At 34.6% G+C, this 144179-nt stretch overlaps 1 long non-coding RNA gene across 1 annotated transcript in view; it reads left to right on the top strand.

The window, feature by feature from the left end:
• Positions 1 to 140599: 140599 nt before the first annotated feature.
• Positions 140600 to 144179, top strand: part of LOC107976040 (uncharacterized) — a 4403-nt gene continuing 823 nt past the window's right edge. The window contains exon 1 of the long non-coding RNA XR_001719686.3: positions 140600 to 140656. This is a non-coding gene — a long non-coding RNA (uncharacterized LOC107976040). The remainder of the gene's footprint in view (positions 140657 to 144179) is intronic.

Below are 144179 nucleotides of genomic sequence, written 5' to 3'. Positions count from 1 at the left end.
TTTATATGTACCTTGTCAGTTTGACAACATGAGTTCATTTGACACATTCTCTCCTTTTTCTCCAGGCTTTTTTGACATATAATTGGTAAAAATTATATAAATGTAAGATGTACTATATGAAGTTTTGATATACGTATATGATGTGAAATGATTACCACAATCAAGCTAAGTATCATATCTATCACCTAACCTAATGTTTTCTTTTTTAAAAAGCTGGTATATTTATAAAGTCTAATAGGTTTTTTTTGCCAGTTTATTAAGAAAAAATAACTCCTTTAAAGTTAAATTTAAGAAGATAGATTAAACTTTTTTTTTTGTTTTTAGATTTTGTTTTGAAACAGGGTCTTGCTCTGCCATCCAAGCTGGAGTGCAATGATGCTATCTTGGCCCACTGCAACCTCCACTTCCTGGGCTCAAGCAATCCTCTTGCCTCAACCTCCAGAGTAGGTGGGGCTACAGGCATGCACCACCACACTCGGCTAATTTTTGAATTTTTTGTAGAGATGAGGTCACACTATATTGCCCAGGCAGGTCTGGAACTCCTGGGCTCAAACGATCCTCCCACCTTGACCTCCAAAAGTACTGGGATTACAAGCATGAGCCACTGCTCCCGGCCCCAATTTTTACATATAGTACAAATCCACTTCTTTTCATATAAATCATGTATTGCATCTATGTAATATATATGCTATATATAGTGTGTGTGTATATATATATATGCAATCATATATTGTCTTTCTGCTATATGTTTTGTGCTTCATAGTTTTTTGTTTTTTTTTTTTTTTAGACGGAGTTTTGCTCTTGTTGCCCAGGCTTGAGTGCAATGGTGCTATCTCGGCTCACTGCAACCTCCGCCTCCCAGGTTCAAGCGTTTCTCCTGCCTCAGCCTACTGAGTAGCAGGGATTACACGCACATGGCACCATGCCCAGCTATTTTTGTATCTTTAGTAGAGATGGGGTTTCTCCATGTTGGCCAGGCTGGTCTTGAACTCCTGACCTCAGGCAGTCTGCCTGTCTCGGCCTCCCAAAGTGATGGGATTATAGATGTGAGCCACCTCACCCGGCCGAGACTTTCTTCCCCTTAAAAGCTTGGAGTTATTGTCCTAGTATATCCTGGATTGAATATGGCTATAAATACATGACAAATCAAGTGGGTTTTCCTCTAAATAATATGTTTTCCTGACCATGGTTTCCACATGATATTTTTATAACTATTTAAGACCATAAATTCGTTATGATATATATTCTTTTTTAACATTTATATCAGTATTTTCCAAGGAAACATTTTGCACTTATGATACACACTGTCAAATTTTTATTTCAGTAAATTTTTCTAATATTATATCTTTGGTTACTTTTTCTATTATATTTATTATCCTCTTGTTTTCCTAAATGATGTGTATCTTGATTTTTTAAAAATCTATTATCTATAATTTCCTATGCAGGTATTTAAAAATTTAATCTGTTTTGGTTTTGTTGCCATGTCTTGTAGCTTATCTGCCATAAAGCATCATAATTTATAGTCATATTTAGTGGAATTTTATTTCTGTGTTTCTTATCTCTGTATATTGATACATTTCTCATCAACATTTTTCTCATTAGCACTGGCAGTTTTTCTTATCTTTTTTATTGATTTCTAATTCCTTTTTAAAAAATTATTGTTCTTCTTTTTTGAGATATTTAAAATTACCTAATGTTTTAATTCTTTTGTGGGCAAGGAAAGCTATCTCTTCTTCTATTTCTTTATGCTGTTGTTCCTATAACATTACTTTCTTTGTCTTTTTCCTTGTATTTCCTGGCAAGGAGAGCTCTCTTTTTCTATTTTTTCATGATGTTGCTCCTATAACATTACTTTTTAAATCTTTTTCCTTGTATTTCCTAGGCATTATCTATGCATAGTGTTCCTGAAAATTTTTATTCCCATTTGCCCGGGTAAAACTATTTCTTGAAAAGTAGTAGGTATGGTAGGCAGCATCAATATAGACTATATGTTCCTTTCTCCTGAAAGAATGACTCTCCTTTTTGTCTTTCAAATGATTAGGAATATCGCTATTTTTCTGTGAACTGCCTATTACTTTTTTCACTGTTCTAATAAAAAAAAACACTTTGGACAAGTTTTCCAATATTATGGCAAGTATTTTTAAAGAAATCTATTTCATGGTGAAACTCCAAGAAGGTATGTATCAGCTTTCTGTTTTCTCCCTTATTTTGATTCATATTTCAAAATATTTGTCTAGGAAGCTTCATTGCTGGAGGTTCGTGTTATGAGCTTGTTTTTAATGTACAGCGGTGTGTGTGTGTGTGTGTGTGTGTGCATATTTAGCTTTATGAGACTTTTAGTGAGATTACACTGGGAGAAAACGTAGTAAAAATAATCTGTATTCTTGCATGTTTCAAAGGAAACACCCTTATTTACTCTTCAATGTCGGAAATCTCACTTGAACCTTTGCTACCCTATCACTGAAATTGTTCTTGTTGGAGTAATTACTGATCTTACCAAAATACAATGGAAATGTTATAGACCTCATCTTTCCTGGAGTCTTAGCATCATTTTTCACTGTGCATTGTTCCATACATCTGGATATCAACTTTCTTCTCACCTTAGTTTTTCTCCCTGTAAGAACTCGTCCATTTCTATGGTCTTAAATATGACCTATTATGCGTGCATGTATCCTCCAATAAAAAAAGTGTTGTCTTCTCTTTTTCAGTGTTCACTTTCTAGTTATATAGTACTTCACTATTACATGGTTAAGGGCTGGGAGTCCTCTAGACTTATCTTTCTTCCTCATCTAGAACAGGAACATTTTCTTCAGCCTTTTAAGTGACACCATCAAAATATACTGAAGTCTCTACTTTCCCAATTTTTCTGCTACCGCTGTATTCCAATCCAGCAATACCTCTAACCTAGACTAATATCGGTGTGTGTTCTAGTTGGACCCTAAACTGCTTTTCTGTCTCTTGCCAAACCATTCTCTATAGAGCAGACACTTTTTAAATCTAAACACAATGATTCAAACCCCATCTTTAAATTCCTTCAAGATTTTTCATTCCACTTAGAGCACATCTAAAATCCTTAACATGGCCAACAAGTTGCTCCATGATCTGCTATCTAACTCATCAATCTTCTATTTCTCTCTACCTTTCTCTTCTGCCATAATGACCTTCTTTTCGTGCTTTGACTGAGATCTTTCCACCTTTGTGATATTCCCATGTGGAATTCATTTACATAGAATGCTTCCCCTGGCCCACTCTTTATGAGCTTCATTCCTAGATATGCTTTTACCCAGATCAGTTGCACGTTGTTCTAAGAGAGCTTTCATTCCTAGATATTCTTTTACCCAGCTCAGTTGCATATTGTTCTAAGAAGGCTTTCCCTGATGCTTCAATTCCAATTAAGTTCCCTAACGAAATATGAACTTGACTTTCATAGCATTTTTCAAAATTAATACTTTATCATTTATCACCTCCATGAGGGGATCCACCACGTTTATTTTGCTTATCTCTATACACTCACTATCTAGCACAGTACCAGGCACAGAGTAAGAAGACAATTAATATTTCCTAAGCGAATATATGCATTCATCCTTTGAATTTCTGCCTTTCATGTATTGAATGATTAATTGAATGACTGGCACTATAGTAGGTATAGTCTGTACTTCCACAAAATTTACAATTGTACATGCTGATAAAACATAACTCATATCAACATCTTAAATATTCAGAATGAGAATAAAATCATGCTGTAAAATAGTTTGCAATAAAATATGAAAGGATTTGAAAATTTTAATATAACCAAACGTTCACCTTCAAACATACGTGAACTTACTAACATACTCATCAAGTAGGTTAATCTATATCAATAAAGATCTTAATACAAATAATTGATTCATAAATCTAATGATTCTATTCATTACTTATATTTAAATCATTATAGCTTCCAAAATTAAATAGAGCCTAGGAAAGTTGGTCTACTAAATGAAACATTTTCAGTGTAGAGTGATCTGCCACCACCAAGTACCAATTTAAAAAAATTATTTAAAATTCTGATTCAAGTACTCTATTAATTTCAACAAAGAGTATAGTCACCTTGAAGCAGAAATAGCATCTTTTTTTTTTCCTGAGGACCTACTATTTATAAAACAGTCTAATTTTAGAAACACCAAAAATCATTCATTTTGTGTTGAGCTCTTACTACGCACATATTTTATGGTACTTAATGTTAATTACTCCTCCTATTACATGTTGAAGAAGGTCACATTATAACATTCTTACTATAGGTTATGAAATTGATGCCAAAGAGATTCAGTAACTATACCAAAGACACACAGCTAAGTTGACTTTTGTAAAGAAAACATAATAAACATTGGGTTATTCTTGAAAGCAAAGGGAAGAAAAAGAAATGGCATTGAAGTTTTAAATGTAAATAATTTCATCTCTATACTATACTAATTTAATGTATATTTCTATTTTATTATAAATTGAGGTCTAGTATTATTGTGACTGAAATGCTATCTTTAAACAAAGTGATGGTGTAAAATGTTTTGAATTTGTTTTTATTGGAGTAATGCAAATTGAACATGTACCAAAAATTTTACATTTAGTATTTTAAATAATATCTCTCAATTCCAACTTGCCAGCTACTGAAATGCATATGGCAGTTTTACCTATCAAATTTAGATAGACCAAATACAGTGGTACATATATGATAATATTTAATAATATATAATAATTAAGGAAGCTACTAATTAAGACAAATTATTTTCAGCTTATATGCACAAAAACAATAATAGGAAAATATCAATCAAAAGACATAATAGAACATTTTCCAACTAACTGATATTATGTCATAGCATATGAAAACAAAACCAAATGTGGGGATTATTTATTGTTGCTAACTAATTTAAGGAAACAATGATCAAATTTTATGAATTTAAGAATCAGATATATCTTAGGTAGAATAAAGTTTATTCATCAACATACTGAAGTTTGATAGCCTTGTTCTTGGATGTTTCAAAGACAAGGGACACTTTTGTAAACACTGTCACATGAGCAGCACTTTCAAAAATATTTACTTTAGAGATTACTTGGCTCATATATTAATGCATAAGGGTCAATACTAACATGATTTTACCATAATATCATCAAACTTGAAAAAAATTCCATTGGGCCAGGGATCAGGTAAATTTCATTTGAACATCAAATTTCATAAAATTACTCTTGCAGTACATTTTTTACATGGAAAAATGAATTGCAGAAATATCAGTACATAATCTAAAACTATTTTGATATACTGTTTGTCTGTGTCCTTTCACGTTCTCATCTTTCCCTTGTGTTTGTGTGTGTTCCACTAAAAAACAAATGTATAAAACAATATACATCTTATGTATCTTTTCTATGTCATCAGCTTCTATTTAATAAGCCATCTCATCTGAAGTTCTTTTGGTGGGTATATTTATATGTACATTTTCTGTCCTCTCTGTCTCTCTCTCTTTCTCCCATCCATCTCCTCACCTCTCCCTTCTCTCCCTCTCTCTCTTCTTTCTTTCTTCTATTTTAGAAATTTCTAACTAAAGAAAATATCTTCATCTTTTCTTTAGGTTTCAACCTGAGTGCCTGGTGATTAAGCTAACAGAAACAACACTTTACAATTGCTCCTACTGACACCAATAAGGAAGTGTGGCAGTTCTCTTAGTTTGGTTCAAAACTGATAATACCATACTTATAAACCAAATATCAGTATTTTAAAAATAATTCATGATTAAAACATCTGTATTTTAAGATGTTTTCTGTTTATATTCAAAAATTAGATGCATAGAGTTTTATGTGAAATGTCAGAATTGAGAGATGCACCATTTATCAAATGGAAAAAGTAAAGAAGTAACACTCTGGACTTTCCTGACTCTCTTTTTATAGTTCTTCTATTGACTCACTTGTGACCTTCAGCAAATGGAGCTCAGTTGAGCTGACTGTAAAACGAGTATAGTCATACTGACCTGTCTACCAGTGGTGTTATAAGACTCAGTAAATCAGAGCCTACCCAGTTCTTTAAGGTTCTCAGATGAATTGTGTTAGACAAGGGTGAAATGTCAGAGTAGAAAAACTGCTTGTGCCTTTTATATGTCAGTTATTACCAAATGGCCACTACAAAATAGTATCACCTCACACCTTTATAAAATTATTCCCATTTTCTGAAACAAACTAGTTCAGCCACATAAAAATTCAATGCTTAATAGATTGTGTTAACCTCAAAAAGCTATTTCATTATCTCAAGTATTCAGTAAACTATGTAGCCCTGTTATCTCTGATAACATAAAGCTTTTTAAAACAAATTATGGATTAATAAATGCATTTTATGCATTTGCATGTTTCAGCATCTTTGCTTGCTTTTCAGATATGCTGTTGGGTGTTAATAGCTATGTTGTCTTTGCCAACCCAATATATAAGAAGTTGGTAGTATATTTTAAATCATCTATATTCAGAGTTCAAATTAATTTTACTTTGATTTTTTTAAACATTCACTGATTAAACTTAAGGAGCTAAACATCTTAGGCATTTAACTTCAGTGTTGTGTCCTCCCTTATCAGAGCAAAATTGGGCATTTTCCTATGCACAATAGAGGAAAAAAAGCAATTACTATCAATCAGTGACTAAGCAACAGATTGGAGTATTTAGAAAGACTCATTCATACACAGATTTGCAGCAGTGTTCAGCTCTTCTGATTAGATTCCATAGATTTTAAATTGTAGCTAATTAGGCTGTCATAGGTTCATTAATGGCTCTCCTGATTCAGCACTCCCTCACCTGCATGCATATTAAAACTCATTAGCTCCCTTGTCTAAAATACCACCTGCATTAATTGCTGCCAATGCACCAGGACTCTTCAGAAGGCTTTTCTGACAACGATGCTACCTGCTTGTAGTGCCCCGTGCCCCGATAGCTCTTCAGGAGAGCTCACACATAAAGTTCATGGTGCTGCACATGTGGTGAGACTGCAGCTGTTGTAAGGGCAGTCAAGCCTGTTTTACGCTTAACAGCAGGATATAAATAATTAGTGATGCCTGTGCTGTAGGGCTTAACACAAGGCCAGTGTATCCCATTCTAAGCTTCTACTAAACCATCCCTCTCTACAAAATAAGCTCCCGAATCGTCTTTCTTTTGATTCCTGATTCTGTAAGCAGCTCCCACAAAATGCTAAGACTAAGCCAGAAGAGAAGGAACACTGTAGCTTTCTTTTAGTTCATGTCCTCGGTCTCTTGTGTATGTGAGATGAGCCCCTGGGTAGGGCTTTTGAAACGATCTCAGTTCGTAGCTGCCTCAATCAGTTACCAGCATCAATTAACTAATTATGACCTCACATGTTTTAAAATATCTTTTATCCCTAAAGTCAAAATAGCCTTTCATTTATTTGTTTATTTATTTGTTTACTTGGATATTCATTCCCTCCGAGAAGCATCTTTGTAGCAGAAGAATGTGGAATTCGGAGTTATCAACATAATCTGATGAAAAATATTACTGCTTATGTTAAGAAAGAAATTCTACTAAGAATGAGCTGGTAAAAATGGTAATAGTTGTGAAGTTGACTAATGATAAAAGTAAGCCTTACTTTCCAGCCCTTTTGTGTTCTTTAATTCTTTCTTCTTGGTGCTAAATCTTTTAATAGTAGGCTGCTACCAACTGCTAGTTATGATTTCTGGGTATTTCTGTGTCTTCCAAATTTATTATTGTAGTGACTCTTATTTGAGGGTTTCAAGATTTGAGCATGTCAAATTACAAGAAAATTCTATATTTTTATATTTATATATAATTGAGAAGTATTCCACTATTTGTCGAATTTAAATCAACAAACAATAATGGGTAATCAAATTCCATACTTCATATAAATATATCTTAATTATTACTCTTCTATATGCATTGTATTTTCAGTGATCAGTAACTTAATCTCACTTATCCCTGAGAAATAAAAAAGAATTATAAGAAAATGGGAAAATAAAGCAAAAATATATCCAGAAAATGTGCTTTGGGTCATAATAATGTAAGTTATTTTTAGATTATAGATAATTTTAGATGTGTATTTTTTACCATTTATTTTATGTATCATTTCAGTTTCATTCCATGGGATTTAAAAATTAGATAATTGTAATAAAAATATTAAAGCAATAAAATTATAAGTTTCATTGTATGGGTAAGGTATCTATAGAATTAAAAGAATGCATTTATTCACATTATATTCCTCTGGATATATTATTTTATATAATGAAATTAATTCAATAATAAATATTTATTATATAAATTAATTTAATAGTATTTAATACTTATTAATGTTGCCAGGTGACTTAGTGAACTACTGTTATTTATTGGTTTTAACATTTCACTTGGCACAGGAGTTAATAGAAATCAACAGCAACTTAAAAAATAAGGCAAGAGGACTCCACCAAATTCATAGTTATAAACCAATTAAACCATCCCTCTAGGTTTTATTCATATCCCACTCCAGATCGTGTCACTAGTATGGATGCCAAAATAAGAGAATAACTACCAGTATATCTTGCTTCAGAAGTTAATAGATAACTTATAAACTTTAGTTATATGTGGAACAGATACATTAGTAAAGTACATAATCATTTGTTTCAAGATTTTTCAGCCATTCACTCCAAACCCAGGCTCACTGGATCTCAGGTATTAATTACCTTGTAACTTTCATAATTTCTTAGAGGTGGATACCCATCCTTCAGGCATACTCCCAGCGCAGGGCTCCTCAGAGACCAAGTCTTCAAATTTACAATTGATTATTGGTGTTTGGTTACGGCTGAGGAACTATAGTGCTTTTTTTTCTGTATGGGCCAATTTTAAAAGACTGTAAATTTCAGAATTTGGAAATTCATTACTGAGTGCAGCCTTTAGTTAAAATGTGAAGGGATGTTTCTGTTCTCTGTATGTAAACCCTTGGAGGACATGGTGAGCATTAAAAAGATAAAAGTAGTTTATTTCACTTTCTGCAGTGTAATGAACTAGATGCTCGGGAGCCGGCTGGGGACTGCGGAGCTCCTACTGCAAATTGACTACATTCTGTGCTGTAGGTTATCAGGAGGGTATGGAAGACTTCCTCAGTGCCAAGTCTCCAGGATTAGTTGACTGCATCGCTCCACTGAAAGCCTCAGTTCAAGTCACAGGAGCTTTCCACGCTGGTATGACATCACCAATCTCTCTTAATACTTTGGGTCCCTCTATTACTAGACCCAGGGTCTTAGGCTGTTTCTTACTGATTTGATTTATTTTCTAAATTCTGCCAACACCTTTGCAAATTTTGCTTTCACAAAAACTCTCTTCCACCCCAATCTGAGTTTGCCCTCTGTGTCTTCTTGGGCCCATGATTTATATTGAGAGATATGCAATAAATGTTTGGTGAATTAATAAATAATAAATACATAAATTCTATCATTCAAATAATTTTATTTTTGTTTAATTGATCATCTGTTTAATATCACTTTGTTCTATGTTTATTTCTGCTCTTAAATCTTTTTTTTATTTTCTTCAATTTATTTGGGTTTATTTTTTATTCTTTAACTTCTTAAGGATATTGCTAAAATAAATGCTTGTTCACTTTATTTTCTAATATAAACATTTAAAACTGTACTCTTACTACAGGTACCATCTTATCTGCATCTGATTATTTTATTTCTAACTATTTTTCTCAGTTTATATTATAATACTTTTTAGACCAATAAGTTATTTGGATGTAAATATTTTAACCCAAATTTATACACTTTTGTTTAACTTTTTCTGATAGTTTTAATTTTGTTTCACTCAGAGGAAGTGATACATGATTCTTTCATATCATTGATGCTTGTTTCATTTTTTAAAGTTCTTTTTTTTCTCTCAGGGTTTCATTTTGTCATCAATTGCTGCCTTCAAGATCACTCATCTAAGATGTCTAATCTCCCATTAATCCTATTTGGTCTTTTTCTCATCTCACATATTCCAGTTTTCATCTCTAGATGTTTTAAGTTATTTTTACACCTTCCATGTCTCTACTTAACTTCTTGAACATCTGGAATACAGTTACAGTAACAGTTTAGATATCCTTTAATATCCTGATTCTAACATCTCTTTCATGAAAGTTATGGGTCTTTTGAAGTTAGTTAATTTTTCTCCTTAATCATATAGTCTTGCCTGTTTGCATTCCTGGTAATGTTTGATTGGACATTATAAATTTCACCTTTTAAGGTCCTGACATTTTCTTTTTAAAATTTATTTTAATTGACAAATAGTAGTTGTACATGTTCATGGAGCACATAGTGTTATTTTGATACCTAAAATACATAGTGATCAGATCAGGGTAATTAGCATATTCATCATCACAAACAGTATTTATCTCAGTTGGAAACAGCCAATGTTCTCCTGTTTCATATATACAGGAGAACGTTGAATGTTCAGCCAATGCTCTCCTGTTTCATATAATTTTATTTTTGTTTAATTGATCATCTGTTTTATATCACTTTGTTCTATTTTTATGGGTCCTTTGAGAACATTGAATGTTTCATATATACAGGAGAATATTGAATGTTTCCAACTCAAACAAATACTCAAATAGCTATTTGAAACTAATAATATATTATTGTTAACTATAGTCATCTTACTGTGGTGCAGAATGCTTGACCTTATTGCTCCTATCTAGATGTAATTTTTCAGGCTTTAACCCACCTCTCCCTATCCCTTCCTTCTCACTACCCTTCCCAATCTCTATGTGGAATTTTCTCTTATTTCCCTAAATATTCTTGTGCTTTTAGGGAAATACAGTTAAGTTACTGAAAGCCATTTCTCTTTTTCTAATCTTTCTGTTATGATATATTAGACAAGACAGAAGCAATATTTAAGGCAAAGCCTAATTATTTATCACTTAAATGCAAGATACTTCTGCATAATCTACCCAGTGCTCTGTCAACTATGAGCTTCTCCTGTCTAGCTGGTGGAAATAGGCACAGACACTATTTTCTGCCCAGTGTGAGCTCCAGGTACTCTTCTGTCTAATCCTTTTGAGGTGATTTATTTCACAGCCTTAGGTAGTTTCCTCACATAAGTCACATGTATATGTTGATCACTACTCTGCAGAATATTCATGGAATACTCAATAGGCCTCCCAAGTTCCCTGTGAAACTCTTAAACTTCACCAGTACTCTCACATGTGAATATTAGCCTCTTGCTCTCCTCCAACTCCCAACTACGTGTTCAGAACTCAGAGTTCTCAAGGCTTAAGAACTTCCAGGCTTCCTTGCACCTGCCATAGGGCTGGAAGCTCTCAAGGTAGTCAACTGCGGTAGCTGTAGAACTCACTTGTTTCCCATCTCTCAGGGCTTATTGTCCACTAATGCATGATGTCAGGTGTATTAAAAACCAAGTTTTCATACACTGTTTCCAGTTTTGGTTTCCAGTTTCAAGAGGCAGGGTTAATTTGGCCTCTATTTACTCATTACAGGTGGAAGCAAGCCATCAATAAATGATGTTTGAAAAAATATGATAGTAGTAATATCATTACTAGTTATGTTATATACAATATTACTTATATATTTATAATAATTGGGTTTGTAATCATGGGACTAATAGATTAAACCACATGAAATTGATCTAGATAAAAAAGGTAGTTTCTTATACCTCAATCATAAAAAAGCCAATAAGCTCTCAGTCTGAGGAAAAAAATAGTATCAAAGCAAATGCATATCATATAGTTTGATGAATATAATAAGAATATATATTAAACATAAAAATGCCACAAAGACAAGAAAAGGGTTACTTCTTGGAAGTAACTATTTACTATTTTACTATTTACTATTTACTAATTTACTATTGGAAAATAGGATCAGTGAAGGCTTTTTATAGCTGAAGCAGACACAGGAACTGGATTTTATGATAAGTAGGTATTCACGAAGATGAGAGAAAGAAGACATGTTCAAAGTACAGATACATGACATATAAGATTTGTTTGGGTGAATGCACCAATATGGTATCATAGTAATATAAGTAGAACAGATGCATGTAGGCAAAAACCAGATTATTAAGAACATCAAATGCCATTTCGTGTTCATCAATCAAGAACCCCAACTGCCTGCCCAAATGTGTCTATGATGCACAAAATATTTACCACAGCTATTCACATCCTCCAAAGACTACTGAATTCAGTGAGTCAGATAAGCCAAGCCATAGGTAAAAATATCCATTGATAACAGCTTCCTTTTGCAACTTATCAATGCTGACATGCTTTCAGTTTCAGTGGAGTTTTTATATATCCTGACATCATTTTGTCACTTACTGAAAGATTAGCTTTAGTTAGGATTATACTGGACTCAAAATTGATAAATTAATAGTAAGGAACTAATTATTATCCTTAGAAACAATGATATAAACAATGCCTAGAGCTTCTGAGTTGTGCCACAAAGCATAATTAACACATAATTATTCACCGATTCAACAAATAATTGTTGGGCACTTATTGTGTGCCAAGCAGAGTTCTGCATTTGTCCCCAGACCAGCTTGTCAAACTATTTCCTGCTTACGCCAATAAACTTCAAGAAAGGTCTGGTGGACCAGATTCTTTAGCAATGCGAAAGGAGGGCTTTACTTACAGGAAGTTTTGTGAAGCACAAAACCAACTGCACATGTTATTGTACACATTTATTTATTGTATGGTTTGAAGAATGAACATCTGCATAAAGTAAAAATACCATTTGCACCTAAAACTTACTACCCTTAGTAACACAATAAAATAAATTTGGAACCCATTCACAACATAAAAGAGTCAGATTTGGGATATTTTAAATATGTTATCTTAGTATTTATGAAGAAGAATGTGTTCTCATTAAGAGGAATAGAAGTTAGCTTTAGCACCTACTCTTGATGAATTAATGTATTTGTTGGTGATAAATAACATGCAGTCTTCCTTTAGATAAAGGCAAAGTGACATAAATCCAGAATAATCCACTATATTTTCTGTGTTTTTGTATGATTTTGTCTTATAATTTGAAATCTATCCAATATCCTGTAGGAAAATTAAGCCATAAGCTTCATGTGTAACATAGATTTCTGATGTATTTTAATAATTTTAAAATACCTGTACCTTCTATAGGTTGAGGGATAAGATCTGGTGATCCATTTTTTGTGAAGAACTAAATTGAAAATGAAAGTTAATTGCATATAAAGGTAACAAATATACAGTGTATTTTTGTTAGCAAATTATATCTGGTAGACGTTTATCTGTATTTTCTCCTGACTTTCACATCAACTAATTCATTTTCCAACTATTCCAGAATTTGGAAAAATTACCCTAATGTCAATGAGTGAAGCCATTTCTAAGTAGTAGCATGGTGGCAACTACTAGGTTGGCTTACCACACTTCCATAGATTCAGCTGGCAAGGAGACAATAAATATAGATAAATATAGACAGTTTATTAGGTACAGAAATGGTAGTTATTGGCATCATTTCCCTGAGTCCTAATTCCCACAGGGTGATGTGATGAGACTTGGGTGTTGCCTACATATGCTATGGGTGTGCATTGTAGGGGAGGAAACCCGAGATTAGGAAACCCTGATCAACGGGAGATGATGGCAAGCCTGTCCTTTCTCCTCTCTGCAGGGAGACATGAACTTTATTATGTTTAAATGTATCATATATCTCCAGGAAAAGAAATCTTTACTACACTCTAATGTCCTCCAGGGAGAGGGGTATCTCCCTGTTTACTCTCAGAGAATGTAAATAAATTTGCTCCAGAGAAAAACTCTGTCTCTCCTTTTCCAAGGATGCCTTAACATATATTATTGAAAATATAATTCTGGAGTATGTGCTGTTAATGCCAAGATGTGTAAATAAGTGAGAAATTTTTGAATAATGGTTTCCCAATACCCAATAAGGCATTAGAAATAACACATATTATTATGGTTGTTACTGCACATTATCCAATGTTCTGAAACATACTAGAAGGTATTTTTTTAATATCGCCAAATATACATCCAAATAGCTAGTCTTCTTAAGGAAACAAATGCTACTAGCTCATATTAACTCAGAACTTACCATTATCTTGCCCATGCTTATTCTATCAATTTGAGATGCACTTTTCCATAAGTATTTTTCCCCTAAGGATAAATGCTTTTTCATTTTTTTTCTAATTCTCACCAAATATTTACTCCCATCTTAAATTCATGGGTGATTATTCTCTGCTTTGAAATACCAGAGCACAATTTTATGTGGGACTTATTCGTGTTTATATTATATATAACTATGGGCATGTACATGCACCTACATATAGACCACAGACTGGCAAGATATTTGTGTACTATTTTCTAGATGTAGACAATACATAGATGTAGATGGATGTAAAGATCTGGAAGAAAATGTATTAAAATATGATATGAAACTACAATATGTAATGAAGAGTGTATGTTGAGGATTGAAACACATGAAATTTCAAACCTAGCCCAATTATTATTTTGTGTAAGATTTTTAGTTTACATCAAATTGTGATAGTATTTTCACATAATTTTTAGTGTAAAGTAAATTTGGATTTATGTCTCTTTTCAAATTTTTAATATATTCATGCTTTCTTACTTTCTTCTTCAACCTCAAAAGTTTTTCTCTTTGTGCACCTCTCTGTATTAACTTTATTTTCTCTCTCTCTTTTCTTTTGGGGGGGGACAGAGTCTTGCTCTGTTGGTAAGGCTGGAGTGCAGTGGTGCAATCTTGGCTCACTGCAACCTCTGTCTCCCAGGCTCAAGTAATTCTCCTGCCTCATCCCCCCGAGTAGCCAGGATTACAGGTATGTGCCACCATGCCTGGCTAATTTTTGTATTTTTCTTAGTAGAGACGGGGTTTCCCCATGTTGGCCAGGCTGGGCTTGAACTCCTGACCTCAGGTAATCCTCCCGCCTCGGCCTCCCAAAGTGCTGGGATTACAAGCATGAGCCACCATGCCTGGCTTATTTTCTCATTCATTAAGTCCTGCTTTATCTTTATTATACCTTTATACCTATCTTCTTTAGGTTTGTTCTGTGTATCATTTTTTAAAAGCATCTTAATCTGAACACAATTCGTGAATTAATATAAAATATTTTTATAATATAAATATTGAACTATAAATATTCACATTAATTTCGTTTTATAAGATTTGGCATGCAGTATTTTGACTGTCAATCAAATCTAAATGTAATTTCCATTATAATTTCTTCTTCAACCCATTAGTTATTTAGGAGTATGTTTTAAATTTTCTAAATAAATAGAAATTTGAAGGAGTTTTATATGTTTACTTACTTTTTAAAATCTATTTTCTTTACCTACTATGTCAATGTCAATGTATTTTAGTAACTAGAGGCCTATACAATAAATTTTGTTCACATTTTTGTGGCTTTGAAGAGGTAAAAAGACTTTTTAGATTTTTTTTTCATTTCCTGAGATTTAGATATACAATCAAAATTGTTTAGGTCATGATCTCCAGCCTTTGCAGTACTTATGACATCATATTTTAGGATACAGAGGCCTCATTAATTTTTTTAATTTTTTAATATGATAAGCAAACTGTTGTCTTGTTCAATTTATATTTCTAATCAAATTGAGGCTGAAAATTGAGCAAATGAACAGTGTGTGTACTGTTTATTTGCTTTATGTTGTAACATCATTACAACGTTCTTCTTTATTTCTTCTTTTTACATGTTTGATAAAATCCCCAGTAAAAGTATTTGAGCGTGGGCGTTTCTTCATGGAAAGATTTATTTTTTTATTATTACGAATTCAGTCTTTTTAGTTGTTGTTGGTATATCCAGGTTTTATTTATTCTTGAGTAAACTGTTTTCTATTTATAAATTTCATATTTCATTTATTTGATTTTTGACATAAAGTTGTGCATAATATTTTCTTCTAATTATTTTATTTAGAAACTTTAGTAATGTCCCTTCTCTGATTTTTAATTTTGGTAATATGTTGTCATATTTTCTGTTTTTCTTAACATCAGATTAGATAAATGTCTATTGCTATTTTGATCTTTCCAAAGAATCAACTTTTGATTTCAATTTCTGGATATTTTTCTACTTTTTAATTACATGATTTTCACTCTCATCTTCATTATTTCTTTAGCCCTACATACTTTGCTTGATTTGCGTTTCTTCTGCATTCTTTAGGTGGATGCTAAGATTATTGATTTTAGATCCTATTTTCCTTTTATTATAAGCACTTAATGGTAAAAATATCCCTTTTAGCACCACTTTATCTGTATTTTACCAATGTTGATGTAATATATATTGATGTTAAGGTATATACCTCTGTTTTCCTAGAAACCTGTGAATTAACATGCTTATTTATTGGCTCTGAATATATTTTCAAATTAATTTGAGAATTATTTATATTCTGGCAATATGTTTCTCATTTGGATACAGAATATCCTTTCAACAAAAACTTAAATGATAGACATTTTAAGTCCCAATTTCACCTTTGATGTAAAAGAAGTTCTTAAGGTGGTCTTATTTAAAAGGGAATATTAGATTCTGGTCTGATAAAAGCATTACCTTCAGGAAAGAAAAAAAAAAGGATAGAAGTTCACAGGAAAATACTGATAGAGAATTCTGCCACATAAGCTGGTTCCCCACTAGACGGTAGGACTAATCCATCAGTGTACTTTCCTTTAAGCCACTCAGTTATTCATACAGATGGTCCCCAACTTATGATTGTTCAATTTATAATTTTTTGACTTCACGATGAGTTCATTGGAAACCAATTTCATCTAAGTTGAGGGGCATCTGGACTTACTATTGCTCGAGTTACAGTTTTTTTTTTTAATTTTGCAATGAGTTTATTTGGTAGTAAATGCATTTTTCATTTATTATATTTTCAACTTATGATGGGTTTATTGAGATATCCCCTCATCATAAGTCAAAGAGTATCATAAGTCAAAGAATCTATGTAGAAAAATTTCCTTATAGTGCTTTCACATTTTAGGGACTAAATCCAGGTTCTGTTTATTTGATCTTCAGAACAACTGTGGATTTTGTGTGTCCCTCTAATATAAATCTGAAGCTTCCAAAAAGCAGGAATCTTCTATTTTGAATCCTCCACATTGTCAAGAATGTGTAAGTATGCATTTAATTAAGTTAGCATTTTAACTCACCTTTCTTTGGGACTCAGACTGATCTTTGAGATTTAATTCAATATACTCAATCTTGCACACTATAGAGCATAAATAAACGCCTCAAAGTCCAATGAACTTCTCACATTTTCTAACATTAGATCCCTTCCAATTATAGCTGTTTGCATTTGCTGGGTCCTTAGCATCCTTACCCCCACCCTTGCCCCCCATATTCTAAGGCTATACTCATCTTTTTTACTCCACAACTATCTAGATATTGAACTCAGTCATTTTTTTTTTTTCCTCAAAACCATTCACTTAAGATATTCAAGTGTTTGCAAGTTTGGATGAATAGCGAGATTGTGTATTATAGAATTTCTGAAAATAAACATCAAACATTTTTTGTTCTAAAGCCTTTTTTTTACCCTCCCATGAACATTATTTATTTTTCAACTATCTGCATAATTTTCAACTTCCCATAAACCTTCTCTGTCCATTTCCTGCATCATATTCTCTTGATCCTCGATTATTTAAGTATTTCCCTGTGACATTTCCTCAAAATTTGAATTAATAGTCTCATTATATTAGAATAAAGAGTGATTTAGATCTTTCAACCAAACTGCACACTTAGGCTATAAGGGCGTGTGGGTCTGTGGGTGTGTGTGTGATAAAAGCCTTATGAATATTATTTGGCAATGTAAGGGCATACATATTCTGCTGCATCCAACACAACACACACGCACACATACTCACACCTTCAATAGAATTTTAAACCTTCTACTAGTGTTACTAATTAAAAAGGAGTTTATTTTTCAACTGGTGTGAGTTATTCAACCTCTCTAGAGAAGGTAACAGTAGCTACAATCCATCTCAGTCTTAAACACCCACATTTTAACTTCACTATACAAACAAATATTTATTTAGTGCCTACTCTGTTTGCACAATGGCACTGGGAAGACATCCAAAAAGGGGGACAAGAAAGAGAAAAAGAGAATAGAGATAATTTCTTCCCTAAGGGGTTTTGATTTATTAGGCCAATACAATTTCTAAAAAATCAAGCTCTTTTTTTTTTTTTTTTTTCTTAAACTCTCTTCAACTGGTTTATCCAATTCTCAGGGGGAAAAAAAACTTCCTATTTTGCCTACAAAACTACCATTCATGCAGCTTGCCCTTTCATATGTTGCCTATAATAGTACTTCATGGTATAAAGAACTATTCCTGAAATTAGAGTACCCAATGAATTGTAGATTTGAAACATTAATCCATGTTAAAATTAGATGTTTATGCTGTAGGAGAGGTACAAGATCTTTTCAGCAGATATCAAGCAAGGAATACAAATAAGGCACAAGTTAGAAAAGACAACTTATTATATATAACTTGTTGGGTTTTCTACTATATGTTCAAATACTGAACATATTAGTTTTTCTGAATTACAAATCTGAGTAAAATATAAATTTTTAGAAAATCAATATTTAATTTCACAAAGCCTGTATATGCTTATGCTTAATGCATACTGTCATGAAAATACCTTTTAAAAATTGAATTTTATTTGAAAAATAAAAGGATGTTAAGGTAAATTATGAAAGTTCACAACATATTAGAGTAATATAATCCAGAAAATTCTGAAATTCTCTTTATCCTATATTTTTTATCTGCCAAGCACATTACATGGTCTACTTTTGAGTTCTTTTTTTATTATCTCTTTACCTAGTCTTGCATAGTGCTCTTTATCTTATAGAAGAAAAATATCCTTGAGATGAGTGTATAGTGATCAACAATTTCATCATGTTAATACCTAGACACTAAAAGAACTACAGAGTGCGAAATCTGAGAGGTAATTATACAGTGCCTTTAATGTCAAAGAAAATCTTTAAGGCCTGGCAGAGGAAATCTCTGAGTCCATCATTTCTGACATAGCTAGAAACAATAAGAATAATTACCACCTGAGAATAATTATCAACAAGTTATGTAATTCCACTATATATGGAACTAGTAAGGAATAGGTATGTAAATAGGTATATAAGTTGTCCTGATTGAGAAGGTCTTATATTCTAATAGAAAGACTTCAATTCAGACATAAGTCTAAATCATAGTTCAAACTAATTTATACCAAGTGTTACGAAATTACAACTTCTGCTTCCATTAATATTGTAGACTAAGATTTTACTATTTCTCCTACGATGGAATAATTAGAACCCAGGATGACACATGCTTGTGGATAGATCCATCCGCAGCCACTAAAAGATTATTTTAGTCAGAGCTGGAAACCAAGAGGTAGCCAAGAAGGGAAGTTTACTCTGTGGAAATATGCAAATAGCATCACCCCTGTCCTGTATATTGATCATCGATTTAACAGCAAATCAGAAGGGTCTAGAGTTCCTACCCTAAGGCTGGTCTCTTGAGAGTTAATAAAATAACCTTGATAAGCAGCATTTCCCAGCTATCTTTAGGAGCAAACCTAGTTTTTAAGTAAAGGAAAGATTCCACAGTTTGGGCCTCCAAAACACATAGAGATTAAAATAATTATTTTAAATCAAATGCCACAAAAGATATAAGAAGACATTTTACCATAATGACAATTATTAGAGAAGAATGAAAAATAAAGGAAGATTTATGTCACCAAAGACAGCAAATATAAGAATGGTAAGATTCAGAATATCAAACCTATGTAATGTATTTTTAGAGAAATAAAAGAGCTAATTATAATGAAGTCTGGATGGACAAGAATAAACAGACAAATAGGCAAAAAATAAGAGTTATAAAAATAAAGGATGTAATTGTTGAAATCAAAGCTCAATATATTGTTTTAAATTCAGGTTTAGATTCAACTAAGCACAGAATTTGTAAACTGGAAAATAAAAATAAAGAAATTTTTTAGTGCAGAAATATAACAACTTAAAAAGTGTGAAAAACAAGAAATATGGAGGATTTAAAAAAATGGGTAATACATATCTCATCACATTTCCAGAAGAAGAGAAAATTGACAAGGCAATGTTTGAAGAAATAATGATTCTGACACTTCTAAATGTATGGACAATCACGAATATACAGGCTTTAGGAAGCCCAGTGTGTCCAAAGCAGAAAAACAAATCCATGTCTAGACACATTGTGCTGAAATTGAGAAATGTCCAAGACAAAATGAGATCATATAAACTGCTAGGAAGAAAGGACAGATAACCAAAAAGGGGCTGCAAATACACTAACAACAGATCTCAACCACAATAATAGAAAAATAAAATATAATTATATCTCCCAAAAGATGAGATAAAAACATATATTAAGGTAAAACTGGGTATCCAATGAAACATTTTTTCAAAGGTGAAGATATTAACTTCCCCTTTCAGCTCTGCCATATAAAGGAAATGGAAGTCATTGCTCCTCTTATCACAAGAAAAAGCTGAAAACCTGAACAGCAGTGACTTTTGGTAGAACAATCAGAAGACTGGGCTTGGGTACAAGCGACCATTCTAAAAACTGAAGAATAAAGCAAATCCAGTAGGTCACAGCCAAGACCTGCTTACCTAACCAGAAGCTGCTGACATCATAAACTGGAAAGAATATTCCAATTGTACTTTTGACAAATTGCTAGAGGCTGAGTAAATTGAGAGAAAAGCCCAAAGACCCCAGTCATAGAGGAAGGCTCAAATCTTCATGTTTTTTCTTCTTCAGTAATCCCAGCAGGTTCTTACAGTGAAGAGCCATGAAAGATTCCATAATGTTTCTGACAGGGAGAGAGAAAAAGTAATCATTGTGGAATATACCCAGAGCTTCTTCCATAACAAAGACCTACTCTTCAGTAGAAATACTTTATCAGACACTTTCCTTGGGGTGTGGATAAAGGTGTTACTTTCACCAAAGCCCCCTATAACCCTTCTGTCTCACCTGAGGGTAAAAAAAAAAAAAAAAAGCTATGCAAGGAGAAATACTTATGATGGTCACAGTCCCACTAAAACCTGAGATATAATTGGAAGATTATAGGATGTCCTTCACCCCACACTACAAAAAACTGGAGAGAACAAAGCAATACAGAGAAAGTAAGGGAATGGAAACACAAATTTCAGGATTGTGATTACATCTTAGCTACAGATAAAATATAATGAGATGCACATATATAGGCACTGTTTGTTCTTAAATAGAAAAGAGATTCATATGTGGTATTTAGTCTGTGTTTTATAAAATGTATGCTATATCTATCTATCTACCTATCTATCCAGTATTAAATAGGGTAAAAATAAACTATTGACTATCAAGTAAGTATAGTAACTAACAACTTGATACACTGATACATTGATGGAATATCTCCCTAGTCAAATATGGATTTAGCCTTTTAAATCTATTCACACACTCATTAAAATTTTTTAAAAGCCTGTAAGCCCTATAGAATTATCATATTTTATTGAATAAGAATACAAGCTCAGAGATGTGAAGCACTTTGTTCAAGATCACAGAGCTACTAAGCAGTGGAAGTTGGTTTGTTACTAGGGTCCAGTTCCTTTGAGTCTTTGAGTATATTGCACTTACTGTCACAATTAAAATAATAGTTCATAGCAATTATACTTAAGAAGAAGAATGTAATGATCACCAAAGTCTCACCTTATGTTATAATACTTGGTATATGGTTCCTCAGTGGCTCTCTTCCTTGCTTTAGGAAACCACCTTGGCATAGTAAACACTTAACGAATATTGAGTAGGTATAGAGTACTGTGGTTTTAAATATCTAATATTTGTAGTAAAATAATTTTAGACATAATTTCAACACATATATACTCACTAAAACATACATCTGTGACTCTAGATCCTTAAATCACAAAGTACTTAAATCTATTAAATTTAAGTCATATTTGCATGTAATTTGGTGTTATTTAGAAATAATGAAGATAGTAATGCTTTTTACATAGGTAATGTCTGCATTTCCATTTGTGAATATCTGGAAAGAAAATCTCAAGACATTTAACTAAATTTTCTTATCAGAACGTTTCCATTAGAGAATGACTAATCAATCATATGTGTCTACTAAAACAAACAAATCCATAGGAAAAATTCTTTGAAATTTATGAAATATCGCTTATTCTGTTTTTACTTGTTCTTTTAAGTTCAATGAGGTCATTATTTTTATTGAAATAGCAAAATTATTGTTTAAAATTAACATACTTAAAGTTAATGTTAACTTACTTAAAGTTAATTTTGCTAGTAGCAAAAATGTATGAATATCCATTATAAAGACACTTAGGATCATTTAATTTACCTACTAGCTATCTAGTAAAATCAAGTTTTATTTTTTCAAATTTTATTTGCATTCTTTCATAGTTGAGAATTTGCAATGTATCTCAATTACAGAAGCAAGCTTATCTCACTGCTTATCAATATTCTCACCCTTAAAGTGAGAATATTATGCTTACTCTACCCATCTCACAGATCAAACAAAATAAGTTGTGATACAGAATAATGTTACCTTGTAGGGCAGAAAAAATTCCTGTAAGGTAATATACAGCTTTCTGTGCTAACCTTATAACTCTAAACATAAACTAAAATATCACAGTAACATGATTATCAGTTATAATTATTAATTGCATGGTTATAGTGATATTAATTATAAAACATTCCATAAAATTATGAAGGAATTTCTTAGTGGCATCGTCATCCTTCTAATGCCAAAATACTTCTTTTGAAAGTCATCCATGTCATTCATTTTATTAGTGCTATATAGAATATATTTAAAACCTTCTGATTTGCTCCACAATAGATATAAATTCCCCAATTTTACATTCTTACAGCTGTGATTCTAGTCTAAATTATAAGCATGACTCGCTTTATTCATTCTCAATTATTCTTTGAGTACTTTTAATGTTCCAGGGAATAAATTATACATTGACAATGTAACAATGAAAAAGTTTTTCCTCATGGCAAATTTGGTCTGCGTTATAATTTATGAGGTCATTGTCCATTGAGTTATGGTTAAAAATTCCAAAAGAAATATACATGTATACTGAATTTGAACAAGGAGTGGGGGAAGTCAAGTTATGCATTATTGGAATGGGAGGTTACAAGCAAGCAAGGAGTGAAAGCTAGGATGACGTATACGGTAATGGAATACTGTTGGAGATACAGTATATATACAGTATATATACTGTGTATATATATATGTACTTGCAGATACAGTATATATGTGTGTGTATACGCATATATAATATTTGTAGCTATGTATATATACACTAGTTAAATACACTCATGTATGTTCTTTCTCTGTCAGAGGCCTAGAAGCAATGACACCCCAATAGCAATAGGCACATCTAGCACCCTGAAGTTGATTTCTAATACCATTCTCAAACAACAAAAATAAGGTCTCCTTGAAGACATGGCTGATTATAAGATTAGAACAGAGAATATATAAGAGTTTGAAGCATTTCATAGTATTATAAAGTGAGGAAATACTCAGGAAAAACACAAAGATTGGGATATGTCAGAGACATGGGAGTCAACTGAAAGAACTCCCAATGGTTAAAAGTTGGAATAATTTTAGCAAATAATAATAATAATAATAATAAGTGGTATTGGTTTATAACCTAAACTATAAAATAAATATTCACAAGTCTATACTGATGTAAATAAATGCTTGAGGAAACAAATAAATTGTGAAAGAATAGACAAATTTCTGAACAAAAACAAATAAATAATTTTTGTAGATACTACACCCTCAAGGAAGTAGAGCGTAATTCCCCACTCCATAAATGTCTGCTGAACGTACTGATCTTGTTCCAAACATTGTGGTATGGAGAAAAAGTAAAAGAGTAATTTTCCAGTGGAAAAACTTGACAAACACTACCCAGCCAGGTGATTAAGATTCACATCAACAGGGATAAGTCATTTTGAGAGTAATGGGAGTGTACCCCCACGGATTTTTTTCCCAAACACTAATAAGTCCTATTTACCCATGAGAAAAACATCAGAATAATCTCAGTTGAAGGACATCCTATAGAGTATCTAATCAGTTTTCCTCAGCACTGTCTAAGTCATCAAAACAAAGGAAGTCCAAGAAAAAGCTGCTGTCTAGAAGAGCCTAAGGAGACATGACAACTCAATGTGATATGAGAACCTGAACGGGATTCTGGAACAGATAAAGGATATTAGGTCAAAACTAGAGACAAATGAATAAAGTCTATACTTTAGCTAATAACAATATCTCAAAGTGGTTCATTATTTGTGATAAATCTAATATAGAAATGTAAGATGTTAATAATAGAAAAATTTGGGTGATGGATATATTAGAATTCTCTTTATTATCTTCATTTAGCTGTAAATCTATTTTAAAATAAAAATTTATTTAAACAAGTAAAGTTGTCACAACAACCTATAATTTAGTACAAGCCCATAGTGGATTCTCATTTTATTTTCAATGTGATTAATTATTCCTCAATTTGTGAAATTATGAATTTAACATTCCAAATGGAAAAATGACGTTGTTCATTAAAAATCATAAAATATAGAAAATTCTGCACAGCCAAAAAGATAGAAATGAGAAATACATTTGGGAACCATTATGAAGAATATTTATGAGGAAACATCTTGTCTATGGAGCTTGGTAAAATAATGGTATCCCTTTGCTTATTCAAAAGGAATCTTTGCTTTGTGTTTCAAAGGCATTTTTTATCTCTTAAAGCAACTGCTTGTAATTTAAAACAGTGATTAAAGAGAGATAATTTTGTCCATCTTTTTCATCACTAATTTCAACATATCCCATTGAAACATCCCATTATAGAGGGTAAGTAGAGACAACAGCCAAAGAATGTCATCATTCTAGCAGCAGCCAAGTATGATATACTGAAAAAGGAAGAAACTGAAGAGGGGATTATTTCAACATAAAAACCTTAAGCAGATATAAACTAAAGACATAATTAGGAACACTCAGCTGAGAATATCAGCATTTTCAAATGCTTATACGTTTTATTCTTGCAAAGATTGTCTGAAACTTAGTTGTAAAATGACATTGACAGAATGAATGAGAATGATTCAGCAGCCTGTTATGGGAAAGATTAATAGCTCCTGTCTTCAAACAAGTTAATCTCTCTGTAAAAATATAGTGCTTTTAGGATACCTTAGAAGAAAATAATTAAATACTTACATTATAGATCTTTGTGTGTGTGCGATTCCCCAGCTGCACTAATTTTCTATCAATGTTCTCTTTCAGGGAGTGAAAATCTTTAGGCACAGTATACACTCTGTAAGCATTGCTCCTCTACCTTAATTATGCTAAGGTAGTAAATAAGTTAACATTTTGGAAATTAAAAATAAAATAATTGTAGACTGAGAGACACTCAACTTTAAGAATTTAGCAGATTTTCAAGCATGCACAAGGTACCCAATACATTCTTATTTAATTTTCACCAACAAGTATTCAATAACAAAGCTGTCAGAACTAAGTTTTCCATTAAGAGATGCTTATAAAAGGGTATGTCAGACATATTTAAATACTTCTACAGGATTTTCCTAGTTAGAGCTGCAAAAGACCTAGAAGACACATTCTCTGCCATTATATCTGAATGGAGGCATAATACCCTTTGACCAAAAAAGTTTTAGTAAGGTTTATCTAAGTCATTTGCCGTAAAACAGCAATAAGGAATCAGATTATACCTATTATGAAGGGGTCCAATCAAAAGAATAATCAGAATGAGATAGGTCAGAGGTTAACAGAGTGGTTTCTGGTGGGACTAATTTTTAGTATAATAGTTAAAAATAGAAAATTGGAATTGCCTACACATTCTTTAAGGTTTATATGCTCCACATTTCTAATAACCAAAGATAACATTATCATCATCAATAATATTCTAAGCTCAATTTCTATTTGAACCTGCAATTTTTAGGATTAAAGAAGGGTAATTCGCATCTTTACTGTCACTTAAGGAAAGGGTAGAGACAGATACCAGTTAACTTTTATAGAGAGCCTACTATGTGCTAGGATTTATGTTAGTAGCATTACATAAACCAAACACATTTGACAATCAGAGAACTTAGGGAAAACACGGCAAAATTACATGGTAAGATAACAGAGCTGGCAATCAATTAGGATGAGATGTAAATTAAGGCCTTTTGGACATCCAAGCATTTATATCACATAATAGACATATACTTATTAATATCTACTAGTTTAGCTAGAGTTAAAAACACATTCATTGTATCAGTGAATAATGGTGGTTGAAATGTTCTAAATGTTAAACATTAGCTTTGCTGAAATCTAGTAACAACCGCTATAGCTCTCACAGCTATAATATTGCGCAAGTTTCCATAAGCTTTGTTGAGAAGTCAACCTTACGCCTACTTCTCTAGGCTTACCCTCCATTACTGTGCAAGACTGGTGATGCCAGAAACTGTTGTGTAGATTGAGCATGCACTACAGCACTTTTGTTGATGAGCTACATATATTTATTTAGGAAGCTTATCCTTATCTCTCATAGTCTGTGTTCTCGTCAGAGAAAGGCGGAGCAAGTTGGATCATCGCATCAGCTACTTTCATAATGTAAGAAAATACACACTCCTTTAGATATCTTCTTGCTTCTACAAGGAATACACACAGGCATACATATATATGCATGTATGTGTATATACATGTGTCTATGTATACACTTACATATGTATATATGTACATTTATTATAAAGATTGTCTTTTACTTTGCATCATGTAGGCCTTTCTTACATTAACTGATATTAAAGAATCCTTGTATATATTCAAGGAACATGAAAGTCTGCCTCCTCTTAGCCATTAAACTCAAATTATTTTTCTATTTTCTTTATTTCATATTCTTAAAAAGGGCAAGTTTGAAAAGAGAAAGTTGTTTTAACTTATCACTGACCTGCTTCTGAACTAAAATGGTAATACACATACAAATAGTAGATTGTAAAACATACCATTCAAGTAAATGTATCCCCAAATTACAGTTATTTTATTCTTCAATAAGAATATTCACTTCTAGAAACCTAAAAACATATCCTGAGGACTTTTTCCAGTATATATAGAGATGCTCCTTATCTTACAGTGAGATTACATCCCAATAAACCTATTGTAAATTGAAAATATTTTAAGTCAAAAATTCATTTAATACACATAACACCACAGGAACATCATAGCTTAACCTAGCCCACCTTAAACATGCTCAAACACTTACACTAGCCTACCATTTGGCAAAATCATCTGGCAATATAGTACCCTTTATTGTAGAGTATTGGCTGTTTACCTTCTTGATTGTGTGGCTGACTGGGAGCTGCCTTTCACTGGCACTGCTCAGCATCACAAGAGAGTATGAAACTGCTTATTGCTAGCCCTGAAAATGATCAAAATTCAAAATCTGAAATACCATTTTTACTGAATGCATATCACTTTCACACCATCATAAAGTCAAAAAATTTTAAGTCAATATTGGTAAGTTGGAGACTATCAATATTACAAATTTTATTTCAATTTGGTAAGCATTCCTAAAACCTTACATTTCGTACCTAGGAGCACAGTACACAGTTCCTGTAAAGGTGAAATTTAAATGTGAATCATAACTACATAAAGAATAATTATTAAAATTTGGATAAAGGAAGGGTAATACATTGTACATAAGAATAAATAATATTTTCAGGACTAGAGGTAAATCCATGTGCCACTGATTTCAGAACCAATAGCTCATTCCTTTCAGTCAATTATCACCAGAAAATTGTTGTTGATTCAGAAATGCATTGTTGTGAGAGATGTGATGTGTGCAGAAGGAGAGGATGGACACTAAGTCATCAATTCTGCCTTAACCAAACATCTGCCTTTCATAATCCTATTCCTCCTTCTCAACAAGACCAAGTAAACACATAAGCAAAAATGATTGATTATGTTGCAAAACCCAAGTAATTAAAGTACTTAACTAAATGGTGCTTTTAATTCTCTCATACATTATTTTAATAATAATTTATTTGTTATATTTGTAATTTTTTCTTTTATCAAAATTGCAGGGATGATAATTTAGTGTGATTAAAGTGAAGATTTTAGTAGTAATTAAAGATTATATTCTGACAGATTTAAAATGATTTATACCTTAAAAATCAAATTTTCCTTCACAAATCTCGTGGGTATGTCATAAACCAACAAGTTAAGTGATTATCTCTTTTCATTCAGGACCAAATTGAGTAACATATCATGGGAGTGACACATACCTCAGTTTTGATAGATCACATGTTTTTGTTTTTATAACTTCCATTTTCCCATTAAAATTGTTAGAAAAGATACAGCACATTGTCTTATTTCCTTCAATGAATTAAATCTATTACATTCAGCCCCAACTCACTTCACCCTGTCTCCCAGTGGAGAGCCTTCAGTGTGTAACCTGGTTACTGTAATCTCCTGCTCTGTTTCTTTTCCCTTTTTAGTCCCTTAATCTCAATAACAATTCCTCAGCTTCTTAGATGCTGTTGTCTCTTAATACCCTAGGTAGAAATTCTGAGATTTTCTTCTCTAACTTAAATGTTATACTTGTCTTATCAATTCTGCTTACTTCCTCCGTCTCAGGAGACCAGTTCTTCTTCCTCTTCATGATTATGTTTTAGTCATCCTTCTCATCAAAACACACACACACACACACACACACACACACATTATTTTCACCTTTTATAATCAAATACTCCGAATTTCTGATTTGGTCTTTATTTCTCTTTGTTCTATACGTTACTTTTCTGAATGATTTTATCTATTTCTAAGCCATAAGCTTCCACATATTCTAATATCCCCTAGATTCATTCACAAATGACTGTTGAATATTTCTATCTAAATGTCCTGTATTTTGCATTACTAAAACTGGGCTCCTCTGTACCCCTCCAAACAAGATTTTTTTTTTCTGACATTCTGATACAGAACTGGACCCATTCTGCCCGACATGTTGTATGCCAATCACTGAGATGACAAGTTTTGCAATAAACAGTTTACTCATGTGGCAGTCAAACAAGGAGGCAGGAGAACAGGTCTCAAACCTGCCTCCTCAAAGATGGGGTTTTAGTGATATTTATAATACAGAAGAGTAAGGTTTTCTGAGGCGTAAGGAAAGGTTTTGGGGATAAGGAAAAGTGAGGCAATTGGTGTTCTATGCAAACATAGTCAAGTTTTAAGGTTCTTCGTAGGATGCATGTTCACAAACTGGCATTATTTGCATGATCTGAGAGTGAAATTTTTCGCCTTCTGACATTAAAAGTCCACCACTGGACATTTATATAGGCCCAGTTGAAGAATTAGTGGGCTCAGCAGGCTTGAACAAAAACTGACTCTGAAGTTCTTGAAAAATAACTGAAGCAATTATTATTATGGTGACCCATAAGTCAGAAATGTTACCTCTAGGCTTAGCTATGTAACTTCTAACTATATGGACTCCAAGGTCAACTAGAAGGAAGTAAGTAAAAGCGAGTAAGACAATGACCAGGATTGTGATGTTCTTCTATGCTGTGGTCCCCATTTCTTGTTGTAGAGTCATAAAGTCAGACAACTCTTGAGGAGTCCACTTTGTCCAAGAATGGTAGATCCATAGTTTTACTCTTTTCACTTTTAATGAGGAATGAGTCACCAGCAGCATCTCATAGACTCCTGTCCGGTGAGTATGAAGTTGATTTTAAACCAGTTTCTTTAGACTCTGAAGGGCAGTTACTTGAGGTGTCTAGATGTTTGATTCTAAACATTTTTAGTTAAAGTGAAAGTAGTCACTGGCAATCTAATAAGCTTTTGCATATGAGCTTCAGCTTGCAGCACCTCAGGAACAAGATAGTATCAATTTATTGAATGCAAGTCAGAAAATCAAAGAAAAATTGAGAAACATTAGTTTGGAGATTTGTATTCAGGAAAAAGTTTAGGATTCAGTCCAAGTTGTAGGCAAATAATAAAAACTCAAAAGAAGTCACAAGGCTAGACTCTAATAACAGGTGTACTATAGTTTTCTTCTAAAACATAATTTTTCTCTCTCCAGACTCCCATACCTGTCAAAGACATATCATAGTAGGACCAATTTACTTGTAAAATAAGTTTTAGTCTTATTAGACTTGAACTGATTATTTGCATGAAGTGCAATAAGGATAATGATTGGCCATATAGACTCTCTTAAAATTAGCTTTGTTGGAAACTTTTCAGAAGGAACCTCTAACTAGACATGTAAAAGGCTTAGGGCTAACCAAGCCAAAGATTTGCTAATAGACTGTGCCTGTAATTCCTATATAAATTGGTGTTTCTTTCTTCTCGTGGCCCTAAAACATCTTTAGGTTCCTGGGCCTGTCAGAAAGTGACATTTTTTTGCTTACACCAAGGACAGAAACCTTGTCAGAGAACCATGGTAGTTACGAGGCCAGACTTTTCAAGGGGCTTTTTATTGACTCTATAAAGTCAACAAAACATAAGGGTTAGCTATGTGACTTAGCTGATATGGGTTTTAAGATTAACTAGAAGCCAGGGACTAAAAGCAAGCAAGGCATGTTAAGTTTGCTCAGCCTAAGCAGATTAGTCCTTAGTTACAATTCCTTATCTTAGTTAATGATGACATCATTCATTTAGTCTAGAAGCTTCAGTGACTTCCTACAAACAATCTCTCCCCACATTGTATAACAAGACAGTTCCCAGAGACTGGTTCTCTCTGCCTTTTTGAAGTGTAGGTATGTGAATTATGAAGTGAATCATTGATAACGTAGGCACAAAGAAATCCAAAAGCTTTTCCTCCTTAGTAACTTTACCCTTGTTTTGGTTTTGTGTTTAAAGGTAATAATAACAACTATTGAGCCTCTGTTATGTGTCAGGCATCCTGCTGCCTGTGTTACATTGACTATGTTGCCATTTAATCTTGACAGTGGTCCTGCAACTTTGGTATCATTTCCATTTCCTGCATGAGGAAACTAGACCAAATACACCTAAGTATCTTGCCCACGATCATATGGGCAGTATGTAAGTCTAAGTTTGTTTACCTCTAAATAATACCTCTAAGTTTGTTTACCTCTTTATAATATCTGTATCACCTGTGGCCTCAAAAAGTGATAATTTCGAGTACGTGCAAACATCAAATACCTGCAACTAGCACCTCATTCTTGTTTAGTAAGTTCCTACTGAACTGAAGGAGGGACCAGTAATAACATTGTGTTGTTTCCTTGAAAAATTCTAAGAGAGTGGATGTTAAGTGTTCTCACCACAAAAATGATAACTCTATGAGATCATGCATTTGTTAATTAGCTAAATTTAGTCATTCCATAATGTGTATATGTATTTCAAAACATCTGTTGTATGCAGGATAAATACATGTAATTTTATTTGTCAATTAAAAAATAATTAAAGCCCCCAAATAGTCCTTTTTATATTTTAATAATTTGAAGTTCAAGATTTACCTGCTAAATCATGAATTATTTCATATTGAAAATCATCATAATGAGATTCCATTCTTCAACTTTTATGCTTAAGTACCATTTTAATGGCTGTTATCCATAAAGAAAAAACATGTCTAAATCATTTCAATCTGAAATCCAATCAATGGTCCTTGAAATTGTGCCATGATATATAACAATCACTTTCAAGAGGATTTAATTTTGGTTTTAGTTAGTATAGGGACATGTTTGATTTATTCAGTTGGTAAGACCATCTTTGAAGAAGTCTACAATTTTGGTCACCAAGGAAAGCAGGTTTGCTCAAAGAAATCCTTGTCTTCTCGTAAATCCGTGTGTGTTTTATCATGCCAAAACTAATTAATAAATATGTTGCACCACTCCTCGTACTTTGAGCAGTAGAAAATATTTGTGTGTCTTCTGTTATAAACAATTAAAGCGTCTGGGCATGGTGGCTCAACGCCTGTAATCCCAGCACTTTGGGAGGCCGAGGTGGGTGGATCACAAGGTCAGGAGATCAAGACCATCCTGGCTAACACAGTGAAACTCTGTCTCTACTAAAAATACAAAATATTAGCCAGGCGTGGTGGCCTGTAGTCCCAGCTACTTGGGAGGCTGAGGCAGGAGAATGACGTGAACCCAGGAGGCGGAGCTTGCAGTGAGACAAGATTGCGCCACTGCACTCCAGCCTGGGCGACAGAGGGAGACTCCACTCCGTCACAAAAAAAAAAAAAAAAAAAAAAAAAAAAAAAAAAAAAAAATTAAAGCATTAAACTATAGAAATATGTTTTCTTCCTTTCATTTGAACCTCAAAACAATGCAAGGTTATTCTTCCAATTTTAAAGAAAAAGCACATATTCAGATAATTAAAATAATTTTCTCAAGGTAAAAAATAGACAAGCTCTTAAACAAAAAGGTCAGGATATGAATATGTGAATGTGACTTAAAAGTACACCATAATATTGGTGAGTCAGTAATGTCAGCTTTGTATGTGAAGGACAGGATGATATTGCTGTCGCTCCATATTGTCATATCACAGGTTATAGCAATAAAATTAGTTTATAGCAGTATTTTATTGTTGCTCATAAATCAGAGGGTAAAACTTAAACTATATGAAGACACTGGAGAATGTTATGGATAAAGAGCTTCTGAAAATAATGAAAATATCTCTAGCAACAACTGAAATTTGTCTTTGAATTATTCCTGCTCAGTGGCCATTCAAAATTAAGAACTCATAATATCGTGGCCCAGTTGTCCACAGTAGAAAAGAAATAAACTCAGTGATTTTAGCTTTATTGATATTCTGGAAATAATACAGATGTATTATTTGGTTAAGATAGAGAGGCCACTGCAAGCTGAATTTACAGCTAACAATTCTCATCCAATGGAGGTAAATTAAATATATTAGTTCTTTTTAATTTAATAGTTTATTTAAAATAGATAGAAATTTGATTATAATAGTTATGCAATTTGACATACTTAGACTTTTTTTAATTTTAGGAATCTAAGTAGAGAGGTGAATATCCTTGCATATTGAGGTGTGTCTATGTTTTTCTGTTCTTTTATGTTTTCAATTTTAATACTTAAATGTGACCAGCAGTTAGTCCACAATTTACTCTAATCACAGACGATCAAGATAATGAAGTTTAAAAATCAAATACCATGCATGTGGTAGCTTCTGCCAGCTGCAACTTGCTATGCTTCTACAATAAACATACAATACTTTTGATGTGACTGGTATAGACCTCCAACTAAGAGTTGCTAACTTAACAAGAAGCTAGCAAATTCTTTTAAAAAAGAACGATTGGTGTTTGGATATCTCCTGCTGTGTTAAAAATTTCAATGGCAGTAATTAGCAGCAGGTTTTTCCATCTGGGCATGATAGGCAGAAGAAAGGAGCCCCTGGAAAGGAGGATATAAAGAAAGCAAAAACTAGAGGGGAACTGTAACAATTGAGCAGATGACATGCTGTTTGATCAATTGCTACCATCGTAATAAATATGTTTCATAGAAAGGTATCAGAACTTTGTATAGTGAAATATTAGAAATTACATTCATAAGATATTCATGAATTAGAAAATTATGTCTCAGCTTTGTGATTTTTAACGTTAAAAAAGATAAGTACAATTAGGCACATACTGTTTTAATGCTAAACGTTAGAAACATTTATTTCCTTGATTATTTTAAATATAGTTTCTGACTTGTTCAAATCATGGCTTTGATTTATTGGCAATTTTTAAATATAACATCCAGAGCATTTCCTTTTTTAAAGATATACACCATAAATCAGTACTTTAAGATCATAAAAAGACTTAAAATAGCCATTTTAGAAACAAAGAGTTTGTATTATAAGTATCTTGGTCTTACACGTTAATTATGAAAATGAGCAAAAGGAATGACAAATTACTAAATATATTTTAAAAATATTCCATGAGTATATTCTTAAAACAAGATATTTAAGAAAAATTTTCCAAATTGTTAAGAATGCATGCTTTGTTTATGGCAAGGCCAACCTTGTAAACCCAGATACTTTGGTCTGAAATCAGGTAGAAAAAAATTATCTATCTATTTATCGACCTATCCCCCTCTCTCTATCTATCCATCCATCTCTGTATAAAACCTATCTAAAATGAGAATTTGACATCTGAATTATTATCTGTGTAACAACTAGTGTTGGGATAGTTGTATCTGGAGCAAGCATATCTGATAAAAGATAATGAGCTTTGTTTTAGCTTAAAGAACTGATCCAAATATCCCAGGATGAGTTTCATTTCTTGGCAGCATCTATTTTTAGTACAGGAATAAAGGAACAGGCACCACCTATTCTAGCCCCAGATGGTGAGTTTTTTCTCAACAAAAGGGAAGATTTATATGTATTTTAAGAAACAAAATACCTTCTAGAACATTTCTTATCAGAACTAAAACTGTTAATGCATAAATCCTTTTCAATTTTTTAGCAAGAGATTTCATTCTTCTCTAATTCTGCTTAGGACTCACTTTAGTAAGTCTTTCTGCCTTAGATTAATTACCCTGATCTAATTCATTTAGTGGAGGACAGCTGTGGTACGTGGGTTGCCCACTGATGTATTGTGTTAAATGACGCCCATCTGTCATTGCAGCATATCAGCATGGATTCAGTGTCATCCACTTCATTGGTTCTGCTGAGATGTGAAGTATGGCTACAATGTTTACCACTGTTGTTAATTTAATATCTACACCTTTAATAACCTGACCGCTGTCATTCGCTGAACAATGATACATGATGGCCAGCAAGGAACCAGATAGAAAGCATTAACTAGACAGCGAAGCAGACCCTCTGGTATAGTTAATTAGAACACTTGTGGGCAAAGTTGCTATCAGGGGCCCTGTAGGGCATTCTCCTAGGGAAATTCTTTATTGAGAAATAAAGTTAAAAGGATCTGTGTTAATAGCACTTCTGACAAATTTAATCATTAATTAATGATTAAATTCTGACATATTTAATCATTCATTCTCTTAAAACAGAACTATTTTTTAATAGTCCTTTTATCTTTTTAAGAGTTCATCTCAGATGCTTCATTTATTTATTGTCTTGTTACTTTACCACAGCTCCCCAAATATGTAAGATATGTGCTTCATTGGAAACTGGTTGATGCAAGTATAATACACCAGATGTAATGTTTTGCGTTTAATGTTTTCTTTCTTAGCTAAACTACCTTAGCCCAAAATCTCTTGAGAATATCCAAGGATTTCAAAGTATACATGTTATGTATAATGCTTGATTCTGTTTTCAAAATAAGTCATTAAATATTAATATTTGGTATATGTGAACAATTGCTTGTATAATGTGGTAAAATTTAAAAATAAGTAATATGCATGTTTACATCCTAAATATATCAAAAGATGACCTTATAAAATATTTAAAATCATTTAAAAATTGATAAAATGAATATACAAACAGAAAAATTTCATTTTTAATACTTTGTAAATGCTAAAGAATATGTAATTTGATTTTTATTTCCGTTGTTATTCTTTTTCATTTTCAATGTTTATTCATCTTATTTACATTATATTCATACTTAATGGCCCTTTAAAAATATCAATCTCTTCAAATTTTCCCTCCATTTATTTGCCTTGAATGAAACTTGGTCCTATAGGTGGCTGCTTTCACTAGACTGTGTTCAGATAGGTTCTACTGTATTCTTCCAAGACCTATATACTTACATTTGGAAAATGGAGTCATTATTTCAGTAATACTCAAAGACCAGTAATACACAGTTATTCTTCACTTTTGTTTACATATAGGTTTCTCTTTTAAGGCTTATGCCATCTGGATAAAATATCTTCTCTCCCTCTTTCTTTAAACTTCCTGGCCCATTCCACCTATTCAAAATTAAACTGTTTCAAAGTAAATCAATTGTGTCCCAGAACAAAACTTAAGAATATTAACCAAAAGAGAACTAATCAAGATTATCCAGCAACAACAACAAAAAACACTTAAATTTTAGAATGTGTAATTCCACAAGTACAAGGCATGCAAAGAAGCAGAAAAATATAACCTATAATGAGTAAGATCAATGAAAACTGACTCAGAAATTACACCAATTATGGAATAAGTGGATAAGAAACTTTTACAAGAGTTGTAACTATAATCTATATTCAAGAATACAGAGGAAAACAAGTTTTTTAAAGAAAGACATGAGAGATGCAAAAGCCACTCTAGAGATGGAAAATGAACTGGACAAGCATTTTCAACAGATTAGACATTTGCAGAAAAAAATGATCTTAATACAGCAATAGAAATTACTCAAAATAAGACACAAAATATTTTTTTAAAAATTTAAAAATTTAAAAAAAAAACAGTTTATTAATAAGCTATGGGACAACTTCAAAAATCCTAATATATATGTAATGTAAATACCTGAAGTAGAGAAGAAAATGAAGCAGACAGAAAAGTTATTTGAAGAAATAATGACTCAAAATTTTCCAAATCTAATGAAAAATATAAACCCATAGATCAGAAAGCTCAACAGAACACAATCAGAAGAAACAGGAAAAAAACTGCATCAAAGCTACATCTTAATGAAATTTCTTAAAACTGTAATGAGAATTCCAGTTCCACAGTGTTGCCAGCATGTGGCATAGTAAGTTGTTTTGCTTCTTAGAGACATTTTAATAGCTGTTTAGTGGTGTCCCATTCCGGATTTAATTTACATTTCCTTGTAACTAAATACGTTGATATTTTTTTCATGTGCTTATTTTCTATAAATATATTATTTTTGGTAAAATGTCTATTCAAGTGTTTTGCCCATGTTTCAATTACCTGTTTTCTAATAATTGAGGTTTTACTAAGGTGCCAATGGTGTTTTATGGCATTGGCTATCATTTGTTTAAAATACAAACCTTAAATTTCTGACTCGTTCAAGAAGTATGAAGGATTTGGGGCATTATTGTATACACATAATATCAGTCCCTCAAAACATGCTGAAAATAATGAATATTAAAATTTTTAAACTTTTAAATATTATATGGTATAGATATGAAATTATTTTAGTAACTAAATTTATAGAGTTTTATGTATACAATAATTTTATTATGTTACAAAATAATTTCAATTTTCAGAAAGTCCAATTTATCAACTTTTTGTTCCATGAATGATATTTTGGTCTTATATCAAAAACATCATGAACTAACTCAAGGATACAGCAATTTTTTTCCTATGTTTTAGTTCAGAAATTTTATAGTCTTAGATTTTATATTGATGTATATGAACAGTTATTTGAAAAATATTGATTTCATTTTTATGTATAGTTTAAGAAATGAATCAGCATTCTCTTTTTTGTATGTGATGCCCAATCCCCAAATATTATAGCATCACCTGTTGAGGAAACTATCTTTCTTCATTGAATTGCTTTTGCTTTTCCAACTTTCTCTAAAATCAATTGACCATATATACATGTGGGTCTATTGCTGCTCCTTTGATCTGTACAAACTCTGTCAATATCTTTTTTTCTGATTTCTAGTGCTTTATAATAACTCTTAAAATCATATAATTCGAGTCCTTCATCTTTCTTGATTTGACTTTTAGGTTTCCTACTTTTTTTTTGCCTTTTTGTATAAATTTAAATCAGCTTTTCTATTTCTCTAAGTAAATCCCACTGGTATTTTGAGTAAAATTATGTTGACTCTATACATATTTACTTCTCCAATATAAGAACATTATAATTCTCTTGAATTATTTAGAGCTGCTTAATTTCAATTAATAAAGATTTTAACTTTCCATTCCAATATTTGGCAAATATCTTTTTTAGGTGTATTTCAAGGTATCTCATATTTTTGATGGCCGGCCTAAATCATGAAATTAATTTCCATAAAGTAGTACATATTATTTTCTTACTAGTTTTTAATTTCTGTTGGTAGTGATCATGTTCCCTTTTATTCATTCCTGATATTGGTAATTGGTGTTTTTCTTTTTCTTTGACCAGTCTTCCTATTTTCTCAGCTCTTCAATGAGCCAACTTTTGAATTTCTTATTTATTTCTCAATGTATTTCTTTCTCTTTCAATACTTTTTGCTTTTAATTTTGTTACTTTATTTTCTTATTACTCCCATTACTGGCAGGCAGATTTTTCTAGTTCATCCTTTATTTCAGTTTATAGTCCGTGGCTTTGCATGTGGTTCTCATTTCTAATTCCTTGTCTTGAGCAGCCCAATGGCCTTTTCTTGCATTTTCTTGTGAGATTTTTAAAAAGTTCAGACCCCAGTTTCCTGATATCAGCATGACTAATATTCACCATGATAACATATTCTGCCACACTATGGTGAAAGTATTGAAATATTTCTACAAAAGTTTGTTAACGACTGCTTTTCTGAGCTCCATGAGTGTCTTCTGGCCTTCCTGGCCTGGCTGGCCATTCGCACTTTCACATTGTACTGCTCATAATTCATCAGGGGTTTTCAGGACCCAGTTCAGTCAAGGTCTCTGCCTTTGTAAAATAGTGCTTACATATTACGAATGTCAGCTCTCAAATGTCATTTAGTATCCTTAGGTAGATTTAGCTTCTGAGTTTGCTTAGCATTTAGGTTTTTATCCTTTCTCTGCAGGAAGAGAGGGTGTGTTACTGGGATTTCTCCTTAGTTTTGGGGGGAAGTTAGCTAAGTATTTACAAAAATGGTTATTGGTTTTCTGCCATCTAGTATTTTATATTGGAAGGATTTTCCAGACTATCTAGAAGATTACATTGCTAGAAATAGAAATATCTTGCTTTTTCTCCCTTTCAATTGACTCTGTTTCTCTCAAATCTCAATCTTATCTTTATCAGTGATGACCTGGGGAACTATAATGCTATCTGCCATTATTTTTATGGAAAATTTTCAAATATCTCCTATTTGACTTAAAAACACAGTTTGGAACTTAATGTACACAAATATTTGGCCCAGCCATAGGAGAAACAGATTGCATGAAAAACTATTTTTACAGACACAGACAAAAAGGTTAACATGGGAATTATTTTCTGAGCTCTATAACTCTTTCCATCATGCACCTTCATCACCATTTGTGAAAAAAAATTGCTTCAGAGAAACTCGCAGGCATTGCTGGAAATGATACAATTGAACTATTGAGGTATAAAAAGTTACGAAAAGAACTAGTCTTTTCAAATTGAGTATTTTCTCCAGTAGTTGAATGAAATCTCCTATTTGTAACAAATCTAGGATGGTAGAATTATATACACAGCAGGCATAAATTGGAAAGAAAAATGAAGTAATTTGTAGTCTTGAATTAATAATAGTGATGTTTCAATCTGCAATTTTTTTTGACCTGTGAGAATTAACCCAAGCTCTATGTAAACACTCACGGAAGAATCACTTGATTAAGAGATTTCTAGGGGAAAAAAAAAGTTCAGTCACAAATATGTAAACGTTAATGAGCAATAAGTGATTTTCTTTGCAGTCAGAATCAACTGATAATTTTTACTTCAGTTTAAACGTATTACAAGTACATGTGTTTACACCTTACCTCTTGACACTCGTGAACTCAGTGAAAGAAAGTAAAAGAGATTTTTTCTTTCACATTTTTATATCTAAGAGAATGTCTTTGTTCAAACATCTAGGAACTCAACTGATGTGTACTATAAACAACTGGATGATTTGTTACTTTGACCTCTAAGCTTTTAAATGCTTTTCTAGGACCAAAATATAAGAAATGATAATGTAGCAAAATGAAGAATGTCAGAGAAGCCTATGTGAAACCAATCCAAAATGCTTCCGGAGCTAAAAACACGGTGCATATCCATGTGCAGCATTTGCCATTTTGAACATGAAAAGTGCTATTTACTGAATTGTATAGGTAGAAATCATTTGAAGTTACACTTTAGAAATTATATGTGTTATCTGTAATCTAAAACGCATTGTGCACTTAAAACATACATACATACACACATGCGTGTGTGTTCCTGTTTGCCTCTGCGTATATGTGCATGTGAGTGTGCAATGTTTATGAGAGTAGATAGTTGCAGGCCAGTTAATAATGTTCATTTGATTTAAGCAATGCAATCTATTATATTGGTTCAGAACATAAATATCATATATTATTCACGAAAGATATTTATCCTGTGTTGGCTCAATGAAGTAATTCTTTCTAGGTTTGGAGCTTAGTTCTAGCATTTGCCTACCACATGTTCTTTGGGCAAGCTTCTAAATTTCGTTCTGCCCGTTTTGTCACATGAGAAACTAGGTATTATTATGCCTGGCATTGAAAAGAAATTCATTGTGAGAATTTCATAATATAGTTCCTACATAACCCATGGCACAGCATCAGCCAGCACAGTATCAGCATATTTGGTATATATTTAGTGTATGCCATTTTTATCAGTACTTTCATCATTATTATATAATACTATAGTAAGATTTGAAATTATACCAACTCATTATAAAGTCCATTGTTATTGTGAGAAAGCACACTGTAAAATTTAACTTGAGGCTGCGCTAAAGGAGAGTGGGCATATTGCTTCTAGTAACATCAGCACTAGGACTTAGTTCTAGCTTCGCACATTGACTGCCATGTTGCATGCTTTACTTAGCTGCTTGGGTATGAGACATTTGCCTGTCTCTGTTACCAAATGTGTTCCAACTTTACACCAATCTCTAATGTATTTATAAAATACCTACATTGTATTGTGCTTTCTTTCAAAAATTTCAAGCTGTGCACTTACCAACTCAATAAGACATGAGAAGATGTAGAAATTGAGATAATGGTAAATATTGAGCTAAACCTTTGGTGTATGCCTCTCCTCAAAAATCCTCCCACAAGAGGGCAACTCTTGGAGGGAGGGACCAACTAACACTCCTCACAGTCAGAGGTTGTCAATGTTATTGTACCTAATTGAAGGGCTGGACATAGAGTCCTGAAATCCCAGACACTGGTCAGTGAAAGAGACTTTGTAAATGTAGGGAAAAATACTTTATCTTTTCAGGCATCTAAGACATGCTGTTAGAATGTACCTGACTTTTTTTACTTCTTACCCCAGGTATCTTTAAAACAGTAGTGAAATAACTCAAGTACCTAAAGTAGTCCTAATATTCTGAATCTAGTTTTTCTCAGCAAGCAGTAATAATAGCATTATAGCTGGTATATACTGAGTGATTCTTATATGCTAAAAATGGTGCAAGATTTTTATACATATTATTTTACCTTTCCTCAGGAAAATTTATAGATTAGGTGCTATTGATAATAGATTGGAGAGGAACACTGAAGCATAGAGAGATTTCATGACCTCAAAACAGACAGGATGAAAACCAGCAGTCATACTCTAGATCTTGAGACCTTCACTACTATCTTATACTGGCGCCATAATGCCTCAGTTTTAAAATAAATGAGTACAACTCATTTATTTTTTAGTACAACTATCACTAGCACAATTAAGTTACCAACAATTAAAATAGGAAGGGAATAATTAAGAGATTAAAAAGGAATTGTGAAAGGAAAAGATCATTGAAAAGGGCTCATGAATTTATTATTTGCAATGAATGTCATCAACAATTGCTTCAAAAAGTATTTAATACTCTTCATATCATAGGCTGACCATTATGAAGGATATAAGGGATTAGAGTGGGTGTTAGAGGAATGAGGAATGAAAATACCTAATTAAATCTACAATTGTGGAAAGTCTGCCCATTTTTCACCTCTAGGCTTAAAAGATTCTTTTATTTACTTTTTTCATTTTTTAGAAAATAAAATATATACTTTTTTTTTTTCATAGAGATGGGATTTCACCATGTTGCCCAGGCTGGTCTCAAACTCCTGGACTGAAGCAGTCCTCTAGCCTCAGCCTCCCAAAGTGCTGGGATTACAGGCATGAACCACCACACCTATCTTAAAAGATTATTAAAAAGAGGTGAACATGTTTTGAGGTTTTATCATAAAATACATTGGTATATATTTTTGTTTCAGTGGAATGGGAATACAGGTTACATATATGTTCTTCAGTCTATAAATAGAAATGTATGTTTTCAATCTCATATCTAAAATAATGTTGCTGAATGTATTTATTCTGTGTGAAGCCCACAATACCAAAAATTAAAAATAAAAATCTGTCCCTTGAGAATATCCTGATCATGTCCAGTTGGCTCTATTCAAATGGAGTAAGAGAATAGTTTTTTACAACAATCTGGCTAAACGTACAACACTGAATCATCTAATCAAAGAACATTTTCAATTTCACATTATTTCGTTCACTTGTGGTTTAATAAAACCCACTTCAAAGGCTTTTTTGCAACAACCTTAATAGCCTGCATTTCTACTGGGCCCAGCTTAAGTGTCTAAAAGTTTAAAAGCATGCTGATGATTCACAGCAAGTCAAGATATGTTGTTTGAGTGATTATCAGATGAATCTAGATGTCAACTTTGCTGAATTTATACATGCAGACTAAGCCAGTCTCTATGACATGTCTGAAAACATTGTGATAACCATTTGCTGTTATCCATACGTTTTTATGAATGTTGCCCCTTGAAGACGCATTTCACCCTCAAAACATATATGAATATGCCCAGTACAAATCCTAAGAATTTACTCTGCATGTGAGTAACCAGAAGGCAAAAAAAAAAAAAAAATTTACCCAAGATAAATGAAAACCTATTTTTACAAAACAACTGTATAGCAATATTGATAGGAGCTTCATTCTTAGCAGGTAAAAGTTAGAAAAAAAATTCAAGGTTTTTCAATAAGAAATGGGTATTAATTTTAGGTATATTTATATAATAAAATTGTACTCAGTACTAAGAAAGAATTAATAATTAATACATGCAGCAACATGGACAAAGGCTTCAAGCATTATGCTAAACGAAATTAGCTAAACACAAAAGAGCGCATTGTCTTTTACTCTATATGACATTCAAAATAGGCACAGCTGATCTATGTCATAAAAAATACAAAATTTTTAAAAATTTAATAAATATCACACATTATATAGTCAATGTTAGTTGCAATAGGGAAAGTTACGTGTGTGTGTAGATACATAGTGTTTACTCCTATTAATGTAACTTTAATTTTTAAGAATAATAAATGATTTTTTAAAACGTCTGTGTTTTCAGTTTAAGGACAGTATTTCTCATAATTTTAAGTACCGCATTTGGCTGTAAAGAAAAATTTAACAGCTCATATGGGTGCCAGTTACAGCCAATTACACTCCAGTTTTCCTGCCTTGTCACTACTCTACTTCTAAAAAGCCATGTCGCCTTTGAAAATGAAGAATTTACTGCTCAAAATCCAAACTATTAGGGTGTTTCTGATTTCATGAGTCCTTTATTGAGAAATAATTTAGATACATAGCTTCAGGGGACAAGGCCAAAACCAATTCTAAAGTATTTTCTCACAAAAGTTATAGCTTAAGGATATATATTATTGATGAACATAGACATAATTTACTTTAGGAAACCTCTTTGTTCACATTTCAGTCACTTCTTTATTATAAACGATATGCATAGAAGAAGAAATAAGAGTTCCTACGCTACCTTTCCAACTGTTTGGGAAACACACTCATCAATTCAGCATTGATAACTTTTTCTTTACCATCTGACTCCCACCACCTCTTCTAAGTCTAGGGCCAAAAACCTTCAGGTCATTTCACAGAATATTTCCTACCTCTTAAGCCAATATAAACACTGTAGGAAAAAATTTAAAACAATCTAGGTTATACCTTCTTCAGGGAATGATGCTTCCACGTGGTTAAAAATATCCACACACACAGGCCCAAACATGAGCAAAGTGCTTCTAGGAATTAGATGACAAAAAGGGCCGTAAAAATATTACACCGTCATCTTCATACTTGAGCTTTTCAAAAAGCACTGTTCACACTGAAAACCATCTCTACTTGGAGCATTCACTTGTTGATTCTGCTATCTTTCCTTCTGCAAAGTTGCCTACCTTTAGACATCCCCGTCAAATCAGTTTTTTTCTTGGTTAACTCTCCAGAGAACTTAATATATTGTCATACCACCGATGAGCATGAACTCAGCTCTCAGCTGATAATAAACACTGAGCAAAAGTAAAGGCACTCTTTTCCAGGTCAAAAAAGATTTCAGACCACCTAGAAAGTTACTAACAAAATCATATCAATTATTTCAATTCACTCATTATCCCATTCTTCCATTATTACTAAAGTGACTATGAGCATACTAAGTTATTTCATGCATTCTACTTTGAGAAATTTTATTAAAATGTTAATATACACAAAAATAGCATGGTTTCATAAACTCTCACATATCCACTAACACCTCTAGCCGATTTCATAGTTATCAATATATTACCATTTTTCCTTCATCCATAAAATTTGTTCTCTCTGATTTTAAAGCACATACTATAAATCTGAAAATTATATGCAATTTTTTACATAGTCATAATAGCATTATTCTACCTAGAAATATTAATAACAATTCCTTGGAATTATCAGATGCCAAATTGATACTACAATTTATCTTGTCTTTTTATGATTTATTATTTTGAATAACCTATAAATTGAATATGGTTAAAATATTCCGTAAACACATTTGAATCTAGAGAAATTATTTCTACTTTTCTTTTGTGAGGAAATTCACATTTCATTGCAATTATTTATTTCCATAAGTTATCTCCTAACCCATGTCTTTTCTTACTTTCTATCTTTATAGGTATAGAAAATAACAAAAGGAGCATGTATTAGATGCTCAATTTAAAAAAAATTATTTCCATAGGTTTTGGGGGCACAGGTGGTATTTGGTTACATGAGTAAGTTCTTTAGTGGTGATCTGTGAGATTTTGGTGCACTCACCACCCAAGCAGTATACGCTGAACCGAATCTGTAGTTTTTTATCCCTCACCCTTTTCCCACACTTTCCCCCTGAGTTCTGAGAGTCCATTGTATCATTCTTACACCTCTGCCTCCTCATAGCTTAGCTCCCACTTACAAGTAAGAGCACGCAATATTTGGTTTTCCATTCCTGAGTTACTTCATTTAGAATAATAGCCTCCAGTTCCATCCAGGTTGCTGCAAATACCATTAATTCATTCTTTTTTATCATGGAGTAATATTCCATCATGAATACTACTGTGAATCAAGAAATGAATAATGAAATGAATGACTAAATGAATAAATAAATGAATACTACTTTGAATAAAGAAATGAATAAATTTGCAATGAGTGAATAAATAAACTGTGGTCCACAATTTTTTATGAGTTAAGGAGAAATCATTTAGGCTGATAGTGAGGGTAGGGGAGTCCTCGGTAAGGTTTTCCTTTTAGTGAAAAACAACCCCAAAATCATTTTATTTTCTAACAAACAGCAGCCTATAAAATCAAGCTGCAGACATAGACTAGCAAGCTGGAAGCTTTCACACATGAATGCCGGCAGTTGTGCCAATAGGAAAAGGCTACCTGCGATTAGGCATGTTCAAAATGGCGGCTCCGTCTTCTCTTCTCTTTGCCAAACCATGTGTACAGTAAGGAGAAGACAATACGGTGCAGGCCAGGCAAAGACCCAATTTGCATAATAAGATTAGGGTAGGGCAACCACCCTTCCCTTCACGCTATGTAAATGTCACACTTGGTCGAACCAATTTGTGGGCCCTATGTTAATCACACACTGTCTCCTTAAGCCTGCCTATAAAATCTGGTGCTGTCTGCTGCAGGCTGGATTTTTCCTTTTGGGAGCCCCTCTCTCTCACAGGGACAGAGCTGTTCTCCTTTCTCTTTCTTCTTCCTATCAAACCTCCACTCCTAAACTCACTCCTCTTGGGTGTCTATGTCCTTAATCTTCTTAGCGAGAGACGACAAACCCGGGTTATTTACCCCAGACAACTACCCCGCTTCATATTGGGAATCTCAGCCGGGATCCCAAGGTACATTCATCGGAACGGTGAGTAAAGGAGCAGACCCCAACTCTGTCCTTTCCTTTTGGTGTAGTGTGTTATTGTAATCTTCAAGAGTAGCAAATTTATGTGGTCATATTCTTGGCTTCTCTGCTTAAAGAATACAACATCCGACTGGGTGATTTTAGCCTACTTATAAACCACAGTTTATGGAGATGAATTTGTTCTTTCAAGCTGCTTTGGTTTTGAATGCATTCTGAGGAAAGAAAAGCTAAGAGTTTCTGCTGTAAATAGATCAGGCCACTGGTAACCTGGAACAGCTCACTGTCTTCTAGAACTATGTTCTGTTTCCTCTTGAGACTATCATTGGAAAATTGGCCCATCTCACTTCAAACATATAAATAATTCATACAAGTTGTCAAAAACATTTCGGACCTAAATTTAAAATCAATATTGCCCCCCCTAAAATAAAGTCCACATTGTCTCCCCCCAAAATAGAGTATAAAACAAATCCAGAATTAAACAGAAGATAAATTCCTATAAGTTATAAGCAAATATTTAAATAAATTTTGATAAGTATTTTTAAATAGTAAACTATAGTCATCTGTAAATATTCAGCTTAATTAAGTCTTTTTCTCCTAACATCTTAATAAAAATGTGGAAATCTGTAGAAGCCCATAGCCCGAGGGAACCAGTGTTATGCATTACAGTCAAAAGAAAAATGAAGATTTCTAGTTGGTTATTTTCCAATTAGCTTTATATCTGTTTCCCCAAACAAACACAACATCGTTTCTTGGTAATGTTTTCTACAAATAAATTCTTCTCACCTTGCTACTCAATTATTTTATTCACTTTGCCCTATTCTTACCCATTTAATTAATCATGATGTGTTTTGAATTCTGAAATTTACCTTTTCTTGATTGAAAGGAAAAATAAAACTGAAGAAGCAAAGACTTAGATGAACCAAGTGACCATGTTTTACTAATGTAGGTTATTTGTTGGAATTCAAATACATATTCTTTTTTTTTTTTTCTTTGAGACAGAGTCTCGCTGTGTCACCCAGGCTGAAGTGCAGTGGCGCCATCTCGGCTTACTGCAAGCTCCGCCTCCCGGGTTCAGGCCATTCTCCTGCCTCAGCCTCCCAAGTAGCTGGGACAACAGGCCCCAGCCAACACGCCCGGCTAAAGTTTTTTTGTATTTTTTGTAGAGATAGGGTTTCACTGTGTTAGCCAGGATGGTCTCGATCTCCTGACCTCGTGATCCACCCACCTGAACCTCCCAAAGTGCTGGGATTACAGGCTTGAGCCACCGTGCCTGGCCTCAAATACACATTCTTAAGCTTCCACCACTATGTTCGAAACATGTAACCAAAGTATCAATTCTCATGGTCTCAGAGTAGACTATATGTGGACTTATTCTTTGAATGAGACAAAATCTTAAATTACTCTAACCAGTAGAAGAGAAATACTGTGCAATGATATAGGGAGAATTTGACTTGGAAATTAGAACTTATGAGTCTCAACTCAGCTGTATTCTTAATGTTGTATGTCATTTATGGATAGAATACAAATAAATGTGAATAAGGTACAAAACTTCCATGAGCCAGTGTCCTCAGAAGTAAAATAAAGAAGCCAATATTTAGAAAAATGTAAATTATATAATAATTAAATTCTATATACCACAAATTTTCAAAGAAAATATATAACTAAGAGACAATCACCATGGTGGTATGAAGTATTTTTTAAAGCAAAAATCACTAACTTTTCACATGTTAGTACATAACAGAATCCTAGTTTGTGAGACTAAAATAATCCGATTATTATTTCTGCCTAATATGTCATATTTCAATAGGACCAAAGGTTAATTATTAGGGGAAATGACTATGTCATTCTTGGACCCTTCTGTATAAAACATAGTAAAGATTGTGTAGCATTGTTTTGCTAATTTTGATATTTGGGGATTTTTTTTTTTCATTTTTACTTAATAATATTTAAACCTGAGTGCCCTTCACTTGATACTGGTTTTGAAGTTCTGTCTTAGTTTGGGTTTCACAGAAGCCAATCATGATATAAGCACCAATGAAGTAGTAGAGAAAGTAAGAACAGAGAAGAAAGGCCAATTTAATGTTAATTAAGAGGATTGAGCAACTGGATTCAAGTGTGTGAGGAAACTGAATACTACACAGAAATACTTCAAAATTGCCCTTGAGAATGGAGAAGGAAGGATATTTATACACCAATCCCTTCCCTCATTAGTTGAGGGAACTTCTAGCCAAATTTCTATCCAGGAAAAGAAGGAGAGAAAATAAATAGGATCAATGTGACAAATGACAGAGGAGTTATAATATATCCTAAATATATTATCAGTATAATAATAAAGGATTACATACAACTTCATGCCAATTATTTGGCAACTTAGATGAAATAGACAAACTACTTGAAAGACACTAGCTACCCAGCCTCACATAAGTAAAAATAGAAGTAAAAAATATTATTGAACACTTACAGTGTTCAGGAGTCATTGTGGAGGTGAGGAAAGATAAAGGAGAATATTCGACAAGACAGAACAAGAATATGTCAGAGAAATAAAAAAGGTCTTGAAAGATGCAAAATCACAAAAGACGAAAGAAAAGAATATTTCACAATATGACAAAATATTTTGAAATGATTATTGATAATAGGGTTGCGCAAGTTATGGCTGACCTACAAGAGAATGGTTTTAGTAGAATAATAGGAGTAGATGCCAAATTACAACAACTTAGAGAATATGTAAATAGTTGGATAGTTGAAGAAACTATATATAAAGTACCACTTCAAGAAGCGTGTTTACTGAGACCAGGTACATCCTGGTCTCATCTAAAATGTTTGTTCGCATATTTTCTACTCCTTTAACACATATGGTACTCAGCTATTTAGAGGTGTGAAACTTCATGCTTAGCTTTTGGACTTTCACAGTTCTTTGCCTACTTTATCCTTCTGGGTTCACTCGACTTTTCCAATTTCCCAGTCTCAGTGAACCCATGCACATACAAACACAAACTCAATCTTGAGAAATTCTGTCTGTTTCTTATGAACAACCTGAGTGGGTTTCTGAGAACCACATCAGCACTTAAGACATTACATTGTATGTATTTGTTTAAATGTATGCCTCTGTGAGATTCTAAAGGCAAAAATAATGTTTCATTCTTTGTTGATTCAACCAAACACCACATGTTCTCACTCACAGGTGGGAATTGAACAATGAGAACACTTGGACATAGGGTGGGGAACATCACACACCGGGGCCTGTCATGGGGTGGGAGAAGGAGGGAGGGATAGCATTGGGAGATATACCTAATGTAAATGACAAGTTAATGGGTACAGCACACTAACATGGCACATGTATACATATGTAACAAACCTGGATGTTGTGCACATGTACCCTAGAACTTAAAGTATAATAATAATAATAATAATAATAATAATAATAAATAAAAATAATTTTAAAAAAAGGAAAAAAAAAGAAAAGAAAAACTTTCTGTGGTCCCCAGGGATTGCAACTTTTTGTAATCCATTGTAGATTGTCCTCTTACCTACAAACATCTCAGTTCTTTTCTTATTTCTTTGACACTGGGAGTAAATTCTAACACCCCGCTATTTCTTCAACTAAAAGCAATTACAATGCCCCTCCTGAAAAGGCAACCTATCTTTGACTCTCTAACTTAGCCAGATTAGATTTGTTTTAATTTTTTATGTTGTCATGACAACTTACTCCAAACACACTCAAATGGGCCATAAATTATTTGAATTCCCGGACTGCACAATTCCTATTTTCTCTTCTTGCAACATTTCTTTCATACTTTCCACTCATCCTTCCTTTACTTAGCTTATTAATGGGATATACACTTTCTTGTAAGTAGAGATCAACTGTGAAATCAGGTTATTATTCTCACTAGTCAAGATATAGGAACAATATGTGTTCCCTGACAAATAAGTGGATAAAGAAACTGTGGTGCATATATACAATGGAATATTTTTCAGCCTTAAAAGAAGAAGAGAACTATACTGCCATTTGCAACAACATGGATGAGTCTGGAGGACATTATACTAAGTGAAATAAGCCAGAAACACAAAGACAAATACTGTGTTATCTCACTTATATGTGGACAGTCTGAATATGCATTTAGGTAGGACGAATAAGTCTAGAGATATAATGTATAGCATAAGGCCTATGGTTAATAATATTGTGTTGTATATAAAAATTTGCTAAATGAGTAGAAGTTAGGTATTCTTATCAAAAATGATTACTATGAAAGGTGACGAATATTGCTAACTTGACTGTATTAATCATTTGACTATTAATGTGTATGTCAGAAGATTTTATTATACATTTTAAGTGTGTACAAAAGAAATGAAGTTAAAAAAGTGAAATTGAGTTAATGATATTGAAAATTATCTTACCAGTTCAGAGTTTGTAGGTAAACTCTTGTCCATGAGGCCATCTGTAGGTGTATATTCCTAACTTGTAGAGCTCTCAATACTAGAGAGTTGCAGTAGAATGGAAAAGGAAGGGAGTCAGTCTACCTCCTTTTACCTACATATCATAAGCGCATTTTCCCTCCTATTCTATTCATAAGAACTTAGTCTATTGGTTACATCTGGCTGCAAATGATACTGGAAAATAGCATTTATTCTTGGCAACCAGCTAATATTCAAGGTTCTCTTACTATAAACAAAAATAGGAGAAAACATTGGGGCTACAACCTGCTGTCTCTGCTACAGTCCACCCTTGAATATTCAAATACCCAAGTTCAAGCTTTTATACAAAAACAGAACACACTCATCCTCTCTAAACTGAACCTTACCAAAGAGAGTACCAGCCAAGCCTGCTCAGAGACTACACCTACCTTGAACTTCAAGGTGACGCACAGTCCTAGCCATTAGGTGTAGATGTGGCTCTCATTAACTGGAAAATTATAAAATGAGAGCAGTTTGTCTCTCACCATATTAAGGTATAATCATATACAGTAGGAATAAGATTAGCAGAATAATAATTCACATTCGGAAAGAGGAAAATGACAACAACAGAAAGAACTGATCAAAAATAAAGATAAAATCCTATCATATGGTGACTAAGAAAACTCCTGTTCTGAGAACAGAATGAGGTCTTTGGTAAAATGATCTGGTAGCTTCTGGTTCAGCTCTTCAAGAGGAATGGAAATCTCTACCTTTTTTTTTCCCCCAAATCCCCGATGTTTTGACTTCCGAGGGATTTTCCCCTACTTTTTATCCTCAGTGGATATAGCAGAAGTTGACATTTCACTATGTACCCTGCATAGGCCTGCACATTTTTCTCAGACTGACTCATATTGGAGCAAATTGGAGTCCAAGGAGGAGCTTTAAGTTTAAGTTGTCATAGTCTTTTACAGGCCAGACTTGTGATTTCTTCAAATACTCTTTGAAAGATCTTTTTTCTTCCTCAGGTCCATGTGCAGGCACCAACAGTCAAAGATCACCTCCAGAAATATTTTTTGAGCCTGAAGAGTATGTTTCTTTACTTACTGGCCTCCATGTTCTGCTTATTTCTCTTTCAAGGAACTGATGGTACCATGAGGCCATTTAAAGCAATAACTTTAACTGGGAAAGCAACACCTTAATTAGATTTTTTGTCAATGGCCTGATTCTCATGGACAGGCAGATAATCATAGTAGGAGATGCTTGAAATGGTTTGGGTAACAGGTTTCTCTCTTTTTACAGCCGTCCTGTTGCAAACAACTGCATTCATTGCAGAACTGCGAGTAGTTGGTTTTGTCAATACTGTCAATGTGGTATTTTCAAATTACTGGGTTCTAAGTTTACTTAGACATATCAAGTTAAAGAAGTGCTTGAATTTACGTTAATTGATTTCCACATACTTCAGTTAAACATTTTCTAACAGCATTAGCCAGACAGAGATAAATTGGATACATTGGAATAAATATAGATGCATTTTCTGCAGGCTATCTTTCTAATATAATAGCAATTTAAGAGTTTGAAGTGTCATTATCAAATGTGTAGTTTAACTCACACATTTTACAAATGCACAAACTAGGCCAAATCCAGTTTCAAACTAAGATATTTTATTCCATAAACAATGCAATATCTATCAAAAAGCACCATTGCACAATTGTTTGTGTAAATAAAACTGTCTTTGAACTTGATATGTTTTGAAAGTGGCCATACATTTTTGTATTCTGATTTGTTTTTCTGGCATATAGAACCTTTGAATCTTTAGAATTAAATATAATGAAAAAAAGAAAAGTGATGAAAGGTTGAGGACTGTATTTTTATTATAAATTTTTATTGCACTGATAAAAAATGAAAAAGAAGATTAAAAACTGATTTAAAAATTAATCCTTAAATCTCTTCTTCAAGTGATTTCAGTTTCCAATTAGTAAGATGAGATTTTAAGATTTCATATTACATACAATGAGATTTGTGTTATTGTCATGGTTGTTGCAAATAACCAGGGTTTAGTTTATTTTAAAAATAAAAATAATCCTTGAATCTCATTTTAGTAGGCGATTTGATGAGTACGAAAGAGAAGTCACTAATCTGCATATTACTTACTTGTAGTCATACTGGCTCTCCCTTGGAAACAATATTTAGATATAAGATAGAGAAGAAAAGTGAATAGTCACAAATAAAAGACTATTTGCTAAGTCAGGAATAAAATTCCTGGGAACACTGATATTTTGGCAAGTTTACCACCTCACTTAATTATTTCTCAGATAACCTTGTGCTGGATGCCAAATTGGACCTTTCTAAAAACTGTTTGAGGAAAACTTAAATTCAAGTTTAAAACATGTAGGAAATAAAAATGTCTGCACAGCATTTCTTTTGGATGTTATTCGTCAGGACCTTTCTCCTTCCAGACAGTAAAAAACGTCATTAACCTTTGTAATAAATTATTGTCACAAATAAATATTCTGTCACTTTATTTGGGGGGAATTTATTGATCGTTTTCCTCCAGATTTAACACTGTACTAAGGCAAAGAGGTGCATAATCAGGAGAGTCTGTGACAAAATTTTACTTTCAGTAAGTTTAAAATATGCATATGCGGGCAAGATTCAAGCCTTTCGAGATTGACTAGCTACCAGTAATTTTCTAAGTAAATACAAAGATGAAAGTAGGGAATGAGCAAAAGTTTAGTACCAGTAGATCTTTGTTTTATTATTGAATCTTTCACATATTAGTTGTATAATTATCCACAACTAACTCAAACACTAAATCTCGATATTCTTATCTGTAAATTAGGGATAGTGGTATCTAACAGTGTTATTGTAAAAGTAAAGGTAATATGTTTAATATTTGTTGGTTAGTGAATATTCAATTCAATTAACACAAGAAGATAAAGTATTATTGCATACATTAGATGTACAAAACAATTTAAAAATGTGAGAAAGTAGTAAAAGTCATCTTGTGCTATAATGCTGTTATAACCACACATAAAACCCAGGGGCAGTTTTGGGGAATTGTAGCAAACACTTATGAGGCATTAGATACTGTTGTTATCCCCATTCCCCATTTTACAGATAAGGGAGTTGAGTCACAGAGAGCTTAATGATCTGCCTTAAGTTGAGTAGCTAAGAAGTAGATAGGTTAGATTGTGCCCAGACACAAAGACAAAGAGTTTAAATGCTTTACCCCACTGTCATCCTGCCTTCTTTGTTTCACATCTGGTAAGTTGCAAACAAAAACTTAAGCATTTTATTCTAAATGGTGTACAACACAATTAGCAAAACTAGAATTATATTTTCGAAACTACTGAGGCATTCAGAAAGGGGGAAAAAAGCAATCCTACATAAGATACAGGAAAATGAAACAAAGAAAATGGCAAAAAAAAAAAAACTTTAAAAAGAGAAAACACAAAATAAGAGAACTATATTAGTGCAAAACATGTTGCACTTATTATTTCATAAATGCAAACAGTATGAGTTCATCTATGAAAATGAAAAAAACTCTATAGAATTGATTAAAAGAAAAAGCTCAACCATATGCTCTCTACAACTTAAGCACTTTGCTGGAAATGACTCAGGCAGTTTAAAAGTAAAAGATTAACAATTTCATGAGTTAAATGCAAGCAAAAGGAAAATAATAATGAGATTATTCCAGACAACTCTTCAGTTCTTGACACATAAAACCAGAAACCTTGATGATTCTCATCAACTTTGAAGATTGTTTATTTTCATTAATCTAGTTTTTATCTCCATAGCAGGGCCAACCAGCTTTTCTCTTCCATTTTTCTCATATCATGTTGTCACTGACATCCAGCCAGCTTCCTCAGGCAGAAATCTGAGGGCCAGTTACTCCAATGTCTCCTTCACAAATTACAAATCGGTGGTTAGGTTCCATATCTAAATATCTCTTAAATTAATTATCTTCACTACATATTCACTCTATCATCCTTCATTCTCTTATAAGAATAATGCAACATTTTTTTAAATTAGCCTTTTTAATCCTGTCTTGCTTCAGCCAAAGCCATCCCCTACCCAATACCTTTATGTCTTAATTCAACAACATAACAAAAACAAATAAATCTAAGTTAAGTGCATATTGCATATTAGGCCTTGTACTGGAGCTAAGATGATGAATAAATCCTACACAGTCTCTGTCCTCAGAGAAGTTTTAGGCTGCTGGGAAATATACACACACACATGTACACTACCTCTACCACATTACTTAAGTTCATAGTAAGAGCTGACCACGACAACCTAATGTTTCCTTCAACTTAACCAAACTTTAGATAGGCTTCTTCTTGCCTATGAAGCCCTGACCTTCCTCTCACTTCAGCCTCCACAGAATCCAGATAGCCTAATTAGAGAGGTCCATGACCTCCCTTTCCTTAGAGCACTTACTTAAAGAAAACTTCTAATTATAAATTAGTCTGATCCTTTGAGATGTAAATCTTTTTAAAAGCCTTCTGCCAGTTTTACAACCCAGGAATGTCTTTCTCAAGCACCTGGGAGCCAATTTTTTGAAATATAATCAAGGAAGATAGGGCCTCTATCTCCCAGTTTTGGTGAAATGGTAGGAGCTTAAGTTCTCTGGGGACCTTGCTATAGTTGTAAAACTACCTCCTGCCCTGAAGATACGAGAAAGTGTACTTTTCATTTGGGTAAAGCCGATTATCAAACACAGATGGCCTAAGATCCCCCTCCCTCATCCACATCTTAAAAATTTCTCTGCCCTTTGTTTATGTGAAAATTGAGTTGAGACTGTGCTCTGGTTTCTCTACTCTATTTCAATAGCCTTGAAAAAAGTCTTCCTTCATTGTTTACCTCTATCCAGTGCAATTTTTGATTTGACAAAGTTTGGGAAGAGACAAGCTGGACTTGCATTCACCATCTTCACATGGATGGCTTCCTTTCATCCCCAGTATCAGTTCAGATATCACTTCTTCACAGTGGCCATATCTTACCTGTTCTTTTTCTTCAGAGCACTTATCCTGAGTTGTAAATACATATCAACTTGTCTTTATTCCTTTAATTTCCTACAAGCTAAAGTTCAGCAAAGTGTCTGGCTCACACCAATAGTTCAGCTGAATGAACACACGAACGTGGACAATCTGGGGCTTTGAGACTAAGATGAGTGATTAGTAGGAGCTACTCAGGCAAAGGTGTAAGAGAGGAAATGAGATTAGAGTCTTGTAAGAAGAGGAAAACATATGGATACACGTCTTAAAGCAATAAGGAGCTTGATGCAATTCAGGAGCTTTGCAATAAACAATGCTAGATGGAGATTAGGATAATAAGGAAACCTTCAGGAGCTGAGGGTACTGAGATAAACTGGGGCTACGTTGACCCAGATAATGTAAGTTAAAATCAGCTAGACAAATTTTTCTAGGACATAAATCTATATGTCTTTTCTCTGCTTTAAATCATACAACAGTCTCTCATTTGCTTCAGAAACCCATACTATAACATGCAAGAGCCTTCATATTCTGCTTTCTGCTTACAAATCTAGGTTCTTCTTTCACCTTGCTCCTCATGGATCCCAAATTTCAGTTATACTAAACTGCTTGCAGTTCTCCTACTGTGCCAGGCTTTTTCTAATTTAGCTTTTGATGTATTGCTCTTTCTTTGACTTTACATTTGGCTAACATCTATCTATATTTTAGAATATAGCTCAACTGCCGAATATTCCTGCAAGATGTCTTCACCACTTTCCACTGCATTTAGGTTAAATGGACTTACCCTGTCCTGCTCAGTACTCATGGGACTGTCTCCATCATGTTACTCACCACATACTTTTATACGTGTGGTTTAAAGTCTCTCTGCAAACTACCACCTTCTGCCACAACTACACTGTGAACCCTTGACTAGAGGAAGAAATGTGCACTAATTGTCTTTGTTTTCCCAGTACATCCCACCATGTCTGACATACAGTAGATACTCTAATTAATAAGTTAGTTAGTTATTGGATGAATGGTTAAGAAAATAAGTAGCTTCACAAAGGAATAGGGAAGGACACATTACCACTGCTTATACATTTGATCCTCTGCTCTGCAAGCAAAATAATTTGGCTGATGTGGGAGTGTGCCCTGCAGTGTGGCATCCTGTCAAGGATGGGTTCCCACCCAGCACCCTGAGCTGAGGGGATAGCCCTCCACCATCTGCAACCTTGAACTGGAATAAGCAGGTAAATAATTACGTTACTTGTTTTTATTAATTTGTCTTACTTGTATGTATGGCTTACATTTATTTCAAAGTTTAATATTAGAAGTACTTTGGTCTTCATCTAGAAGTATTGGTGATTCTAAATATCACCAATATTAGAAGTATGTTGGTCTTAAACTAGAGTCTAGTTTAAACTAGGGTTAAGTTTATATCAGTTATGGTTTCTTTATATGTTGTTTCCCTTAAAGTTACAGTTTCCCAAGAACCTACTGACAACTTTAAGTGAGGTCTTAATGTATTTCTAGCTTCTCTGCTTCCCTCTGAGTGAAGTTCAGATTTGAAATTATCATTTCATATCCAACATAGTAGCATTGACAAAATACCAACTATGTTGTTCAATAATTCTTGGGCAATAAAAATTGAATGGGATACACTCTTGGATAGGTAAAGAGGATAGAGCTAAGAATGAGTCTAGAAATCTATATTTGCTTTATTTTGCTGTTGTAACAAATAGCCACAAATTAGTGACTTAAACCAGTACAAGTATATGATCTTACAAAGTTCAAAGTGGATCCAACTAAGCTAAAATCATGGTGTCAGTAAAGCTGCATTCTATCTGGAGGCTTTAAGGGACTATTGCTCATGTCACTCCAAACCTCCGTTTTCATCATCACGTCTCCCTCTGTGACTTTCCTGCTTCCTTCTTTCCATGTGATTCTTTTTTAATAACAAAGACCATTGTGATTACATTGATCCCACCCAGATAATCCAGAATAATATCACCATGTCAAGACTCTTAATTTCATTTACAAAGTCTCTTTTACTACCTTCATTAATTTTCTTGGGCTACCATAACAAAATACCATATACTGAGTAGCTTAAACAATAAGACATTTATTCTTTCACAGTTTTGGAGGCTAGAAGTCTGAAATCATGTTTTTAACACGTGCAGTTCTGGATGCTCTGAGGGAGTCTCCATTCCATGATTATCTTGCAGCTTCTGGCGTATCCTCCCAATCTTTGATGCTCCTTGGCTTGTAGACTCTAACATAAAATAGATACTCCTATCTCTGCCTCGATCCTCACATGGCATCTCCCCACTTTGTACATGTACAATTTGTACATGATCATCTTCCCTCTGAATGCCTCTGTGTTTCTCTTGTTATCAGGACATGAGACACTGGATCAGGACCCACACTAATCCAGTGTGACCCATATTAACTAATTGCATAAATACATGTACTAGACCTACAACTCACTTCAGTTAGAAATGAAAAGCACCCACTGTAGATGGAATAATCCATCTAGAGTGGAAGTAACTACAGAAAAAAAACCACATAATTATATTATAGCAAGTGTTGTTGAGTTAATCAAGACACACACTCATTGCTACTGTATTTGTTTGCCCTTAGGCTTTTCATACAGCTCAGAGGATAGTAAAGTAGTTATTAATTTTATCAAATTACTCAAACTGTATAATAAATGCCTTGTTTTTTCCTCTTGCTCTGTGTATTTTATCTGCAGATGATATATTTGCTGTACCGGAAGTACCAAAGACATCTTTGAAAATTTCTAAAGAAGTTATTCTGAATGAGGAAATAAAATATGACTATTTGCAATAGAATCAGCAAGAGGCATTTCTCTCTCTATATATATATATGTATACACACACACATATATATTTAATAACAGGCCTTCAAAATAATTTCTTAGGGTTTATGATTTAGTTAAATAATGTTTTAGAGAATAGTAGAATCCATGTTTATAAAACTAATGTTCTTGGGATATTTTAACATTTGTTGTATTTCTGTCAAATCAGAATTTAAAAAGTTGAGCAGAGGAGCTAGTTCCTACGTAGCATCAAGACATTCTACTAGGAATATAGCCAAAGGTGAAGGAAGACATGATGATCTGTCTCTTTCATCTCCCTATTACTATTACTCCCTATTACTAACTATTGTTATAAAAGGGGACGTTTGACCTGTTTCTAAGTCTGGAGGCTATTTTAATGGCAAATAGAATAGTTTTTCTATGTTGCCTATTATTTTATTTCTGTTGTCTCACAAAAGTCTTAAAAATATGTATATATATAATTTTATATTTGTATACACACACATATATATATATTCAATACTACTGAATATACATACTAAATTCTGGTTTTCAATACATGATTATACTGAAATAGGGATTAGGTAAAGAGTCAGAAATAGAATTTGTTATCTGGGTCAAAAACGTGACAGAAATGACTGTGGTTGGAAAAATATGGTTTTGCCCAGTTTTCTGTGTTATTTTAGAAAGGGGTTGCATGAAAGGTTAATACTATTTGTTAATCTTGACTAAGGAAGAGAAACACAGACAAGTGAAGCTAATTTAGAAGATCAGGACAAAAGCATAGATATAGATCTGATTATATGTGTCCGTGTGTGTATGTCAATAATAGTCATCTATGTCACATTTATCAAGTTTTATTTAAACTTGAAAAATATAATAAATTAATACAGCATTTCTCTAAGTTCCTAATTCTGTTAAACCAACTGTCCTTCTAACAATTAGTAAATATTTGTTTGAAAACTTAGAATTGGTATTTTAATTGGTAGATCTAGGAATGTTTTAATGTATTTTTAAAAAAAAAGAATGAAACTTTTACTCACACCTAATAATAAACACAGGAGCAGAATTCAAGAAGTAAAGTAACTTCCCTCCTAAACATTCGGGTCTTCTCCGGGAAAAGACAAGTAGAGAATGGAATGTAATTTCTAAAATGGATCCTTTACAAAGTCACATTGTGCTTCTTAATGACACATAGTTCCTGATAAGCATTCCAAATTACAAGGTAGTTGTTTAAATAGAATTTAAACCAAGGGCTTCATTGACATGCTTCCTAAAACAAGGGGCTCTTTTAATTACAAAAATCTATGCTGCTTTCTTTCCTGGCAGCGTTTGTGGGGACTCCCTTAGAAAATTCTCACAGGCAGCCAAATGCAGGAAACACACAGAGGTCCTTTGCTTTGCATAGTTGCCTAACACTCCACACTCTACATATCCATAAACCTTCCAAAGGCCAGGAATCAATGAATGTGTTCCTATCAGATTTTAAATCGTCAAGGGAATGAACAAAACGGAATACATGTTACTTTATTTTCCCGTTTTATTGTTCTATAGCCATATGACACAAGATATTGGCTCACTTGGTCTCTGTTCACTATACTTCAGGGGAGGACAGTAAAGATAATTAGCAAAAGTACTGTTCATTACCAATTATACCTTCTACCTTAATCAGATTTGATTTTTCTCTCCCACCACAAAAATTCTGATGAGTTGTGTACCTATATATGTGCATGTGTTGGATTCACCTACATAACCTCCTTTTGTCTACCCAGAGATCATCCCTCATTTGAACCTTTACAATTTCTGTAGATTGACAGCCCAATAATTATCTGGTCCATATGTTTTCACTTAACACTGGTGCTGCTGACATATCTGTATTGTTTCTGAAATAGTGTAATATTTCAATATTAATAATACAGAGATCCTGTGTACCTTTTCTCCCAGTTTTCTCCAGTGGCAATATCTTACAAAAATATACCAGAATATCAAAATCAGAATACTGATATTGATATAATCCACCTATTTTATTGAGATTTTCCTGGTTTTACTTGTGTGTGTGTGCATATGTGTATTTAGTTCTATACAATGTTATCATATGTGTAGATTTGCATATTTACCACCATAGTCAAGATACAGAATAGTTCTATCAAAACAAAAGTCCTTTGTTTAACACCTTGATAACTACATTCACCCTTCTATATCCCACTCTGATATCTATAATCCCTGGTTGTTATATTTAGTTTTATAATTACTTTTTATTTATTGCCAGAACTACTGATTTTATTGTTATTGATATACTTCATTTTTAAATAAATTTAATGTAAATTAGCATAAAATATGTGCAGATTTAGAAAACATTTAAAGAAAATTACAATACAGGTTAATGGGGACTTGAAAAATGTATGAAAAATCAATAAAGTTTAGGAAATATTGCAATTGGTGATAATATGGGGAGAGTTAATGAAATAGGCTGAAGAAATTACTTAAATCAGAGCATATGTTGTACATTCAGGGGTTAGAGCAATGATTCTCAAACTTTAGTGTGCTTAAGCACCCATCAAAATCACCTGGAATTGTTAAACACTGATTACTAGGCACCATTCCCAGAGTTTCTGACACAGTAGGTCTGAAGTCGGATCTTGGAATTTTCATTTCCAAAAAATTTCCAGATGGTGTTAAGCTGCTAGTCACATTTTGGAAACCACTGGAGTAGGCTTCGGTTGGGTAAGGCTCATGTTGAATACTGGGACTGAGAAGTAGGAGCTCAAATGAAGGAAGATGACTGTCTGAGAAGTCTTTATGTTAACAGGCAATGTGAAGCAATTATAGGTTTCAGAAGCAAAGACATGTGGCTAAGGCAGACTTTCGAAAGAATAATGTAGTGATCACTGAGCTAAACAATTTGAGAGCAAAATCTATGAAAATAGATTCAGAGGCAGAGCAAGATGGCAGAATAGAAGGCTTCACTGATCATCCCCTCATCCACGAGGATACCAACTCAACTACCTACGCAGAAAAATACACCTTCATAAGAACCAAAAAATTAGGCGAGCACTCATAGTACCCGATTTTAACTTCATATTGCTGAGACACTAAAGAGACAGGAAAAACAGTCCTGAATTACTGATGCCAGCCCTCTTTTAACCACTGGTAGCAGCTGCCTAGCACAGAGAGCATCCCTGGGCACTGGGAGAGGGAGATCACAGCAATTGTTAGGCATTGAACTCAGTGCTGTTCTGTTGGAGCAGATAGGAAAACCACACCAAACTTAGGTGACACCTGCCCATGGAGGGAGCATTTAAGCCAGCTCTAGCCAGAGGGGAATTGCAGATCCCAGCAGTTGTCTGAACTTGAGTTGCTGCAAACCTTCCACCAAGACCTACAGTGCTGTGTCTCCAAGTAAACATGAAAGGCAGTCTAAGCCATAAAGACTGCAACTCTGAGGTGAGTCCTAGTGCTGAACTAGGCCAAGAGACAGTGGAATGGAGTGGTATACAACAAGCTGAGACACCAGCTGGGGCAGCCAAAAAGGTGCTGACAAAACCCTACTCCTAACCCCAGGCTGCACAAAAGAGACTCCTTTCTTCTACTTGAGAATAGGAGAGAGAAGAGTGGGGAGGACTGTGTCTTGCATCTTGGATACCAGCTCAGTCAAAGCAGTATAGGGCACCGGTCAAACTTGTGTTCTAAGGACCCTGTTCTAAGTCCTGTCTCCCAGATGACATTTCTAGACATGCCGGGAGCCAGGAGAGAACCCAATGCCTTGAAGGAAAGGAAATATTCCTGGCAACATTTATCACCTGCTAAGTGAAGATCCCTTGAGCCCTGAATAATCAGCAGTGATATCTAGGTACTACACAAAAGGTTCCGGGTCAACCTCCGAGATTTGCTGGCTTCAGATGAGACTCAGCTCATTACCAACTGTGATGGCTATGGGACAGAACTCCTTCTGCTTGAGAAAAGCAGAGAAAAAAGTAAAGGGGACTTTGCCTTGCACCTAAGGTAGGATCGTGGCCATAGAGGTATAGAGCACCAAGTGGGCCTTTGAGGTCCCTAATTACAGGACTTGACCCTTGGATGGCATTTCTGGACCAGCCCTGGGCCAGAGGGGAGCCCAAAGCCCTTAAAGGGTGAGATCTAGGGCAGGCAGCATTCACCACAAGTTGACTGAAAAGACCTTGAACCTTAAGGAAACATCAGCGGTAGCCTAGACGTAGTCCGTGTGGCCTGGGGTGGTGGTGGCTACAGAATGAGACTCTTCTGCCTTTGGAAAGGGGAAGGATGAGAGGGAAGAACTGTGTTTTGTGATTTGAGTGCCAGTTAGCCACAGTACAATAGAACACCACGTAGACCTCTAAGGTTTTGTACCCTAGTCCCTGACTCCAAGACAGCATCTCTCAACCCACCCAGGACTTGGGGGACCTCACTATGCTGAAGGGAAGAACACAGACATGAATGGCTTTGCCACCAGCTTATTGTAGAGTCCTAGGGTCTTGACCAAACATAGGCAGTAGCCAGGGAGTGGTTACAGCAGGTCGTTGGTGAGACCCAGTGCTGTGCTGGCTTCAGGTCTCACCTAGCATGTCATAGTGGTGGTGACCACAGGGGTGTTTGTGTCATTCCAACCCCAGCTTTAGACGGCTCAGAACAGAGGGAAAGAGATACTGTTTGCTTGGGAGAAAGTAAGGGAAGACAACAAGAGTCTCTGCATGGTAAGCCAGATAATTTTCCCTAATCTTGTTCAAGACCATCTACAAGTCTTCAGGAACCACAGTGTCACTGGCCTTCAGGTGCCTCCTAAAGCGATATACCTTAGATCACAATACCCAAATCCTTTCAAATATCTGAAAAGCGTTCCCAAGAAGGACAGAAAGAAATAATCACAGACAGTGAAGACTATAATAAATAACTAATTCTTCAATGCCCAGATACTGAAGAACATCTACCAGCATCAATACCGACCACAAAAACATGACTTTACCAAATAAACTAAATAAGGCACTAGCAACCAATCCTGGAGAAGCAGAGATATGTGACTTTGCAGACAGAGAATTCAAAATAGATATGTTGAGACAACTCAAAGAAATTCAGAATAACGCAGAGAAGGAATTCAGAATTTTATCCGATAAATTTGACAGAGATTGAAATAACTAAAAAGAATCAAGCAGAAATTCTGTAGCTGAAAAATGCAATTGGTATACTGAAGAATGCCTTGGAATCCTTAGCACAATGAATCAAGCAGAAGAAACAATGAGCTTGCAGACATGCTATTTGAAATTACACAGAGGAAATGGAAAATGAATTTTAAAAAGTGAAGCACACCTACAGGACCTAGAAAATAGCCTCAAAAGGGCAAGTTATTGGCCTTAAAGAGCAGGTAGGATAGGGTTAGAAAGTTCATTCAAAGGAATAAAAATACAGAAATTCCCAAACCTAGAGACAGTTATCAATATACAAGTACAAGAAGGTTATAGAACACCAAGCAGATTTAACTCAAAGATTACCTCAAGGCATTTAGTAGTCAAACTCCCAAAGGTCAAGAATGAGGAAAGGATCTGAAAAGCAGCAAGAAAAAAAAATAACATACAATGGAGAACCAATACATCTAGCAGCAGAGTTTTCAGTGGAAACTCAAAAGCCAGAAGAGAGTGACATGACATAAAGAGCTAACAAAAAGAAAAAAAAAAAAAAAAGCTTTTACCCTAGATACAAAAAAAATTCTTCAAACATGAAGGAGAAATAAAGACTAGCTGACAAACAAACACTGAAGGACTTCATCAAAACTAGTTCTGTCCTATAAGAAATGCTAAAGGGAGTATTTTAATCAGAATGAAAAAACATTAGTAAGCAATCACCTGAAGCTAGAAAACTCACTGGTAATAGTAAGTACACATACTGTTATAACACTAACCACAGTTAGTAGAAATGAGTTCACCATTTCTATTAAAAAACTGGGTAGAAATTAGTTCATAATTTCTATTAAATGGTAAACCAATAAAAAATAATAAGTTGTAGTTACTATTTTTGATGGGTTTATCATTTCTACTAAATGATGTAGAACCCATTCTTTCTTCAAAACTCAGCTTCTGGGCTGTGAGTTTGAGAAAGGAAGGCTTTTGCTGCCAGTACTACACTTTTGACTGCTCTCTGAGTGAGCCCTAGTTCAACAGAGTGGAAATTTTCCTGGATATAGGTATGAGGTTTATTTCCTTTTACAATGTTAGTAATGGGAGCCATATCTTTAGATTCACCAAAAATTTTATTAGAAAACCACTCTGTTCGTTTTTTGCTCATAAATGTGAAGCTCAAGAGGATCAGAGCTTCTTGAGTATCTGTCCTGTGATTAATACAGGTACTTCCAGTCCCACAATTTATTCTGGGGAAGGTAAATAAACATGTGAATGCAATCATCTATCAGAAGTTTCTGTGTGCCCATAGCCAGAGCTAAGAACTTTTCTGCTAGATACACATATTGTACAAAGGGATAGAAGGGAAATATCGGTCATTTTGTAAACCATGAACAGAAAGTAATTATATTAGTTTGGGGGAAAATTGCATTTTCCATATAAAGTGATCTGTTGCCTACAAGAAACATACCTCACCTATAAAGACACACATGTACTGAAAATAAAAAAATAAAAATATATTATATGTGCCAATGCAAACAAAAAAGATTGAGTCACTAAACTTATATCATTTCTACTAAATGATAAACCAATAAAAAATAACTACAACAACAACTTTTCAAAACACAGTACAATAAGATATAAATAGAAACAAAAATAAATTTAGAAGCAAGAAATTAAGGCAGAGAGCTTTTATTAGTTTCCTTTTTGTTGGTTTGTTTATTTACACAAACAGTGTTCAGTTGTTGTGAGGTTAAAATAATGAGTTATAAGATAGTATTTGCAAGCACCATGGTAACTTCAAACCAAAAATCGTACAATGGATACACAAAAAATAAAAAGCAAGAAACTAAATTATATCACCAGAGAAAATTATGTTCAATGAAAGATAACAGGAAGGAAAGAAAGAAGGAGAATACCATGAAACAATCAGAAAACAAATAACAAAATAGCAGATGTAAGTAGTAATAACATTGTATGTAAATAGACTAAACTCTCCAGTCAAAAGACACAGACTGAATGAGTGGATGAATAAACAAGGCCCACTGATCTGTTGCCTACAAGAAACACACTTCACCTATAAAGACAAATATGTACTGAAAATAAAGACATAAGAAAAGATATACTATGTGCCAATGGAAACCAAAAAAAGAACAGGAGTCACTACACATATGTCAGAAAAAATAGATTTCAACACAAAAACTATAAGACACAAAGAAGGTCACTACATAATGTTAATGGGGTCAATTCAGCAAGAGGATATAAGAATTTAAATATATATGCACCCACCACTGGAGTACCCAGATACCTAAAGCAAATATTATTAGAGCTAAAGAGAGAGGATAGTTGGCTTGGTGTGGCTGCAAGATGTTCGAATTGGAACAGCTCTTGTTTGCAGCTCCCAAAGAGATCAGCACAGAAGGTGTGTAATTATTGCATTTCCAACTGAGATAGCCAGCTCATCTCACCGGGACTGCTTAGACAGTGGGTGCAGCCCACAAAGGGGAAACCGAAGCAGGGTGGTGCGACACCTCACCCAGGAAGCACAGGGGGTCGGGGAACTCCCTCCCCTAGCCAAGGGAAGCCATGAGGGACTGTGCCGTGAGGAACAGTGCATTCTGGCCCAGATACTATGCTTTTCCTATGATCTTCTCAACCCACAGACCAGGAGATTCCCTCGGGTGCCTACACCACCAGGGCCCTGGCTTTCAAGCACAAAACAGGCGGCTGTTTGTGCAGATACTGAACTAGCTGCAGTTTTTTTTTTTTTTCATACCCCAGTGACACCTGGAACACCAGTGAGACAGAGCCATTCACTCCCCTGGAAATGGGGTGGAAGGCAGGGAGCCAAGTGGTCTTGCTCAGTGGAACCCACCCCCACAGAGCCCAGCAAGCTAAGATCCACTGGCTTGAAATTCTTGCTGTCAGCACAGCAATTCTCGCTGCCAGGCACAGCAAGTCAACCTGGGATGCTTGAGCTTGGTGTGGGGAGGGGCGTCTGCCATTACTAAGGCTTGAGTAGGCAGTTTTCCCCTCACAGTGTAAACGAAGCCACTAGGAAGAAATTCAAACTGGGCAAAGCCCACTGCAGCTTGGCAAAGCTGCTGCAGCCAGACTACCTGTCTAGATTCCTCCTCTCTTGGCAAGCCATCTCTGAAAGAAAGGCAGCAGCCCCAGTCAGAGGCTTATAGATAAAACTCCCATTTCCCTGGGACAGGGCACCTGGGGGAAGGGGTGGCAGTGGGCAGCTTCAGCAGACTCAAGCGTTCCTGGCTGTGAGCTCTGAAGAGAGCAGCAGATCACCCAGAACAGAGCTTGAGCTCTGCTAAGGGACAGATGGCCACCTCAAATGGGTCCCTAACCTCCCTGCCTCCTGACTGGGAGACACCTCCCAACAGGGGTCAACAGATGCCTCATACAGGAGAGCTCTGACTGTAATCTGGTGAGTGCCCCTCTGGGACGAAGCTTCCAGAGGAAGGAACAGGCAGTAATCTTTGCTATTCTGTAGCCTCCACTGGTGATACCCACAAAAATGAGGTCTCGAGTAGACCTCCAGCAAACTCCAGCAGACCTGCAGCAGAGAGGCCTGACTGTTAGAAGGAAAACAAACAAACAGAAAGGAATAGCATCAACATCAACAAAAAGGATGTCCACACAGAAACCCCATCTGAAGGTCACCAACATCCAATACCAAAGGTAGATAATTCCACAAAGATGAGGAAAAACCAGTACAAATAGGCTGAAAATTCCAAAAACCAGAATGCCTCTTCTCCTCCAAAGGCTCACAGCTTCTGGCCAGCAAGAGAACAAAAGTGGATGGAGAATGAGTTTGACAAATTGACAGAAGTAAACTTCAGAAGGTGGGTAACAACAAATTCCTCTGAGCCAAAGGAGCATTTTCTAACCCAATGCAAGGAAGCTAAGAACCTTGAAAAAAGCTTAGAAAAAGGGTTAGAGGAATTTCTAACTGGAATAACCAGTTTAGAGAAGAACATAAATGACCTGATGGAGCTGAAAAACACAGCACAAGAACTTAGTAAAGCATACACAAGTATCGATAGCCCAATCTATCAAGCAGAAGAAAGGATATCAGAGATTGAAAATCAACTTAATGGAACAAAGTGTGAAGAAAAGATTAGAGAAAAAAGAAAAGGATTGCACAAAGCCTTCAAGAAATATGGGACTATATGAAAAGACCAAACCTACATTTGATTGGTGTACCTGAAAGCGGCGGGAGAAGAGAACCAAGTTGGAAAACACTCTTCATGACATTATTCAGGAGAACTTCCCCAACCTAGCAAGACAGGCTGACATTCAAATTCAGGAAATACAGAGAACACCACAAAGATACTCCTCTAGAAGAGCAACCCCAAGACACATAATTGTCAGATTCACCAAGATTGAAATGAAGGAAAAAATGTTAACGGCAGCCAGAGAGAAAGGTTGGGTTACCCACAAAGGGAAACCCATTAGACTAACAGCACATCTCTCTGCAGAAACCCTAGAAACCAGAAGAGAGTGGGGGACAATATTCAACATTCTTAAATAATTTTCAACCCAGAATTTCATATCCAGCCAACCTAAGCTTCATAAGCAAAGGAGAAATAAAATGCTTTACAGACAAGCAAATGCTGAGAGATTTTGTCACCACCCGGCCTTCCTTACAAAAGCTCCTGAAGGGAGCACTAAATATGGAAAGGAAAAACCAGTACCAGCCACTGCAAAAACATGCCAAATTGTAAAGAACATTGACACTATGAAGAAACTGCATCAAGTAACAGGAAAAATAACCAGCTAGCATCATAATGAGAGGAACAAACTCACACATAACAATATTAACCTTAAATGCAAATGGGCTAAATGCCCCAAATAAAAGACACATACTGGCAAATTGGATAAAGAGTAAAGACCCATTGGTATCCTGTATTCAGGAGACATATCTCATTGGCAAAGACACACATAGGCTCAAAATAAAGAGATGAAGGAATATTTGCCAAGCAAATGGAAAGAAAAAAAAAAAAGCAGGGGTTGCAATCCTAGTCTCTGATAAGACAGACTTTAAACCAACAAAGATCAAAAAGGACAAAGAAGGGCATTACATAATGGCAAAGGGATCAATGCAACAAGAGGAGCTAACTATCCTAAATATATATGCACCCAATACAGGAGCACCCAGGTTCACAAAGCAAGTTCTTAGTGACTTACAAAGACACTTAGACTCCCATGCAATAGTAGTAGGAGACTTTAACACCCCACTGTCAATATTAGACAGAAAATTAATAAGGATATTCAGGACTTGAACTCAGCTCTGGACCAAGCAGACCTAATAGACATCTACAGAACTCTCCACCCCAAACTAACAAAATATACATTCTTCTCAGCACCACATTGCACCTATTCTAAAATTGACCACGTAATTCGAAGTAAAACACTCCTTAGCAAATGCAAAAGAATGGAAATTATAACAAACAGACTCTCAGAACACAGAGCAATCAAATTAAAACTCAGGATTAAGAAACTCACTCAAAACCGCACAACTACATGGAAACTGAACCATCTGCTCCTGAATGACTACTGGGTAAATAACAAAATTAAGGCAGAAATAAATAAGTTATTTCAAACCAATGAGAAAAAAGACACAATGTACCAGAATCTCTGAGACACAGCTAAAGCAGTGTTTAGATTGAAATTTATAGCACTAAATGCCCACAGGAGAAAGCAGGAAAGATCTGAAATTGATACCCTAGCATCACAATAAAAAGAAGTAGAGAAGTAAGAGCAAACAAATTCAAAAGCTAGCAGAAGACAAGAAAAAACTAACATCAGAGCATAACTAACGGAGATAGAGACACGAAAAAGCCTTCACAAAATCAATGAATCCAGGAGCTGGTTTTTTGAAAAGATCAACAAAATAGATAGACTGCTAGCCAGACTAATGAAGAAGAAAAGAGAGAAGAATCAAATAGACAGTAAAAAATGATAAAAGTTAATATCACCACTGATCTCAGAGAAATACAAACTACTGTAAGAGAATACTATAAACACCTCTATGCAAATAAGTTAGAAAATCCAGGAGAAATGGATAAATTCCTGGACACATACACCCTCTCCAGACTAAACCAGGAAGAAGTTAAATCCCTAAATAGACCAATAACAAGTTCTGAAATCGAGGCAGTAATTAATAGCCTACCAACCAAAAAACAAAGCCCAGGACCAGATGGATTCACAGCTGAATTCTACCAGAGGTACAAAGAGGAGCTGTTACCATTCCTTCTGAAAGTATCCCAAACAATAGAAAAAGAGGGACACCTCCCTAACTCATTTTATGAAGCCACCATCATCATCCTGATACCAAAACCTTGCATAGACACACACAGAAAAGAAAATTTCAGGCCACTATCCCTGATGAACATTGATGTGAAAATCCCCAATAAAATACTGGCAAACCGAATCCAGCAGCACATCAAAAAGCTTATCCACTATGACCAAGATGGCTTCATCCCTGGCATGCAAGGCTGTTCAACATATGGAAATCAATAAACATATTCCATCACATAAATAGAACGAATGACAGAAATCACATGATTATTTCAACAGGTGCAGAATAGGCCTTAAATAAAATCCAACACCCCTTCATGATAAAAACTTTCAATAAACTAGGTATTGATGGAATGTATCTCAAAATAATAAGAGTTAATTATGAAAATCCCACAGCCAATATTATACTGAATGGGCAAAAGCTGGAAGCATTCCCTTTGAGAACCAGCACAAGACAAGGATGCCCTCTCTCACCACTCCTATTCAACATAGTGTTGGAAGTTCTAGCCAGGGCAATCAGGCAAGAGAAAGAAATAAAGGGTATTCAAATAGGAAGAGAGGAGGTCAAATTGTCTCTATTTGCAGATGACATGATTGTATAGAATCCCCCATCATCTCAGCCCCAAATCTCTTTAAGCTGATTAGCAACTTCAGCAAAGTATCAGGATACAAAATCAATGTGCAAAAATCAGAAGCATTCCTGTACATGAACAATAGACAGAGAGCCAAATCACGAGTGAACTCCCATTCACAATAGCTACAAAGAGGTTAAAATACCTAGGAATACAGCTAACAAGGGATGTGCAGGACCTCTTCAAGGTGAACTACAAATCACTGCTCAAGGAAATCGGAGAGAACACAAACAAATGGAAAAACATTCTGTGCTCACGGATAGGAAGAATCACTATCGTGAAAATGGCCATACTGCCCAAAGTAATTTATAGATTCAATGCTATCCCCATCAAACTCCCATTGACTTTCTTCACAGAATTATAAAAAAACTACTTTAAATTTCATATGGAACTAAAGAAGAGCCCATATAGCCAAGACAATCCTAAGCAAAAAGAACACAGCTGGAGGCATCATGCTAACTGACTTCAAACTAATACTACAAGGATACAGTAACCAATACAGCGTGGTACTGGTACCAAAACAGATATATAGACCAATGGAACAGAACAGAGGCCTCAGAAATAACACCACATATCTAAAAATGTCTGATCTTTGACAAACCTGACAAAAACAAGAAATGGGGAAAGGATTCCCTATTTAATAAATGGTGTTGTGAAAACTGGCTAGCCATATGCAGAAAACTGAAACCAGACCCTTTCCTTACACTTTATACAAAAATTAACTCAAGATAGATTAAAGACTTAAATGTAACATTTAAAACCATAAAAACCTTAGAGGAAATCCTAGGTCAGTACCATTCAGGATATAGGCATGGGCAAAGACTTCATGAGTAACACACCAAAGCAATGACAGCAAAAGCCAAAATTGGCAAATGGGATCTAATGAAACTAAAGAGCTTCTGCACAGCAAAAAAAAAAAAAAAAAAAAAAAAAACTATCAGAGTGAACAGGCAACCTACAGAATGGGAGAAAATTTTTGCAATCTATCCATCTGTCAAAGGGCTAATATCCAGAATCTACAAGGAGCTTAAACAAATTTACAAGAAAAAACAACCCCATCCAAAAGTGGGGGAAGGATATGAATATACACTTCTCAAAAGAAGACATTTGTGTGGCCAACAAACATATTAAATAAAAACTCATCATTACTGGCCATTAGAGAAATGCAAATCAAAACCACAATTGAGATACCATCTCATGCCAGTTATAATGGTGATCACTAAAACGATAGGAAACCACAGATGCTGGAGAGGATGTGGAGAAATAGGAATGCTTTTACACTGTTGATGGGACTGTAAATTAGTTCAATTATTGTGGAAGACAGTGTGGTAATTCCTCAAGGATCTAGAACCAGAAGTGCCATTTGACTCAGCAATCCCATTACTGGGTACATACCCAAAGGATTATAAATCTTTCTACTATAAATAGCCATGCACAAGTATGTTTATTGCAGCACTGTTCACATTAGTGAAGACTTGGAACCAACCCAAATGCATATCAATGATAGACTGGATAAAGAAAATGTGGCACATATACACCATGGAATACTATGAATACTTGAAAAAGGATGAGTTCATGTCCTTTGCAGGGTCATGGATGAAGCTGTAAACCATCATTCTCAGCAAACTAACACAGGAGCAGAAAACCAAACACTGCATGTTCTCACTCATGGGTTGGAGTTGAACAATGAGAACAGATGGACACAGGGAGGGGAACATCACACACTGGGGCCTGTTGGGAGGTGAGGGGCTAGGGGAGGGATAGCATTAGGAGAAATACCTAATGTGGATGATGGTTTGATGAGTACAGCAAACCACCATGGCACGTGTATACCTATGTAACAAACCTTCATGTTCTGCACATGCATTCCAGAACTTAAAGTGTAATAATAATAATAATAATAATAATAAAAGAGAGAGAGAGAGATCGGCCCCAATACAAAAATAACTGGCAACTTCAAAATCCCACTTTCAGCACTGGACACATCTTCCAGGCAGAAAATCAACAAAGACACATTGGACTTAATCTGCACTATTGAACAAATGGATATAATATGTATTTGCAGAACGTTTCATACAGTGGTTGCAGAATACACTTTTTTTTCCCTCAGCATGTGGAACATTCTCAAGGATATACCACATGTTAGGTCACAAAACAAGTCATAAATCATTTTTGAAAACTGAAGTTATATCAAGCATCTTCTCTGACCACAATGGAATAAAACTAGAAAATAATAAGAAAGAATTATGGAAACTATATAAATACATGGAAATTAAACCCTATGCTCCTGAATGACCAGTGGGTCAGTGTAGAATTTGAGAAGAAAGTTGAAAATTTGTAGAAACAAATAATGATGGAAACACAACATATCAAACTTATGGAATACAGCAAAAGCAGTACTAAGAGGGACTTTTATAGCTATAACTGCCTACATAAAAAATAAATAGGAAAACTTTAAACAATCTAATGATCCATCTTAAAGAACTAGAAAAGCAGGAGCAAACTGAACTAAAAATTAGTAGAAGAAAATAAATAATAAAGATCAGAAAAGAAATAAATGAAATTGAAATAAAAATAATACAAAAGGTCAATAAAACAAAAAGTTTTTTTTGAAAAGTTAATAAAAATTCCGTACAAACCTTTAGCCAGATATTTTTTAAAAAAGAAGGAAGATCCACATAAATAAAATCAGGAATGAAAAAGGAGATATTACAACTGATATTGCAATAATCCAAAGGATCATTAGTGGCTACTATGAGCAGCTATATGCCAATAAATTGGAAAAATCTAGAAGAAATGGAAAAATTCCTAGACACATACAAATTAACCCAGGAACAAATACAAAACCTGAACAGACCAACAACAAGAAATGAGATAGAAGCCATAATAAAAATTCTCCCAGTAAAGAAAAGCCTGGGACCCCATGGCTTCACTGATGAATTTTACCAAACATTTAAGAAGTAACACCAGTCCTACTCAAACTATTCTGTAAACTAAAGGAGGAGGGAATACTTCTAATCTAATTCTACAAGGCCAGTTACTCTGATATGAAACCCAGCATAAGACACATCCAAAAAAGAAAACTACAGGTCAATATCTCTGATGAATATTGATATAAAAATCCTCAACAAAATGCTAGCAAACCGAGTTGAACAATGCATTGGAAAGATCATTCATAACGACCAATAGGGGTTTATCCTCAGGATGCAAGAATGGCTCAATATATGTAAGATATTGATGGTTTAAGAATCAATCAATGTGATACTTCATATGAACAGAATGAAGGAAGAAAAACATATGATCATTTCAATTGATGTTGAAATAGCATTTGATAAAATCTAACATCACTTCATAATAAAAACACCCACAGAACAGAGGATAGAAGGAATGCCTTCAGCATAATAAAAGGCATGTATGGTAGACCCACAGCTAGTATCTTACCAAATGGGAAAAACTGAAAGCCTTTCCTCTGACATTTAGAACATAACGGGGATGCCCACTCTCACCACTGTTATTTGACATAGTACTGGAAGTCCTAGCTAGAGCAATCAGAAAAGAGAAGGACATAAAGGGCATCCAAATTGGAAAGGAAGAAGTCAAATTATCCTTGTTTTCAGCTGTTATAATCTTATATTTGGAAAAACCTAAAGACTCCACAAACAACTATTGGAACTGATGAACAAATTTGAAAAAGTTGCAGGATACAAGATTAACATACAAAAATTAGTAGCATTTCTGTATGCCAACAGTGAACAATCTGTAAAAGAAATAAAAATCCCATTTACAATAGCCACAATTAAATATGTAAGAATTAACTTAATGGAAAAAGCAAAAGGCCCCTATAATGACAACTACAAAACAGTAATTACAGAAATTGAAGAAGACACCAAAAAAATGGAAAGAGCTTCCGATTTCATGGATTGGAAGAATCAATATTTTTAAAATGTCGATACTATCCAAAGCAATCTACAAATTCAGTGAAATCCCTATCAAAATACCAATGACATTATTAACAGAAACAGAAAAAAAGAAAAACTCTAAAATTTATATGCAACCACGAAAGGCCCAGAATAACCAAAGCTATCCTAAGCAACAAGAACAAAACTGGAAGAATTACATTATTTGACTTCAAATTATACTACACAGCTATAGTAACCAAAATACAGTGTACTTTCATAAAAACAGACACACAGACCAATGCAAGATAATAGAGAACAAAGAAACAAATCCACACCCAGTAAACTCACTTTTAACAAGGGTGCCAAGAACATACACTGGAAAAAAGACAGTCTCTCAATAATGGTGCTAGGAAAACAAGATATCTAAATGCAAAAAAAAAAAAAAAAAAAAAGAAACTACACCCTTATCTCTTGCCATATACAAAATCAAATCAAAATGGATTATAGATTTATAATTAAGACCTCAAACTGTGAAACTACTATAAGAAAATATTGGGGAAAATCTCCAGGACATTGGTCTGGGCAAAAATTTCTTGAGCGATACCCCACAAGCACAGGCAACCAAAGCAAAAAATGGACAAATGGAATCCCATCAAGTTAAAAAGCTTCTGCACAGCAAAGGATACAACCAACAAAGTGAAGAGACAACCCACAGAATGGGAGAGAGTATTTGTAAACTATGAATCTGACAAAGGATTAATAACCAAAATATATAAGGAGCTCAAACAAGTCTATAGGAATAAATCTAATAATCCGATCAAAATATGTACAAAAGATTTAAACAGACATTTCTCAAAAGAGGACATACAGATGGCCAACAGGCATATGAAAAGGTATTCAGCATCTATGGTCATGAGGGAAAAACAAAACTACAATGAGATATGATCTCACTCCAGTTTAAATGGCTTCTATCAAAAAAAAAAAAAAGGCAATAATAAATCCTGGCAAGGTTGTGGAGAAAAGGGAGCCCTGGTACACTGTTGGTGGAAATGTAAATTAGTACAACCACTATGGAGGACAGCTTGGAGGTTCCTCAAAAAACTAAAAACTACCATATGATTCAGCAATCCCCACTGCTGGATATATCAGTATATCTGTCAGTATATCAAAAAGATACCTGCACCCCTGTGTTTGTTGAAGCACTGTTCACAATAGCTAAGATTTGGAAGCAACATAAGTGTCCATCAACAGCTGAATGGATAAAGAAAATGTGGTACATGTATGCATTGGAGTACTATTGAGCCCTAAAAAAATGACACCCTGTCATTTGCAACAACATGAATGGAACTGGAGATTATTATGTTAAGTGAAATAAGCCAGGCATGGGAGGACAAACATCACATGTTCTCACTTATTTGTGAAACCTAAAATCCAAAACAATTGAACTAATGGCCATAGAGTGTAGAAGGATGGTTACCAGAAGCTGAGAAGGGTAGTGGAGGGCTGCAAAGGAGGTCGGTTTAGTTAATGGGTAAAAAAAAAAAAATAGTTAGAAAGAATGAGCAAGACATACTATTTAATAGCATAACAGGGCAACTATAGTCAATAATAACTTAATTGTACATTATGAAATAAAGACTGTAATTGGTTTTTAACTCAAAGGATAAATGCTTAAGAAGATAGATACTCCATTTTCCATGATGTGCTTATACTACATTGCATGCCTGTATCAAAATATTTCATGTACCCCCTAAATATACACACCTACCAGGTACCCACAAGAAATTTAAAAATAAAAGCATAAAATATTGAAATAGCATAGGATGAATTAGAAAATTAAATATAGTGGCAAAGTATTCAGGTAAAAAGCAAGTAGAACTCCAGAAACTTAATTAAAGGGGAGACACCACAGTGCCTAAGTAGAAGGTAGTTTGTGTGGAATGCAGATTTACACTAACCAACTTCTTTTTTCTCCTTCATAGCCTTTCTATACCTTCCTAAGTTCTGTTTCACCATTTCCTAAAGAATCTTTTTAGAAGAGAACACATCTAAATACATCTTAACCTTGTTAAGTTATAATTTTAGTCTGTTTCTTATATCTTGTTGATGATGATTGCTGAAGCTCCTAGGAAGTATGAGAACCATGGTTTATAGTTGTGCTTTGAATTATAAATATTATCTGACTTCATTAACATTGGAAGGTCTTACTCTAAGCTATCAAATCCTAAATTCCATACTAGTCAATTGGTTTTCCTCCTTTCTACTCTTTGCCATTATTAGCTCTTTTCATTGTTTCTTTTGTTTTTTTGTTTTTTTTGCTTTCTTTGTGATAGATTTAATGTACAAGTAAAATTATGCATAATTCAAATAGGCTGTATAAATGGTAAAGTAATACTGCAATTCTACTCATGTATTTTGGTAGTAATTATTTTATTTCAGTGTTCATAATAAGCAACATAAATTCTGAATTGTGCTTTTTTCTATATATATGCTATTACTTTTTAATAAATACAAGCAAGCCAAATAAATACCTCATTCTCAACAGTGAATCAGTAAATATTCTAATAATTGTAAGTATCGGTATAATTCTTTTGCTTTTGAAGTTTTTGTTTTCTTGTTTTAATTGGTACATAAAAGTTGTACATATTTTGGAGGGTATTTGTGAGATATATATATATATATGCATAGCAATCAAATCAGGGTAATTGGGATTTCTATCACCTCATTTATCTTTTCTTTCTGTTGAAAACATTCTAATTTTCTTCTATTTTAAATTATACAATAAATTATTGTTAATTATAGTCATCCTACTGTACTATTGAACAGTAAAACTTACTCTTTGAGTAAGTACAAACTGTAATTTTATACCCATTAACCAACTTCTCTTTATTCCTTCTCCCTGCTACACTTCCCAGACTCTGGCAACCACCATTCTACTCTCTATAAGATACACTTTTTTAGCCCCCACATGTGAGTGAACCTATGCAACATTTGCCTTTTTGTGCCTGGCTTATTTCATTTAACATAATGAACTCCTTTTCTATCCACGTTGTTACAAATGATAGTATGTTAGTTCTTATTTTATCTATTTTCTCTTTTTCCACCAAGGTTGTCAAGTAGACAGGTTGTTTCATCAAAGACAATTGTAAGGAAAAACTAAACTTCAGAGAATAAAAGTTAGAGATGACACTCGTTGGGATTATGTGGTAGAAAGATTTTTAAGGGATTCTAAAACACTGTGTTTTAAAGAAGTGATAACATATATTGCTTTCCCTTGAAATTCAAAGTGCAACACAAGCATTTGATCGGACTGCACCGTCTGCCTAAGATAGTAATGGCTCTATGTTTTCTGTAAAATTCGAAGAACTATCAAATTGGAAGATATTGCAGAAAAAGCTGTATGTTATTTACTTATATAAGTTTTTTCATTGCTGTCTCAATGAAAGAAAAGGCCATCTTTTTTTGGGGGGGGTGGGCAGGGTGGGGGGACAGTGTCTCGCTCTGTCTCATAGGCTTGAGTGCAGTGGTGTGATCTAAGCTCACTGCAACCTCTGCCTCCTGGGTGCATGTGATTCTCTTGCCTCAGCCTCCCAAGTAGCTGAGATTACAGGTGTGCACCACCATACCTGGCTAAGTTTTGTAGTTTTAGTAGAGACAGGGTTTCACCATTTTGGCCAGGCTGGTCTTAAACTCCTGACCTCAGGTGAAACACCCGCCTCAGCCTCCCAAATTGCTGGGATTACAGGCATGAGCCACTGCGCTCGGCCTAGAAAAGACCATCTCAAGGGCCAGGACCATCATGCATAGATTAATGGAAGTCAAAGAAAAAGTATGGGATTTGGAAGTTGGCAAATCTCACAAGGCAAACTATAGATTGTCTTAATCTAATAATCGCAAAATTTGATTTTAGGCTTGCAATAAAAGTGGGCTTTGGTTAAGCCATGCATGGGAAAGAAGGGGTGAGCAAACTAAATTCCAATGTTAACTTTGATTGTGTTCAAGTTTAGTGATAGAGACTAGTATTGCTTAATGACCTGAGAAACTGGGAGAACAAGAGGGAGTAGTTTTAGTGTCTACTGTACATATAAGATATCAAAATATGTGTGAATGATTATTTTTAGTGATAATCATCACAATTAATTTTGGATTATCAAACAGCAACTCAAAGGGCTTAAAATCTTTCTAGGCTCTATCTGTAAGATTAGATGACATTTATAAAACTATGATTCATTTTTATAATACCAATACATTATTATTCAGTAGATGAGTTTTGTGAAAAAGATCCATTCCACTTATAAACTTTGTGCATTAAAAGCTACATTTCTCTTCTTTTTGTGACTGAATCATTTGCAGAACCTGGCCTCATTTTTTTCTGTCTTTCTCTGCTAGAGTATATCAGTGTACGAATGAATGTCAGATCACGCATTATGGTCAGAAGCTGTCCTGCGTGTTCTGGTTATGAACCAAAGAAAATACTTACAAAGAGGACAAAAACAAACTTTTTTTCTGTTTTCCCTTGTTTTTTTTTTTTTTTTTTTTTGGATAAATTAAAACAATTTGCCTTACTGGGACAGTTTCTGGGGAGTTTAATAAGTTGTGAAAATAGAACACATAACCTGAGCTGTAAAGCAAAGGGTAAAGATGGATATACAGATAGGAGGTGGTGGGGCATGGCGGCTCATGCCTGTAGTCCCAACAGGATCACCTGAGGTCAGGAGTTCGAGACCAGCCTGACCAATATGGTGAAAGCCCGTTTCTACTAAAAATATAAAAATTAGCCAGGCATGGTGGTGAGCACCTGTAACCCCAGCTACTCGGGAGGCCGAGACAGGAGAATCGCTTGAACCAGGGAGGCGGCGGAGGTTGCAGGGAGCCGAGATAATGCCACCTCACTCCAGCCTAGGCGACAGAGCAAGACTCCATTTGAAAAAAGAAAAGAAAAAAAAGAGAAAAGAGATGGGGGGTATGGGGAGGCAAGCTCCACATTCGGTAGTTTCCAATCTTTTTATCAAAGAATTGCCTGTCACAGTTGTCAAAACTTATGATGAGCTTACGTTAAAAGTAGATCAGCTCTTAGATCACTTAGATTAATAAGTGATCAGCTCTTATTAATTCCTTCATTTCCATTAAATGCATCTTGTTTGTCTTTAAACCTACCCTTGAATATCTAACTCGACAATTTTATTGGTATCACTGTACCATTTCTATGCCTTTAAGCTCTAATGGGTGCTAAATTTCTGATTTTAGCATTCACCATTATATTTATTGTTGAAAAAGATTTTATTTCTAAAAGTCACCCTGTAATAATAATGAAATAGTAAATATATATTGAGCATTATTGTATGTCAGGCACTGAGCTAAAAGAACTTATAGATTATCTCATTTCATGGACTTTACAGCCCTCTGTGGTATGTACCACTTTTCTCACTATTTTTCAACTCAGTTTAAGAGGCTTCAATGTAATGAAACTCAGGAACATAAATAGTGGGAGAATTAACATCCAAAATTCTCACTACTACTACCTTATGCAGATAAATCTTCAATTCTAACTGTAAACTCTGTTTTTAATTCTTGCAACATCTGACTGGAGATTTTGCTCTTGTCACTTCTCCACATAGCTTTCTAGCAGGAGCTTGTTTGTAGGTGATGCCCAAGTACTTGGGAGGAGTGGCTAAGACACTGAAGTGACCCACGCTACTCCTTTGAAGCAGTGGTGTGAAAATTAAAGTCTGCTATAAAAGAGGAAGTCTTTGGCCCTTTTGTGCCATGTTTTCTTCATATCTTCCTTGGAAGACTTTCACCTTCTTGTAAAGAGTAGTTTGCACATCCCTTGTGAAAATACCTTGGCCTTCTACTTGTAAGCTTTGTAAGTTAAAAACTATTTTAAGAAGGAAGTTCTGTCACTTGCAAAAACATGGATGGACTTGGAGAGCATTATGCTAAGTGAAATAAGCCAGGCTTAGGATGAAATGTACTCCATGATCTCACTCATACGTGGAATCTAAAAAAAAGTTGAACTCCTAGAAGCATAGAGTAGAATGGTAGTTTGCAGAGGCTAGGTATTGTGGGGAAATCGGGAGATGTTGGTCAAAAGGCACAGTTTCAATTACATAGGATGAATAAATTCTGGAGATCTACTGTATAGTGTTATGACTATAGTTAATCTATTACATACTTGAAAATTACTGAGAATAGATTTTAAGTAATCTTACCACATAAAAAATGGTAAGTATGTGAGGTGATGGATATGTTAATTAGCTTGATTTATTTCACAATGTATATAGCTGTATATCATTTTATGTGATACATCATAAATATATACAACTTTTGTCAATTATATCTCAATAAAGCTGGAAAAAAAAGAGAAAAAAAATGAAACCCAATCTTGCTTGAGGTGGCCTGACACTACAGAAGACTGGGAGAGTTTGGGGGTGGTTACAGTGGGTTGCTGATGAGGACAGGGCCAGTCTCTCCAGTAGTGCAAGCCTTTCAGTAGGATACACTTATTCTGTTTTTTTTTTTTTTTAACTAACATTATAATCCAAACTAAGATACATTCCTAAAATCATGTGCTCACAGATGTGTCTGACTGATGCAGATGGAATAGTTGTTTTCCTTGGTCAGTTTGTGCTCTGTTCGTGCAATTCCGTGTGAGCTATGAATTCAAAGAAAGATGCATGGGTGAAACTACTTAAGAAGCTGGATGTAAAATTAGTATAAGTGCCTGATCTCCTATCTTCCTTATATTCTAAGAAACTTTGATTTTGTCCCTCTGGGGCAACACAAGGGAATGTCTGGATGACAAAAATTCTGTCTCACTCATGCTTTCCCTTCCTCCGAACTGATTATTCCAGGGACAGAGAATACAGGCGCTGAAAAGAGTTACTGCTCTCCTGAGAAGTGTGCTACTCCTCTGATGACACAAATGGAGAGCTGTTTTCTCATGTGCTTTCTCTATAAAATAGGACACATTGAACAAGTCTGGCTAGCCTACAGCCACCATGTCAAGAGACCCAAAGTGTGCCCACAAAGAAAAAGAAAGAGATGATCAAAGATCCTAACTTATTTGAATTTTCCCGGCCCAGTCACCAGAAGTGCAAGTCAGGAAGCCTTTGAAAAAAACATCAGCCACCATCTGACTAAAACTAAATGAGACCCCAAGAAAGAATTGCCTAGCTAAGACCTGTATCTTCAGATTTGTGAGCAAAAGACATGATGATATTATTTTAAGCCACTGTTTTGAGGGCAGGGGATTATTGTCATATAACAATAGAACCAGAATTATAAGTCAAATAAAAACAAAGATTAAACCAAGATAGTGGTAGTTGGGATAAAACAAAGTGGAATCCTTCAAGTTATTAAGAAGGAAGACCCGTGCAGGGACAATTCTAAGGGCAAGAAATATTTCTGGCTTTGGAGTCAACCAGTCTCATACTCATACTATTTGGCACTTGTTCTGCATAGAGTTGTTTATTTTTGAGTACTGATTAAATAACTAACTGCCTTGTTTGAATTCTAAATTTATCAAACAAAATTAGCAAATGGTTGCAAGTAGCTGAAACACTATCATACCTCTTATTGGAGATTGATATATTGAAATACTGGTTTTGTATTATCAGTTTAAATATGGCAACATAAAAAACTCTACATGAAAAACTCAACCCTATTTATATGGTCAGTTCCAGCATTTTCAAATTCTAATGCTTCATCAGGTGATAAAATATAAAAAGTATTTTAAGGGAAATTTGGGAAATATACAGTCTAAGTTACATGAGGTTGGAAAATACTAGTAATTTTTTAGGTGTAAAGCAGAATTGTGAGTATGTAAAGGATGGTCTTATTCTTAGAAGAAATACACTGAGTATTATGGTGTGAAGTGTCATGATGTGTGAATTTATTGTCAAATGGAAAAAAATTAAGGTTTTTAGTACATAGATGCTCATGCTATCCTTTGAAATTTTTATATGTTTGAAAATGTTTGTAACATAAAAGGCTAGAAGAAAGTCTTACCCTTGAAAAGGTAAAAACATAGACTATGACATTAAAAAATTGAAATGGATATTTGAGCAAATATGACATTTTAATACATTATTTCATCTTTTGTTAAAAAAGATGTGTTGAGATAAAAAGTAGTATAGAACAAAGCACAGAGAATTGAATTAAACATCTAATGTAAAATTTTGTTTCAGGTCCTATTGCATTTATAAAATACATGTTATTTTTCAAGTACACATTCTAAAAAAAGTAAAAGCTCGCCACGAATGCAACATGTTGAAGTCAATAATAGCATTTCTCTTGAGCAACTATTATGTACCAATCATTGAAATAGGTATTTTGCATATATTATCTCTAGAACTCAACAATATTTCTATGAAAAAAGTAGTATGCCCATAACTATAAGAAGAAAATCTTATTTCCTTGACAGGAATTTTTCTAGCTCTGCAAAAAATGTTCTTTTTTTTTTTAGTGAATATGGTAAGTAATTGAATTATGAAACATGAGGATTTATTGGAGTAGTTATAAATACACACTGAGCTGAGCTGTTTTTCTAGAGAGAGGTATGTTTAGAGGGAGGATACCTAGTGACATTTTATTTTCCTAAAAAGATACATGCAACTTATAAATCAGAAACAAATATTTCTGGAAAATTATGCTATGGGGAGAAAGTTCAAAACTCTGTAGGGTAAATGGGGTAAGAAAGATGAAGTAACTCTGGACAAGGAAGAGAAACATGTAATTGCTATTGTCCAAATCTTTGTGTCCCCCTAAAATGTATGTATTAAAATTCTAACCCCTAAGGTGATGTATTGGGAGCTAGAACCTTTGGGAGGTGATTAGGTCATGAGGGTGGAACTTTCACACTAATGTCTTCGGAAACCCCAGAGAGATTGCTCATTTTTTTCTGTTACATGAGGACACAGTGAGAAGGTACCATCTATGAATTAGAAAATGGGCCCTCACCAGATGCCAAATCCATCAGCACCATGATCTTCGACTTCTTAGCTTCCAGAACTGTGAGAAACAAATGTTTGTGTTTTATAAGCCACGAAGTTAGTGGTATTTTTGTTAAAGCAGCCTGCATGGGGTGAAACACTAATGGATCTTCAATTTTGCATGGGCATGCAATGTAAATTATCTATCCCTGTAAGTGCCCAAAAGGTTCTCCTTGCCTGCTGCCTAGACAGAGCCAATTTATTAAGACAAGGGAATTGCAGTAGAGAAAGAGTTTAATTTAGGCAGAGCTGGCTGTACAGGAGACCAGAGTTGTGTTATTACTCAAAATAATAAATCAGTCTTCTTGAAAACTCAAAGATAGGGTTTTTAGGGATAATTTGGTGGGTAGCGGGGTCAGAAAGTAGGAAGTGCTGATTGGTCAGGTCAAAGATTACATCACAGGGAGATGAAGCTGTTCTCTTCTGCTGAGCCAGTTCCTGGGAGGCTGTTTATCAATCTGGATGGTGCCAGCTGATCCATGCAGTGCAGGGTCTGCAAAATACCTTAAGGACTGATCTTAAGTTTTACAATAGTGATGTTATCCCTCAGGAGCAATTTGGGAGATTTAGAATCTTCCAGCCTCCAGCTGCATGACTTCTAAACCATAATTTCAATCTTGTAGCTAATTTTTGAGTCCTGCAAAGGCAGTCTAGTCCCCAAGCAGAAATGGAGTTTATTTTCGGAAGGAGCTGTTATCATCTTTGTTTCAAACTTAAACTATAAACGAAGTTCCTCCAAAGTTAGTTTGGTCTATGCCCAGGAATGAACAAGAACAGTTTGGAGGTTTAAAGCAAGATGGTGTCAGGTCACATCTCTTTCACTGTCACAATTATCTCTGTTATAATTTTTGCAAAGGTGATTTCATCCCATTTCATAACATTGTAAGTAAGGCATCTGTTTCAATGATATCAAAATATAGCCAGTTTGAAATATGAATATATGCTGAATGGACATGTGGTAAGAGCCAAATTTATGCACTGAAAATTGCTAACATTTGAGCTAAAGGGATAAATACATAATTTGGGTGAAACACAACTGATTTATGGTATACATATCACTCAACTGATAAGAGCAGAAGTTTGAGGGCAAGAGAATAAACTTTTAACTGTGACTGTGAAGGGTGCTATGGGCAGCAATTAGTATGCTTTATAGAGGGATAGAAAGATTTTGGTTAATTACATAAGTCAATTAAGTGAACCTAAACATCTTTCCCCTTTGCTAATAACCTAGTGAAAAATTTTCCTACTTTTGGTATTGATTAATGTGATGGTTAGTTTTATGTGTCAATTTGGTTAGGCTACTGTACCCAGCTATTCAATTAAACACTTACTCAAAGTGTTGTCATGAAGGCATTTGTGGATGTAATTCACATCTATAATCAGTTGACTTCAATTAAATATTATTTTTGATGATGAGGGTGATCTTTATCCATTCAGTTGAATGGTCTTAAAAGCAAAACATTTATCTGAGAAAGAAGAAATTATTCTTAAAGAATACAGTATCACGTCTTGCTCCAGAGTTTGCAGCCTGAAGTTTCTACAGATTTCAAATTTGTTAGCCCCATACAATCATTGCAAAAGCCAATTCCTTGAAATAAAACTCTAATTCGCTATATATCTCTATCTCTATCTATCTATCTATACATCTATCTATCTACCTATCTATCCATCCCTCTAGTTCTATTTCTCTGTAGAATACTGACTAATAGAATTTGTAATCGAGTGATTACATAATTTATCATCCAAGCTGGTACACATTTGAATGTGAAAGAGACACTAGTAATAATCATGTCAGTAAACTAGGGAAAAAGTAGAGCTTTGCCAGGCAAACTGTGAGAAAGGGTTCCCGTAGGTAAAATAAATTTTATCTACCAAGAACCATCAAGATAATCTAATGAATAAAAGAAGTTCATTCTTTTGTTTTAAGCTTTTGTTTTAAGGGAATTTAGTTAGTTATCAAAAGTGTTCTGAACTAGGTTAAAGAAACAAATAACCACATAATTTGGAAAGAAATCACCTATTGACATTATACAAAACATTTTACTTTCTTTTGACATTTTCTAAATTCAAAAGTTTGGAATCCTACAATTATTTTGCATTTGAAAATGATGAATTAAAAAAGAAATCAGAATCCACCAAAATAATGGTAGGCATTTAGACTTGATAGATGGTTTTAATGCAATTGTGCAATTATCCAAGTTTAACCTTCCTGGTTATAGCCCTATTCAATCCTGTTTTCTTATCATAGATAGGTTTTACATGACTACTAACTGGCTGAGAATCAAGAAATAAATTATTTTGTGAAACTGAATTCTGTTATAGTTTCTCCTTAATCTGTATTTGTGTCAGATTTTCAATTGTAAATAACTTTAGCAATTTGGAGATGGAGTCTATTATTGCCTATCAAATTGTGTATCTGCACACAGTTTTTGGAAAGCTAGAGAATGTGACTTTACAAGCTTATTTTGGTGCTTGGAGAAAGGTCGTGAAAAACGAGTCATGTGACTGAGACTCCTCAAAAGTCCACCACTTATTCGTGGTTTCACTTGTAACAGTTTAAGTTACCCACAGTCAACCACAGTCCAAAAATATTAAATGAAAAACTCCAGAAATAAACAATTCCTAAACTTTAAATTGCATGCTGTTTTGAGTAGCATGATGAAATCTCTCAGCATCTTGCTCAGTTTCACCCAGGATGTGAATCATCCCATTGTCCAGGAGATCCATGCTGCACATGCTGCCCACCTGTTACTCACTTAGTAACCCTCTCTGTTACTGGATCAAAAAAAAAAAAAAAGAAAAAGAAAAAAGAAAACAGTATATGGAGGGTTTCATATTAGCCACAGTTTTTAGATATCTGCCGTGGGTCTTAGAACCTATTCTCTGATCATTAAGGTGAGACTACTGTACTAACGAAAGTTATGGTTTGCCATATTGCTAAAAACCCTGATAGTAATACTGGGAATTATATGAATAGACCATTCTAAACTTCATGTGCAGTGTTAACGAAAACCTATTTCAATGTTCAAGAAAATATAAATTAATACAACTGACATTTAATGAGTTCAAAAATTAATGTGGAACTTGTCTTCACACTTCTTTCTTCTTTTAAACATTCTACACTATGAAGCCTCCCTGGTTATAAAAAGATCTCTCCTTCTCTCCTTTCCATGATAAGTCTAAAAAGCAAGCATAAACACCAAAAGGGGAGAGAGACAGAGAGACTTAGAAGTATCCAATTAAATACTAAATAACAGAAAGTGTGATCAAATATATTTTATGCTTGCTCTTCTGATAAAGCAATAAGAGGTTATTTAACGAATAAATTAGTTGACCAAAAAGGCCTTAACTTTCCCCTCCTCTGGACTAAACTTTAGACAGTCTTCTTCCTGAAAATGGACCTCAAACTTCCCTTTTCTTAGTGCATCTACAATAGAAAACTTGCAATTATAAATTATTTCCCTTTGAGATGTAAATCTTCACATTCTAGGAATGTCTTTTCTCAAGGACCCTGGAGCCATTCCTTTGAAATGTCCTCTTTAAGAAAGACAGGAACCCCTTCTCCTCCTTTCTGTGGGAGTATAGAAACTTTTCTTTGATAAGCACCAATTAGCAAACACAGGTGGACTAATCATATTGGCCAACCTCCCTATAACATCTTATGGCACCTTTTATTAGGTCACCAAAGTGTTTACTTTTTTTTTTTCATCTTTTGTTACAGGGTAGTCTTTCTCTGCTATTACAATAGTCTTGAATAAAGTTTTCTTTGCCATTTTTAACAAGTGTCTGATGTATTTTTTTATATCACCTTCATCTTAATTTTAAATATGTGCACAGACACAGCTAGCTAACATTTAAAAATCTTATGTTTTTAGCATAGCATATGCATACATATACATATATGCATGCATACATACATGTGCATGCATGTATATCTTCTAATATATTCATTGATATGGTCTTACTTAAAACCTTTGTACTTAGAGAAACCAAGTTCACAATTGAGTCTCCCATTGTTAGAAGTTAAAGACTTGAACCTCCAAGATAGAGCTGTGACATTTTATTGATGAAATACCAAAATGTTAAGAGAGTGTTCTGATTGGACAATAAAAGTATTAATTAGATAAAACTTGCATTCAAAGAGACTAAACACAGAAAAAAAAAGGCAACGTAATTGCAAGATGACAGCAGGCAAAAAAGAATCTGAGGACAATTTGAATTGAATTTGATTAGAAACATAATAATCATAGCACTTTAGTATAAAAAAGGTCACTATTTTACTTGAAGTTTTATTTCTAGTTTGTTCTTTAGCGCTAATACGATATCCCTGGGAACTCTGTGGAATATCTCAATTTTACATGCTACCAAATATATACATATATAATTTATTTATTCATCTATAATTCTTCATGACAGGCTAAATATCTGAAAATGAGAGTTTATTCTTGTCTGATGACCATCCAGCTGTGTAATATTACGTGGGTAAATCAAAATCTCTGACTCTGAGCATTCTCAATTTCAAAGCAAAGACTGAACTATACATTTTCTATGTTCCCAGCATTCAAAAACTATGCACAGAAAGCTGCTTACTGGTTTTAACTGTGGTTTTGGGGGTGCATTTATAAATACACAAATGTTTTATATAACAAAATAGTTGTGAGTACTGGATTTAAGTGGAGTGGTTTGGAGTGAGTGTCATGTTGTTAACTAAGAAATGGTAAATGACAGTGGTGATTGATGAACGGAAGGAAAGAGCATGATATGGTGGCAAGAATAATATGTATACAAGTATAAACAAGAAAAATATTAAATCATGTTATATCAAGTATTTTCCAGAAATACAAATATGAAAAGGAAGAATTCATCATTGTGATCTTTAATTTTGTGGTCTTCATTGTTTGGGGACAATATAATTGTAACTCAAATTATGCTGTGTCAAATCATTAAATTATCCTTGCCTACATTTATCTTCACAGAAATTAATACATTTGTATATGCATGCTCATATATGCACAAATTGAAATATATAAAAATTCAAAACACACTTGGGTAATAATAAAAATCTTTAAGGTTGCCATAAACACAAACACACGTACACACAACTAAGCAATCAAAAAACACTAGAGCCAGGCACAGTGGCACATGCTCACAGTTCCAGCCGAAAGGAGAGGTTGAGCCCAGGAGCTCAAATGAAGCCTGGACAACATAACAAAATTCCACTTACAAAAAAAACAAAAAACAAAAAAAACCCACTAAAACAACCTAATCAAAAATTTATAAATTTGAAAATAATCTCTATTAAGACTTTGATAAAATTTAAAAATGCTATAAAGACACAAGTGTTATACATTAAGGATGTAATAATTTGCATATAGGTTAAAATGCAATGTTTTAAAGAAGATAATTCAAATAGCTAGTTCTTTGGAAAGATCAATAAAATGGAAAAGCTGATGAAAAGAAAATTAGAAAAAGAAAGAAAGTAAGGGTGTATAACATAAAAAAGTAAAAAAGCAGCTGTGAATTTATATTTGGAATGGATTAAGAAGTTGTAAAAATATGCATAAAAATTAACCTTTTAAAAATATATATGTAATGGAAATTTATGAAAAAAAAGTTAAATTCATTACTGAAAATGCAGAATATTTGAACACCATAAGAGTTAAAATTTTATAAAATGTTTATACATACATAGCACAAAAGGCCAGTAGAGTTGGCTTACTAAAGAATTTATTCATTCTTTTAAGAAAAAAAAATTTTTTTTAACTGCTCTAGTAAATATAAATATTTGGAAAGCATACAAGTTAATTTTATGAAACTAGCATAGGGAATATCAAAACCCAGTGATAACTGGGACCCACTCCTCTGTGCTATTTCCCTCTCCTAATTAACAGAAAGATACTGATAGTATATTGAAAACATCACAAGACGTATGAATGAATAGCTATATAATTTTGGAAGGTGATTCATTAAAAACGCCATTAAAGACAGAAACTATAAACAATGTTTAGACCTTGCAATTAAAAGAAAAACACAGGTAAAATATAATTAATTAAAAGGCAAATGAAAACTCACTAAAAGCATTAGATCCAATATTTGTTTTAGAGTGCATATGTTTATTTTTTTTTAATGGGCAAACCTCTTCCACTGCCATTTGAAAAGCCAGAACAGTCACTATCATTGTCATCACATCACCTTTACCAGAAATTCTCCCAGACATGGAGGCTGTCATGGTGCACAGTAGTGGTTCAAAGATGCTTGTTAGAATTGCCTGGTGACATTTGCAAAAATAAATGTTTGCGCCACACCCAGACAATTAAGTCAGAAGTTTTGCAGGACATTTTTTATCTCTTACACTTATTTTAAATAAAAGTATTCTTATGAATGTTTGTTGTTTTTTCTTTAACATTTAAATGAGAAATAAAAAGTTCATCCTTTGACTACTAAATAAGTAGCCTCAGAAAGCTACAGTTTCATGCTGTATCACTCGTATCACATCCCTAGTATGCGTTCCCAATTTTTGGCATCCAAATAACCTTAATCTGTTGTTGTTCTACCTAGTAACTAGCCATCTTAATTTCTTCTGAAATTCAATGAAAGTAACTGAAATGCGTATTTGTTTTCTGATACCTTCTGAGGAAGTGTTGAGGGAAGGGTGAAATGCAGAAGGATCAGGGTCAACATATTTCATAGCATTCTAAAAATATCCTAACATTCTTCACTCACCTATTTCTTCAGAGTATGTTCAATAGCTGTCTTCAACTCTCTCCTTTCTATGTTCCTAATTCTCTTGTTTTCTAAACTCTTGTCCTCAAATTTTAACCAACACAGATTTATGCCTGTTCTTTTCTACTGGTTCAGTTTGTTACATGAGTCACTGCCAGAGCTGCTTTCAGATTCCCCCATGACTCTACAAGTACCAGGAGATAAGAGGAAATCTTAAAATCACCTTAGGTTCTGGGAGTAGGAGTAGCGAAAACACTTATAATTATTTTATCCCCATCACAATTATAAAGGCATGCTTATTGAATGACTGACTCTTTCTAAAAGAGGATAAGAAGTTTATTTTAATGCAACATTTAAAGAAATAAATAATGAAATCAATGTGGTAAAAATATTGTTTTATCTTAAAAATGTTGAATGTTTATATTTTATTTTAAATAAATTAGAAACAATTTATTAAAAAGCTGATAAATAATGCAAGATAAGTTTATAATAGACCTGTGCATAACATTTCTATTTAGGTGACAACATACATATTAATTACATACTTCATGAGCAACAGGTCTTTGAGTATAGGATAACTGATTATGTTTTTACAGCAAAAACCTTTAAATTTTTTCTTCTTCTGTACTTATATTTACTCCTTGTTATGCCTAGTACAGTGTGGACCACAGGTAAGCACTCAATAAAATGTCTGAGTAAATGAATAGTACTAATATAAGAATATACTGAGAAAAGAGATAAAAGACTATCAAACAATGATAGAAAAGATTGTTAGGAGGAAGATAGCAATGGATTAGTAGTTGCCAAAAGTCGTTCAATAGTGTTCCCACATCAACAAAAGAGGACAAACACAGACAAAGATCAATGTTTCTTTTGCCGTGCATTTCTAAAGCAAACTCCCACATCATTTTCTCCCTCTAACTTAGTAAAAGCAGAAGGGCACTTTTGCCCCACTCCTGGACAAGGTAAATCAGCATCATTACCTATTCACTTCCCCTCTCTGCCTCCACTGCCCAACAGTGACATTATCATACACAAAAGGAATGTGTAGAAAGACACATCAAGAAATACAATTGACTTCAATCTACATTAAAACACATTTTACCCCTTGGGTCTCATATAGCAATATATTGAACTTCCTTTGCCAATTTCCTCTTATTTGCAAAGCACTATCTCTACAACTACATTAAAAAAAAAGAATTTCCATACATTCAAGAGGCTCAGTTAGCCTGCTGATTTTATAAATATCACCCAACATGAGAAATAGCATTTGAACAGTGATTTTCCAGGAGCAGGGGTAAGACCAAAAGAGAACAAAAAAGATAAAAAATAATCTGGGAGATTGCTTACATTTAAAATTCTACACTGATGTGCCTCATAATGGTGTTTCAGACAATCACAAACCACATATACAAAGGTGGTTCCATAAGATTGTCATGGAACTGAGAAATTCCTATTAACTAGTGACCTCCTAGACTTCCTAACACCTTAGTGCAATTCATTACTCAAGTGTTTGTGGTGATGCTGGTGTAAACAAATCTGCTGCACTACCAGTCGTGTAAAAGTATAGCAGAGACAATTAGGTCCAGTACAATTACTTTATGATAATAATAAATTACTATGCTACTGACTTATGTATTTACTACACTATACTTTTTATCATTTTAGTGTATTCCTTCAAGATATATATATATATATATATATATATATATATATTTAAAAAGTTAACTCTAAATGGCCCCAGGCGAGTTCCTTAGGAGGCATTCCAGGAGAAGGCATTGTTATCACAGGAGATAAGAGCTCCATGTATGTTATTGCCCATGAAAACCTTTCGATGGGACAAGGTGTGAGGGTGGAAGACAGTGATATTGATAATCCTGACTGGGTAGGTCTAGGCTAAGGTGTATGTTTCTGTGTACTTTTTAACAAAAAGGTTTAAAAAGTAAAAACATAACATTTTTAAAAAACATTTAAAATTTTTTTTAATTTTTAATTTTTTAAATTTTTTAGAAATTTTAATTTTTAAAAACATTTTTAAAAATTAGAAATAGAAAAAAAGCTCACAAAATAAGGATATAAAGAAACACTATTGTAGGGCAGCTATACAATGTATATTTTAATGTTATTACAAGAGTCAAAAAGTTAAAAAAATTAAAAAGTGATAAACTTTAGAAGAAAATTACAGTAATCTAAAATTAATTTATTAAGGAAAATATTTTAAAATAAATTGAGGGCAACCTAAGTGTACAGTATTTATAAAGTCTACAGTAGTGTAATGTCCTAGGCCTTCATATTCACTCACCACTCATTCACTGAGCAATTGACTCATCCAAAGCAATTTCCAATCCTGTAAGCTCCATTCATGGTAAGTGCCCTATACAGGTATACCATTTTTCATCTTTTATGTCATATTTTACTATATCTTTTCTATGTTTAGACACACAAACACATACCATTGTGTTAAAATTGCCTACAATATTCAGAATAGTAATATGCTGTATGAACTTGTAGACTAGGAGCAATAGGCTATACAACACAGCCTAGGTATGTAGTAGGCTGTATCATTTAGGCTTAAGTATATTCTATGATGTTCACACAATGAAATTGCCTAATGATGCATTTCTCTGAATGAACGTAATTATAATGGTTTCATTTATGATTTCTCCACTTTTCAATTGTATGAAAGTGATAGCATTCAGGGAGAACCATATTTTGAATTTTTATTTTTTCCTGGGCTAGCAATAAGTGGTACAATACTCTCTCAAGATGCTTTGCAGTAGCAGCGAGCCACAGCTCCTAGTCAGCCAGATCATCAGAAGAGGAAACACGGAATACTTGATATCTTCCTAAAGAACATTGTGCCTGCTAAACCATCGGTGAGTGTCGCATTCCTCAGCACCTTCTACCTGGTATTCCCAACCCTCATCAGAAGAGAAAGAATCTGGGTACTCATTCTCTGTTGCAACCCCATCATCCAGCAATTAATTTTAGTTCAAGTCTTCAAGCATTCTTCAGACCTAGTGTGCTTTCTGCTATGTATGTTAATGGTCAGTACTCATACTACCATCCTGTTTTTCACTGTCAATGCAGTATTTAATACATTTCAGAAGCTATTCAGCACATTATTATAAAATAGGGTTTGTGTTAGATGATTTTGCTTCACTGTAGGCTAAAGTCATTGTTCTGAGCACATTTAAGGTAAGCTAGGCTAAACCATGATGTTGGTAGTTTAAGTGTATTAAATGCAATTTCAATTTATATTTTCAACTTACCAAGACACAACCCCAATTTAAGTTGAGAAACATCTGTGTATGTTTATTTTAAAATTATAAATTTGTTTTCTTTTTGCATTTCTGTGTGCATATGCGTATGTGTTTATATGTATAGTGTGTATAGTGTGTGTGTGTTTGCAAACATACACACATACATGCAAGAAAAACAAAACAATAAAGTAGTGGAGAACACTAAAAAGGTAATTTTGACTGGAGAGAGAAACGTAGAATCTAGCACTGTAGTGTGTGTCATATTCTCATACTTTTTCTCCAGTTAGGAGAGCGATTTATCCCACAAAGAGTTACCCCAAACGGTAACAATGTAACATAGTTATATATCCATAACCTAGTAAGTGAAATGGAGTTGAGCATTACATGATGAATTATACTTTAACAAACTCTACTTGAGAATGAAAGATAGAACATCCATTCACTTAGTTGACAAACATTTTAACTCTCATACAAAATTCATAGCAAAAGGCAAAAATGCTATGCAAAAAATAAATGCAAAGACCTCTTAATACAAAAAGGGGTGATTGAAACTGCTCATATCAGTGGCAGTTGAGAGAAAGAAAGCAGAAAGCTGAAACTGGATCCCTTCCTTACACCTTATACAAAAATTAATTCAAGATGGATTGGAGACTTAAATGTTAGACCTAAAACCAGAAAAACCCTAGAAGAAAACCTAGGCACTACCATTCAGGACATAGGCATGGGCAAGGACTTCATGTCTAAAACACCAAAAGCAATGGCAACAAAAGCCAAAATTGACAAATGGGATCTAATTAAACTAAAGAGCTTCTGCACAGCAAAAGAAACTACCATCAGAGTGAACAGGCAACCTACAAAATGGGAGAAAATTTTTGCAACCTACTCATCTGACAAAGGGCTAATATCCAGAATCTACAATGAACTCAAACAAATTTACAAGAAAAAAACAAACCCCATCAAAAAGTGGGCAAAGGATATGAACAGACACTTCTCAAAAGAAGACATTTATGCAGCCAAGAGACACATGAAAAAATGCTCATCATCACTAGCCATCAGAGAAATGCAAATCAAAACCACAATGAGATACCATCTCACACCAGTTAGAATGGTGATCATTTAAAAAGTCAGGAAACAACAGGTGCTGGAGAGGATGTGGTGAAATAGGAACACTTTTACACTGTTGGTGGGACTGTAAACTAATTCAACCATTGTGGAAGTCAGTGTGGTGATTCCTCAGGGATCTAGAACTAGAAATACCATTTGACCCAGCCATCCCATTACTGGGTATATACCCAAAGGATTATAAAACATGCTGCTATAAAGACACATGCACATGTATTTTTATTGTGGCACTATTCACAACAGCAAAGACTTGGAACCAACCCAAATGTCCAACAATGATAGACTGGATTAAGAAAATGTGGCACATATACACCATGGAATACTATGCAGCCATAAAAAAGGATGAGTTCATGTCCTTTGTAGGGACAGGGATGAAGCTGGAAACCATCATTCTCAGCAAATTATTGCAAGCACAAAAAACCAAACACCATTTGTTCTCACTCATAGGTGGGAATTGAACAATGAGAACACATGGGCACAGGAAGGGGAACATCACACACCGGGGCCTGTCGTGGGGTGGGGGGATGGGGGAGGGGTAGCATTAGAAGATACACCTAATGTTAAATGACGAGTTAATGGGTGCAACACACCAACATGGTACATGTATACATATGTAACAAATCTGCATGTTGTGCACATGTACCCTAAAACTTAAAGTATAATTAAAAAAAAAAAAAGAGCATGTCTACATTGACTTTCCAGGAGGAAGAAGAATTTAAGGGGTGAGAGCATGAGTCTGAAAGGGGAAGAATTAAAGGAGGTGAGAAGAGATTTCCAGAGTGAGAAAACAACAAAATAAGTAGTAGCTGGAGTGTGAAACTGATGAGTAACTTAGGACTTGGTGCTGGAGATAACGGCAGCATGAAGTTCAGAGAGGCTGATACATTGGAAGCAGGGACACCAGTTAGATGATTCTCTCAATTGTCATTAAATAATTTTCCCTGCGCAGAGTAAATCTGACCTGAAGATGCTCAGTTAGACAGCTACAACTTAAAATACATCAAGTAAATTATATAGACAATAATTGAAATCTATATGGTAGTGTTGTTATCAATTCATCCAACACATATTTATTCATAGACTGTTTTGTGCCAAGAACTGTGCTCACTTAAATTATGGAGTAGAGAAATGCAAAAGGTCACCCACCAACAGGGTGAAGCATCAGAGTAAATACAGGGAAGTATCAGAATAAACACGTCACGGTTTTTAGAAATGAATCAATTCTGGCTGGGTGTGGTGGCTCATGTCTGTAATCTTAGCACTTTTGGAGGCTGATGTGAGAAGACCGTTTGAATCCAGGAGTTCAAGACCAGTCTAGGCAACATAGCAAGACTCTGTCTCTACAAAAAAATTAAAAAAGTAGCTGAGCATGGTGATATGCACCTGTAGTCTCAGGTATTTGGGAAGCTAAAATGGGAGGATCACTTGAGACCAGGAGTTGGAAGCTGCAGTTAGCCGTGATGGCATCATTGCACTCCAGCCAGAGTAACAGAGCAGGGCCCTGTCTCTATAAAGGAAAAAAAAATCCAGCCTAATAGCATATGTCCTGAGTACCAAATGACTAAAATAAAGTATTCTGGAATAAGGAAGGCAGGGAATAAATAGAGGAGAGAGTTGAAAACATCCAACTGCTTCTTATCCTTTTCCAGCCTAATGCCAGATAGAGAAGATTTAAATTCTCTGGAAGGTCTTTAAAGATTTAATTAAAATATGCTCTTATGTTTCTGACATTACATGACATTTTATTTCCTAACGTTTCTTCATAAATGCAAATTAGCACTTGTCATTAAAGGCTTTCAATAATATACATCAAACTCAAAAACTCTGCCTTTTTTCTCAAAACCCAGCCTCACATGATGACATAACACATAGCTCCTAAGAAGAAAATATTTTAAGAAGTATTTTGTCCAAACTTTATATTTATTTGTTTATTTATTTATTTATTTATTTAGAGACAGAGTCTCACTCTGTTGCCCAGGCTGGAGTGCAGTGGCACGATCTCGGCTCACTGCAAACTCCACCTCCCAGGTTCAAGCAATTCTCCTGCCTCAGCCTCCTGAGTACCTGGGATTACAGGCATGCACCACCATACCCAGCTAATTTTTGTATTTTTAGTAGAGATGGGGGTTTTGCCATGTTGGCCAGGTTGGTCTCAAACTCCTCACCCCAAGTGATCTCCCTGGCCTCAGCCTCCCAAAGTGCTGGGATTACAGGCGTGAGCCACCATGCCGGGCCCAAACTTTATTTTTAAATTATACAGCATGTTTGAAACAGGAGCTACCTTAAGAGAAATATAGATGTTTAAGAATTTTAATATTTCAAGTAAAGGGCAACAGTGATAAATAGATTTAAGAAGGTACAAGGTAGCAGAAGCTACTGCCATGTCTCTGTCTTCTCCCTTATCTTCACTTTTATTGTATTACTTTAGCCATCCTTTTGTCTCTAATGTTTCATTTTGCTTGTTTTACTTCTTTGTCTAATTGTCATTTGTAATAGGACACGACCCTAGCCAAATGATATCTGGGAATTCTGAATGTTTATGTGTGTTTGCATGCACACAACACACACACACAACACACACACACACACACCCCTGGGCTCTCACTCCTCCAAACTACCTAGATTTTACAATTGTCCTTCTCACCAGTCCTATAAGACGTGCCAATGATGCCAGGAATCCTTGGTTTTCTCATTGCTTTACGTTTTTATCTGCCTGCCTTCACTGAGGCCATAGACTCCCCACCGTTCCATTCCTTATGATCATGGCAGATTCCTTTCAAGAAGAATTTACAGCCTCTTAATCCAAGCCAAACACTTTCCCTAACCAGTTGTATCACTTACTAGCTGGAGAAATCACTAACATTCTAAGCCTCCGTTTTCCCTACCTAAAAACTGGGCATAATAATAGTATCTATTTCTTAGATTTGTTACAAAAACTAATTAGGATATTGTACAAAATGCACTTACTTAGAAATGCATTTACATATGCGTTCGTGACTGGTGCATAATTATTTCATTATTTTTATCACTATCATCATCATTATCCATTCATCATCATCACTTCCTTCATCATTATTGAAAAGTTGATAAAATCATAACTTAATGAGCAAGCCTGACTCTTGTTAGATTTTTATTGTTTTTTTAATCACTCTATTTAGAGACTTTAAAATTGTTTTTGTCATTTACATAAGATTTGTTTTATAAGTTCCTGGCTCTGAAAGTGTGTACCAAGTCACCTGGGAAATTGCAGAAAGCTAACAGAGGTACTCCTACATATTCTAACTTTTCTAGAGATGCATAGACACTACCAAAAAAGGATCACAGTATATTTCTTTCAATGACATTATATATTTTCAAAGCTTGGATTTTACTTGTTGCTGCCTTAAAAGGCAAGCACACTGAGAAAATTAATGTAGAGTAAGAAAGCAGGTTGGGAAGCCGAGGCGGGCGGATCACGAGGTCAGGAGATCGAGACCATCCTGACTAACACGGTGAAACCTCGTCTCTATTAAAAATACAAAAAATTAGCCAGGCGTGCTGGCAGGCGCATGTAGTCCCAGCTACTCGGGAGGCTGAGACAAGATAATAGCATGAACCTGGGAGGCAGAGCTTGCAGTGAGCCAAGATTGCGCCATTGCACTCCAGCCTGGGTGACAGAGCAAGACTCTGTCTCCAAAAAAAAAAAAAAAAAAGAAAGAGGATGAAGGTCTTCGATCTGAATTCAAGTTCTGAGAAGTGGTGCATTGCCCGCAAGAAACTGCACACATCCCGTAAGTAAATAATTTTGGTTAAGAAAGAAACAGAAGTATTTTCTTCTTTGAATTTATAAATATTAATTTTCAAACTGCTGATAAGTTTAAGACATAAATATATATTAACATACTGCAAGCTGATACTCAAACAGGACCCTTAGGTGTTTTGTTTGTTTTATTGATCTAGGAATTACAGGAAAAAATTACTTTGGGTATCATAAACCAAGAAAATTTGGGCTCCCTGCTGGAATGTTCCACAATTCTAGCTGCTTATTAGCATCATGCGAAATTAAATGCAAATTTAACCTCACCAGGGAATGCTGCTATACGTGAGGACTGAGAAATACCACCAAAAATAATCTATTTAATAGATAGAAAAATTAGAATAGACAAAATAGACAAAACTAGAGAAAAGAAAGCCTTCTTCCAGAAGTTAGTTCTTATTCCAAAGTCAAGTCCATCAAGATTATATTTTCATGAGATCATAAAACTAACTTCTCATCATTTCTTACTTCTTGTTTTCCCACTTCTATTTCGATTACATTTTGTCAATATTGAAGGTCAATATTAAAATAATTTTATCTTTAATGGAAAGGCAGGTCTTTTAGAACAGAAATTATCAAAGCTTAACAATGTCTTTCCAAAGGAATGTGTTAAAATGCTGATGCTAAGTCCTCTTTTCTCAGAGATTCTGATGCAGATAGCATAAGAAAAACAGTTTAGAAAGTCTGGAGTTGAAAATACATGAAGCAATAACCATGAAGCTCCCTAAGAACTTAGAAATAAAAAGTACTTCTGAAAATTAAACCACAAAATCAGTTAAGAATGTGAGAGGCCAGAAGAAAAGATATGAAAATTCATTTGAAATTACTAAATATTAAGATATTATAATCAGACATGTTTATATTTATATATTTACATACTTACATTTATATACTTATACACTTAAAGATAACATCCAAAGAACATAATAGCTTTTCAGTAGCAGGCAAATAAGTAATATTTGAAAGGTAGGCATTGCACTGGTGTGACAGAATCAGCTGGTGGTGACTTTTGAGAACTGGATTGTACGTATCCCAGCTGCATCTTTAGTGATATTGGTGGCTTCAACTTAGTCATAATGGTAATATTTATACCACAAAAACTGACAAACCTACAAATTAGCATGGTTTTCCTTAAAGAGCCAACTGTTAATCATTTATCAACAGGCCATTGAATATTGGAAAAACTCACCCAAACATGATTCAGAAAAGAAATTTCTTCAAGAGGTGTGATAAACATATTACATCTGCCTAGCATATCTATCTGTGTTGTTGAGACTAATGTCAATTTATACATAAGTCTGATAATGTTCATATCCCATAAACAATTCCCCCTGCTCTGTTTTCAAATTCTAATATTTCAGCTTCGCATGAAAATTTCTTTTTAAAAGAGAGTAACACCATCGGACCACTTGATGTCTGTTCTACCTGAGGTATTAATTAAGTAAACTGCTATTCTAATCTATGCGACATTGAGAATGTAGTAATCATCATTATCAATTTAAGTCTGAGAAATCTAGCATACTGACAATTTCAGTTTCTACAGGGAGGCTTATTGGTCAAGACTGTAAACTGATGGCACTTCATATCCAGCTAGTTGGCCTTCTCTGAAGACACTAACCTCAAGGAATAACTGAATGAAGCAATTCATCTAGAATAATTACAGAGCAGTACTTCCTCAGACCAGACGAACTGTACTAGAACAACTTCAAAAAAAAGTTGCTAGAAATTAATAATGCAACTTTTTTTCCTTTTACCATGTAATATTTATATCAGTTAAATCCATATTTAAAAATTATCTCTTCTCTGTATAGACATTCTTGAGGTCCTTATGGGTTAAGGAAATACAGGTCTCAGATGCCTTCAACTGCTCTACAGCCAGGCAGTTAAAACACTAGAAACCAGTTAGCAGAAAGCAAATATCCACTTAGGCTCAAATCTTCAAAGTGCCAGGGAATACTGATTAATTACTTATAAACTTAGACACTTGAATGTGGAAGGTCAGCACTAGAAATATCATCAGTACAAAATATCTACCCTAAGGGGCAGAACAAGATTATTTGTCTACTCATTATTTCACCCTAGGGGTTCTACTGATTTGGCAAAGAAATTTGAAACTAAAACTCCCTTGAAGATTATCAGATTTATCATGTTCATTAGAAGAGATCACTACTAAAGATTTTTTTTTTAAGAAGAAAACCCTTTTTAAACTGGGACATCATAATAATGTATGATTATGTTTCCAAAGATGACCTCTGGCATGTATCTATGGATCCATACAGATGGTTTCTCAGGCCTAATGATTTACTGTCATTGAGACAAATGAAAAAATAATCCTGTAAAATTATAATTACTTGCTACTTCTTAATCTAGATAGATTTTTAATGATAATGCTTTATGAAGCTATATTCTTCTGATTCTAATGCACTATTTCAAGGCAACCTACTTCAATAGCAAATGAACAAAAATGATTAGTAGGAATAGGAAAGATACATAGAGCATCTAAGTAAATGAAGCATTTTCATGAAAACTATTAAATTGATGAATTAGATTAAAATGTCACTGCCATTAAACTCTGTTTAATAAATGTCAAATAAATACTTTAGCAGTGCTCTGCAGCCTTTGTGACTGTTACTGTATCTATCAGAGAAGGCATTAGCAATTGTTTTTGCATTGTATGTGTTTTACCTAATAAAAAGATTTACTTTCCTTCCATGATTGTTAATTTTCATTCCTGCTGATAAAACTGAATTCTGAACACTATTGGGCTTTAAGGAAAACTTTGAGACAAGGTAAATTTTCCTCTAAAAAGTCTGTAAATTATTAACTGCCACATTCTATATATTATTAACCTTTTACAATACACTTTAACACATGCATGCAGACACCCACACACAAATGTTAGGGTATATTCTTAGTGCCCTACGAAGAGTATCGGATTTCTCAAATCCCAGGATATTCAGTCTATGTAGGAAAGTTTGATTCTCAGATCTCAAGCAAATAGAGATGATTTTGCTCAGTGGGTCACAGGCAACTCCTCAGCTAAGCTTTCCAGAAATGAAAAAGTAGATAAAGGAAAAGAGCTCCCTTCTTTAAAGATTAATACAATATCTATTTCAGAAGGGGTAGTTAACAGGTTTGTTGTTTGAACTGTACACTGTAAAAATGAAGTAGATCTGAATTACTTACGGGATGGGGTACCAATCTACGTGCAGGGTTACACATGAGAAATGGGTACTAAAGCTTCCTACTATAACTATAAATTTGGCTAATCTCTTAGTTTTGTCAGTTTTTACTTCCTGTTTCTTCCTCATGAATTCACTTTCTCATCATTACGAAATTTCCAATTATATCTCTATAATATTTTTTGTCCTGAGGCCTGCTTTTTCTTATCTTTTTACAGACACACTATATTTTATGTATATATTTTGATTACCATATATTTTTCTAACTTTTATATTCAATCTGCCTGTATTTGAATCTGAAGTACATTTCCTATAGATAGCATACCTATGACTCCTCCCTCCACCAGTGTGACAATTTCCCTTTTAACTGGGGTTTGACTATCATCTTGGTATTTTATTTCCATATAATTTTTTTCTTTCCTTTTGTATCTTCCTTCAGGTTAATCAAATAATTTAAATTATTCCATTCTATTTCTTCTATTGGTTTTTTATGTTTTTTAAGTAGTTGATTTTGCGATTATAGTATGCATTCTTAAAATGTCACAGTCTGGAAATAATTTGTGTTGTAGTACTTCAGGTAAAGTGTAAGACATTTATCACTGCATACTTTCATTAAATCTCTATTTTTGTTATTTTGTTATTTGCTTTTATTTCGGTATGTGTTATAAACTCCAGAAGGACTATGATATTAAGTAATTTTTTTTTTGCTTAAGAAGGTCAGTTCTCTATTAAAGAAATTAAGATATGAAATTCAGCCAGGGGTGGTGGCTCATGCCTGTAATCCCAGCACTTTGGGAGGCCAAGGGGGGCGGATCATGAGGTCAAGATATCTTGTCTCTACTAAAAATACAAAAATTCGCTGGGTGTGGTGGTGCACGCCTGTAGTCCCAGCTACTCAGGAGGCTGAGGCAGGAGAATCACTTGAATCCAGGAGGCAAAGGTTGCAGTGAGCCAAGATCGTGCCACTGCACCCTAGCCTGGTGACAGAGCGAGACTCCATCTCAAAGAAAAGAAAAAAAAAAAAAAAAAGAAAAGAAATTAAGAAATTCTAAAAAGTCTTTCATATTTATCTACACATTTACCACTACTAGCTCTTTTCATTCCTTTCAGTAGATTCAGATTTTGGTTGGGTATTAATTCTCTTCAGGCTAAAGAATCTCTTTTACCATTTCTTTCTTTTTATTTTCATTTGTCATATTTATTTTTCTTCCAACCTTTATTTTAGGTTCAGGTTGTACATGTGCAAGTTGGTTACATGAGTAAATTGTGTAGGGGTTTGATATACAGATGTTTTCATCACGGAGGTAGCGAGCATAGTATTCGATAGGTAGTTTTTCAATCTTCACACTCCTGCCATCTTCAACCCTCAAGTAGGCCCCGTATCTATTGTTTCCCTCGTTGAGTTCATGTGTACTCAACATTTAGCTCCCAGTAATAAGTGAGAGCATGCTGTACTTGGTTTTTTGTTCCTGTGTTAATTTGCTTAGAATAATGGCCTCCGGCTGCATACTTATTGCTGGAAAGGACATGACTTCATTCTTTTTAATGGCAGAGTAGTATTCCGTGATGCACATTTTCTTTCTCTATCTCCTCAGTGGTTGCCAAAAGTGGTACTATAAACTTATGTATGCATGTGCCTTTATGGTAGAGCAATTTATTTTCCATTTGGGTAAATACCCAATAATGGGATTGCTGGGTCAAATGGTAGTTCTATTTTAAGCTTATTGAGAAATCTCTAAACTGCTTTCCACAGGCTGAACTAATTTATCCTCTTACCAGCAGCATATAAGTGTTGCTATTCTCTGCAATCTTGTCAATATCTATTATATATTTACCTTTTAATCATAGCCATTCTGAGTGGTTTGAGACGGTATCTCATTGTGGTTTTAATTTGCATTTCTCTAATGATTAGTAATGTTGAGCATTTTTTCATGTTTTTTTGACCACTTGTATGTGTTCTTTTGAAAAGTTCATGTCCTTTGTCCGTTTCTTAATGAGTTTGTTTTTTGCTTGTTGATATGTTTCCATTCCTTTTAGATTCTGGATATTAGATCTTTGTCAGATACATAGTTTGCAAATATTTTCTCTCATCTTTTTGTGGGCTGTTTACTCTGTTGATAGCTTCTTCTGCTGTGCAGAAGCTCTTTCCATTTAATTAAGCCCAACCTAATTTTTATTTCAGTTGCTTTTGGAGTCTTTGTCATAAAATCTTTGCCTAAGCCTATGCCCAGAATGATATTCCCTACATTTCTTTCAGGGTTTTTATAGTTTTAGGTTTTACATGTGAGTCTTTAATCCACCTTGAGTTTATTTTTGCATATGGTAAAAGGAAGAGGTCTAGTTTCAGTGTTCTGCATGTGGCTAGCCAGTTATCCCAGCACCATTAACAGAATAGGTGTCCTGAATAGACCTGAATAAACATTTCTCAAAGGAAGACATATAAAGGACCAACAGATATAAGAAAAAAATGCTCAACATCTCCAATCATTTAATTAAAAACAACTAAAACCACAATGAGATATCAACTCATAGCTGTTACATTGGCTGTTATCAAAATGATGAAAGATAATAACTGTTGGCAAGGTTGTGGAGAAAAAGGAATCTTGTACATTGTTGATGATATTGTAAATTAGTACAGTTATTTTGGAAAACAGTATGGAGGTTCTTCAAAAAATAAAAAATAGAATTATCATATGATCCAGCAATGCCACTTCTGGGTATATATCCAAAGGAATTAAAATTAGTATGTTGAAGAGATGCTTGTACTCCTGTGCTTATTGCAGTATTATTCACAATAGCCAAGATATGGAAACAACCGAAGAGGTCAACAGATGGGTTAAAAAATGTAGTCTATCATAGAATGCATAATGGAATAATATTCAGCCATTAAAAAGCAGGAAATTCTGTAATTTGTGACAACATGGATGGACTTAGAGGACATTGAACTAAGTGAAATAAGCAACACACATAAAGAAAAATGCCACATGATGTCACTTATATGTGGAATCTAAAAATGTCTAACTCATAGATGTAGAGAGTAGAATGATAGTTACCAGAGGTTGTGGGGGAGGGTTGTATGTAAAGAGGGCAGGTAAGAAAAAGGAAGACTTTGGTCAAAGGGTACAAAATTTCAGTTAGATGGGAGACAGGGTCTGGTGATCTATTGTACATCTTGGTGACTATAGTTAATAATAACTATATTAACTAAGTTATGATTGATTATTGAGACGTAATAATATTTTTAATTGACAAATAATAATTGTCAGCCAACCTAACAGCTATAAGGCCATATCTTACTGTGGTTTTCAATTGTATTTTATCCAGTGATTAGAGATGATGAGCATTTTTTCTTATATCTGTTGGTCATTTATATGTCTCAATAATCAATAATGTATTGCCTGTTGATTTGATCATTCCAGAATGCATACATATATCAAAACATTACATTGTAACACATAAATATATACAATTACTATTTGTTCAATTAAAAATAAAAAATAAAACCATTCTTATCTATTCAGCAAAAGAAGTCACCAGAGCATCTCTACCAGGCAATATTTCCTTAGCTTATTTATACTCAAGGGGAAGAAAGAAAAATTTACTTAAGAATGTGTTAGGCACAATAATGCTCCACTCTCCTAAGCCCAAATATGCTCCACATCCTAATCCCCAGAAGCTGTGAATGTTATTTTACATGGCAAAAGGGAATTAGATTGCAGATGAGATTCATCTAAGATTGCTTACATTATAACACAGAGATTATCCTGGATTATCCAGGTGGGCAAATTATAATCATGAGAATACTTGAATATGAAAGAAGGAGGCAGAATGCAAGAGTCAGAGGGAGATGTGACTACAGAAAATGGCTAAAGAGATTCAAATTTCTGCCTTTGAAGATTAAAGAAGGGGGCCACAAGCCAAGGACTGTGTTTGGCCTCCTGAAGCTGGGAAAGGCAAGTAAACAGATATCACCCTGCAGTTTCCAGAATGGGATGCAGACCTGCTGACACCTTGAGTTTTCCAATGAGACCTGCATGAGACTTCCAATCTGCAGGAGTGTAAGATAATATATTTGTTTTGCTTTAGGGTAATAAAACATGGTAATATTTTTACAGTAGCAATAGAAAACTAATAGGAAATGCTTCTAATATATAATAAACTAGGATAACATCTTTATTTAAAATCTGTACTGAAATAAAAAGTGAAAGATGTGTACAATCTGAAGAGAAACATGAAAGTAAAGATATTTGCATTCCTATGATCATTGCAATATTATTCACAATGGAAAAGATATGAAAATAATCTACATGATGGTCAGTATGAATAAAGAAAGTGTGCTGTATATACACAATGGAATACTATTTACCTTCAAGAAAAAAAAGGAGATCTTGCCATTTGCAAGAACATAGATGAACCTAGAGGACGCATGTTCAATGAAATAAGTCAGAGAGAGAAAGAAAAATACTGCATGATCTCACTTATGTGTGGAAGATAAAAAAAGAGAAAGAAATCAACTATACAAAAACAAGGAATGGAAAGATGGTTATCAGGAGTGGGAGGGAGGGGAAATCAGAAGATACAGATAAAAGGGTAAAGAGATATCTAAAAGGGTAAACAGTTATCTAGAATAAATAAGTTTATAGATCCAATGTAGCACACGATGACTCTAGTTAATAATACTGCATTATGTACAGACATTTGCTGAGAGTAGATTTTAGGTCATCTTATGTGGTAAGATATGAGTGTATGAACATTTATGTGCACACACTCACATAAATGGTAACTGAGACAATGGATATGTTAATTTATTCAACTGTAGTAGTCACCTCACCGTGTATTTCTATATATACATATATATATAAACATTCTGTATATCTTAAATGTATGGTTATGTGCTGCATAATGATGTTTTTAGTCAATCGACCACATATATGATGGTGGTCGCATAAGATTGCAATTAAGCTGAAATATTCCTTTTGTCTAATGACATCATAGCCATTGTAATGTAATGTTATAGCACAACATTTTCCTCACGTGATGATGCTGGTGTGAACAAAACTGCTCCATGGTCAGTTCTGTAAAAGTATTCCATATACAATTATATATGGTATATAATACTTGATATTAAAAACAAACAGCTATGTTACTGCTTTATGTATTGACTATACTATACTTTTTATTGTTAGAGTGTACCTCTACTTATGTTTCTAAAAACTTCACTGTAAAACAGCCTCAGGCAAGTCCTTCAGGAGGTATTCCAGAAGAAGATATTGTTATCACAGGAAATGACAGCTCCATGCATGTTATTGCCCCTGAAGACCTTTCAGTGGGACAAGATATAGATGTGGAAGACAGAGCTATCGATGACCCTGACTTTGTGTAAACTAATGAGTGATTTTGTATCTTAGTTTTTATCAAAAATTATTAATATTTAAATTTAGAATTGACACATAATAAATACACTTAGTTATGGAGTTGTATTTGTCCATTTGGCTAACTACAAAGAAATACCCGAGACTGAGTAACTTTAAAGAAAAGAGATTTAATTGGCTCACAGTTCTGCAGGCTGTACAGGAAGCATGCATGGCTTCTGGGAAGGCCTCAGGAAGCTTGTACTCATGGTGGAAGGTGAAATGCGAGCAGGCACATCACATAGCAAGAGTGGAAGCCAAATAACAAAGGAGTAGGTGCCACACACTTTAAATTACCAGATGTAGTGAGAATTCAATCTATCATGAGGACAGCACCAACCCATTGAGATGAGGGATCGGCCTTCATGACCCAAACCCCTCCCACCAGATGCCATCTTCAAAATTGGGGATTACATTTCAACATGAGATTTCGAGAGGAAAACCATTCAAACTGTATCAGGAGTACAGTGTGACATTTCAGTGCATGTGTACTTCGCATGAGATGAAATCAGTGTAATTACCATGTCTATCACTTTAAACATTTATTATTTCTTTCTGGTGACAACACTCAAAATCTTTTCCTGGAGCTATCTTGAAATATACACAACACTGTTATTTTCACTTTACTCTGAAATAGAACACCAGAATTTATTTTTCCTGTCTAACGTAATGTTTTACTCATTGACCAATCTCTCTCATTCCTTGCTCCCCACACCGCACCTGCCTCTGTTAATCATCCTACTCCCCGTTTCTACGAAATCAATTAGATTCCCATATGAGTGAGAACATTCGTTGTTAGTCTTTCTGTGCCTGGCTTATTTCAGTTTACATAATGTCCTTCAGGTTCATTCATGTTGCCACGAATAAAGGAGTTTCATTCTGTTTTAAGGCTGAATAGTATTCCATTGTGTGTGTATCTGTGTGTGTGTGTGCGCGTGTGTGTGTGCGCGCACAACACATTTTCCTTACCCATTCATCTGTACATGGGCATTTAAGTTTATTCCTTATCTTGGCTATTGTGGATGGAATGGTGCTGCAATAAAAAACATAAGAGTGCAGATATTTCCTTAACATACTGATTTCATTTCCTTAGGACATATACTCAGTAATGAAACTGTTGGATCATATGGTAGCTCTATTTTTAATTTTTTGAGGAACTTCCACACTGTTTTCCATAATGACTGTGATAATTTACATTCCCACCAACAGTGCATAAGAGATCTTTTTCCACATCCTCTCTGCATTTATTGTCTTCTTGATAATAGCCATTCTAAATGGGGTGAGGTGATATCTCATTGTAGTTTTGATTTGCATTTTCCCGATGATTAGTAATGTTGAGGATTTTTTTTATATCTGTTGACCATTTTTATGTCTTCTTTCAAGAGGTACGTGTTCGGGTCTTTTGCTCATTTGTTAATTGAACTATTTGCTTTTTTGCAATTCAGTTGTTTGAGTTTCTTATATATTTTTGGTATTAACTCCTTACAGATGCATAGTTTGCAGATACTTTCTCCCATTCCATAGGTTGTCTCTTCACTGTATTGATTGTTTCCTCTACTGTGAAGAAGCTTTTAAGTTTGTTGTAATTCCATTTGTCTATTTTTGCTTTTGTTTTCTGTGTTTGGGGGTCTTATTCAAAAGTTTTAAAAGTAAAAATTTAAAAATAGGAGAAAGTTTATAGAATAAGAATATAATATAAAGAAAGTAAATACTTTTGTACAGCTGTATAGTGTGTTTGTATTTTAAGCTAGCTGTTATTATGAGTCCAAAAGTTAAAAAATATTATATAAAGTAAAAATATTACAATAAGCTAAAGTTAATGTATTATTGAATAAAGAAAAAATATTTTTTATAAATTTTGTATAGCCAAATATATAGTGTTTATAAAGTCTATTGTAGTGTATGGTAATGTCCTATCATTTCAAATTTACTCCTTACTCACCCAGAACAACTTCCAGTCTTGCAAGCTCCATTTGTGGTAAGGATCCTACAGAGATGTACCATTTTTATACCATATTTTTACTGCCTTCTTTTTTATTATTTAGATGTGCCAATATTTACCATTGTGTAAAAATTGCCTATAGTATTTAGCACAGGCTTATAGTCTAGGACCACTAAACTATACCACCTAGACTAGTTATGTTGTAGGCTATATTATTCAGTTTTATGTAAGTACATTCTATGATGTTTGCACAACAAGGAAATTGCCTAAGGATCGATTTGTCAGAAATATCCCTGTCATGAAGTGACAGAAAAATTGTATACAATAATAAATAGAAAAGAAACAGAAAGACAGAGAGAAGGAAGGAAGGAAATGAAGGAAAGGAAGAAAACAAAAGGAAAGGGAAAGGGAAAAGGAAAAGAAAGGAAAGAAGAAATGAAGAAAAGAAGAAGCTCAATGGAGTTAAAAGAACAGGAGAGCAGAGTACATCATGCTGCTTATATTTAGCAAGAGATAGAGCAATAGCAGTAAAAGAATGCTTAGTAAAAAGGCATTAAAGGGTTGGGTGTGGTGGCTTATGCCTGTATTCTCAGTACTTAGGGAGGCTGAGGTGGACAGATCACTTGAGGGCAGAACTTCAAGACCAGTCTAGTCAACATGGTGAAACCCTGTCTCTACCAAAAACACAAAAATTAGCCAGGCAGGGTGGCACAGTCCTGTAATCCCAGCTACTCGGGAGGCTGTGGCACAAGAATTGCTTGAGCCTGGGAGGCAGAGGTTACAGTGACCTGAGATCGTGCCACTGCAGTCCAGCCTGGGCAACAAAGCAAGACTCTATCTCAAAATAAATAAATAAATAAATAAATAAATAAATAAATGTATGTATGTTAAAAAAGGCATTAACATACACAAACATCCTTAACAGTCTTATCTGCAGCCTGCGTATTTAGCCTTTTACTACTTAACAACAAACATGCAACAGACATGAAACATCATAAAGATTTTGAATAGCTAAGTATCCTACTATTAACCAGAAAATTTTCTAAATGCTATTGTTCAGTTGTATCAAGTAAATACTTTTGCATTTCATTGAGTAATACAGTGACATACTTCGCCAAATTCACAGAGATAGCCAGGCACAACTGGAACCTCATGACTGTGTCCATTCCATTTAGTCCCTTATATTGAATAGGCTAGTTGGTTATCATATCTAAATTACATAATGTATTTAGGAAGAATAATCTAAACAAATTATATATTCACTTACCATCCTTTCTATACCTGATTTACAACAGTCAGAGCAAATCATTTAGGCAGAATAATCTAAACAAATTATATATTCATTTACCATCCTTTCTATACTTGATTTACATCAGTCAGAACAAATCATCTTCCCTCCTGATTTACTCATTGTATAGTAGGGGTAGGAGAGGAAATGGGTTCTAATGAGTCATCAGACTTAAAACTTATTAATAGTAACTAAAGCAGTACATATATGTCAGCAGAAAGTGTACCTTGAAAATTACAGGGAACAGACATTATACAAAACAATTTAATGTTAAATTTAAACTATAGATAATCACTGGACAGAGTGGGTTCAATATGGGAATCTAAAGCTAAGCATCCAAGTCTTTAAATTTTTTTTTTTTAGACAACTACTAAACACTGGAGTAAAATTAAAGACACTAAAGTTAGAAAGTAATCAACACTATGTTTTTTCTTTTAATTGAAAAGGAAAATGCAGTTCTGGTTTAGCAACTATGGCTTAGAATTTCTTTTAATTCCCTCCTCCCCCTTCCATTTTAACAAACTTCTTCATTTAGCTGGTGGAGGTAACTAGTAATGCAAGCTTGAATTAACACACAAAAAGACATTATCAAAAAGCACTGCATTCTCATTTATGATATCAAAATTATATTTTTAATTCAAATTAAAATAAAGGTATTTAGCCTTCCTAGAAATAGGTTTGTTGTGTTTTGATCTTTGTGTATTCTTTATGATTTCCTAGATATTTTCTCTCCACTCCATTAGTTTCATAATGAATTTTCTTTTTGCTTTATGATTATTCATTTCAGCACAGATCAATGTTTTATCTTAATAGATAGGTTTAGAAATTTCATACTTTAAACATCTCTGCTTTGCTCAGTGTTTTTAAAATACAATTTTTGTTTCTACCAATCAACATCCTATCCTTCCTTCCCACCAAAGGAAAAAATATGGAGAAGAGATGCATGAAGGTCATCACTGAAGAGTCATAAACCATTGTGAATAATGTCAAAACTATAATTTAATTAGTGCCCCATCTGTCACTTTCTGTTTGACGAGCACTAAATGTCCAATTATCATTTAATATCTTCTCTAATCAGATCTGGCAAATTTTGCAAGCACACAAGAGATGACATTAATAGATGAAAGTGAGGCTACTCTTGCCACATTATCAGAAAGAAATTTTGAGCAGCACTGACTTACGATGGGGAAGGTAAGAATTTATTCCAATTAGTGGTAGCATTTTATAACAATAAAGTTGTGGGGTGTGTAAAACAAAGAATTTTCTTTGTTCTCACAAGAAGTTAATGAAATAGCCCTACATGTAATTCTGTAGAAATTCTTGTATAGATTCCAATATTTCAAAAATCTAGTTATGTACTCAACCATCTTTGACGCAGTGTCTTTGAAAGCCATCTACTTCTGGAGTAGTCTTTTGCCTTTTGTAAGCTAGTTTTTCCTCAAAGGCATTGTTTGTATACAATGCATCCCTAGGGAGTTTTGTAAGGCAGAGCATACGCTGAATCAATTTTGGACATTGTCTCTTATAAAACGAAAACATGATTCACTCAGAGACTCTTTACCTAAACATAATAAAACTGTAACTTTTACCTAATTTATGGGGCAGGGAAATTAATTGAACTCTCACAAATTTGTTTTCTATTGCCCCCACAAAAAATTACAACAGCATTCCATTTCTGGCTGTGACTGAGAATTTGGTTTAATTTGAAAAAAATGGAACCGTAACCCAAAGGCTTTTAACTGTTGTCAAATTATTAAAGGCATGTAATAACCCATGCTCCATTCTTATCATTATTAACATTTTTCCTTGTGATTATTCTTTTACTTTCTTTTAAGATGAGAAAAAAATAGACTTTTATTCTTGACTGAATAGGTAAAAACCATCAAGAAATTTCAGATTTTCCAGAGAGTAATTTCAACAGAGAAGATTGCTCTACATACAAGAAACTGAGGCCAAGAGAGTTGGTTGACTTGCTTAACACTGAAGCAAGCATATTAGCAATTTTAAATGACATTTTCCTATAATGTTTTATATTATGTATAACTATTCATATAATCAGAATTCAGTATAAGGTATGTATCTTAAAGATTAAAAAAAAAAGAAACCTGAACTCTAGTCAGCCAGAAGTAACAAGAAAATATATTCATTCAACATGTATTTTGTAGCTGAAATGCTGGATGTTTTAGCCAGAAGATAATGGGGTTAATTAAATTTAGATTCTAAATGGTAAATTTTGAATTTGAATTTGGAGAAGCAAGTCACTTCATTTAGAATTATGGCATAATTGATTGGTTCCTGAAAAAGAAATGTTAATTAAAAAAACAGAGTTTTAGATCATATAGGCCATCTGTATATGTTTTTGGAGTAAATATCTGTGAAATATTTGACACACTCTAACAAGATCCCCTGCAGTCTTTTGAGCCTCTTCCTCCTCCAGCCGTGCCTCTCATCTTTTAACCTCTAATGTATATACTTAAATGGAAAAGGATCAGACAGTCATGTCTATGGTCCTATAATCTGAAAAATAATAAGCAAATTATCAAACAAAATCTTATGTAGCCTCAAATACAAATATTTATAATCACATGAGAAATTAACAGTTATTCGCTATTGATTCAAAATTGACTTATTAGGTTTTTCTAATATGTGTTTTCATTAACAAGCAGTAAAGACTTTTCCTGGCTGTCTTTTTCCTTAATGAGAAAGTACACGTCATAGAAAATTTTGGGCCTGGTCACAACTTTCTAAGTGAAGTGACTTGCTTCTCCACAAAAAAAATGACCCATTCTATAAAAATGCTCTGAGGAAACTGACACTATCTGCTGCCTGGTAGTTGCTAATAAGAAAAAGAAAGGTTTTTGACAAGTCTTCCCCAGTGATCATGACTAGAGATTTAAAATGAAGCTCTTTGCCTTATAGTATAAGTTATATTTCTTGTGGGAAAAATATCATTGCTAATACATTTATATCCCTAAAAATTTGAAGCCAAGATTGGACTGATGGATTGTGGATTGAGTTCAGCAAAACTTTGTTAGGCTGTTGTGCTTCTGTTTGACTCTCATTTATCCTGCCTACCCTAAAAGACAATTTGGTTTAAAATATTTAAGAACAGAATATTGTATTCTGTGACTTTGGCAGAGAAAGGAGAAAGGGGGTTGTACCGCTAGTGTACATGAGGGTGAGTTCTCATTATGTGCATCTCTGTGTGTATCCTTTGACTTATAACTTGAAAAACCTTCTAAGCTTATGAGCCAGAACTTCTATTGTCAGATTTGTAAAACCCTAGCAGGAAGATCCAAAGTCACAACTAAAGGGAATTCTATTCTTTTTCAAAAAAGGTAAAATCAAGCAGCAAATTTAAATGCCAAAGTAATCTTTCCTCATAGGAACAGTTTAATATATAAGCTCTATTCTAGGAGATGGAATATTATTAATCCAAAATGCCACCATTACATTGCATCCTTCAAAGAGCAGCCTCAATTTCAAAAATATAGTGTGGGACTCTGTGAAAAATGTTTCTAGACTCTAAACTCTACATTATGAAATGGATTTTAAGTATTTGGGGAGCCAAGGAGCTCATTCAGCTAACTCATCAGTATGTGTTTGTATTCCTTAAATAGTCATATTTGAAATATCTTTCCCAAATATTGGGGAGCAGGTAAAAGGACACTCCCCTAACTAGCAAAAAAGCATGGGTTTCACCTTGGCTTGGAAGTCTCTGGTCACTTCTGGGTCTGTTGCCAGAGGAGCATCACCTTTATAAGCAAAGAACACCTGTCAGAGACCAAAAGATGTACAGATAGAAACCTCTACTTTTTCTGCTGGTTCACTCACTAGCTTTTATGTTCAGCTCCTCATGTTAACTTCCTGCCCATTTATTCACGTAAGACTAAGTGGATTACATATGGGAAACTAGACAAAATATCTATGTTGTGTCACAGAGCTGCAAACTCCTAAGAACGGGATATGTGGTTTCTGCTGTGTCTGATCTCAGTGTTTCCAGAGACTGGTAATTTCCAGAGAGTTATCATGGGAGGTGAGCACTTTAGAAGAGGCTAGAGCCCGTAAATCAATAACATTTAATTTCACTCTCCCTGAAAAGTGTCAAGTTGTCTCACAATCAGAATCACTTCAATTCTCTGTAGGCTATTGCATACTAATAATAACTAATTAAACACATATTTAAATCAGAAAACCAAATAACTCAGTAGACAAAGTGTCAAGAGAGGGCATTTCTCAATTTTCTAAAATTCCATGAACTTTAATTAAGACCTCTGAAAATCTATATCATTCTGTAAATTTACTCTGAAATTTTAATGACTTAAACTTTGTGTGATTACTTATTTGCAGAAAAGAAGTACCTAAGAAAAAGAGAACTTGTGGGCAACCATCTGAAACATTCATTTCTTAATAATCTCCAGTCAAAGCCAAACTTTTTGCCTCTCCAACAAAACAAAAAATTAACTGAATGGAAACAGCGTCAATATGAAAACACTGTAGTACCCTTTTCTAAAAGACTATCAAGGCATGCAATGTAAATGTTCGAAAATATTCTCCCAACTCTTACATTTAAGGAAAAATATAAATCTTAAATATTCAGGCTATGATTTTATCTCAATATGACCTAATATAACCCCAAAATCATCAAGATAGCCCTACAAAGAGGTGAGTTCAACTAATGTAACACATTTCACAATAACATTATAAATGTTCAGTGCAATAGTTCTGTTGTCATTATGTGTTTGAATTAACTCTTTAAAACTCAGAAATATGCTAGTTAATATATTTCTGCTTCTTTATATGTAACAGTGTCCCAAGAGCCTCAAAAAAAATAACAGAGCTTCAGTGGAAGGTCATCTGACTATATCTACAGGAAGTAACACAGTGAGCAAACAAATCTGACTCCTGGTTTAAAATCTAGGGTAGATCACTTTGGATTTGTAAATACTAAGCTCTCACAACCCTGAACTTCACTGTCTGATCCAGCACCAAAACTTATTTCCAAGTTCCCAAGAAAGGCAGAGGTAATTTGACCCATTCACAGAGAGGATTACCAACACAGTGCAAACACTGAAAAATTTGCATGAACAAGTACAGTAAATAATATTGCCTCATTAAAATTCAAGCTGTGGCTTCTAAACCAGATGGGTTAGCAAAAATATCTACATAGCTCATGAAGGAAAATAGCCTATTTGCATTAAGAAAAAAAAATCTAGAGTTTAGACAACATTCTGTAAAGCAAAAATATCTTGATTATAATCATGAACATTTTACCTTAAAGAAACACAAACCCTATTTATTTTAATATAAATGTATACTTTTGAATTGAGTATAATTTTATCAGAGTGAAAAATTATTTACCTTGCGAGAAATAGGAAACAAAAATGTAAAAGGCTTTTTTACTTTTTCAATATTAATTTTAATGGTCTAAATTAAGTGACTCTGACTTGTGCAAATTAAAACTAAACCAAATGGGTAATGAATATCATGCTTTATCAATGTGAATATTCTTAATGTAACTGAAGAACTGTAAAAGCAAGATGCTTTTTATTCAGTGTGCTCATCAATCATTACCTTATACTCAGTGATGGCATGCATATTTGTAGGAAAATTTTGAAAAAAGAGATCGACAATTTTTGGAAAACAAGATAAGGATAACTGGGAAATGGGATTTTTCCTTCATATTTTTAGCAAGAAACCTACATTTGTTATTTGTATTTTGTTAATATGAAAAAGAAAATATGTGAAATTTTTACAAACAATTCTATTATATTGAAGCTTTAAAGAAGTTTCTATGAAACAAGCTCAGCAACAAGATCCACTCTGAGCCTCTTTTTCATGCTTTTAAAGATAAAACATATATAAATGTAATTTTTAAACATATTTTAATGAGGCGATTTCAATGATATGAATAAGCAAATAAAATCAACATTTTAAGCTGTCCCTAGCATATCCCCCATTTAATTTGTTTTGGGTATTAAGTCACAGTTTAATCAATAATGCAATAATTTGGATATGATTTTAACAGCTAATGGAATGCTTAACTTTTGTCTCTTCAATATAGATTTTGCCTATATATGGAAATATCTCTGCTTTCCCCCACACGAAATAAATCCCAATAAGATACAAAGCATATATAAGATAAGTTTAAGTGATAATGAAACAGGAATAATATAAGTTGGTTGCAGGAGAATAGAAAATTCCACGCAGCAGTTTCATGCAACTAGTGAAAGGAAACTGTTGAAATAGTCATAGAAGCTAGGAGCTGATGAGACCCTGAAAAACCAGGGTATGGCCCAAGCTGGCTAAGACTGACTGGACCAAACATGGCATGGATTTGACCTAGGTTTCATCTAGGACGTCATTATATGCTCATTAACATATTAAATCACACATTCACTAGCACCATGACAGTTCCAGGCACACCCATATTTGGCGTAAAAATGGGTGGCACCACAATTCCAAGACATCTCTACCTTTTTCCAGGAACCTTCATGAATATTCCACCCCTTGGTTAAAAAAACCCATAAAAGTAGGAACCCCAAACTCCACTGTGCAACTCTCTCGAGTACACCCGCACTCCCGTTTCTTGAATGTGTACTTTTCACTTTACAATCTCTGTACTTTCAGTATTTGCCAACCCGTCCTTGAATTCATTTTCGAGATGGTGACAAGAGCCTGGACACTGGCTGGGGTGGGGTCCCCCTGACATTCAAGGACTTCCCCCAGCCAACTGGTATCAATAACAGTTTACTGCTATATTAATAATTATTTGTCAACTACTTTCAGCTAGGCATTGCTCTGGGCACTGGGAATAAAATAGTAAATGAGAGCGATCAAGTCCTCCCCTTCATGAAGCTTATAGTCAAGCCTCCACTCTGATTCCCACTTGCCCTTTACACTACGAAAGCTCTTTTAATGATTTTTTATTTTTTAAACTGAGTCCTCCAGAAGAAAATTTGCAATATAGAAAAAAAATATTTATTTTAAGGGTAACATGATTGCTATTTGTAAACTGTTTTACTTCATGCAAATTAATTTTGTCATTTTTCCCATTCACATTTAGGGAAATTATTTATCTTTGTTTGGGTGGGGACTAGAATTACTTGCATAATACTTTGTTTTTGCATAACTTCATTTGGCCGTAAGGGCAAATGATTTTTATATACAAGAAGCATAAACCACACAACAGTTCAAATGCTTAATGAATACAAAAATTAAAATGTACCCAAAACTCAAGTGTGAATTATGCATGATATGGTCAATTTCACGTCTTGAGTTTCTATATTCTAATTTTGAAAATGTAGGAATATCTCCTTCATTCAAAAACTGCAGTAAGCCATTCAATTGAATGAAAAGAAGATACCCGTAATCAACTTACCTATTAATAAGAGCTGTCAGTCTAAACATTTTAAGGAAAAGGGGCAATGAAGATAAAACACATACATATTAAGTGTGCTATTTGTGGTTTGGGAAACTGTAATTTTTGTGGAATAGTTAAAGTGTGTATCTGTTATTTTATATCCAATAAGGAAAAACATGATCACCATCTGAAACCATTTTAGTGTATTTTTTAAGAAAACATGCTTTTTACCCAGTAATTTACTGAAATAGGCATATAATGAAAATGGAAAGAGACACATGGGAACTTACATCTTAAAAACTGGCAAGTTTTCTACATTCCTACATTAACAAAAGAACTACCCATTTGTGTGAGTGTAGGCCTACTCTTGGTCTGTGAATTCATTACCATCTCCAGGTGTTACCGTTAAGAAAAAAGCCCCCAAATTTGTCTTTTTACACAAAAAATTAAAAATAATGATATTCTTGTTTCTTTTTCCTTTTACTGACCTTTTAAGTTCTTCATAGGTCCTTTCTTATCCTTTCTCTCCTCTCTCCTTATAGTGCTGTGACATCACCAGGTAATACACACACTTGTGTCCATTGCCTTCTACATATCTCACCTCCCATTTCCCTAAATTTCACACATCAAAAACTATCTGGTAAGTCTTTCATTCTCTATGAGTCTTTAAAATGACTGATATGTTAATATCTTACACATTTAAAAGAAAGTGTCCTACAGAGCTTTAGAGCGGGCTATGAATTATGTTCATTGTCTGGAATCCACACAGTCTCTCATCTTCCCTGAAATTATTGCAGCAGCAGTAGAGGCGAGAGTAATGTTTTAATTTTGAAGTGATCTTCCAATCCTTAGAAACAAAACTGAACTATCAGAGACTAAATTTTGAGTTCCATATACCCTGTCCTGCATTTTTGGTTGTGGATCAGAAGAGAGTAACAAAGAGGAGGGATTAAAAACAAATACAATAAAATTTTTATTGTGCCTGGAACAATTGTGCTAATGACTTTTGTCTTCCCGGTTTCCATTTGTCTTTTTAAAAAAATCAATATAATGAGAGTGTATTTGCATATGTAGAAGGTGCTGTCTGTTGAAAATGGTTCAGAAAAGAAGATAATGTAAATTGTCCTGATGTTTCTCCGCCTTCCTACGTCTTTCAATTAATCATATGTATTCAGGTACATAAAATTTTAAAAGTATGAAATTTGCATTTCAATAAAATACCTTAAATTGGTCTTACTACAGAGTCAATGAAAAAAATTTAAATCATCCAATATATTATTATAATAGGAAACTTCCCATGGGAGAAGGTGATCATAAAGTTGAGAACAATTAGGATTAATTGAATTACTGAGCAATAAAAGCAGACACAGGACTATCTGAGCAACATACAAAAGAGTAGCAATATGCCCTTCTGAGATAAGGCCTTGGCATCCAGAAACAGAAGACTGAACTAAAAGCATACAAGCTCACAAATTTTTAAGAGGGAAAGGAAATACTCTTTTGATAGATTCAAGTGAGCTGTGAAGATCACCAAGATAATTGAAGTGTTTTTGAAAATTACGTTGCTCTCATTGGTAGTGTCTCAGAGCCGGTATACAACACTAAAAGATTATATCCAAACAGTCCCAATATTTCCTCAGCCCCAATACTTCTTCATGCTATTGATATTCACGGCATTCATATTAATCATGCATAGGTTTCCATGGGACAAATCGTTGCTATCCGCTTCAAATTTTAAATAACCCATTTGATGTCATTAATTTGTAGAGAGAAGTTATAAAATGTTATCCATTTATATATAAATAAACTTTCTGGTAAGCTTAGAACAAAAAAGGATATGTCCTTACATTTCACAAAGTAGATTCATTACTTCCAATATAAAACTGTGTTCAAGAAAATGAAGACAACATTCAAACACCAGGAAATGTGTGGGCTGGAAATATGATGAGCACAGTTTTGAACGATTTGCTGGACACTTTCTTGTTTACCTTATCTACTGCAATGTAATCAGAACTAGTAGTCAAGAAAATGTGAATTATAAAGCCCTTCTCACAATTAAAACAAACAAAATATTTAGACAAAAATGAAGAAAATGATGGCTGCCAAACCATTTGCCTTACAGACGTGTACAAATTGATCATTTTCCTGTCTAGCTATTTTGGTTGTATAGAATAAGGACAAATAAATGATAGTTAACAATATTTAGTATTTGTTATTTTAGACATGTTAGATCTTATAAAATACCTTATGTTTTAGTCTGAAGGGAAACATTTACATTTTAGGAAAAAATTTATAGCTAAACAGAATTAAAAATATTTTTTCTAATAGGAACTTGGGTAAAATATGGAGTCAAAAAGCTGTGAGTAAAAACTTAGAATACTAAGCAGATTAGCAAGAAGGCATAGTGAAAAGAAAATGTGAATAAGTGAATGATAAAAGAAGGCGGAATTAATAGCAAATGCCTATGTAGTGCTCACTATATGTCAGGCAAGTCTACCGGGATGCACACGCACGTGTGTGTTTGTATGTGTGTGTGAGTGTGCGCGTGTGCATTCCTAATAGGAAACTTACTATTCTCATTTGCATCGAAGGAAATCAAAGTAGAGAGATATTCACTAACTATCTGCTCATTGATGTAGAGTTGGAATCAAATCCAGGAAGCTGACTCCTGAGTATGTGGTTTTACTCACTATAATACACTGCCCTTTAAGTAATGCTATTAAAGAGGATTTATAAAAGAGAATTTAGAAAAGCCAAGGAAACAGAAAAATATGAAAAACTCAAATGTGACTTTGGGATTCATTTTTGAGACAAGAAAAATAGTTAATATCCCTCACCATAAGGCAATGCTAATGTTGTATCAGTATCAAAGAAAGGACAGGCGATTTTGTCCTTTCTCTTTGAAATTCAATTTATGATGTCCAATGCTGTAAATATCCAGCAGCAATAGCTGTGCTCTATAAATATTTAATACAAATGAAGTCATAAGTATAACTCAGACTAAATGCTAATTAAAAAATATAAAGAAGTTTGGTAGTTATTTCCCCCCCACCCCCAAACTACCAGATGGTGTTTAATAGGTATACGTGACTATATTTAAGAATGGCATAATTTAAATGATAATTCAAAAGCAATTTGTCAGTTATAGGAAGCAGCATTCTATTTACTATAGAATCTATAGTAAAGATTCTATGACTTTTATCACAGTCCGTTTACTAGATAGCTCTCCTTTAATTATCTACTTTACTACCAAGGTTCTTGCCTCTGGTTCACTAATTCTAAACTATTAAATTTTGCTGTTATGGCCTTGAGAAAACATAATATATAAACGACAGAGAGCTTTAAGGAAGCTAGACTTAACTACAAGCAACCTAAAAGGGCTCCAATCATCTTAATAATTATTATTTAACTAATGTAAAATAATAATCCCAAAGATAGAAAATCATCTCACAAAATAATCTTAAGTTGAAGACATAGGAATACATGTAATCAGTTAAACATAACTAATATCAATAACATGCCACACAGGTTCAACATAATTGGGCTGAGATTAACCAAGTGTAATTGTTTTAGTTATTGGTTATCCCTGTTCTATTCGTTGTTAAGAAGTATGTATATATGTTTATGCATGTGTGCATATGGGTGTATTTTATGGATTTCCGAATTTTTAAAATCAATTTTATCTTTAGCTGAGCTTCTTGAACCATAAACATACCAAGTTAGTTCACTAAATTAGTAACAGCTTATATATAAATTCGAATTAATGTCTACCAAGTTGATTGAGTACACACTGAATTCTTTTTTTCTTTTCTTTTCTTTTTTTTTTTTTGAGATGGAGTTTTGCTCTTGTTGCCCAGGCTGGAGTGCAACGGTGCAATCTCGGCTCACGGCAACCTCCGCCTCCTGGGTTCAAGCGATTCTGCTGCCTCAGCCTCCTGAGTAGCTGGAATTACAGGTATATGACACCAAGCCCAGCTAACTTTGTATTTTTAGTAGAGACGGGGTTTCTCGACGTTGGTCAGGCTGGTCTCGAACTTCCGACCTCAGGTGATCCACCTGCCTTGGCCTCCCAAAGCACTGGGATTACAGGTGTGAGCCACCGTGCCCATACCACAATGAATTTCAATGAGTAAGACTTTATGTATAACACAGTTTTGTTTTTCAAAATAAACAATTTGATAGCTTTTATTATTTCTTTATAGTTGAAATAATAGGTTGAATTTGGTTTTCTGAGGCTTCTACCTGTATTATAACTAAAATAATGCAAATTCTTATTGAAAAATAGGATATAATTTTTTTAATCTTTCAAAAACTTTGTTTGGATTTTTGTTGGTATATAGTGGGTGTATATATTTATGGAGTACATGAGATGTTTTGATACAGGCATGCAATGCTTAATAATCGCATAATGGAAAATGGGATATCCATCCCCTCAAGCATTTATCCTTTGTGTTACAAACAATCCAATTACAGTATTTTTATTTTAAAATGTACAATTAAATTATTATTGTCTATAGTCACTCTGTTGTGCTATAAAATACTAGGCGTTATTGTTTGTAACTATGTTTTGTACTCAATAACCACTCTCACACCTCTCCCCACACTGCCTCACTTCCCTTCCCAGCCTCTGGTTACCATCCTTCTACTCTCTTACTCCATGAATCCAGTTGTTTTGATTTTTAGATTCCACAAATCAATGAGAACATGCAATACTGAATAGTACTCCATTGTGTAAGAGTATAACTTTATTCATTCATCTGTTGATGGACACAGGTTGCGTCCAAATTTTGGCTATTTTGAACGGTGCTTCAACAAACATGGGAGTGCTGTGCAGAAGGTTTTTTTTTTTTTTTTTTGAGACGGAGCCTCACTTTGTCACCCAGGCTGGAGTGCAGTGGCGCAACCTCGGCTCTCGGCTCACTGCAAGCTCCACCTCCCGGGTTCACGCCATTCTCCTGCCTCAGCCTCCCCAGAAGATTTTTAACTTGATGTGATCCCATTTGCTCACTTTTGCTTTGGTTGCCTGTGCTTGTAGGGTAGTGCTCAAGAAACTTTTGACCAGACTAATCTGTGAGAGAGATTCCCTGATGTTTTCTTGTGGTAGTTTCATAGTTTGAGGTCTTAGATTTAAGTCTTTGGTCGATTTTGAATTGATTTTTGCATATGGCTATTTTGTATATATCTTCATTTTTCTTCATATGGATATTCGGTTTTCCCAGCACCATTATTGAAGAGACTGTCTTTCCACCAGTATATGTTCTTGGAACATTTGTTGAAAATGAGTTTGAGGTAAATGTGTGGATTTGTTTCTGGGTTCTGGATTACATTGTTATTTCTTTTTCAGATTGTCTGCTGTAGCATAAAGAAATGCTACTGATTTTCATATGTTGATATTATATCCTGCAACTTTACTGAATTAGTTTATCAGTTCTAAAAGGGTTTTATGTGTGAAGCTTTTAGGCTTTTGTAAATATAAGATCATACCAACCCAAATGTCCAACAATGATAGACTGGATTAAGAAAATGTGGCACATATACACCATGGAATACTATGCAGCCATAAAAAATGATGAGTTCATATCCTTTGTAGGGACATGGATGAAATTGGAAACCATCATTCTCAGTAAACTATCGCAAGAACAAAAAACCAAACACCGCATATTCTCACTCATAGGTGGGAATTGAACAATGAGATCACATGGACACAGGAAGGGGAATACCATACTCTGGGGACTGTGGTGGGGAGGGGGGAGAGGGGAGGGATAGCATTGGGAGATATACCTAATGCTAGATGACGAGTTAGTGGGTGCAGCGCACCAGCATGGCACATGTATACATATGTAACTAACCTGCACAATGTGCACATGTACCCTAAAACTTAAAGTATAATAAAAAAAAATAAAAATAAAAGATCATATCATCTACAAACAAGAATATTTTGACTTCTGTCTTTCCAATTTGCATACATTTTATTTCTTTCTCTAGCCTGACTGCTCTAGCTAGAGCTTCCAGTACTATGTTGAATAACAGTAGTGAATGTGGGAAACCTTGTCATGTTCCAGAACTTAGTGGAAAGATTTTCAGTTTTTCGCCATTTAGTATGATCCTAGCTGTGGTCTGTCATATATGACTTTTATTATGTTGAGGAGATATGTTCCTTCTATAATGTTGTTGTCGGCATTTTATTATAGGGGAATATTGATTTTTATCAAATACTTTTCAGAATCAATTGAAATGATCAAATGGGCTTTGTCCTTCATTCTGTTCATATGATATATCACATTGTTTGATGTGCATATGTTGAACGATCCTTGCATTCCATGAATAAATCACACTTGGTCATGATGAATGATCTTTTTAACGTATTGCCATATTCAGTTTGCTAGTATTTGTTGAGGATTTTTGCATCAATATTCATCAGAGATACTGGCCTATAATTTCCTTTATTGAATGTGTCTTCATCTGGTTTTGATATCAGGGTATTACTGGCCTTGTAGAAGGAGTATGAAAGTACTCCATACTCCTCTGCTTTTTGGAATAGTTTAAGTAAAATTGGTATTACTTCTTCCTAAAATGTTTCACAGACTTCAGCTGTGAAGCCATCAAGTGCTTGGCTTTTCATGACTAAGAGGATTTTGTTTTGTTTTGTTTTGTTTTGTTTTTTTGAGACGGAGTCTTGCTCTGTTGCCCAGGCTGGAGTGCAGTGGCATGATCTTGGCTCACTGCAACCTCTGACTCCCTGGTTCAAGTGATTCTCCTGCCTCAGCATCCTGAGTAGCTGGGATTACAGGCATGCACCACCACACACAGCTAATTTTTGTATTTTTAGTAGAGATGGGGTTTCACCATGTTGGTCAGTATGGTCTTGATCTTCTGACCTCATGATCCACCTGCCTTGGACTTCCAAAGTGCTGGGATTACAGGCGTGAGCCACCATGCCCGGCCAAGATTTTTTTTTTTTTTTTTTTTTTTTTGAGATGGAGTCTTGCTCTGATGCCCAGGCTGGAGTTCAGTGGCACAATCTTGGCTCACTGCCAGCTCCGCCTCTCAGGTTCACATCATTCTCCTGCCTCAGCCTCCCAAGTAGCTGGGACTACAGCCACCCACCACGTCAGGCTAATTTTTTGTATTTTTAGTAGAGACAGGGTTTCACCATGTTAGCCAGGATGGTCTTGATCTCCTGACCTCGTGACCCACTGCCTCGGCCTCCCAAAGTGCTGGGATTACAGGCATGAGCCACCGTGCCCAGCCCCAACTGAGATTTTTACTACAACTTTGATTTCATTACTTAGTGGTCTATTCCGTTTTGTAATTTGTTCATGGTTCAATGTTGGTAGATCGTATGTGTCTAGTAATTTATCCACTTTTCTACATTTTCTAACCTATTGTCACGTAGTTGCTCATAGTAGCCACTAATGATCCTTTCAATTTCTACACTTATCAGTTGTAAGGTCTCCTTTATCATCTGTGAGTTTACTTATTTGGACCTTCTCTCATTTTTTCTTAGTTACTCTGGCTAAAGTTTTGTCACTTTGGTTTAACTTCTCAAAAAAACAACTTTTTCTTTCATCCATTTTTGTATTATTTTCTTCATTGTAATTTCATTTATTTCTGCTCTAATCTTTGTTACTTATTTTCTTCTACTAATTTTGGTTTGATTTGCTCTTGCTTTTCTAGCTCTTTAAGATGCAACATTAGGTTGCTTATTTGAAGTTTTTTTTATTTTTTTATGTAGGAACTAATGACAATACACTTTCTTCTTAATACCGCTTTTGCTGTATCCCATAGGTTTCAGTATGTTGTGTTTGCACTGTCATTTGTTTCAAGAAGCTTTTTTAAAATTTTCTTTTTAATTTCTTTATTGACCTACGTTGGTCATTCAGTTTGGTCATATTGTTAAATTTCCATGTATTTGCATAATGTCCAGAATTCCTTTTGTTATTAATTTCTAGTTTTATTATATTGTCATCAGAGAAGATGCTTGATATTATTTCAATTTGTTTTTGAATGTTTTAGACTTCTTTTGTGGCCTAACATATGGTATATCCTTGAGAATAATCTATGTGCTGAGAAGAAAAAAATGTGTATTCTGTAGCTCTCGGATGAAATGTTCTGTAAATATCTATTACATCCATTTGGTCTATAGTGCAGGTTAAATCCAATGTTCCTTTGTTGATTTTGTGTCTGGAAGATCTGTCCAATGCTAAAAGTGGGGTCTTGAATTCTCTACCTATTATTGTATTGAGGCCTATCTCTCTCTTTAGCTCTAATAATATTTATATATCTGGCTGCTCCAGTGTTAGGTGCACCTATGTTTAAAATTATCATATCATCTTGCTAAATTTGCCCCTTTGTCATTATATAGTGACCTACTTTGTCTCCTCTTATAGTTTTTGCCTTGAAATCTATTTTGTCTAATTTAAGTATAGTTACTTGCATTCCTCTTTGGTTTCCATTGGCATGAAATATACATTTTTTCATCCCTTGATTTTCAGTCTCTGTGTGCCTTTATAGGTAAAGTGTGTCTCTTGGAGGCAACAGATCATTGGTTCTTATTTTCTTGTCCATTCAAACATTCTATGTCTTCTGATTAGAGAGATTAGTCCATACATTCAATGTTGTTATTGATAACTAAGGACTTGGCTCCTTCCATTTTGTTATTTGTTTTTTTGGTTGTTTTGTGGTCCTCTGTTCCCTCTTCTTTTCCTTCTTGTCCTCTTTATTTTGTGAAGGTGATTTTCTCTGGTGATATGATTTAGTTTCTTCCTTTTAATTTTTTGTGTATCTCTGGTAGGTTTTGGTTTGAGGTTACCATGAGGGTAGCAAATATTATCACATGACCCATAATTTTAAGCTGATAACTTAACTCTTTTTCATAAAGAAACAAGCAAAAATTAAAGTAATAAAAACTCCCCATATTACTTTCACCCTCTCACTTTTTAATTTTTTTATATCTTATTATATTGTTGATGTCTTCAAAAATTGGTGAAGTTTTTATATTTGAATGATGTATCATTTAGTCTTTCTACTTAGGATAAGAGTAGTTTATACACCTTAATCCCAGTGTTATAATATTCCATGTTTTTCTGTGTACTTACTATTACCAGTGAGTTTTGTAGCTTCAGGTAATTACTTATTGCTCATTAACATTCTCTTCTTTCTGATTGAAGAACTCTCTCTGGAAATTTTTGCAGAAAATGTCTGGTTTTGATAAAATCCCTTGGCTTTTGTTTGTCTGGAAAAGTCTTTATTTCTCCTTCATGTTTGAAGGATAATTTCATCAGATCTATTACGTTTGTGCAAAAGTTATTGCAGTTTTTGCCATTCCTTTTAATGCAATAAATTTTACACAAACCTAAAATCACACTAACTATTGCAACAATCTAATACTATTCTAGGGTAAAAGTTTTTTTTTCCTTCCGCACTTTAAATGTGTCATGCCACTCTCTCCTGGTCTGTAAGTTTTCCACTGAAAAGTCTGCTGCCAGACCTATGGGAGTTCTATTATATCATACTTGTTTCTTTTTTCTTGCTGTTTTTAGAATATTTTCTTTATCCTTGACCTTTGGAAGTTTGATTATTAAATGCCTTGAGGTAGAGTCTTCTTTGGGTTAAATCTGCCCTGTGTTCTATAACCTTCTCGTACTTGGATATTTATGTATTTCTCTAGGTTTGGGAAGTTCTGTTATTGTCCCTTTGAATAAACTTTCTGCTGCTATCTCTTCCTCTACCTCCTCTTTAAGGCCAATAACTTTTATATGTGCCTCTTTAAGGGTATTTTCTAGATCCTGTAGGTTGATTTTAGAGTGCTAGGTTTTGAGAGTACTTAGGCAGTAGTCTTTTTACTCATTTTTCAATTGTCTCTTCTGAGTGTATCTTTTCAAATAGCCTGTCTTCAAGCTCACTAATTCTTTCTTCTGCTTGATCAGTTCTGCTGTTAAAGGATTCTGATGCATTCTTCATTATGCCAATCACATTTTTCGGCTCCAGAATTTATTCTTGATTCTTAATTACTTCAATCTCTTTATTAAATGTATCTAATAAAATTCTGAATTCATTCACCGTGTTATCTTGAATTTTATTGAGTTTCCTGAAAACAACTATTTTGAATACTTTATCCAAAAAATCATATACCTCTGTTTCTCTAGCACTGGTCCCTTGTGCCTTATTTAGTTTATTTGGTGAGGTCATGTTTTCCTGGATCCTCTTGATACATGAAGATGTTTGCCTGTGTCTGGGCATTAAACATTAGGTATTTATTGTAGTTTTTCTCACGCTGGGCTGTTTGTACCCTTTCTTCTTGGGAAGGTTTTCCAAATATTCAAAAGACTTTGGGTGTTGTGATCTAAGCTGAATCTACTTTAGGAGTACCCCAAACTTAGTAATACTGTGCTTTTTGCAGACTTAGAGAAGTACCACCTTGATTATCTTGGACAAGGTCCAGAAGAATTCTCTGGATTACCAGGAAAACACTTGTTCTCTTCTCTTACTTTCTCCCAAACAAATGGAGTCTCTGTCTCTATTCTGAGCCACCTGAAACTAGGGGTGGAGTGGCTCAGGCACCCCATGGCTATCATCGTTATGACTGTGCTAGATCAGACCTAAAGTCAGTACTGCACAGGGTCTCGTCCAAGGCCTGCTGTAACCAATCCCTAGCTACCACCTGTGTTCTCTCAAGGCCTGGCCCTCTAAAAACACCAGGTGGCAAAGTCAGTCAGACTTGTGTTTTTTCTTTCAGGGTGGTGATTTGCCCCAGACCCCAAATGGGTCCAGAGGTGCCGTCTGGGAGCCCGGGACTAGAGTAAAAATCCTTAGAAGTCTATCTGGTGTTCTATTGTACTGCAGCTGAGCTGGCATTTGAACCACAAGACACAGTCCTTCTCACTCTTCCTTTCCCTTTCCAAAGCCAGAGGAGCCTCATCCAATGGCCACTACCATCACAGGCCCATGGAAAGTATGGCCAGACTATAGCCAGTGTACCCCTAAGCCCCAAGGGCTCTTCAGTAAGTTTGTGGTGAATGCTGCCTGGCTAGGATTCACCCTTCAGGGCAGCAGGCTCCCCTCTGAGCCAGGGCAAGTCCAGAAATGCCATTCGAGAGTCAAGTCCCAGAACTGAGGCCCCCAGAGCCTGCTTGGTGCTCTCCACTTCTGCGACCAAGCTGGTACCTAAGGTTCAAGGCAAAGTCCCCTTTACTTTTCCCTCTGCTTTTTCAAAGCAGGAGTCTCACCCTCTAGCCACCACAGCTGGTAATGCACTGAGTCTCACCTGAAGCCAGCAAATCTCAGAGTCTCACCCAAGGCCCTTGATGTAGTACCTGGGTATCAGTGCTGGTTATTCAGGGCCCAAAGTCTCTTCAGTTAGCAGGTAATGAATCCTGCCAGGACTGGGTCCCACCCTTCAAGGCAGCAGGTTCCTTTCTGTCCTAGTGAGTGTCTAGAAATGTCATCCAGAAGCTAGAGCCTAGAAAAGGGGCCTCACATCTCTGACCATTGACCTATTCTGCTGTGACAGAGCTGGTGTCCAAGAGGCACAACAAAGTCCTCCACAGTCTTTTTTCTCCTCTCCTCAGTCAGAAGAGAAGTGTATTATTTGGAGTCATGAGCTGTGCAGCCTGGGGTTAGGGGAAGGGTAATGCCAACACTCCTGTAGCTGCCCTTGCTGGTGTCTCAATAGGTCTCATGTTCCCCCGTCTTCTGGCTCTGCGCCTACATCTGCACTAGGATTCACCCAGGTTTTACAGTCCTTGTGGCCTAGATTTCCTTTCAAAATTATTTAGGGCCGCAAAGCACTTTAGCCCTTGTGAGATCTCAAATTTGAATGTTGAGATTGGGATTATCCTCTGACCATGGCTGGCTTAAATGTTCCCTCAATGGGTGGGAGTCACCTGACTTTGGTCCGGTTTTGTTTTTTTGCTATAATAGGGCAGCACTGAGCCAGTCCTCTGCCTAGTGCACAAAACTCACTCTGCAGCATGCCACCCACTGCCAGGGAAGGGTGCTGTCAGTGATTTATGGCTTTTTTTTTTCCTCTTCAGTGCCTCTTCCAGAGATATGAAGTTAAAACCAGGTACTGTGGTGCTCACCTGATTTTTGGTTCTTATTAAGGTGCTTTTGTAGTGTAAATAGTTGTTGAATTGGTATCCTTGTGGGAGAAATGATTGGTGGAATCTGTTCCACCATTTTGCTCTACCTCAACCCATTGTAAATTTATTAATGCTCTGATAGAGTACCTTGTATGACGGCTAAGAAAATAGTATCTCAAGTATATTCAAGTTTAAAAGAACTCTAGGAATCACCTAATATGATGAATTTATTGTACGGATGTTGAAAATAAATCCTAAAGAGGTCAAATGATTCAATAAAGTTTCCAAAACCATTTTTTTAATTACAACTGAAACTAAATACCATGCCCACTGAATAATATTCCATGGCCCTTTATAGCACTCAAGTGTCCTAAATTACAGTCTCTGGAACACTAGGGTTCTAATAGATTTTAATAGTTTCTCTGGAAAAAAAAAAAAGAAAAAAAATGAAAACCTCAGCAGGAAGGACATTTCAGGAACAGCTTTGCTATTTCCAAGGTACGGACAGATTCTAAATAAGCCAAAAGGGAAAGTACAGTAACCCAGGGTTATTACCTGTTACTAAGATAAAGGGATAAAAGGAGGAGAACCTAACCTGAACATGAAAAGAAAGAGTCATATGTGAAAGGCTGTGTTTAGGAGACGTGATTTTCTATCAGGGACAAAAATAGGGATAACCAAGTAGAATTGAAACTGAAGGAACAAGTACCTGAATGTCTTTCTTTCTTCTTATTGGTATAAGTCAAACCCACAGTAAAGTTAGAGGGCTAAGAAATCTGTTGCTGCAACACATACAGGTCAGTCTTTCAAGGCAGAGAGCAGAGTAGAGAAGGATGGATAAGAAATACAGGTAAGAAAAACAGAAGATATATAGCAATATAGTCATATAAGTTCTGAAAACAGTTAATTAAAAGGTTTGTTCACAGGATCTGTTTACTGAGAATGTTTAAATCTTTACTGAGAATCTCTACTGAGACTCTGTAAGATTGGAAACAATCAGTGTGTTCAAAACAAGTTTGGACCTGGAAATTTTTTTCAAGAGACAAATATTTACATTTTGCATGTAAAATAGCATATAATAATGGTTCATAAAACCTTGTAAGATAATGCCTTTCCATAAAACTCTGAGATCTTATCAATAAAATTCTCTAATCAAATGTAGTATTTTCTATAAGGTTTCTGACATTTTGAAGACATTGTTTAGACAATCTATTTCTAGAATTCTTGTACCGGAAGAACCAAGTTAATATAACTTTGTGGTTCTGCTCATGGTTCTAAGCAGAAGCAACAGTATAACATATTTAAAGGCAGTTGCAAAGTCCTACTCATCATTTTGCATTGCTTTAACACTCTTCACCAATGCTCCACACACACAAAAATACTTTATATTTATGTAGTTTGTGTTCACCCAAAATTCATATGTTGAAACCTTTTCACCAAAGTGATGGTATGAGAAGTAGGGGTCTTTTGGGAGGTAGTTAGGTCATGAAGGTAGATTCCTCATGAATAGAATTAGTGTTCGAACAAAAGAGGCCCCAGAAAGAAGCCTTACCCCTTTGGCTATGTGAGGACACAACTAAAAGACACCACCTTTGGATCAGGAAATAGACTCTCACCAGACACTAAATCTACCAGTGACTTGATCGTGGATGTCCCAGTCTCCAGAACTGTGAAAAATAAATTTACATTGTTTATAAGCTATGTGGCCCCTGGTACTTTGTTAAGTAGCCCAAATTATCTAAGAAACATGGTTATTCTAATACTAAATTTTAAAAGCCTTTTATGCTACATGTGAAGTGATATAATATCACTTAAGGGCAGACTGTGATAAGTTAAAGATGTTCACGCTAAACCCTAAACTAATCACTAAAATAACAAAATAAAAAAATGTTAATAGGACAACAAAGGGAATAAAATTTAATCATAAAATAATCAAAAAAGGAGAAAAACTTTAATAAATGTGTAAAATAATAAACAACAAAAGATGAGACAAATAAAAAACAGACAGCAAAATGGCAAGTGCAATTTACCTATATCAATAATTGCACTAAACTGCTGTGGTATAAATACTTCCATTAAAAGGAGATTTTCAGATTGGATAAAATCACACGTCACAACTATATGAGGGTCATAAGTAACAAACTTTATAAAGACAAAAATAGGATTAAAATAATAGAAAAAATAGACCATGTTAATACCACTAAAAACAAAATTTCAATGGCTATAACCGTGTCAGTAAAAGTAGATTCATCAATTTAGCAAAAGTACATAATGTTACCAAATGTTTATTATCTTAATAAATTAACTTCAAAATACATAAAGCAAAAATTGATAGAAATGTAAGGAGAAATAGAAAAGTCCACCATTATAGCCAGAGATCCCAATATTTCTCTTTCAATAAATAACAGAAAATGTAGACAGAGAATCAGTAAAATTATTTAAAAAAACACATTAAATCACCTTGATGTAATTAAAATTTTTTTGACCACTCCACCCATCGATAGCAGAATGTACATTCTTTTTAAGTGCACCTGGAACATTTTGTACGATAGACCATCTTCTGAGCAATAAAATGTTTTAATAAGTTTAAAAGGATTCAACTCTTACAAAGAATGTTCTCTAACCACAATGAAATTAAATTGGAGATTGATTACAGAAAGACATTTGGAATATTCTCAAATGTTTGGAACCACACAAATAATTTTAAATAACTAATGGGTAACAGAAAAAATCAGAATACAAATTAAAATATTTTGAACTGAATAACAGTAAAAACACAGCATATCAAAACATGTCATTTGCCACTAAGTAGTACATGGTGGGAATGTATAGTACTAAATGTGAATATAAAAAAAGAATAAAATCCTCAAATAAACAACTTCAACTTAAAAAACTGGGAAAAGATCAGCAAAATAAACCCAAAGCAAGGAGAATGAATAAAATTATAAAAATAAACATGAAAATCATAAAATATAAAACAGAAAAACGGCATGGAAAAATCAATAAAAGTTTCTTGGATTAAACCCCAAATCAACAAGCCTTTTGCCAAACTTACCAGGAAAGAAAGAAGAAACAAATTACTAATATCAGGAATGTGGTAGGTGATGTGATATCAGTACAGGTTCTATAAATATTCACAGGATAATAAAGAAATTTTATAAATGGCTTTATGGCTTTAAATTTCATAGTTTCAATGAAATGAAAATGTTCCTTGAAAAATAAAAACTATGAAGTTTCACTTAAGAAGAAATAGATATCATGAGTAATTCCATATCATTTAAAGAAATTGAATATGTAGTTTAAAACCTACTGAAAAAGAGAATCCCAGGCCAGATAACTATATGGGTGAGTTCTACCAAACATTTAAGAAAGTATTCATGTCAATTTTACACAATCTCTTCCAGAAAATTGCAAAGCAGAGAACATTCTCCAACTCATTCTATGAAGGCAGCAATACACTGATACTCAAACCAGACAAAGATGTTACAAGATAATGAAACATACAAACTGATAGCCTTCATTAATAAATGCAAAAATTTTAATCAAAACTTTAGCAAATTGAATCTAATGATACATTAGAAGGATCAGAATTTATCACTGGAATGCAAACCTAGTTTAAAATTAAAATATCAATGCAATTAAACATATTAACAACAAAAAAGTATTACCATCTCAATATACTCAGGAAAAAACTTTTACAAAAATCCAACATCCATTTCTGATGAAAGATATAGCCAAAAGGGGAAATCCTCAACCTAATGAAGAACTTCCATGAAAATCCTACAGCTAACATCATATTTAAAGGTAATAAGTTACACACTTTATCCCTAAGATTAGGAACAAGACAAGGATGTCTGCTATTATCACATACATTCAACTAGAAGGTATATGCAGTGCACACAGGCAAAAAAAATATGTAAATAGAATTCAAATTGGAAAATAAAAAGTAATACTATCTTAGTTTGCAGATGATGTGATAATCTACATAGAAAACCAAATAGAATATAAAAAAATCCTAGAAATACTAAACAAATTTAGCAATATTGCAGGATACAAAATCAAAATAGTAAAAGAAGCTGCATTTCTATATTCCACTAATGGTCAATCTGAAATTGAAATTTAAAAACACCCTTACAATAACATTAAAATATAAAATGCAAAAAGATATGCAAGACCAGCAAATCAAAAACTGTAAAACAATTATGAGAGAAATTAATGAAGGCCTAAGAAAAGGAGAAAAGCAAAGGAGACATAAACAGAGAAATGTTTATGAATTGTGAATTTAAGATATCAGTTTCTCCTAAATTAATGTGTATATTAAATGAAAACTGAAAGGTTTTTTTCAGAAATTGATTAGCCAGTTTTAAAATTCACATGGTAATACAAATGTCCCAAAATAACAAAAAATAATATTTTACAAGAGGAACAAAGTTGAAGTACTTCCTAATTTCTGTTGTCCTTATTGTTATTGTTGGTGGTGGTGGTGACAGCGTCTCGTTCTGTCACCCAGGCTGGAGTGCAGTGGCGTGATCTCGGCTCATGGCAACCTCCACTTCCTCGGTTCAAGCGATTTTCATGCCTCAGCCACCAGAGTAGCTGAGGTTACAGGCATGCACCACCATGTCCAAATAACTTTTGTATTTTTAATAGACACAGAGTTTCACAATGTTGGTCAGGCTTGTCTCAAACTCCGGAGCTCAAGTGATCCACCTGCCTCGGCCTCCCAAAGTGCTAGGATTACAAGGTGAGCCATAGTGTCTGGCTCTAATTTCTATCTATAGAATAAAATCAAGATTATTATCTGACTTCAAGACTTATTATAAAGCTGTAGTAATGAACACAGGTGGTATTTGACTCAAAGATAGGAAAAATAAATCAATAGAGCTTAGTAGAGAATCCAGTAAGAGAGAAACATTTGTGGAGAATTGATTTATGACAAAGATACAAATACAATTCAGTGGAAGAAAGACAGTCTTTTTTTTTTAACAAACGATGTTAAAATAATTAGATGTCTATAGGCAAAACAAAAAAAAGTTTTTTTGACTACATATAAAAATTCCTTTAAGTTTGATCATGAAAAAGCTTAAAATGCAAAACTACAATACTTATAGAGGACTGCTAGAAGAAAGGCTTTACGACTTTTGGTTACACAAAATCTTCTTAGATATGATTTCAAAAATATGATTTATGAAAGAATAAATTGTTTAATTGGATTTTATCAAAACTAAAATCTTCTGCACTTTCAAAGGCACAGTTTAAAAAAGAAAAATACAAACCTACAGATTAGGACAATATAGTTGCAAATCATATATCTGATAGCAGTGTTTTAAAAATGAGACAAATATCTTAACAACCATTGACCAAAAAAGATGTAAGAATGGCAAATAAACAGAAAAATGATGCTCAACATTTTAGTCATTAGGGAAATGCAGATTAAAACCATATATAGATGCCATTACACAGCTAGTAAAATGGCTGAAATGAAAATTACTGACTGATTATACCAAGTGTTAGTAAGCATATGGAGCAACTAAAACTTTCAACAATGCTGATGGATGCTTAAAATGGCAAACTACTTTGGAAAACGGTGTGGCAATTTCTTGAAAGTTAAGTATACACTTTGAATATGATGCAATCATTCTGCAACTAAATATTTACATGAGAGAAAAGAAGTGTTACAAAGGCTGATACATGAATGTTTCTACCAGCTTAATTTTTAATAGCTAAAAAGTAGAAATAATCCAAATGTCCACGAACAAGTTAGTGAACAAACTAACATATATTCTTGTGTGAAATACTACTCAGTAACAAAAAAGAATTAACTATTATTACATGCTATAATAAAAATGAATTTCAAAATCTGTGCTGAGTCAAAGATGTCAGAATGAAAAGCATATTTTATCAACCCATTTAAAGTTCTAGAAAGTTCAAAATGAATAGTGACAGAAAGTGCTGGAGGAGGGGAAAAGGTAGGATGCAATAATTACAAAGGAGCATGAAGAAAGTTTTTCAGTGATGTATCTGTTCATTATTGTGACTGAGGTGCAAGTTTCATGGATATATATATATAAATATATATATTTATATATAAATATATATTTTTATATATAACAGTCTCTTCCAAAAAGTGTAAGAGGGAACACTTCTTAAATAATTCTGTAAATATAGAATTAATCTAATACAAAAACAGTTGAAGATTTTACAAGAAACGGAAACTACAGACAATAGCTATCATAAACACACATGCAAAAATTCTCAACAAAATATTATGAAATCAGTTCCAACAATGTATAAAAATAATTATACACCATGACCAAATGAGATTTATAGTAGCTCTGCAATGATGTTTCAACATTTGAAAATAATGTATTTGGCACACCAACAGGCTATAGTACATTAAGAGTATTTGACACTTTAAAAACTCGTTAATGGTAAAGAAAAAAAGTTCTCAAACTAAAAACAGAGAGAAACTTCCTAAACTTGACAAAGAACATCTGCAAAAAGCCTAAAACTGTCGTCATGCTTAACAGTAAGAAATTGCATGTTTTCTCCCTACATTCCAGAGTAAGGCAAGGATGTCTCCTCATCGCCCTTTATTCAGAATTGCACTTGAAGTCATAGCTAGTGCAATAATACAAGAAAAAAATAGCATACATATTGAGTAGTGAGAAAATATTAGCAACGAAAAAACCTTTCAGAATTCAACAGTGAAAAAAATCCAATTAGAGAATAGGCAAATTATACGAAGACACATTTCAGCTAAGAACACATTTTCAAAATAATCATCCATTACAAAAATGGAAATAAAATCACTGTAAGATATTACTACACACATATCAGAATTGCTAAAATGAAATATATTAACGACACCAAATGCTATTCAGAATGTGCAGAATTTATTTCACTTTGTTGCTAGTGAGGATATCAAAGAAATCGTCCCGATTCTCTGCAAAACAGTTTGACAATTACTTAAAAAACTAAACATCCACCTACCTCCTGACTCAGTAATTGAACTCCTGGGCATTTATCCAGGAAAATAAAAACTTCTACACTAATGTATAGAAAACCTGACACTAATGTTTATAGTAGATTTACTTATAATAGTCAAACACTAGAAACAATCATCAGATGTTTTCAGTAGGTGAATGGTTATACAAAGTGTGGTATAGCCATACCATCGAATACTATTCAGCATTAAAAAAATACTGTTACACACAAAAAACTGGATGAGTCTCCAGATAATTTTGAGGAATACAGAAATAATCCCAAAAGGTTATATAGTATATGAATTTATATTATTCTTGAAATTTAAAAAATTATGACTATGGAGAACAAATTAGTGGTTGCCAAGGATAAAGAGGGGGTGAGGTAGGAGAAAAGTAGGTGTAATTATAAAACGTTAATGTGAGGATGCTTGTTGTGATAGAAATGTTCTATATCTTGAAAGCAACAATGACAATATCCTAGTAGTAATAAGGTACCATAGTTTTGTAAGATGTTATCATTGGAGGAACTCGAGTAAATGATTCACAGAATCTTTCAGAATTATTTCTTTCACCTGTGTACAAATCAATAATTATCACAAAATTAAAAGATTATAATTAAAAACTAGTTTGGTTAGTGTTTCTGTGCAGAGAGCTAGTTTGCACTTGTAAATTATGAACATAAAGTGAAAAATATTTGTATTTACTTAAGTATTCATTCTTATATCATCTGGCATCTACTTCTTTTATTTATTTATTTATTTTTGAGACGGAGTTTTGCTCTCTTTCCCCAGGCTGGAGTACAGTGGTGCGATCTCAGCTCACTGCAACTTCCACCTTCTGGGTTCAAGTGATTCTCCTGCCTCAGCCTCCCGAGTAGCTAGGATTACAGGCATGTACCACCACACCTGGCTAATTTTGTAATTTTAGTAGAGAAGGGGTTTCTCCATGTTGGTCAGGCTGGTCTTGAACCCTGGACCTCAGGTGATCTGACTGCCTCAGTCTCCCAAAATGCTGGGATTACAGGTGTGAGCCACTGCGCCCAGTAGTTTGGCATCTACCTCTTAGGCTTTTTCCTTTCTCTCATTTTGTTTAAAATCTGGAGTTGTAGATAATCCAAAAAAGGAGTGGTACTTCCATAACCAATTAAGAAGAGCACATATATATATTCAGTCTAATTTATATCCTTTACCTCCTAACAGAAAACACTTGTCTCTTCTTTGTTGCTGACTCAAAGGTCTGACCCCCTGCCTGGAAGCTAACCTTGGCTAGATTCCCAGAATTGTCTCTTCTATTCCCACAACCAACCTTTTTCAAAGACTTCAGAAGACTGGATCAACATTTTTGCCTACGTTGGATGACTCACAGAAGCACACACTATATAGTCTAGTGATTTTACAGCCTTTCTTCTAAACCCAGACTTGCTTAGTTATGTATTCTTTAATGGGCCAAGAGTGCTACAACTTCCACTCTGCTCTACCAGCAGCCACAGGCTTGGATTTCTATCAATAATCAAATTTATTAAATGTAATAGCCTTTAGCAAGCACCAAGTTTGGTTAGCTAAAGCTTAAAAGAAAAGAACAGCCTACATAATATCCACAGCCAGACTATAGTGGAAATATGTGATCCCTAGACTCAGCTTCTGGTGTCCCAGTCATTTTATGCTAAGGAATTAGGTTGAATATGTGCAGACAACCTCAGCTCAGGCAAGCCAATAAGCTCTAGGGTCCCTTTAGCCTTTAATAACAAGATAATCACATAGCCCTTCCAATATATATGACTAGGAGTCCATGACCAGCTTCCACCTACAAATGCAGTTGTGTGTCATCAAAGCTGGTTTTTCCTTATTTAATAAACAATGTTGACAGTGTCTGGTTCAATAGATATTTTGATAAGGTTCATGTCTCCCTTGAATTTAGTATGGAATTTTTTAAATGATTTTATGAGTATATGTTGTAAGAATAATTGGCCAAGGATCAAATCCTCAGACATCTCTAAAGCTAAAGGAAATGACACAGAATCAGCTGTTTATCCTTTTCTTCGGGTTTCAGAGCAGGCTTCAAGGGGATATTGCCCTCAGAGGCTGCAAAGGACTTCTTACTTCCTAGCATAAGGTGTCAGAGCCCCTGCAAGTATATGAGATGTCAGAGCCAAATTAAGGTAAGGAGAGGGATAGTCCAACATGGAATGTCAGAGCTTGAGTAGAGAATGTGCAGGTGAAGGAGTAGCCAAGTGTGTTTTGTCAGAGTTCAGGCACAGTAACAAAAAAATGCATAGAGAAAGGCATTCCAGTTCAAGGTGTCAGAGCCTAATGGGAGGAAAAACAGGGTGTTAACTAGAGGCACCACCTAGTGAGACATGCCAGATTCAGCAAGGTGAGGAAAGCATCAGCACGGGAAGCAATCTAGCAAGAGTATCAGATCTTGATCAGGGTAAGGAGGGCATCCTTAGAGAAGGGTATCCTGGAGTGAGGTGTGAGTACACAAAGTGGCTGAGAAGGGAAAAGATAGGAGGGGTGAAGTTCAGGTGCATGGTATCATTGCCAGAGTGTGGTGAGGAAGGCAGTGGTGAAAGAGCAACAGACTTCTGAGCAGTATGAGGAAGGCAACCATGTTGGGGGAAGCTGGTAGCAATGGCAGCAATAGGAGTATGATAATGCATGTAAGGACTCATGAAATAAATATATATACATACACACACACACACACAGAAACATATATGTTTAGAATATATATGTATGTTTAGAAAACAATGTGAACTAATTTTCATACTGTTACAGAAGAAATTATAAATATGGAAAAGGAAAATATTATAAGAAAGTGTGGTAATAGTCTGGAATCGGAGGCTTCATTATGAATTCATGGTTTTCAAAACATACAGATGGATACAGAAACAAAGATACACATAAGTTTCCACTGTAATATATTGTACTGTAGTTAAATATGTAACTATTTTTCGTTACTTGTGTTTGTACATACATATATTCCTTAGCCCTGTCCATTGAAAAGGCTGGGGAAAAATAATGTCTCAACAGCAATGAGCATACCCAACACAGATTATAACTTCTAAATATTATTCTCCACTAAAAATAAAAAAAAACGTCTAGTATCCTCAGAAAAATGCTGGCTTAATGGCTGGGCCAGAAAAACTACAAGATGATTCTGGGTATCTAGGGCTCCTTTCAGGACCTCTTGTAAGCCAGGTCTGGTGGTAATAAATTCCCTTATAATTTACTTGTCTGAAAAGGATTTTCATTTCTTAAGAAAAAGAGAAACCTAGTTTGGCTGAATATAAAATTCTGGCTTGGAAATTATTTTCTTTTAGAATCTTGAATATAGGTCTCTAATGCCTGTTGGCTTACAGGGTTTCTGCTGAAAAGTCCACTCATGGGGTTCCTTTTTCAGATGAACTGCCCCTCCTACCTGCTTTTTAACATTATTTTTTCTTTCATTTTCACCTTGGAGAATCTGATGATTATGTCTTACAGATGGTCTTCTTGTGTACTACCTCAAATGTGTTCTCTGTATTTCCTGAATTTGTAAGTTGGCCTCCCTAACAAGGTTGGGGAAATTTTCATGGAAAATATACTAACATACGTTTTCCAAGTTGCCTGCTCTATCCGCCTGTTTTTTAGGGACACTAATGAGTCATAGATTTGGTCTCTTTACATAATGCAATATTTATCAGAGGTTTTGTTCATTTTTTTTTATTTTTGTCTAAGTTAGTTTGGAGAGTCAGTCTTCGGCTCTGAGATTCTTTCCTCAGTTTGGCTTATTCTGTTATTAATACTTGTGATTTCATGATGGAATTTTTCTAGTGTATTTTTCAGCTCTATCAAATCAGTTTGTTTTTTCTTATAATGGTCATTTTATCTTTCAGTTCCTAAATCATTTTACTGTAATCCTCAGATTCCTTGGATTATGTTTTGACTTTCTCCTGAATCTCAATGATCTTTCTCCATTCAGACCTCTCCATAGTCTGAAATCTATTTCTGCCATTTCAGACGTTTCAGCCGAGTTAAGAACCCTTGCTGGGGAACTAATGTGATCATTTGGAGGAAAAAAGACACCCTGATTTTTGAGTTGCCAGAGTTCTTGTGCTGGCTTTTTCTTATCTTCGTAGGTTGATGTTCTTTCTCATCTCTGTGGGTGGATGTTTAACTGTGGTATTAATTTGAATACAGTCAGTTGAATTCTTTTCTGGATGTTTTCAGAAGATCAAGGTTTTATGTGGGTCTTTATTTTTAACTCAATTCTTGTTCTTGGTTTCACAGAGGCGTATATCAGCAAAATATTTTTGGTGTTGAAGTTTCGGATGTAATCCTGTAGATGGTGCCCGAGTGTAATGGCCAGTAGTTAAAGGCTGTTGCTCAGTCACCTGGCTCCTATTTCCTCACAATTGCAACCATGCTCCCTCACAGTGCTCTCAAAGTGTGGGCTCCTCTCCCACTCAAGCGCTGGGTGCAGATCTCTACTTGACACTCCTTGGCTGCACTCTGCAGCCCTAAGGTGGGCTCAGACTTTATGTTCTCTCCAAGCTTTAATGAAAGACCTTGGCAGTGGCTGTGGCAGAAGGCCTTTCACTTGTCTCTTGGGGCTTCACCCCAGAGAAATACAGAGCTGCTACCAATCAGTGCAATCGGCCCATGATACAGTCATTGCATTGTAAGCCCGAGCCAGGGGCCCCTGCTTTATAAGCAAGGAGGGCAGGGGATTCTTCTGTGAGATAGACTGGCCTCTTCTCCTTAGGGTGGCTGTGGTTTGCTAGATGTGTGGTTAAAGCACTATGGGTCTTTGCTTCTTCCCCAGTCCAACGGGAGCAAGGGCAGTACCACTACAGCAGCAGTGGCAGAGGGGCTTTCAGTTGCTCTGAGAGCTCCACCTCAGAGAAACGCGGAGAAGCTGCTACTGGAATGTTCAGCTAGGGGTGGGGCCACTGTGCTGCTGGCCCAAGCTGGGGGCCCCACTTGGTGAAGAGTTGGGGGTCAAGGGTTCACAAGGAAGAGAGACTGGGCTCCTCTTTATATGGTGACTGTGTAGTGCTAGAAGCATGAGTAAAGCCCTCAGGCTCTTTGTTTCTTCCCCAGTTTGAGGGCAGCAGAAGCAGAACTGTGGCCATGGCAGTAGCACAGGGTTGGTTGGTTACCTCTGGGAGCCCCTCCCCAGGGAATCACGGAGCCACTACCAGTAGGTATGCTCACCCAGGGATGCGAAAGCTCTTCTGCCGTTGCAAGCCAGGGCCCCTACTTGGTGAAGAGTTGGGGGTGGCTCACAGGGAAGAAAGACTGGGCTCCTCTATCATACTATGGCTGTGGTGTGCTGAAGATGCCAGGCCCTTTCTTCCTTCCCCAGCCCAAGGACAGTAAGGGCAGTAGCACTGCAGCTGCAATGGCAGAGAAGCGGCGGGATTTCTCTGCAATTTCCTCCTCAGAGAAATGCAGAGTGGTCACTGACTGAAGTGTTTAGGCCAGGGTCAGGGTGGTTGTGCTGGGAGACCAGGTTGAGAGGCACTGAGAGGCCATGAAGAGTAGCAGAGGTTGGGACTTATGTGGAAAAGAGTCTGGCCACTTTTCTGTAAGGCAGCTGCACTGTGCTTGGAATCCACATTAGTTCCTAATTACCACAAACCTTCCTGAGCCTGAGGGCAACAGGAGTGAGGGCTATGGAGCAGCCAAAATTGTGGCCTTCCTGGTTTCTCTCTGCTGTCCCAAGGAAGTACAGAGGTGGTTCTGGCCTGAGAACTCAGGCAGAACTGGGGTGACCTGGCTAGGGTTTCAGGCAAGTGGGCCTTATCCTGTGAGATGTAGTAGGTAAGGCCTGTAGTCCTTTACTGCTCAGCTCCGTGGATGTGGACCCTTTTCTGGGGGCATGCAAGGGAGCCTAGCCTCCCCTGTTGCCGGAACTGCAGCTGCTGATGCTGGAGCTCTGGGGGATCCAAGGCTCCAAGGACTCTGTCTGTGATTAAGCAATGTCTCTGCCCACATAGCTCTCCATGTAGGTCTGGAGGCCTCTGTTGTGAGGGCTCATGGGGGACCTCCTGAGCCCCAGGTTGCAAAATTGTCGGTCCCTGGGGACTCTCAGTTTTTCCACAGTGGGGAAACCTGGCTCCACGCCACTCGCAGATGGGCAGTTGTCCTGTCTCACTCATCTCTATTCTCTGTAAATCAAGTTGTTTCCTTGATGAATCCCAATGTGTCCACCTGGATGTTCCAGTTGAAGAGCTAGTGTTTAGTCAGCACTCTCCCTTCTCTCCATGAGAGCTGCACACACTAGCTGCTTCTAGTTATCCATCTTGGCCAGAAAGTCTGAAGTAAGATTTCTTGATATAAGTATGAAATTCTTTCCAATGAAAAGAATAGTTTCCTTAATGTAAAATGTGCTTCAATAATTCAGAATTTGGCTAAATAACAGGCCTCCATTAAAAAAAATAAGGCTCTACTGGAAAGCTACTTTACTCACAAGGAAGTAAACAGTCTTTGGGATAGGACAGGAACTGGGCAAGATCTGTATAATTTTCTATCCCAGGCCAGTTTTTTAAAATAAGCTTATTTCTTCCACAAAATATGTACCAGGAAGATACAAATATCACTGGAATTAATACAGATCATATCCAGATTTCCTGATTCAGTGATACCTTCTGTATGAATTTCCCTGTTTATATTTCCTAAAATACAGTTCCACATTTTACACTGCACTATGAGTGTTACTATGAGTGAACTTACTGTTCTTGGTGCTTTTTGACAACTGCAGTCAAACTGTTTTTCTTAACTTGATTCTAGAAGTCCCTACAGGCTATCATGCATTTGCCTTACATTTTTTTTTAAATTTTATTATTATTATACTTTAAGTTTTAGGGTACATGTGCACAACGTGCAGGTTTGTTACATATGTATACATGTGCCATGTTGGTGTGCTCCACCCATTAACTCGTCATTTAGTATTAGGTATATCTCCTAATGATATCCCTCCCCCTTCTCCCAACCCTCCACCCCACAACAGTCCCCGGTGTTTGATGTCCCCCTTCCTGTGTCCATGTATTCTCATTGTTCAATTCCCACCTATGAGTGAGAACATGCGGTGTTTGGTTTTTTGTCCTTGCGATAGTTACATTCTTAAATTTAATTAAGGATACCTGCCCTGAAATGTCTCCCCAAAATTCATATATTGAAATCCTAACTCTGAAGATGATAGTATTAGGAGGTAGGGCTTTTCAGAGATGATGAAGTCTTGAGCCTTTATGAATGGGATACATGTCCTTATAAAAAAGACCCCGGAAAGCTCCCTCACTCTTCCTCTATGGGAGGTTACAGTGAGAAATGGCCTTTGATTGGGAAGCAGGCCTTCACCAGACACAAATTCTGTGGCACCTCGACTTTGGATTTCCCAGCCTCCAGAACTGTGAGAAATAAATATTTATTGTTTGTAAGCAAGTTTATGGTATATTTCTATAGAAACCTGCATGGACTAAAATAAGCTCCTTTTTTTTTTTTTTTCCTTAAGGCCACAGAAAAAGACTAGCCAAATCTATCAGAATTTACTATCTTGCTTGTTTAGCAATTTTCCATTGAAAAATTGTCCTTTCTATTTTAGCCCTTTCTGTGTAATTGTTGTTTGTTTACCTCTTTATTATTTTAATGTTGAACTGTCCTTGAAAAACCTGAAATAAATACTACTTGGTAGTGTTATATAATTCTTTTTATATATTTTCAGTTTCATTTGCTAATATTTGGTTGAAAATTTTTTTATTTGTGTTCATCTAACAGTTCCCTCTATAATTTTTCTTTTTTTTGTTGTTTTTGTCTGTTTTTGGTATTAGGATAATTCTGGCTTCACAGAATTAGTTAGGAAGTGTTCCTTCTGCTTCTAATTTTCTGGAAAAAAAGATTACACAATCATAATCTTTTTTTAAAGTTCAGTAGAATTCACTAGTGAAACCATCCGAGCCTGGTGATTTCCATTTTTTGAAGGTTATTATCACTGATTCAATTTTTTTTTATACAGGAATATAATGTGTAATAGGCACATTAGGGTA

The sequence above is a fragment of the Pan troglodytes genome, chromosome 6, assembly GCF_028858775.2.
Source record: "Pan troglodytes isolate AG18354 chromosome 6, NHGRI_mPanTro3-v2.0_pri, whole genome shotgun sequence".
NCBI lineage: Eukaryota > Metazoa > Chordata > Mammalia > Primates > Hominidae > Pan > Pan troglodytes.
Note: the sequence above shows the minus strand (reverse complement) of the source record. Positions and strands in the feature narration are given on the sequence as shown.